Raw genomic sequence first — 144,179 nt, forward strand, 5'->3', positions numbered from 1 at the left:
CAACTGCTCATAAACCTTTTTAATATCTTGATTAGGATGATGGTGCTATTTGCAAATCTGTTCATAGAGCTATTAATCTATAATATTGCAGTCTAAAGAAAGGAGTCACACTTATTTAGTTGTTCCTTTCATTGTTTCATTTAAAAACATAAATAACAAGTTGACAGGGTTTCTTTGTCCCTTGTTTTGCTTCTTTCTTTTCAACTAACAAGTTAAGTATTTCAAAAGAGGTTTGTTAAGACACCACAAAAGTACGTCCTAGTTCTGATCTGCAATTCATTGAACCCTGCTATGATGTATTAGGAAGGAAAGACAAATAAATGGTAGGTTTGATCAGTTTAAGAATCTGTGACTCAACGGCTACAGCAAAATCTTAGTGCCTTTAATTCCTGTATTATAATAGTACTCAGGTGAAGAGCAGAATCAAACACCATAACATCTGAAGGGAAAGAAATCCCCTGTGTATCACTAGAAATAAATTTGGCTTCTAAGTATGAAGTTCAGTGTGTGGACCCTTCTCCTCCTCTAACTGTCACAGCGGAGCTCAGTCTCAGCCTGAGCTTTGCAAGACAACAAATGCGTTGGACCTAGTGGGGTCAGCAGAGCCTGCTGCTGAACAGTGACAGTCACAAATGTGAAGAGAAAAGCTGAGTCCTGCAGTGACACACTGATGAGAACCATGAAAGCACCGCGAAAGCCTGGCTGGGCTGCACCCAATTCTGTAGGGGGCACCATGACTGCTGTCACTGCTTGCAGCAGTTCTCTCTTGAATTGAGGTACTGAAGCCATGGAGTTTTCCAGGTGACTGTTCACCCTCGCAGCTGAACCAGTTGCCACATGCAGCAAGGAGGGGACTGGCTGCATAGCTTTGGTGGAGAAAAAAAGAAATACACTGAGTGGAAAGCCTCAGAATAAAGGACTGGGGAAATTCCTGTTTTGATGGAGCTACATTTTTGCTGCCAGTTGTTTCCAGCTAACTAGATGCAAAAAATGAACTTACTGGCCTTTGTTTTTTTGTTGCAATCCATATATATCAAGTATGTGTAGTCCAGAGAGAGAGAGGAGACTTGCACGTTCATGTATGTACGATCAAATAAAGGACTGTGTATGCTCTATTACTACTGAAGCTAAAGGGCTGTGCCTTGGGGCTGAGGGCAGTGGAATCTTCTCCCCAAGTGGTGAAGTAACAGCTGGAGTATTTATTCTGTGCTGAGGGGGCTGGGACCAGGGACTCATGCGTTGCAATAGCTCTCCAGCTCCAGCACTTAATCCCACTCCCTCACAGGTAGCATTACTGGCAAATCACACTGAGCGATGCTATGTAATGCAACAAACAACTGAGTTTCTTTGCTTACCCAAGGCCTCAAAGCACTTCACAAATATTGCTAGAGTTTTCTGGTATCCTGGCAAAATGATTGTCACCTTTCCAGTTTTGCCATGGAGTATGCAGAAGGCATTCAATAGAAACCCAGGAGTTTTGGTTCCTCATCTGTTTTAGACACTAGATACATTGTCTTCATGCACTTTAGTTTTGTGGTCACTGCATATCTGTAGGTGGTCGCTGCGTATCTGTAGGTAAGGGGCAAAGACAATATGCTTGGTTTTCCCTTCTGCATGGTGGGAGCCATAGTCCCTGATGGTCTAAGGTCGTAAAGCATTGATTTCATCGGGACTGCTCTTGCCCTGAAGCACCGTTAGTCAGGTGCTTACATGCATGAATTCCTCTGAAGTGTGTAGGATTAGAACAAAATTCTATGAAAACAGTTTCAGATCCTCAGATGAAGTAAGCTAGAGTAGCCCTGGTGGAGCCCCACTAATTTCCTACTGAGGAGGACTGGTCAAGAGAGTGCCTTTGCCCAGAGTTATTGCAAAAAGGGCTTTTTGAGAAAAACGTGAGATTTGGACTTCCCTTGCATTGTTAAATGTGTTTGTTCAAGAATAAACTTGAAACATAAAGGCACGCATGGTTAGTGTTTAGGAAAACATGTCACGTCCACTGGAGAAATTGTTAAAGAACAATTCATGATCTGTAAGTGTTCTGCAATATCCTAACGTTAAGAAAGACCTGAGGCTATTGGGGGTGTGAGTTACAGCCTTCACTTACTTATCAGAGGTATCACCAGATACTTTAGTGTGTGGCGGGGCATAGGGGTGTACTTTAACTGGATCTTTCCTACCACTTTTGAATGTGTAAGCATTTGTTTTACATTTCAGATATGTACCTGGATTCAAAGACAGTATTCGAGGTGGCTCAGAGAATTCTTAGAGTTTATGTTTATGACAGGTATGTCACTGATTTTTCATCTAAATTATTATATTTATAGTTCAGTAAGCCTTTATAGTTGGATCTACATTCTGCAGCTAGGGATAAATTAATTCCTTGGCTCTCAATTACCATATATCCATTTACAATCTGCTTGATTTTAGATTATTTTTGTTTTTCCTCTCCTAAAACAATAATTTTATTATTTCTCTTGGCAGAGATAGTGCCAAGAACAGAGCTCCAGTGTAGTACCTAAGGCCTTTTTGTTTTCATTTTGTGTGTAAGTACCAAATACCTATAAACATTCTATGTAATAGTTTTAGCTGCTCTGTAAGTATACCTCATTGTATATCTGACACTTAAATGTCACATGTCCCAGATCTGAAGGATGTTACTCATGCCCAGTTTTATATGAACTTGTATTCACCAGAACCTTGGCGAGGGCAGCATACGTAGGGATATTTTATGGTCCTGTACAGCTCCATGATTCATACTGGGTTTCGCCTTAGCGGTACGCCAATAAATTTAGCAGAGCCCCTGTAGTACCTAGTGCTTCGTTTTAGTTTCACCTCGCACCCCTGCTGGTCTGAACCAGACCAGCGAGCACGGGAGGAGGCACCGCGGAGGCCGGGCGGCGCTCGCCGCCCGCCTGCCACGGCGCTGCCTTCCCAGATGGGCACCGGCCCCGGCCCCGGCTGGGCGAGGCGGCCGGCAGCGCCCGCCCGTCCCGGGCGCCGCCGCAGGTGCGGGACGCGAAGCGCCGCCCGGGCCCCGCCGGGTTGAGCGCGGGGTCAGGGGCTCGCCGGGCCCCGGCCCCGGGCCCGCTCATCAATTTCACGTGCTCGGTGTCCGCTCCTGCCGCGGCCCGGCCTCCCCCCCGACGCGGCATTAGTGCAGAACAAATTGAGACATATCCTCTGCGTAATTAGTTCCAGCGCTGCAGAGATTTACGGTAAAATAATAGCCCGAGCTCCACCAAACGGCGGTGCGCCGGCTCTCCGCGCCCGCCGCCGCCCCGAGGCGGCTCCGCGCTGCCTGGGGCCGCCGCTCGGCTACGGGCGCCGGGAACCCAGGCCGTCCGCGGCGCACGCAGGGTCAGCCAGCTCTGGGGGGCCCGGAGCCGGTCACGGAGCCCACCCGGCGGCCGAGCCCGGCGCCCCGCTCCCGCTCCCGCTCCCGCTCCCGGCGTCGTTGCGCGGGGCGGCGGGACCCTGCGCCGCGCACTACCCGCGGGGGGCGCTCTCCGCGGCGCCGCGGCGCGGGACGGCGGCTCCCCGCGGCAGGGGCTGATTGGCCGGCGCGGCGGGGTCCCCGGCGGCCGCCACCCAATGGCGCTGCCGGGCGGTGCTGGCGGGGCGCGGGGCGGCCCCGGGCTGCCGTGCGGGCTGCGGCGCCCTGGGGCGGCGGGCAGGCAGCGCCGGGCGGGCGGAGCCCCACGCCGCGCCGCGCTCCCCGCAGGTGCGGGGCCAGCCCGCGGAGGGAGCTGGGCCGCGGGGAGTCGCTCGCTCGGCGCCCGCTGCCTGGGTCCCGCAGGGCGCGGACGGGCCCCGGCGAGGCGTGGAGTCCAGCGCGCAGACCTGACACGGCTCTCGCCTGCCCTCGGCCGGAGAGTCGGCCCCACCGGGGCTCGCCTCAGAAAGACTGTCCCGTCCGCCACGCAGCGCCGCAGGCCCGGGGGACCGCTGCGGCACGGGTCGCCCCCCAGCTCAGCGGAGGGCCGGGGAGAGGGTATGCACCTTCCCTTCGTTGCGCCATCAAAGAAGGCTTTTTTTTCCTTCAAGGGATAAACAGAATGTGCTCCCCCCATCTCGGAAGCGTGTCAGTGCCCCCGTCGGCCCAGGAAGGGAAGCCCAGTGCCACTTTGCTGGGCCCTCCCAGGTCCCCACGGCGCGGGCAGCCCCCGGCTGTGCTGCGGGGCCGCAGGGGCCAGGGAACGTGCCGCGGGGCGAGCGGAGGCGGCGAGGAATGCAGGCGCGGGCCCGCCGTGATGGATTCCTGCCCCTCGCTCAGCCCCTGTGCTCCCCGCACCCTGCGCTCCTGGAGATGGTTCGCAGCTTTGTTTCTGCTGCTCTTGGCACTTAAATAATCAAACTCCGATCAGCTCCCTGAGTGAAAGGAGACAGATCCCCCTGTGTGCTCTGAACGGCCTGAACGGGATTGGAAGTGCTGGGGATTTATCTCTGTTTAAGTCACTCCCCCCCCACCCTCCAGCCGCGAGGGGATCGTTTATGGAGTTTAGTAAAGTGTAGTAAGAATTACCGGGCCATTAATTGGTTAGAACGGCAGGGGAGAAAGCGGGAAGGGGAAACGCCGGCCGGGGAGGTGCTTCAGCGGGCTCGGGTTGGCGCAGGTTCCCGAGCCCCTTTTGCCCGGAATTGAGTGAGACTCTCAGTAGAATAATCCTTCGTCCCGGAAATAGCTTTTGTTTGATCTTGTGAACTATGCCATTGAGCGCAAGCGAAGATTGAGTGTTTGTGAGGAATTACCATAGCTATGGAATAGCGGACAAAACAAGCCTGTCTGATTGCTACATAGCAGAAATTTGGATCAGGCCGAGTTTGGAGGGGAGAGGGTCTTGGTCACCGGCAAAGGAGATGCTGTCCAAAAACTGCCATCTCTCCAATCTTTGTTTTCAGTTTGGCACCGCGGCCCAGATGCAGACGCCCGGGTTGCAGCACCTGGAGTGATTTACGCCGGACCGAGATCGGAATCAGGGTGGGAATTTCCGGGGAAGACGCGAGCAAATGTCTCCTGCAGGGGGGAGCAGATCCTCTCTACCTGCCAGGGCGCTTCGGAGGGGACCTGCTGCCTCGCCTGCGCCCGGGGGCTCTTCGCCGCCGCCAGCGCTTCTGGCCTGAGCCACAAGTGCTCGAATCCGGCTAGAAAAGTGCCTCTCCTTTGGAGCGGGTGTGCGGGGGAGGGGGGGGGAAGGATTCGTATGTCGCCCTGCTGCTGGAAGTGGCTGCGGAAAGTGGCGCTGGCCGGTTCCTAAAAGCCTCCAGCCCTCCCGGAGTAGAAGGGTCCGTGCCCCCCTCCTCCTTGGGCTGCACCGCTTCGCTGAGGGTTGTCCCGGGACAACCGGCTCTTCTGCGGAGCCGCGCGCGATCTGCGCCGGGACTGCTCGGCGCTCCGGCCGGGCGGAGGCGGCCCCGGCGGGCGCAGGTGCCAGTGCACGGCGCTGCGCACTGCCGGGCGGGCGGCGCCGCCGTCCCCGGGCCCCCGCGGCCCTGCACGGCTCTCCCCAGTCTCTCTGCAGGCTCTGACCCCGGCCGCGGGGAGGGAGGATGCGCTGAGGCCAGAGAGGTCTTTTTGTTTCAGCGCTTGGTTGTATCCGCTGGGAAATGTGAGAGAGAGACGAAGGTTTGTAAGGACTTCGGCAAGTTTTCCCCGCAGGCGAAATAACGCAGACCTAAGTGATCAAGAAAGCAACTTTCCCCTTAAAGAAGATTTATCAAGCTAGGCTATTTCAAGAAAATAAAAAAACCGCGATAATTCGAAAGATAGTCCGTTGCGGGGAAGACTTTCTATTTGTACCAAGAGAGGTGTAGTTTTCACAGGACATAAAATACTCCACTTAGACTGGCCAAATATTTCTATTTCTGTGGGTACTTTGTAGACTTTAGAACCGAAGATTAATGGGACCAACATCATATGTTGGACCGTCACAGAAATGAACAAATCCAAAACAGCCCGGCAACCGATTCGGTACCTTCCCGTGGTCCCCTAAAGGACCCTGCGGGTACGGGGCCAAAAGATGAGTGCAGCGTACGGGGAGAACTTGCGCCGAGTCAGAAAGACAGACCAGAGAATAGAAATAAACATCTCGGTCAGGCAGCGTAAGCGAAGGGCGCGCTTTACCCGCATCACGAGAATAGGTTGCGTTTACACGAATACCGTTCCGAGATTGTTTTAGTTTCGTCCATGCTCATCAAAAGCAGCAGATCTCTACACGTAGGTGATCTTTAATATTGGCCAAGATAATGAGCAAAGCTTTCGCTGCTACGTTACACGTAGATTTCTGTAACAAATAAATTTAGAAATCAAAACAGGCGGTTTAAAAGCGACTTGTTTAAAGATAGTGAGAATGAAATATTTTCGCTAATAACAAAAACGACGGTTTCGATTAAATAGTCTTAAAATTTTAAATTAAAACTTAGCTCCTCTAATAATAACTAATTTAATTTATTTTGTTCTAGCAGTTACCGCTTGAATTTTAAAACATCATTTCAAGATTGGCAATGCTTTGTGATAACCTGTAGTGCGGTCGGGGAAAGGAAGTAACGACGTGTAAATTGTCCCTCGGCAGACAACAGGTTCGACCTTTCAAATGGCAGGTAAATGTTCATTGCATTTGCTTTGTTGTTTTATCCTCAAAGAGAGGTCTCGCTTCTCACTTCTTGAAACGGCAGGAGAGGATCCGGGCTCTGTGCTGTGCGTTTGTGCGAGACCTCGCGGTGTCCCCAGCCGCACTGTCAGTGCCGCGGTTTTAACAGCGCCTGGGGAGAAACTGCAAGCGACACGGGCAGCGAGTCGCGGGGCTCCCGCACCTTCGCATTGCCTGCGGCTGCCAGTGCGTTGCATCGAAATGCAGCTCCGAGGAACTGGCACATGCGTGCTCAACGAAGCTAGTTCTCCCCCCGCAGAAGCCGCTAGTTCCCCCCCCCCCCGCAGAAGCTGCTGATTAATTAGTAGTTTAGAAGGAAGGGGGCAAGATCCCCTGTGTCCCGTTTGGAGAGAGCGCTTCCCGCCCGCAGAAGGGCTCCCGGGGCGCGGGAGGCTGTCGGCTCGCATCCGCCTCCTGCCGCCGGGATGCGCTTGCCCGCGGCGGGCACAGCCGCGTCCCGCGGGGCTCTGCCGCCCGCACTGCCCGCTCGGGGCAGAAATCATGACAGCCCTCGCTGCCAGGACTCGACTCGAAACCCGCTGTGTTACCAGGAGAGGCCATCAGGGGATAATGTGTAGGATGCTGTCGGGAAGTCTCCCGCCACTGCCTCCGGGATGCCTGATGAGAGGCTGCTGTCCAGGGGCCAGGAGGCTGCGGGGGGAAAGAGGCCAGGGCTTCCCAGGAGCAGTGCCGGGGGGATCCCCCCGAAACAGGTTATTTATTGTGCCGAGATCCTTCCCCGCGTGCCCAGCCGCTTCCTTCCCTCTCACACACGGGCACGACAGAGGGATGGGGCTGGGCCCTCCCCGGCCCTGGTCCCCTTGCAAAGGGGCATCCTCCCCTCCCCGCCCCGCCCCGGCGGAGCCCTCGGTGCCCTGGCACGGCCCGCTCCCCCCGAGACGTGTCCGGACAGGGACGGGGAGCGCCGGGTGCCTGCTCGGGATGGGGAAGGGGGGTCCTAGCAGGCAGCCCGCACCCCGCAGGAGGTCAGGAAGATGCGGGTGCCTCCGCCAGTGCGAGAGGCACCTGGAAAGACATTTTCCCCTCGCTGGGAGAGGGACGGCCCGCCCCGGGCCGGGTCACTTCCCCTTGCTCGTGCAAGGGCGGAGGTTTCTCCACACGGTCCCCGGGGCCTGCGACCCCGCCGCCCTCGGGAGTCCCTACAGACATGCACAGAGCTGGTGGGGGAAGTCGTCCAGCACGTACTTACTGGCCACCTGGATCCCTCTAACAATCTCGCAAGTCTCTCCTAAAGCGAAGGGACGTTAGGGTGAGATTTAGTGGCGCTTGCACCAGAGGAAGGGTGGGAGTGATGTGTAGGGGAGATATATTCTCCCACAGTAACCTCTCCCCCTCCATCCCCAGCTCTGCTCCTCTCCCCCTCCCCCCGCATGTCTGGTCTGGCTCGGTTCAGCAGAGCGGGCTGTGGGCAGCCCTTCGGTGGAGGTTGTGTGAATGGAGGATCGGCGTGGCTGACTCCTCCTCCCCTGCAAGCGCCTCTATTTGAGCTTTGCAAAGTTGAGGGCGAACAGGCATCCGAGGTGAGGCGTGCGAGGCGGCTGTGCCCCCCTAGCGCGCACACACACGCACACGCACACGGACACGCACACGCACACGCACACCGCCCTGCGCTGCGAGCGGGTGCAACCCCGGAGGCGATCCTGGAGAACAACCTTTCCCTGTCGCTGTTGCCGGCTCCCGCAGGGCTGGACCCGGGGAGCTGCGTCGCGGAGCAAACTTCCCCCAAGGGGCTGAGCTCGCCAGCCTGGTGCCTGCAGCCGGAGCCGGCCTCCGGCTTGGCAGGCAGGGGCCAGGTGTCCTGGAATAAGTGCGGCCCGGGGGCAGACTGGCTACCCGGCGGCAGGCAGAAGGTCTGCGAGCAGATGGGGTCCGATGTCCGAGATCTCAACGCGCTGCTGCCCTCCGTGCCTTCCCTGCCGGGCAACAGCAATTGCACCATGCCGGTGAGCAGCGCGGCGCAGTGGGCTCCCGTCCTGGACTTCCCCCCGGGGGCCTCCTACGGCTCGCTGGGGCCGCACTCCTTCATCAAGCAGGAGCCGAGCTGGAACGGGTCGGACCCGCACGAGGAGCAGTACCTGAGCGCCTTCACCGTCCACTTCTCCGGCCAGTTCACGGGCACGGCCGGGGCTTGCCGCTACGGGCCCTTCGGCGCCCCGCCGCCCAGCCAGCCGCCCTCGAGCCAGGCTAGGATGTTCCCCAACGGGCCCTATCTGCCCAACTGCCTGGAGAGCCAGCCAGCCATCCGGAACCAGGGTAAGGGCCGCGCCGCCGTGCGCCCCCGGGCTCGGGGCCACAGCCCCCGCAGGCGTCCCCCTGCCCTGCCGGGCCGCGCTCGATGTAAACGCCAAGCCGAGCCTTTCTGTCTGCAGCCGCCCGGGCGCGGCTGGGCGAGCCAGCCCTGCCGGGCCTCCCCACCCGCCCCGTGCGGGATCCACGTCGCTCTGGGGAGTCTGGGGAGCCGCAGGTTGCTCTCCTTGCCCCGGGCGGCGGGCTGCGGCGGGCGGCTCTGCCAGCGGGCTGGCGGTGCTTCCCTCGTTCGCTTGCGGCAGCCTCCTCGCAAAGTTTTGTTTGGGCCGGGGATGGCGCAAGTTCCGTAATGGAGATAGGGCCGGTGCCCTGAGACGATTCTCTCTAAAAATCTTGGGGAGGGGGGGAATTGCCTCCAAACCTCCTCCCGAACCCCGATAGCTGTTGTCCACATGTTGCTGCTTTCGAGTCGCTTGTCGAGTTAATCTTGCGAGCGCTGAATCCCCCCAGGCCGGGGTATATACGTAGGAGCGACGTGGGCCAGCCGGGGAATGGCTTTTAGTTTCTTTTAAGCATCTCCATAGCTAGAGTAGGCTGAACTGTAAAGCGCTGCGGACTCCGCTGTTCCCACTATCCTGAGAAATTCCCATGGGCTGCACGGCCAGGTCGATCGATCAGCCCCCGCGTGCAGAATCAGGGTTATCATCTAAGAGTTTTTCTTCCAGTGGCTGCAGTTGAAACATCTGCTGGTGCAAAACGGGGAGGAAGACGGGGGAGGGAGAGAGCGTGCAGAGAGCTTGCTAGCGAGCTTCGTTCGGGGCTTCTTTCCCTTTACTTCGGCTGCCCCCAAAAGCGCATGTTGTGGAGTGCCTGCCCCCCGGGAGTGCGGGCCCCAGGCGGGCTGCCGGGGGAGTCTGGCCAAGGGGGCTCGGTCCGTCGCGGCGCCCAGATTTTGGGGATGGGAGAGTGCAAGCGGCGGCGGGTGCGGGCCCCGGCCAGAGCGCATCTTGCCCGCGGCCTGCTCGCCAGGCTCTGGCGGCGTTTGGCGCAGGGTCGTTGGTGACCTCGCCAAAGCGGGTTAAAAAGCAGCCCCGGCAGCTGGGGGCTTGTTTCGCCCTGAAGGGGCTTGTTTTTGCGCACTTGCGGCCCAGGAAGGAGCCTCAGGCCTGCAGGTATGTTGACAACCGCTTGCCACATATCCGCAGAGTCGGGCGGGGCGTGATCGGCCCGGGAGGACCCGGGCGCTTCGAGTTGTCCCGTTGCTGGCGGCTGGCGAGGGGAGGCAAGGCCGGGGGCGAGAGCGGAGGCCGAGGCCCGGCCGTGGGGGGGGCACTTGCTTGGAGGACAGGCGATGACGGAGGTGAGAGGCCGTTGTTTTGCAACGCGGGAGCGCACAGCAGCGCGCCGGGTTCGCGCTGGCTGCGCTCGGCGCGGCTCCGTGCGGAGGGAGGCTGCCCCAGGCAGCGCTGAGGCGCAGCCCCAGTGCCGCGGCTCTGCTGCCTCCGTCGCCCCGGCCCTGCACCGGCTGCGTGTCCGGCGCGGGGCTGTAAGGAAGGCAAGTGGGGTGCGAGGCTCCCCGGGACGCGCGGTGAGGGCCGGCTCGAGAAGGTGCGCGGCGTCCCTGGATCTCGGCTGGTGATGCCGGCCGCGCCGGGCTGGCGGCGAGGAGCCGGGAGCCGCCGAGGGCCCCGTGGCTCCGGGGACGGCCGGGAGCAGGCTGCATGGCCCCAGCAGAGCACTCCGGGCGAGGAAGGCCTTCGGCGGGATTTTTTTAGACGTCCGAAATTCAGGGGTTCTCCGGGAGGATTTTTAATCGCAGGCCAGAAATGGTGACGAGAAGGAGGAGAGGAGAGTAAGGGATTTAAACTCGTCCCTGGGTGGGTGAGCGTGGCGTGTCCTGCCCAGGTCGGTGATGGACAAGGTAGTTGCGATCCCGCTCTTTCCAATCTCGTCTGATTTTACCACCCTAAAGAAAAACGGAGCCTTTAATGCACAAAAAACACAGAGCACGAATTGGCAGCTGCCCTGGCCCAAGCATGACTAAGTGCGGGCGGACTCCGCAGCTTGTTAGCAGGCCAGTATCTCCTCAAGAGAATAGGTGCCTGGGAGCTCCCAAATTTAGAAATTAGCCGGTCTCCTGGGCTCTGCGAATAGTACTCGAATAGTACGCCGAATAGCCGTGCAGGTGTGTGTCTGGAGAGCTGGGGCCCAGCGGCATTACATATCTCATGCATTAAATGCCTGCAGCTCCCCCCGCCCGGTGTGGGGGATGGAAACCCTGCAAGAGCCCGGAGGAAGGCGCCTTCCTCGGGGAGCACCGGGGACACCGGCTCCCCCCCGCTGCTCCGCGAAGCCGGGCGGCCTCGCCGCCGGGCCGGGTTCTGCGCGGCCGGCGCGGGGGGGTGTCCCCGCAGCTCGGGCTGTGTCCCCACACGGCAGCGTTGAGCTTAGCCACAACTATTTTCAGCGACACGCAGCTAACTCCTTCGGCAAGGAGGAATTCGGCAAAGGGTGTTTGCTTTCTCTTTTTTTTTCTTTTCTTTTCTTTTCTTTTTTTTTTTTTTCGGGGGATGGATAAAATGTTCTTGCTTTGGCTCTCCTCAAGGTTGAACGCTTGTTTTTTTTTTTTAGCCAGTTCCCCCGACCGTGGGAAAGACACTACCTTGGCTCTGCGATGACATTTCTGCCAAGTCTGGGATGGGGTGTGGGGGGAAATAAGGCTTTGAAACCTCTGCCCAATTTTCCTCTTCCCGTTCGCCTGTCTCTTTCATCCAGATGGGTTCCTCCAACAACTGGATTCCTCTAGCGGGCCCCGTTCTCCAGCAGATGTACAACTTTCAATTATTTTCAGCACATTTTAATCAGGCCTGGTTCTGATAACGCCCTAATTAAAGAGACCTCGCTATCGGCAGCTCGGTTCAGAACTCAACTTTCTTATCACATTCCTGAAGCTTTGGGTCAGGCAACACCGGAAAATGCGGCCAAAACATCGTTCTGCTCCGAGCACAGTTTCGAAGGTCACCAAAAGTCTGCGCTGGGCCAAAAGTAACGTAGAAAGTGTCAGTGTTTTCAGAAAGTTAAAAAAGAGGCACAAGGAAAAGGGGAAAAGGGAGTTGAAGGTTGAGCCTCTACGCTGAGGGCTAAGGGAGGAGATAATGCAGCGAGAAACAGCTGTGGGATGGGAGTCCGTAAGGTACTGGCCTGTCAGCGCTGCTTGTATCGCCGCGGAGGGAGCTCTAAAGGGGGAATGTGGGATAGATTTGGCCGAGGACAAGTAAGTCTCACTTATATCCCAGCCCTGGAGTCCAAGGGCTAGCTTAAAATCATCGCGAAGGTGAAGGTTTCAAAGTCTTTAGGATTTTTTTCCGTCCCTATTGCTCCCTTCATTTCTCCCGCACAACCGTGCAGGTTAATTAAATTCTACAACGTCGCTGCATCCAGGCTGTCTGCAGAGGCAATAGAATGGAGAAGCAACAACCGGCTCCCTTTGCTGCCTCTCCATTTTATTGTCTCTGAAAAAGTCCGGCGACTGTTGGTCGCGGTGATAAAGCAGGTCTCTTGTACAGCGCCGAACACTTGGGAGCCCCAACCCGATGCGTCGCAAAGGAGACGAAGGGCAGCCCCGGGGTTCCCTAACAATTAACCTCCACATTCAAAATTAAAATAATCAACATAAACCTCCAGTCACATGCCACTTGCAAACGGTTCCATAGAGAGTGATGCCCTTGCTAGAATGAGTAGGTTAAGGAGAAATGTGTGTGAGAGAGTGCTCGTCTTTGAGCTGGTTTTATTTTCCCAGCATACGTGGACTTCTTGTTTTGTTTTGTTTTTTGGAAGAGTGACTCTCGGAGGAGCTTGGTTCTCGGGGTAAACGCTGATGAGCCGAGAAGCCTCTGAGATAATATTACTTTGTAATTACTTTTTTAGCTGAAGTTGTTTAGCCAGCTCCAAGTCATTAATGAAAGTTGGTGTCCAAGCACCTGATTTACGATTTAGTGTCGGCCCGGGGTCAGCAGAGGTGGTCTCTTTCCATCTGAATCTGCTCGGTGTAGGAAACAAAATAGGCTGTTTATTATTTTGGAAAGCAATTTTCGCTGAAAGGAGGAGTTTTATTTTTGCATGTAACATTCCGCCTCTTTATTGCAGACTCTTCAGAAAGCTGCCCTTAAAAAAAAAAAAGAGAGAGAGAGAGAGAGAGATTAAAGGGTAACTTCTAAATTGGAAACGGCAGAGGAGTACACAGAGCAGATGGGAATCTTCCTCTTTAATATGAGCAACAAGTAATGAAAACATCCTTTTTATTACCGAAGCCGATCTGTTCTCTTTAAACATGAACGAGACTTCCGACTTTCTGCCCTTCAGAGCGGGCTGCCTGGCTCGCCTCTCCCGCGGGGCCATTCTGCGCCCCTCTGCGCGGCACCTGGCCCGGCCGGCCCCTCAGCGCTCCCCCAAACCCGGGCCGCGGGGTTACCTCCGACCCGCCCTGTGCCTGCAGTCTTGCAAAGTGTGTGTGTGCGTGTGCATGTGTGTGTGTGGGGGGGGGGGTTGCTGTGGGGAGAGTGAATGAAGAGGCAAAGTCTTGGTATATTTTCCCCCCACTGTGGCCAGCATACCCGGGCGAGATAGACTGGAACCAGTGCAATAAATGCAAAGTATTTTGGCAGCCCACGGCGGTTGTGTGGGTATTTTGCGGTGCCTATCCTTGGGGGGGAGCGGGGGCTCCGTTGCTCGACGCCTGCTTGGAGACGCTTTGCGGGGACCTGGTGGCTGAGCAAGTTCAAAGCCAGGCGACCTCCTCCTAACTCGGCTGCTGTCTTCCCGCAGGTTACAGCACCGTGGCGTTTGATGGGACCCCGAGCTATGGCCACACGCCGTCTCACCATGCTGCTCAGTTTACAAACCACTCTTTCAAGCACGAGGACCCCATCAGCCAACAGACCTCGCTAGGTAATTTCAGACACCGCTGCAGCGAGGAGGCCCCAACGCGCCTCACGCAAATCTGCCTCCGCGGGGCCCGGACTGCGCTGCGCGGGCTGCGGCGGCGCTACCGGGCGCGGGGCCGTGTCCAGCGGCGCTGGCCGCGCGCCGGCGCCCCGGAGTCGCTCCGGAATCGGGCCGCTGCGGTTGTGCAGGCCGGGCACACAGCTAGCGCGGCCCGAGGGCCAGCGGTGGGGCTTTTCAGCCCCTCGGCATGGCTGGGCTGGAGGAAAAAGGCCGGTCGCAGCCCGGGTTAACTCTCTCTCCCTTTCTCTGCAGGTGACCAGCAGTACTCGGTGCCCCCCCCGGTGTACGGCTGTCACACCCCCACAGACAGCTGCACGGGCAGTCAGGCCCTGCTCCTCCGGACCCCCTACAACAGGTACCTCCGGCAGGCAGCTTTGCCTTCTCTGCTTTACATTTGATGCGCGTTGATTGTTGCTTGGACGCGGCCTCTCCTCCACATGTCGTTCAAACTGCTTTCTCTTTTCTGTAGGGAAACAGATCTATTTTTCCCCTTATTTTTTTCAAAAAGAAACAAGATTCACACGTTTAAAAAAAAAAAAAAGCGCTGCCCCCTCCACCCCGGGACCCGCCGTGTCTCAGAGCTTTCCCTTGCCTCCCCCCTTCCCCGGGCCGGGGTTTGGCGGTGGCGGCACCGCCCGGCGCTGGCTGTGCCTTCCCCCCGGGGCTCTGCCGCCCGGCTCAGGGGACCGCTCTGCGACGGCAGGTCGCTTCCGAGCGGCGGAGACCGGGCTGCCCGGGCTGTTCCGGACCTGTCCTGGAGCCCGCTGGTGCGCAGGATTTGGGCTTTGCCCAGACGCTCCCTTACTGCCTGTCTGTGCCGGCAGGAGCCGCTTGGGCAGCCCAGCAGAGCCGCCGGCGGCAGGGCTCCGCCGGCGGAGCCGGGTCCAGACCCTGCTCCCAAGCGTCCCCCCACCTGCCCGCGGCGGGCCCGATCCCCCGCGAGCCGCCGTGGGGCTGCAGCCGCCCCAGGTGTGCGCGCAGCCGCCCCTTCGCCTCGGCTCCGGCCGCAGCGGCCAGGCGGCCCCCGCAAAGCGCAGCCGTCGGCGCGGCCCTGCAGCCCGCGGCCTCCTGCGCCTGCCCCCGCGGCCGGCTCCCGGCACCGGCAGCCTCCGCTCCCGCTTGTCCCTAGCGGTGGGAGACGTGGGAGCGCGGCCGCTCGCCGCGGAGCAGCAGCGACGGCCAAAGCGCGGCAAGGGATCGGGCAGGGGATTAAAAATTAGGTCGGTCAAAAGGCTTCATCTTGCGGACCAAGAGTCTTCCGATGGCTCCCAGGAGCGAAGGGGACTGGTCTGCAGAGAGATTATTTTTTGAAAACGGGCAATAAAGCTATTGGATTTCCTTGCTGGGAGAAAGGTGTATCTGGAATTTTGTTCTAAGCACGAACTGTCTTTGCAAACAGAAGTGTTCTTTGCAAACACAGCTTCCCGTTTTCCTCGGTCTGGCATGGGGGCTGGGCGTGCCTCTTGCAGTTTTACAACGTGTTTAGTGAGCAAAGAAGTTACCCAAAATTTATTCTTCAACTTTTTGTGAACTTGGAGCCAGTCCCATATCTCCGAGTTGCTAAGTAACTCGCGCACACAAAACAATATGCCTCTGCGAAGGAAGCTGCAAGCGGCGCTTCTTATAGGCTGGTTATATCATCTCTGATTAATCAACGCTGGACGTGGGACAACAAAATTCTGTCACTTCCAGAAGCCACTTCGCTAATGAACGTGAGTTGACGTCAAGGGAAGGAGGGAATGAGGTAATGAAGGAAGGAAAGAAGCCTATCCAGAGAGATTAGCTTGCAGAATAATTGGCGGGGAGAGCTCCTGCGCTGAAGTGACAGAGATTGCTCGCCTCGCAGGGAAATCTATAAATATGATTTGTAGGGAGGCTTCGGAAGGGCAGCGCTGAGCCGTCGCGGGCAGCCGGCGCTCGAGGAGCGCGGCCGACCCTCTCCCCAGCCCCGCTGGGCCTCGCAGCTCCCTCCGCGCCGCCCCGGCGCTCCCGCGTGTGCGCCGGGCCTGGCCCCGCCTCGAGCGCGGCCCCTGCGCGGTGTCGGTGGAAATGGCCTCTGCGCGCAGGATGGCATCTCCCCCCCCTCTCCGCCCCGATTTGCTCTTTGGACACGAGCTCTGAAGGTTTCAAGACTCAATAGAAACGAGGAAGGCTATGGCTTCGCCCTCGAGCAGGAGGCTTCTCTCTCTAGGAGAGCTGGTGCAAAAGCTTCTGTTCAAGCTCCTCTTTCATTTCCCTGACGAGCAGCTTTGTTTCTTGCAGAGGGGTGCGGAAAGCGTGATCTGAAGGATACCTTCCTCTTGTCCTTCCGCTGGTGTAATCGTTCGCACTTGCGCTAATTATATTTATTGGAGCCAGCCCACCCTGAGATAGGTGATTCCGATAGGAAACCGCTACTTGTGCCGTGAGCACAGGAGAGGATCTCTCCTCCAGCTTTCCAGCCCATGCCTCTACGAAGGAAGTCATCGGGGGAAGGGGTGCAAACACTGCGTGGCTGGCCGTAAAAGGGCCACCCCCCGGCCCGGTGCTTTGGGACTCAGAGCCCGGCACGAATGGGGAGCTGGGATCCCGCCGGATTGCGCTGCTCTGCAGAACTGATTTCTTCCTCACGTTAGCCTTGATCCTATTCTATTCCCTGGGAGGTTTACAACTTACTTCATTAGGATAAGGATTAAGCCCTTAAACCTCACTGGAGCCAATATTGATGCGTGGGGGTATAAATCAGGGCAGAACTTGTTCCAGGGCAAAGGAGAGCTCCTACTTGTACAAAGCCTGCTCCAAGCAGGCTAAACAGGTGGGTGAGCTCCAGTCTTGCCTCCCCTTGTCCCCACGTCCAAATGTTCAAAGGCATCTGGGAGAAAAAAAAATCCTTCCTGATTTTCCTACTGCACGAGTGTTTTTCCTAGGGAATGTAATCAAGGAAAGTAGGTTACCATGCAGAAAAGGCCGTGACTCATTAGCCACATTTGCAATGGTCTGAAAAACGACCGTACTTGTTGAAAACCGATGTGGTGGAATCTTTATTATTATTATTACTGTTATTATTTTAAAGACGATATTGGTTCCGTACCCCCTCTACCAAGATTTATTTTGCTTTTCGGAGTCCAAGGCAAGTCTGCCAGCTCTGTTTTGACAACTGCTGGCTCAGCTGCCGCGTCTCAGCGATGGGGAAGGAAATGATGGCCATAAGGTTGTCCGCCGGCCATGCCCGGTGCGCCTCTCTGCGCGCTTGGCCGCTGTTCAGAGCGCGCACCGAGCACGCAGGGGTGAAAATGGTCGTGGTGCTGACCTCCGGCATCACTGGGATGCTCAAATCAAGCGCATGGACCCTCGGCGCGTCTGCAGCTCCCTCCCTCTCCCCTGCTGCGGGACTGAGCGGAAAAGGTGCTGACGGAGCCTTGTCATCTCGACCGTGGTCTTTGGTCCCTCGCCCATCCACCCCAGCCGAGGCGGGCCTTGCACCCGCTCGCTGGGTCTCGTTGGGCTCCATCTCTTCCTTTTCACCGCCTCGGAGCTCTGCAGAGTGCAAATGAGCCCAAAAAGGTTATTCTTCCCCAAGGACAGACAGAGCAAGAAAAACAGCTGCCAGGAGGTGCAGAAACCTCGTCGAAGTGATGCTCGAGTTTCCCATTTCTTGTCATCTCAATAGCTGCGTGCAAGAGACCATCACGAAGCCGCTGCCGACTTTACCCTCTCTGGCGCATGTGGCCGGTGTTGGCCGCTCCAGGCCTCGAGAAAACGCCCCGCGTACTGTCGCGCCGCCCGGCGCTGGCGGCCCCCGGGAGACCCGGCTCCTCCCGACGCAGGGGCCGGCGAAGCGTCCTCCGACCGGCCCGGCCGCTCCATGCCCCGAGCAGGGCTCCGCGCCCCGCGCTGGCCAAGCGCCTCCCCGCCGCGCTCCCCGCGCCCCGCCGGGCGCGCTCGGCCAAGCGCCCGCCGCCTTGCGCGGCGCCGCCCGGGCTGCGCGCTCCGGGGCGCGCAGAGGTGGAGCGCAGCCGCGCAGCCTCCGGCCCTCCAGCCTCCCCCGCGGGAAGCCGCGTCCGAGCCGCGGCGCAGATCTGCGTAAATCCCCGAGTCCTTCGGTTCCCCCGCAGAGCTGCCGGGCTGGCTGGTGCAAGCCCGGGCTGCAGAGCGGAAAGGAAGTCAGCTGAAGGCAGTCGGGCGGGTCCAAGGCCGAGGACCTTTCCCTTGCCTCCCTTACCAAGGCAAGGCAGTCAGGAAGGCGACAGCTTGAAATAACTGGTTAAAAGACCATCATTCTTACGCTGGAAGCAAAAGTATCTCTGAAATCTCTCGCCTCGGCAACTACTTACTCTCTGTTTATAGCGCAGCTTGCCTCTGCTGCCAAGGAATACTGCGCCTGTTGTTGATAGCTAGACATGGATGACAAACCTGCACAGATTGCAAGTGTGCATTAGATGACTAGCATTTGTGGATCCATTAAAATGGTGATGTGAACTTTTCTACCTCGCGCTGTTTAATGTAGTAAACATGCTCAATGTTGAAAATTTACTGTGAGTCACACTTACAAAGACTTTAAAAGTGGAGGAGTCTCAGTTCAGATTATAGCTCTTTCTGTGCAGAGGTCAAGAACTCGGTAATACTGCAATGCAGGCCAAAACAAACTCTATATGATCTACTACTGGTTTCCTTTTAAGTTCCCTTTTTGCTCAGCGTTGACTTCCTTTTATTCCACTCCAACTTACATTAATCCCCGTTGTAGAAATGTCCCCCCCCTTCCTCTCATTTCTCTTTAAAAGCATCTCTGTAATGAAAATAAGTTATTTTTAGTGTCTTCTTTGTGGCCATTTGGAGGGCCAGTGATTGAGATTGGAATCAATGCAGGCATATCCCCAGAGACTGCGCTTTCCTTCTCATAATTCAAACCTCATTCAAAGCAGAGATTTTGAGTGGAGCTGTTAATTCCATGAGATCATCTTATAGTACTGTCAATAATAAACCATGCTGAAGCGTAAATGGAGTTGGGGATGTCCTGTTCTCTATCACATGTCAGAGGCGAGATATTTAATCCTTTGTCGATGCCCGATGGCCCCGGGGCAAACCGAGGCAAACGCGACGTTTCCTGCCTGCGGGCTTGCTCGGGGAGCGGAGGCCAGCGGCGCCCTACCTGGCTCCGGCGCTAGGGCCGGGGCAGGCAGCGGCCGAGGCTGCCTGCGCCCCTTAGACGGCGGCGACTGGCGGGGCCTCTGCCCTTCCCCGTGGCGCTGGATGGCAGTGGGAACCTCTGAGCGCCGCCGCCTTTTCCACCCTTCGCCCTTCCTACCACTCAGCCAGGGCTTGGACATTCTTTCAGGACCTAAAGCTGTCCCTGCTGCGGTTTGCTTTCTGGAAGGACTGGAAAGACCCTCTCCCCGTGGGCTCAGATTCCTCAGAGGGAGGAAACTTCCCGCCCTGGCCGTTGCCCACGCGTCCGCGGCAGAGCTCGCCGCCCGCGGGATGGGCCAGGAGCCCGCCGCGGGGCATGCCAGGGGCCGCGGCACCTCCCACGGGAGCCCACGCGGGCGGCATCGCGGTAACGTCTCCTCGCCCCCAGGCTCTCGCAGCTCAAAGGCGCCCAGGCTCGGCGCCCCGTGCGCGTCCTAATGTGCTTCCTCCACCAGGGAGGACAAATGGGGCCGGCGGCGGGAGCGAGCCTGGGCGCCTGCTGCCCACGGGCAGTCGTCGCCCCCGGTGGCCGGCCGGCGGCGCCCGCAGCGCGGAGGGGCGCGGGGCCGGCCCGGAGGCGCGGCGGCGCTCCGCAGAAAGAGCACAGTTTCGCTCGCCTTATTTCTCGGAGACGTTTGCGCCAAGCTCAGCCTGCCTGAAAGCCGCTCCGGGCTCCCTTCAAAGGGCGAAGCCGGCTCGGTCTCCGTTGTTAAGTTGTTGTCGGAGCTGCAAACCAGGGACCGATGTGCGGCTGTAAATCGGGGAGGGCACGAGTGAGCTTTAAGGTGTAGGTGAAGACAGTGAGCTGTGGCTTCACCTCGCCCCTAAAAATTGCGCTGGTTTCTCAGCGGTTTGTTTTGGACACTGTCACCCAAACGCGGCATGCAATACAGTGGCTGCTAGCTAGTGACAAGATGAATAAGTGTATTGCTTTATGAAAAAGCAAAGGAGGGGAAAAAGTGGATATTGTGGGGGAGGCTCTTATAAATGAACTGTCAAGCGAAAGAAAGTTAAAGGGAAATCTCCTGCTGTAAATGCATCGGGCGGGTACTTCTAATAAAAATCAGGGTCCTGGAGGAATTAATTACAGCAGCATTACAGGAAGAATTCGTGGAATTGCAAAACGTAGTTGGCACAGACCAGCACGAATTGCTATTGCAAATGGGGAAACTGCAGGAGAGTTTAACAATTCCTGAGCTGATATGCAGGACATTGTAGTAGCATAATAGCAGTTCAGACACAGTAATGAATAATAGTGTCCAGTGATACTGACAAATGATATTACACATACTTCGAGATTGAAGTCACTTAATTTGTTTTTATATGCAAAGGCTTCCCACTGGAATCTGACTTTTTTAGGTCGCTTCTACGGGCCACAACAGCAACGAAAAAAACTCTCTTCTAATAACAGACTGATATAAATTCGCTACACAAGTCCAGCGATTTTAGGTATAATTAATCAGCAGGGAGACTCGCGTTTATTGTGCGTGGCTGTTCCCCGGCCCGGACATCAATCACAGAGCCCGCTGGGAAGGCCGGGGGACTCCGACCTCGGAGCGCCCGGCTCCGCACGGACCAGGGGCCCAGGCGGCGCGGGGGCGCGGAACCTGCGCGTGCGGGGGGCGCCGAGGCAGCGCGGGCGCGGGGCAGCTCCGCAGCCGCGCGCAAGCGGAGCGCATCTCCCGGCGCCGCTCCGCGCACCGCCCGCCGCCGCTGCTTTTAACGCCGCTTCTGCGCTGACCGCGTTTGCGGCTCGCAAGGAGAAGGCGATCAGCTGGGGATCACTTTCTGCCGCTACCGCGTGTGCTGCTACCCTTGTTTGCTCCGAGAGCATCGCGTTGTGCCGGAAGGGGGGAAAAAGTATATTCCAGTTGTGAGTTTAGTTTATCGCTCAACCACTCCATTTTTCTTCTGCTTGTCAAGCCCCTATATGTAGTAACATCCATCATTAGTCACGATAGCTGTTTCAGTCCATTAACCACGTGATCTTTTACACTCTTGGTTAAAACAGTTAACAGATTTGCCTTTTTAAAACAAATAATCTGCTTTGTTAACCCACAAGTCGGCATATATTCGTTTCATTGATTTAAATATGTCAATATAGCATCTTACTTTTCTGTAAGGAAAAAGCTCGTTGTCTCAGCTTCCAGCAACTGAAAAATGAACAGACCTGTAGATTAAAAAAGATTTTTCTTTTCACTGCACAGCCATTCTTTCCTTCTTTTAAAATTGATATTACATTGATAAATGGGATTCTATAGAATAAATTCACTTGCTACTGTTATATGTTTAAAAACAAGTAAGAAATAATAATGCTGCTATTTTAACTTAGTTTTAATTTGATCGCAGTAATTTTAGTTCTAATTCTAGATATTTTCATAACAGTGACAATTTATACCAAATGACCTCACAGCTTGAATGCATGACATGGAATCAAATGAACTTGGGATCTACATTAAAGGGGTAAGGCGTTTTATTATTTTGTAATCTTTTACCCTAGTATAGTTATATTTAAATTTATTTTTTATTTTACCAGCTGAATACGGTCACTAGCACGAAAGTGAGCAGTACTGAAAATGGGTCATCACCTGGCTGTAGCTTACCGTGTTTTTAACAATGCCTTTAATGAACTAGTAAGCGTTAAATTGGTGATCGGTTCATGCCTATTAAGTAAAATAACAAATAGTTAAAAGCTAAATTTTCCCCTTAGACTTTTAGTCCGTCCATAGATCGGGGGACGAAATGGTAATATTTTCCCGAGATTGCTTGTCTTTATACGTTAAAGCAATGCGTCCTGCAGGAGCGTGTGCTGGCTGCAGACTTGTTAACCGTCGCGCTGTGGCTCTTCACGGACCCAGTTGCAAATCGCACGGGCGGGTGGTACCCAAGCGGTGCAGGCAGGGCTGTTGCCGGCCCGGGCTGCGGTCTGGGACCGCCGGGGGCAGGAGGGGGCCCCGGGCCGGGCCGGGCGGGCACAGGCGGCGCCCTGCGGCAGGGACGGGGACAGGAGCGGGGGCTGGGGCGGCAGGGGCAGGGGCTGGAGCTGGAGCTGGGTCCGGCCGCAGCGGGGGAGCCGCGGACCCGCTTCCCTCCGGGCTGCGGGCAGCCCGCGGCCCCTCCGCGCTCCCCTCCCGGGGTCGTCGCCTCTCGCCGCCATCCCTCCTCCCTCCGCCTCCCCTCGCCGGGCCCTGCGTCCTGTGTCCCGGCCCTCCTTCCCGCTTCCTTCCTCCCGGCCATTGTCGCCCTCCCACCTGCCGGGAAGAGGCTCCGGCCCGCCTCCCCCGCGCCGCTTCCTGCCGCTGGGCGGGCAGGAAGGCCCCGAGGCGCCGCGGCCCCGCCGGGGGGCGGCCGCCGGGGGGCAGCGCTCCGCCGCCCCCGGCCCGCCCGGGCCCGGCGGGCAAGGGCGGCACCTGTGCCCCTGCCTTCAGGAGTCCCGGCCCGGGCCTCTTGTACCCGAGGCCTCCAGGGCAGGACGAGGCAGAGCCGAGAGCCGCTCAGCTGGCGCGTTACCGTAGCTGCAGCTTGTTTCAGCCACAATTAACTACCTGAGCAAAAGAGCCACGTTTGCTCCGAGCCACCATACGGCCAAAGACTGTCCGCTCTGCTCTGGGTAGGCGATTGGTTTTGAAAGCTCTCCTGCCGAAGGTAGGTGTCACCAGCTTGCTTGGAGATGTTCTCAGCATCTAAGCGTATGCTAACAATCTCGACTGAACGACAGGAGAAATCTAGAAAAGTCAGCATTAGATACGTGCTCTCATGTAGTTCTCCATAACTGCGAAAACCTTGTCCAATATGGACATTGTGTACAATGCTGTAGCATGATAAAGGAGAAAATATTATGGATCTGCTTCTAGCTCATTCACAAGTGGTGTTTGAAGGTTAGAGGCACAAGATAGTAGTGTAGTAAACTATCTATGCTGGAATGAACTGGTGAATTGAGTCTGAAGAGATCCATCAAGGAGCTCTGTTGCTGTAAAGAAGATCCCTGAATTCCACAGTTGTGTACAGTTCAGCCTCTTTGCTGACTCTCTCTTTTTAAAGGTTATTTGCTACTTTTTTTTTTTTCTGAAAGGTTTGTGATTTCCTCTTTATACTGTACCCTTTAAAAATCAGTCATTGCAATATTAGACTCTGTTTTGTCTGTTCTGGAGAAAATATCCTGCAAAATGGAGAAACACATCAACCTTGACTGAGGTCCAAGTTATTAAAGCAAGGAAGAGGTTATTCTTTGGGGAACTCAGTGAAGGAAAAAAAAAAAAAAAGACACAATAGAAATATTAAAGGAGTACTGAACAAAATAAATGGCTTCTTACTTGTCCAGGAGTCAGACTGCTAGCAGTGTAAAGTATGTGACCTAGGATGCATGAAAGAAGGGGGAAAAAAAGAAAAAAAAATCAAGATGAATGATCTATGGTAAAACAAAGCTGAAAGTTTTGGTATAGGCCAAGATTGTAGAATCTGTGGAAAATCAGCGCTAGACATAGCCTCATCATTGGCAATATGAGCCAAAATAGTTATCTGTCTTTTCTGGCTGAGAGTTACAATACACAGTACCTCCAATCTCAGTTGCCATGAACATAAGGTATTCTTCCCAAGATTTACATCTTTAAAATATATGATCTGTTCATAAGTGATTCCCAGGCGTTTAGTATTTCAGATACTTTTCTCAATCTTGTAGTTGTAATTTAAGAATTTTGGAATCAATCTTTCTGTTGAAATATGGAGCTTCTCTATTCTGTACAATGATGACAGTCCTTATTTAGCTCCCTTGCCTTGAGTTCTCATGAGCCCTTAGCTAAGCTTAGCTAAGACTTCTACACTTTATAACAAGGAAGAAAACATTACCAATAAATTTTGTAAGTAATTAGAGAGCTCTACAATTATATAAAACTTATGGGTCATGTGCCTTATACTTGACAGTAGACCAGTTCAGTAGCTTGCTTTCTCGGTTCATGTTCGGTGAAAGTTTAATATACTGAAATGAAGCTGTTGCCATATATTTTAGGTAAGGTTGGTAATAGCTTCTATGCTTAAGTTGTTTAGCAGTTTCTCTGGTAGCATTCTGGTTTTAGCTGTTTGCATTCTTGCCAATATTTGATTGACCAGCGCTAGAATCTTCTCATTTTGGATTAAAAGTTTGATATTTGGCAAGGAATCTTGTCAGGCGGCCAAAACTGTGTCCTTTTCAGCCATTGTGAAAATCATTCCAGTTGAGTTGCAAGCTTCTCAGCAGTCCAGTTTGTGCATTATTAGTAGAAGCAAGAGTCTGGCAACTAACTATCTCATCATTTTATCTGCCTGGAGCTTGCTTCAGCCTGTGGCTTTAAGGCCTTAGCAGATTTGCTGAAATTTTTTCCTCTCTGGATATTTTAATGTCAGATACTGGAGCTCAGGGCAAGAAGTTTCCTTGTCTCTGTGGCTTTTAGTCTTTTAAGTAGTTTCAGTAGGTGTAAGCATTAGGAAACTGCAGAAGGATTAGCTTGAGTGTCAAGCAGGAGCAGGCAATAAAAGGTATGGAATAGGGTGCGTGACCAGCATTGCTGAATGGTGGAGAGGGGAACATAAGGTGAACGGAGGTGGTCTGACGTAGGACAAGAATGTGACAGATTGGCAGGGGATGGGGAGCGATGCAAGTGCAGGGCAGGTAGAAACAGATAGAAAGGGCTGCAACTAGCTTGCCTCAGAACACGGAGTAGGTCCTAGAAGTTGAATTCTAGACATTTCTACTTCCTGGCAAACCAAAATGATGTCTAGTAGCCAGGACTCTCCTCCAGGAGTTGTCCCTGGAGGAGAAGACAGGCCACTACTGCTACCATTTAGCCCAAGCGACTGGAGCTTGTGTTGTAGATTCTCTTGTTCAATTCTTGATGCCAAAGATTGTGTTCAAGCTGTGCTTATATCTCATGTAAAGTCCCATCCACGAGTGAGCAGAGAGCAGTCCATGTTCACGGCCTTGTGAGCTATTATTTCAATTGTGTGATGCCTTTTTGTCTAGAGACTTCTCTGTCCCACTCAGAATGCTGGGTAGACGAGAGAGGGCTGTCTTAGTGTCTCTGGCAATTGTTGTACAAACTGGCAAGGCTTATGGTTTGTGATGGGGTTTTTTTGGAACAGCTGAGATCTGATCTGTGTTGTCGCAGGAAAGTCAGTGAGTCCTGTACTTATTACTTTGAAAACTCAGGTCCGAGGCATCTCAGAATGGATGCCCCAAATTAGTGGATGCCTTTTCCCTCAGTTTTATCCTTAATATCTTTCTATTACTTTCTCATTTGTACAACGTGGAAAATACTGCCTCCCTTTGTAGGTCTGTTATAGAGATAGTCCTCATGACTATAAAACTCTCATTGCTTTTTGATGAGCTCTGTATAAAAGTGACATGGAAATAATTTACACAGAGCAGGGAATAGATAGTGCATGGTAGACAAGAAGTATAGCCACATATACAACAGCAAGACTTAACAGAAATATTGCATAGTTTTCTCTTCAGCTCTAGGGGTAAAAGAAATGATGCATATTTCCTACAGTCACCTGAACTCTCATGTATAGCCAGACAAAATTTGTTTTTGTACCTCTTGTTTTTATTCAGGTGCTAAGTAATAAATGTGTTCCATAGACATTTGTATATGTTGCTTTTCGCTCAGACTCACTGGAAGGAAAGTTAGGTATGAGCTTTGTAGAATACCATTAAAACTGCATCTAAAGCAAGACAGAGAAAACTTAGTTTGTCTGAGAGAGATTCATAAAGGTTTTTCGGTTTACCTGTGGAGGTATAATTAGTAAAATTTGGAGATACAAAACTTCCTACTTGGGTTCAGTTCTGCAGACAAAATAAACTGGGAATGGATGATGACCTATTGTTTCTAGTACCAAATTTCCTCTTTCCTACTGATAGCTGAGTGTCTCATTGAAGGGAAATCTTGAGTGAAATCCTGGTTCCACTGAGGTCAGTGGTAAAAAAAAAAAAAAAAAAAAAAAGATTGAATTTAGTGATATTAGGGTCCCCTGAAGCTCTAGTGCTTCGTTTCATCAACCAGCTGTTTTTCTCGTTGAAGATGGCAGAAGGGCTGCAATCTGTGAAATCACATTTTAAAATATTCTTTTGCCTTGAAAAGTGCAGATAAAAATGTAGCTTTATACTCCACCCTCCTTAATAGTGTTAGACAAAAAACAGGCAGAAATATGATCTTCTATATAACTAATCAGAATCGTTTTGCTGTCTCCATACATATTTTTCCCATGGTGCTAGGATGGTAAATATTTTAGTAGAGGGAATTAGCTCTACTTCTTTTCCTTTATGTTCTGTTATCAACGGGACTAGCCCACACCCTCACTTTGCCTCATTTTTTGGCTCTGTTTCTAAACCCTAAAATTCCTGTTCCTGCATTGAAACACAATTAAATTGAGGCTTAATGTGGTGCCTGTTTAATGTAATCTTGCTTTCTGGCTTTTTTTTTTTTTAATTCTTCCAAGTCTGAATCTCATGAATCAATGTGTATTCACATTTCATCTGAAAATTGCTAACTCTCCTCGGTATGCCTTAAAGCTTCCCTTTTTTGGTTTATGAAATAATAATAAAGAAGCTTAACTCTTAAGATTAAGTTGTAGCTGGTTTGTACATTAGACAGACAATTTCAGCTTAACAAAGTAAAAATGGTGTGAGAGAGAAATTGCAGCTTGATTATTTTTTAAAATATTCAGATTAGAATGTCATCTTTTATGAGTTTTTTTATAACCACTTAGATTGATACAACTCTCTAAAGCTGCTCTGTTTTTCATCACACATTCTCATCTGTAAAACCTTCATTTTTATTAATCTTTGTACAATCTGTACAACTTTGAGATTAATTATTTTAAAAGAGCTACTTTCCGAGTGCTAAGGATTTGCTGGACTAATGCTAAATGCAAGCATTTCTAAATATTCTTCAACAGATAGCACTTGCTTAACATTTTATGTTGCACAAGTATCAGTCTTTGTTTCCCAGTTATCTAGAGTTACATTTTATGGATATGTTTCCAGGTCTGTTTCTGGCTGTCTAGAACCAAAGAACAAATACACTGGGTCATTTTTTCATCAACTAACTTGGTGAACTCTACATACTTACAGTCCAGTTCTGCCTTCATGCTGCTCTTGTTGAAATTAAGGGAGCTGCATATTTACAGGAAAAGGCCGAATGAGACTGTGACACCCAATCCTGTAGTCCTTACTCGAACAAAATTCCTGTTGGATCCTGACAGAGCAGTTTGTCTGCAACTGGCCTTGCTTAGTTCTGACTCCCTGTAGGACTTGCAGAGGGATTAGCCTTGTGTCTCTCCTAATGATAACTCTAGGCTTTAAAGGGGAAATTGTGTTTATTTTTGGTTAATCCAAATCTTTGCCCCTTGATATCCCCTTGGCTTTAGCTGAACTTCTCCTGGGGGTTGCTCAGCCCTTGGAGGAAGGGGGACGTCACTGTGTTGGAGCTTTGGCCAGTGCTGGTAGCGGTGCGTGAGCGCGCTTGCGGCAAGGCAGCGTGCAGCTCCATTGGCGGTTCTCCCGGCTACCTTCAGCGGTGCTGCAGCAGTCCAGGCTGCCAGGGCAGAACATGCGGCTCCTTCTCTGGGGACGGATCTATCCCAAAGTATCAGTGCTTGCCTACCCTGAATTATCAGTGTTCACCTGGACAGCACTGGAGAATCTCTAATGCATTTTCTTTCTAATCTGTAATACATATATTATTAATGGAACTGGCATATAAAATGTAGACTTTATGGTGCTTGGGGGAGATGTAGGATGTTGACTACTCCTGAGATACTATCTGGACAATTTTTTGTTATTTTTACACCGTAGTGAAGGTCAAAGTGTATGAGACATTGTCCGTTAGCCTAGTTAAGCATATAATCCCTGACTAGAAAAGACAAAAGTTAAAGATCTCCTACCCTCATTTACTTAATGTACTGCAGGTATAAATTCATCGGTTACTTGCATTGCTCATGTATGTGGGATTTCCTCTGATCATTATCTTTTGAGTGCAGTAAAGTAGGTCTCTGAGGTTCAGTAATATATTTAGGAGATTTATACCGGTTCTTCTATCAGTTCTTTTTATTTTAATATATAGATTATAGCAACATAAAGAAACCTGACTCTGCAAAATGTGGTATAAATTTTGTGGAGTACATCACGGATGCATTGAGTGAAGGAGGTTGAAAGAAAAAAGTTTGTCTTTCACAGTAAGGTAAGGACTGATGCGGAGTAAAGATTGAAGTTCGAGCGAGTGGTGGTAGGGAGTGATTGTGAAAACTCTTCCTTCAGTGTACCAGTATCTTCCCTGATTTGAACGAACATTCACTTGTTAATTTCTGCCTCCCTGAAGATCAAATTATTGCGTATTGCTTCATAGTAAATAGTACCTTCTTTCCCAAGAAATCTCACTTGGCCCAATTTGCTGTCTTTGTCCATATGACCATGCTGAGTACCAGCCAATGCTGATATGTTTTAAAATGGGAACTATGGTTTCTCATTGAAATGTCTCTTATAGGGAGCTGTTTAAGTAAATGGCTGTTCAGTAGTTAGTATATTATGGTTAAGGAGGCTCTGAAAACAGGTTTTAATCTTCAAGGCTTTGCAGTTTTATGTACAGCTATAGTGAAGTGTAATTAGAAATAATGGGAGGAAATACGAAAATGAAAAGGCTGAACATTGAGGAAGACTTCCCAAATATGCAATAAAAGTTAACATGGAGGTCTTCTGGAGGATAGCTCCCATTCATAGAGATATAGCTGAGGGCATAGACAGGGTGTTTGTTCTGATTCTTATTTCTGGGAGGAGTTATTTCAGAACCGACTAGTCTTTACAAAGTCTTAATCACTGAAGGATGAAAACCATGTGAATGTGAAGGGAAAGTTAGGCTGTATTTTGTGGTATAAGCTTTTACTGGATATTCCTATTCCTTCTAAAGTTTCTGTCCTGGGAATTCTTCTTATCTGGCTTTTTGTTGCTTGTTTATTATAATGTGTAAGGTTGTTAGCAAAGGTGTGAATGAAAGGTTACACAGTTACTCAGGGTGACTAATGGTAAAGTTTACTAATACACTGCAGATGAGCAATAGCCTCTGCTGCAAACTGCAGAACTTCCTCATTGTGAAGGTGGTAGTTTTCATCTCCCACTTTTCAAAAATGCACCATATAATTTGTGATTAACACGAGTGTTACCAACGGTTGGGTGCTGTGTCCCCTCCTCCGTTTATTTATTTATTTTTAGCAAAGTTTATGGACTTTACTGCCTTTAAATGGAGGGGAAAATTCAACACTGATGGGGAATCTGAGTTGAGCAAATGGTAATTTATTGCCTGTATTAGGGGACCAAAGGTTCCTAATAGGAGACAAAAGGAGACTTTATTTAGTTAGACATGGTACATATCCAGAGAAGAGATAAATTTAAATCAGATAATAGTATCTTCCTTTCTCTAATATTGCAGATAATGCCACAGATCAGAGATACTTTCTTGCCACCATCCTGTAACTTGTTTCATTATGATCTCCTGTTTGCCACTTAAAACCGAAATAAGCAGAGTATAGTCTCCTAAAGGATGCAGCCTTTGATCCTTTGCCTGGGTAGGAGGAATTGAAGCGAATTCTTGACAAGTTCTAGCTGGCCAGAAGCAGGAAAATGGTGGCTGTCACTGAATCTCTGAAAAGCAGGTCTTTGTGTCATTTGGCTCTGCTGCCTGAACTAACCCAAGATGTGAGGTCAGACATGCATAACGGCTGCAACTGGATGTTGCCTTCCAGAAGGCTTGCTATGGCTACTGGTCAGGCTATGACCGTGACGCTCCTGCCTGAACAGCTGGGGCAAAACGACTGCTGAGTGGATCTCTGAGTCTGGTGGAAGCCGCCCTTAGAAATAGGACGTAAAACCTAGGTGATGCATATGTGCACTTGTACCTTTCTGGTTAGGCAGCTGGCAGGAGCTGTTGTAACCAGGTTTTGAATCTAGTGTTTTAAGCAGCAAAGGACTTGAGCTAAAGAAGCACATCTCCCAGGTGACAGCCTGCAAACTGGTGCGTGGGCTAACAAAGACGAATGTGGCTCACATGCTACAGCAATAGCTGTTCACAAAAACTCTTCCCCGCCTTTTTAGTGAAGTTCACAAACCGTTTAGACGTCTCCTGCATTCCAGTTCCACTGGCTGTTCTGCAAATCACTTAAGTGGTTTAAAACTTCCTTGTAATTCTACTCTGCACATGAACTTTGAGTGAAGAGAAAGGAAGGACTGGTGAAATGAGAGTCTGGGCCTCAGGGACCCCCTAGAATTGCTATTGCAAGCATTTGGCAAAGCCTAGGATAACATCCTATATATCCATCTTTGTCCCTAACAGTGTGCCCCTGGGCTTTGTTCTGGGCTTTCTAATTTCTAGCGCAGTGTAAAATATGAACGCTTACCATTGCCAGTGTATATTAATACATGTGGCTACGAATGTAAAAGCTAAAGTTTGTTTACATCATTTTGACATCAAGGAGGTTGCAAACAGGAAATACAATAATGCTTTTAACATTCTGGAGAGCAGAAAGTAGGATTTTGAAGAATAAGTGTAATTAGATAAACATATGATTGTGACACCCCCCAAAGCACAACAGAAGTTACACATTTTTAAATTTGTTGTCATGATACTGCATGCAGAATCTTGATCATTAGGGATCCCTCAGTAGGGATAGACTAATTTTTTTTGTTTTTTAAATGAAAGGTTAATCTATAATGCATCCTGCAAGCTGATATGTGGGATAAATAGTTTGGACACTGATTTGTAATCTCTGTTTATGAGTACATGACTGCTATTCTTATAAATGTCATCACTTTCTTGGTAGTATCTGGTAATATCTGAGTCATGAGGTGCTGACAAAAATCCACTGCACTTAATGTGAAACTTGAGGCATTTTGCTCATTCCAAAAGATATTAGCAATAGCCAGCCCCACATTTAACTGATAAATAATGTGTACATGTGCACATGACACAGTTATGCTGCTATGTGGGTTTTGTTTCCCTTTCCCAATATCTTTGTGGAAATACATTAGAGTCCAAAACATGGCAGTCATTTTTTTTCCTGAACTGTCTTAATGGATACTAGTAGATGTATGTATGGACTCAGTGCTTTGGCCCAGAAGGAAGCAGACCCATACAACAGCAGAGCAGGCTTCTTTTGGTGAATGTGGCTTGAACTTGGATATCCTGGCTACAGAAGTGAACTCTGCATCTGTTATCGCCAATTTAAGAAATGAAACCTCTCACATGGAGCTGAGTACTGAAAAATATTTCATTTCTCCATTATTCCCCTCTTTATTTACAGCCATACGGCAGGATATGAAAATGAGAACCACAGTGCTCCTATGTTATACAGCTGTGGGGCCCAGTACAGAATACACACCCATGGAGTTTTTAGAGGCATACAAGTGAGTATAGTAGGGTATTCTTCACAGGGAAGTAAACTTCTCCCTGACTGTAATGTTTGTTTACTGCTTCACTGGTATTTATAAATCCATCCTTGATTTGCGCTTTCCCTGTGTTATCTTGAAATGCTTGAAATAACATGAATAACGTGTGTCCTGACTTCATTGTATACTGTAAGACTACTTTCTGGCACAGCCATTTACAATTGTTTATTTCTCCTTCTGAAACACATCTGTGAGGCAATATTCCTTATCAGCTTCTTGGGATGGTCCAAAATAGAAGGTCCAGTCACTTTTGCCATGTAAGGCTTCTGTGGTTACAATGGGTTAAGTCCAATACTGTATATAAAAAAGTGTTAGATGATATTTTGATTTCAGGGATTTATAAAGCTTTACTAATTTGAACATATTTCCTTGAAAGAAAATATAATAAGTGATTGTGTCCTAATGACTAATTTGTAAACGTTTGGAAGGAAGGTATCATTCATGGGAGTTAATTTTCTCCCTTTCTGAAGGTTAGAACATTGATATATAACACTGCAAAAATATACCTTATTTGAACTTATGGCAAAGTCATTGCATGATATTTCTCTTCTGTGTCACTCTGTCTTCTGTGTTTTTAACATACGTGAATATTTTTACGCAGCATCATTTGTACTTTTCTATTTACTGTATGGTTTAACAATTCATTATTTAGCAGTGAGCGCTCAGAAACAGGCGTGTGAGCCAGCTTTTTGTTGAGTGAATAGAACTTAGTGGTTAACATTGTTTAAGGAAGTTAATTATTCCAGGAGATGATCGTTTCTGATGGCACACTGTGACAGTGGCCAAACTCTGTTATAGTTGAACTATCCACCAGCTCCACCTAGACAGTTTTTCTTGTTTTGTTTTTTACCAATTTGCATTAACCCAATACATTAATATCCCTGTCCTTTAACTTAATAAGAAAGTTTAATATGAAGAATGGAATGTTACTCTGGCTCATGCTCTTATCTCTTTCACTGGTATAAGCCTAAAATTATTTCATATGCCAATGAGTGTTCTTCCAGGATTGTGCAATTATACATGAGATCAGAACACGGCCTATTTTATCTTACATATAAATATTGATGAATACTGGAATTTAGTAAGCAGAGTTCACTGTATTTCACCTTCATATAATTTTAATACTCCACAAAGAATAGATTAAGGTATACTAAAGTTGTACTTTGTTAACGAATAGTAAAATAAAATTGCCTGTTTGCACTGCAGTATATTCAAGTATCTCTTTGTCATGGAGAAGTGCATTTGAGTGTTTGCTTTTGAATATGATAACTAGAAACCAAGAACATATGCATTGCATCAGCAAGTCTCTGTCATTGTAGGATGTCCGACGGGTGCCAGGAGTAGCTCCAACTATTGTCCGATCAGCAAGTGAGACAAATGAAAAGCGCCCCTTCATGTGTGCGTACCCTGGCTGTAACAAGCGATACTTTAAGTTGTCCCATTTACAGATGCACAGCAGAAAGCACACTGGTAAGTGTCAGCACTGACTGGTATAAATTACGTTACAACACTGGACAGCAGAGTGGCGAGGGTGATTTTAAAATGGCATTAGATGCAAGAAATAATCTGCTAATCTGGGGACAGTGAGAATCTGTCAGACAAGGTATGTACGTGCTCTGTCATCTGGGCAGTTCCTCTTCTGGGTGCAGAAGATTCTCTGTGAATCTAGTGAGGAAGAAAAACACAGAGCAGCACTGACAGCAACTAGATCACTGCCTGCCTCTCTTACTATTTAGAGAGTCTTTCAGCGTGTAATTGAAAATTTCACTGTTTCCTCTGTAAGAGGAACCCAGACTTTTAGCATCCCCTTGTCTCCCTCTATAAGCAACTTCATGGTTGGGCGTGGGGGAGCAGGGACTGGAGAATGAGCTCCCTTCCTATGGGACCTTTTCGTGAAGAATTGAGGCTGAAGACAATCATCAGTAGGCTGAGATCTGGGATCTCTTTGAATTCAGGCAATACATGTTACATCTCAAAATACGGACATAATAAAATGCCCTGCTTTATCCTGCACAAGAATAAATTGAATCTTTTCATATTTGAAGATTTGTAACTGTTTTGAAATGTATGATTATGATACATCTTTAGATATGTTCCTTATGCTTTTTTTTTTCTGATTGCTTATTACATTTTTATTTAGATAGTGCTTTCTGGGTATTATGATTTAAATCTGCAGATAAAATCTGTAAATACAGATGTTTAGTTAGCCATGGATATGACAGAATGTGAAAGTAATATTACATTGATGTCTTCCTTCAATATTTAATATATGACTCCGGTTTCTCAAGAGGCAGTTTGTTTTTGCTGTTGTCTCTGGAGAGCATATGTTGCTGACTGTCCATCACATTGCTATCTGTTCCTTTGTACTAGAAAACTGTCAAATAGTTTCTTTCAACTATTCGGCAATGTTAACAATTATCATAGTTGTCAAAGGGATGAAATAGACCACGGGAAGGCAGTCCATGTTGTTGTGACTGGGCAGATGGTCTCAGAAAAAGTAGTTTGCAAACTTTTCCTTTTGAAGGCCGTACGGTTTCTTGCTCAAAACAATTGTAAATTAGAAATAAGCATTACAAAGCATTTTTAATTCTTGAATGTGCAAGTTACAAAATATTCAGATAGACATCTTCAATGTTGCTCAGATTACAGGTTCAAGGTAATTTAGATTGTAATGGGAACTTAGTCTTTAGGATCTAAGGTCTGCAGAAATGCTATTCTATTTTCCATAAATAAATCTAAAACAGAAGAAAATTTGGAGACCTTTTTGGGGTGCATTAGCAACAGTATTTTCCTTGAATATGCCTAAAAACATTCTGAATTTTTATCCTAATTGCTTTTTCTTTCATTCCTAGACTACTTTACTCTGTATTATAGCAATCATAATCTTAATTTGTTTGTTCTGATCCTATATTTTATTGTATTTAGTTGCTTGGCTTAGGCAGTGTTATTTCTGGATTCATCATAAGGAATTCAGTTTACTTTTTTTTTTCTTTAACTGGAGAAGATTTTTAGCATTGTATCACATATTATCTAGGCATGTAGAGTCACCAAAGTCCCAGAAGATGTAAGGGATGGGACTAGGGCCATCTAGCAGCCCTGCAGCGAGTTCTCCCATTTGCTCTGAGGTTATAAAAGCCCCCTGCTTCTATTTTGGTTTATGCTATAGTGGAACCAGGTAGAGGAGACAAGTTTTTTCCTCTCAAATGCTTCTTCTGTACAGGTGGGCCCAGATCTCTCTGCCACTACATTTTCATATGTTGACAACAAGCCTTTTTTTCCTCTAACCTTTGCAAGGTACTTTCACTAAGTGGCCAACCTGATTCCCAAAGCTTGCATTTGCTGATACAAATGTTGATGTTGCCAAGACCTCTCTGGGATATAGTATGTCCAGGTCCAGTCAACTATGATCAGCAAAGGTGAATGTAGGCTGGAACAGGGGTAGAGAAGGCTTTCTGGGATGATTAAAGGATTGGCAAACGCATCTCAAAAGGTAGTGAGAATAAACTAACCTTTTATGCCTGGCAAAATACAGACTGAGAGAGGATATGGACATGATACCCTTTTAAAAATGCAGTTGCAGTAAGCACCGAAGATGTAGAGGATTTTTAAATAAGAGAATAATAATGCAATATGATTAAATAGGCAGGAATTAGCAATCAGCCATTCAGACTGAAAACTAGAAGAAAGTTTTTAGTTATCTGAGAGGTAGATTCCAGGGATATATTTGAAATAGGTAGTGGGGTTTTAAGTTTATTTTTTCCATAAGGTTATGGAAGCCCATGATAGGAGAAGGTAGTTTATAGAGAGAGGAAACTAAACGTGGGAGAGGAGTTTTGAATTTTTGATTGGCTGGGGCTTTGAAAGCAGATAGTACCTTATTTATTTGATATTGGGCTGTCCCTGGTAACCCAAGTGGACCCGGAAGGAATATTTTCTCCACTGGTATATGATATGATGATATGTCTTGGTGTATCTGGGGGTTTTGCTTCCCTCTGCCATGTAAGCCTTGGAGTTGGTTGCAACTAAAGACAGAAAGCAAGAGATAATGCATTGCTGGTATGGAAATTGCTTGGTTAACTTGCTTGGCTGATGCATCCAGACTTGGGATCAGAAGGGATTTCTCCTCTTTATCTAACTGGCTTACCTGCCTGGTTTTTGCCCTTAGCCTATTGTATGGGTGCTAGCTATTTCCTATGATTATCATCTGGAAATTTTACTCTAGCAAGTCTCCAGCTGCACAGAGATTAGGACATGATGCGCTTCATTTCTTGTCTCCTCCAGTAGCCTGTAAGTCTTAGTTTTTGGGAGTGCTTGATGAACTATACATATATATATACACATATATACGGGAGTATTTGTAGTGGATATTCTGCAAACACTTCTGAATATGAATTAATGTATTTTCATGGATGCTTGGCACTGCAGAAGCGCTGGACTTGGTGGCTGTATGGTCCTTTTCAGTCCCATCCTCTTCAGGAGTCCTGGACAGGTAGAGAGACTGTTATGCTGAGAACCCATTTCCAGTCTGCTGTGTAACATCTATCTTTCCCTGGCTATCTAATCCAAAATTATGGGTCTTTCTTGTGGAAAAGCTGATCGCTGAAAGCAAAATCTGGAAACCAACTTTCTCCAAGGGCAGATCAGCCATTGCTATGACGACTGTGTCTTGCTGTTGATAACAGTTATGACAGCTACAGTTCACACTTCTCTGCACCTTCTTTTTTTTTTTTTCTCCACCCGCCTGTTTTTATCTGTGAGGGAATATCTTAAGGGACCAATATGACCGGATTGATAAGGGAGCAGTATGACTAGAGTGAGGCTATCCAAATGTGTTAACTAATTTATATGGCTGTCTCTTAGGCTCTCTGATCATCTCTCTGTTTGTAACCTAATTAGCTCCGTAACACCACTTTAGAGTGATATCATGAAGCTAATTTTAGAGTTCCCTACTAAGCATACAAATTGGGCTTGGTAGAATTAACTTAGACAGAAAGTAGTTGGCAGACATAATACTTAATATTCTTACTAAATAAAGGGGTATTTCTCTTCTTCTATTCCAACTTTTTGATGGGGAACAAATCCTGACAAGCCAGTTTAAAGTCAGGAGAGCTCTCAGAAATCAGCCAGAGTAGAGGATAGTTCAGTTGTGTTTGGTATACCTCCTTATGGCCAAAATAAAATTTTACTAGTCCTCATGTCTTGTGGTTCTGGATTGACTCAGGGGTTTAAAGCTCTTCCACCTTTCTTAGCATAATGGAAGGTCAATTTTGTAATTATGAACACCTGACTTGAAAATAGTTAAATATATCTAAAATTAAACCAGCAAGTGGTATCATTACAGAATAATATTGGCTCTTGATTATAACTTTCCTTTCTGTCATAGATATTTACAGAGGACTGGCTCATTAGATCTTCTATTCACCAGCTGCAGTACTGCAAAATCAAGCAGGGCTCTGAAACACAAAATTGGATTCTGTAATCAGTTTTTACCAATGTTTCAACATAGCCTTAGTGGAAAATATGTTGACATTTTGTACCCTCCAAGACCGCTTATCCATTGTTAACAATGCCTTTATTGAAACATGTACCGCCAAAAAAGCTTTCTCTTATCTTGGTATATTTTGCTGCAGTAGATAGGCCTCCTGAAGGAAATGCAAAAATACATATAACTTTTTGACAGTACAGCCATTAATATAGTGAGTTGTCATCCTGTAGTAGACTTTAGAGATTTCTTTGCAGAAATAAATTTATGTCTAAACCTTCATGAATTTTATGTATGGTGGAAACATCATCATTTTTGCCTGAGCCCTTTTGATTGTAGCACCACACATTGGAAAAAATGTGAAATTACCCAAACTAAAAGCAGCATCTTTGCAGGGAAAGTATTCTCTGCCTTTGTACAAAAGACATCCTTCAGCCTAAATATTCTCAACTGCAGGTAACGAGTTTCTATAATGAAAACTGAGAATCTATAACTCAGGAGGGTCACCCGTTATGCAGTCGGGGTCTCAGCTCTTGGTGGTGAAATTCAGAGGTTCTAATAGGTCTAAATAATGCAGCTGAATAATCATTTCTATGCTCATCATCTAATAATGATTTCTTTGCTTTGACTAAAGCAAATAGCCTTTTACAATGGCATGTGTTACTATGCTGCAAAACACCTTACAGTCATTAGTGCAGTTCATCATTACAACACCTTTGAAAGATAGAGTTATATTCTTTTTATCCAGAGATGATAAATGGGCTTGTTTGTGTTGGAGCCGGGAACTGAACAGGCTCTCCTCTTAAGTCTAGTGCTGTAACTTCTGGAATAGCGCTCTTTCCTTAATGCTGCTTTGAAATACTGACCTTTATACTTAAGCTGTGGAATACCATCCTGCAAAATACTGTGGAAGCTGAAAGTTTACATGGGTTCAGGAAACGACTGGACAAATTCATGGAAAGAAATTCCATTAAGCACTGTTAAATATAAAGCCACCTTTGGCTCAAAAGTCTCTGACTCACAGACTTGGATACTAGGAGAGTGTCCAGGGAAACTATTATGGCTACTTGCCCTATTGTGTTCTGCCATGGGCATCTTTGGTGAACCCATGTGGGAGACCACAGGGCTGGATGGACCTTTGGCCTTAGCCAGTATGGACCACTCTTAGGCTGTCATTTCTGAGGGGTAAAACAAAATTATGTGTGTGTTTAAAATAAGAGATTAGTTGCACAACAATAACATCTTTTTACACCCGAAGTCCTGTATGAAGATGAAAATTTTACCTGTAAAAGCTCCCTACTAAATACAGAAACACCATTTACTTTGCTGAAGCAAATTTAAGTTGAACAGGAATGTGTTATACTGGTGCGGTAAAGTTCGGATTAAGGGGTTGTGCTGGTTTGATTCAGTGGGTATACAGGAAAAGTTAGTGAGGTGAGCATAGGCAAGCCTTCAGATTCTCAGTCAGGCTTCTAGTCTGCAGGCTTTGGTTTCCAAATATCAAAAATTTACCTCTGTCCTCTCCCATCTTGACTATTTCATTGTGCACCAAGTTTAGCCTTTCTTTTGTGTTCCCTCTTTTAGTAATGAAATGCAAATAATCATGAAAACCTCAGCATCATAGGTGAAAGGACTGCTGAAAGTTCATCATCATCTCCTCTTTTTTTTTTTTTTGGTATTGTATATGGTCATACAGGAAGGTGACTGTATTATGGCATGCTTTTCATACATTGAGAGGCTTAAGCCTGCTACTGGAGAGGTTCTAATAGACCCACAGGAGATTAGACACTGCCCTAGACCCTTTCTGTATAGTGCCTTAATGAGGCACCAACAGACTTTTTCTAATTTGGCATCTTCTTGTCATGCTGTTCTAATGAAACTTGTGGAAGTTAATGATTACATGACAATAGGTTTCAGTAGGTGTTTTGCTTGGCACCAGCTGATACTGAATATGTAGAAAGAAAGAGAGACTAGGATTTCTGTCCAAATATTGTGCCTCTTTTTGTTTGTTTGCTTTTGTTTTGTCTGCAGTGTTGACATATCTCTGTGTAACCATACTATATTGATTCCTTTAATACATGCATTGGTTAAATTTGTCCTGATTTAATCAAGATTATATTTCAAGTATTTAAAGAAATACTTTAAGATACATACCATCAGACCTGCTATACTATTTTATTCAAATACCTCCCTAACCATCTTCTGCATTTATATTGCAATTAGGAGACAATCATCCTGTCACTGCATTCTGCTCTGCTGACATTCCCCTCTTAAATCTGCCAAAGGGCTGAATTCCTCAGAAGTAAGTGGTTTCTGAAAAGCAGGCACCCCCCAGGGAGTCCTTGTGGTCAAAGTGTGGGGAATTATTTTAAACACTTGTGGCAACTTTAATCCCTTATGTTAATAAATTAAGCATGGCAGAATGGAAGTTGTCCACACCAAAGTTTAAGAATCAGTAAACTCCTTGGGGTGACTGTCACAGGAGCTTAAATTGTTCTTGTAGATTTAGCTGCTATTGTGAAATTTTGATCTTAACTACAGCGTTATACATTTGGAACGCTTTTCTTAATATGCTACTTATGCTGTGTTACCCAGATCAGAAGGTTTCCGCTTTAAACTAAAATAGTTTGCACTGGTGTCTTAGAACAGAGTTCTGTGCAAATATAGTACAGATCTATTAATAAGCCTTTCAGTTGGTTCTGTAATAGTACTTACATGGTGTCTAATGACAGGCCAGAAAAATCTGTTTGAAAACAGAAATATCTGTAGAGCCTTAAATCCTATGTCACACCCTATTATCCTAATGATTAATTCCAAACAAATATTTATGTAAGACAGACCAGTTCACTTACGTCAGTTATGCACAAGATGAACGTGGCATCACAGACATATTCCTTTGCTGTACCTCAGAGGATACAGTTCTCATTCAAGATGCAACTGATGCTAAGAAAAACCTTCTCCTCATCATAATATAATAAAAAATGATGATCCTTACACTGAAAGTTTTTGAAAGTGTTATGAGTTTAAAAATACACACAGAGAAGCCAAACCCAGTGTCCCTTATATTTTCAGCTGACTTTTTTCTTTAGATCCTTCATGCTGGATCTTTGTTTTATACCTCAGCTTTCCACAGTAGACAAAGCAGGTCCCAGCTGGTCCAGCGTGTACCTTGCAGATAAAAGCCAGGATCCTCCCTGCTTTGCAGTGAGATATTTCATTAGTTCTCATGCTGAGGTCTTTATGCAGACCTGTGGCACTGAAAAGAGACTTTGTGTAGGTATTGATGTAATTATGGATATTTTAGGCTCTTGCATGACTACATTGTTGTGTAAAGTGGCCTTAGACTAGATGAGAATCAGATCTGAAAAGCCATACAGCTCCTTCTGTAACAGCATATGGGTTATTTTTTTTGGGCTGGCTAGATTTTCCCTAACTCTGCAGTGTGCTGCATTCCAGCAACATTTCCCTCTTTCCTCAAGTCCTTTGATTGCTGCATTTCTCTTCGCATATTTATGTGGCTGGTGAAGTCCTTCATTTTGAAAATCATGTTCATCTGAGATACTGGCTTTTAGGCTTTTCAGTTTTTTTAAATCAGCAGCTCACTTTTGGTCCTAGACAGAACATATCCTGAGGTTCTCCACTGAACTGTACAGAAGGTAGAGGAACAGTTTATATTTATGTGAGGCTTTGGAATAATTCATAGGTTTGGCTGTGGGCTGTGTGCAGCTGCATGTGAAATTCTGTTTAACGGTGCTTTATGGAAGAAACATCATTTGTGTTTTGGGGAAGAATGTATATTTTTCTGTGGTTGAATTTTGCTCTGTTATTCTTTTAGCTCACTTAGCCTAGTTAAAATTACCAGCTGCATGGATGTCATTGGTTTAGTTTTTGCCTTAAATCCAATTCAGAGTGAACTGCATGTTGATCCCTTGCACAAATTATGTATCTCTGAAACAGGTGGAAAAGGCTGAATATGGTTTTCAGAGAAATACAGAACAAGACATTTCTGTTCTTTTCCAGCAGAAAACAGTAAAATGGTTTTCATGCAACTTCATTTTTGTGATTTTAACCTAATGGGCCATTTTTTAGAACAAAGAGATTCAAGATCAATGACAATGTAGAGTAATTAGTTATTTCCCCAGCCTTTCCCCAGTGATTCTAATACAGTTGCATAATTTTACATTAAATGAGTATCTGGCCTAACTCTAGACTGCTTTAGAAAGGAAGGAAGATGAAATCTTTTAGTGTAATGCATTTTATCTGCTGATTGTGGTTGACGTATTCCCCAGTTTAGCCACATTTTCTAATAAACTGTTTGTCCTTTACAGGTGAAAAACCCTATCAGTGTGATTTTAAGGACTGTGAACGAAGATTTTCTCGTTCAGACCAACTCAAACGGCACCAAAGACGACACACAGGTTTGTGGGCAACACCCCTCTACTCTCTAGAGTTCATCTTTGTATGCGAGTTAACTGCAAAGATTTGTTCTTAAATTTAGCTTTGGTAAGGGACTGTAGCTGCCTTTTCTTTTCTTTTCATATTTTTTTTGCTGGCATTTCAGCAGTAATGTGCTTGTATATGTGACTTTTTCATCCCACAGCCATTGTTTTGAAAGTTCTTTAAATGAAACTGCTCTGTGCTGCATCTCCAATATTGGAAATATATTTTTAAGAAGCAAGCAGTTTGGCAAAAAAAATTGCCAACAAGTAACCTGATAAACACTACTGTTGCTATTCTGGTGTTTGTGTGGTAAAGCTAATATGTGAGTGCTGGGTATGTATAACTTGAAAAGGTGGTGGAATTACCGTGCACTTGCATGTGCAAAGGAGTACTGGAGAAAGAAAAGCCATACCAGCTGTATGCTCCCAGGGCTCCAGTTCAGCAAACCCTTAAGCTTAGATTTGAGCCCTTCTTGTATTTTGATGACTAAAGAGGGATTCTAGGAGTAGCAAGGAGAGAAATGTCAGAGATCTGGCTGGTTGGTTTGTACTAGAGAGTTCAACTAGCCAAAAATAGCCTGCGAACTGTACAGCACTTGTTAACCATACCGTGGATCAGGCAGTAGCGGTCATGAATGGGTTTGGGTCCTAGCTAGGCTTGTGTGATCTCTCTCAGTGAATCATTTGTTGGCTGAGGTGTTATTCTGAGGCAGCCAAAACTATTTTTGAGTTCAGTCTAAATTCAGCGAGTTGTTTTGTGTGTGCATGTGCACCATTCTCTGGAAATGTCAGGGTGGCCCTCTTCAGCATTTCTGGAGTTCCTGGCCGGCCAGACTGACAGGGGAGACAGCTGCCACTCTCAGAATCACAGAAGAGGAGACGATGCTCACTCCAGCCTCCTGGCTGGGAGTTGAACTTCGAGAGCACTCTGCACAAATGTGAGGAAGGGTTTCAGAGTGCTCCTCTGACTGAGCTGCAGGAAGAGATTGAGTTTGGGTCCGCTCTGTCTCAGGGGAGTGGTCTGACAATTGGTCTACTGTCTGTTATGTGGTGGATTTATGTCTATTACTTTTCTTGCTAAAGATGTTCTACCCCACTGAAATGGTATTATTGACAGAGGTAGGAAGTGTCTCTGAAGGCTGGTGGTAAAAGTACTCCTTTGGGATGACATATTAACAAGTGCATGCTAGAGCTTCTGTGTTAAGCAGTCCCTGAGAGTTGTGCGTAGCATGTAAAGTAAGCAGTAGTAGTAAAGCCTATTGGAAGTATATACAACTATATTCCTAAACCTCTATTTTTCTCATGTGGTATCTGCTCATATATGATGCCAACAGTGCCAAGCCATAGAATAAAAACTAATGAAATTTGCAAAGCTTCCTTGGTCCAGATGTGTAAGTGGGTGTTTGTTTACGCTGGTGCAATTTGGATACTTCAGACGCAGATGTTGGAAAAGGAGGTTGCAAAGGGGTTGTACGTGGCAGCCTGATTAATGACTTTCTGTAATGCGTAGGCATGAAGCTGGGAGGAGCAGTTACAGTAACTAGTACCAAAAATATCCAGATTTTTGAAAAATCAGAAATAGCTGGTATCATTCATCCTCCCAAAAGATGCTGGAATATGACAATAGACTTCTTTTATCACTTCAGGTGTGAAACCCTTCCAGTGTAAAACCTGTCAGAGAAAGTTCTCCAGATCTGATCATCTGAAGACTCATACCAGGACTCATACAGGTAAAACAAGTGCGTAAACTTTTCTTCACATTTATATTTCATTATTTATTAAGTTTAAATCAATGTTACTATAAATTAAATGATTATAAAGTCTCTTAACCAGGGGTTAAATATTCAAAACTACAGAAGTCATTTCAGAGTCCAATGATTTTTCAAGGCAACTATAGTCCCTAAATGTCATAGTCACTTTTCAAAATGAGATTTAGGTGATTTTAGAAACTACACATTCTTATTTCATGTTTTAAGAAATTTCAGCTTGGCAAAATGTATTCTGTCAACTATTGTGAAGTGAACATCATGATCTCAACCCACAAATGTGAAGCTGATCTACTGCTTTACTGCAAAAACATACAAGACAGAAATTTTAATTCTAGCTTCAGCAGAAGGTCTGTAATCTAAAGTATTCATAGCTACTCATGCTTCCTGTAAGTGTCAGTTGAGCCTAATGCAGGATATCATTGCAAAGCTCTTGTTGTTGCTCCTTGCACTGTAATCTCTTCTCTCCTGAAGATAAAAAGAGTGCCTCTTGCAAACTCACACTGACAGACACTAAAGTAAAAGCTTACTCAAATATTCAAGGACCTTTTTGTAGAAACCATAGTATTTCATATAAATACAGAAAAAAATAGGAGGCCATTTTAGTCTACTCTGCCCTCACATAATTGTAAACACCATTGAGGAGCAACTGCAGCAAACTCTGTATTTTAGTTGTAATTTTAGAATTGTTCTTATGAATAAACATTTTCTATTCCCTCTTACTACATATGCAGTGCTTTTACCAAACAGTTTTGTATGCTAACTTAGTTTAAAAAGAATTGAGATTATTTTTGTCAGGAAATAATTTCTCTTCTCTCTTATTTGATGCCACAGTATTTTCTATATGAGGATTAACCTTTTAAAATGTGTCTCTGCACTGGTAGAGAAGGAGCCTGAAAATCTTTTTCTCCCTGCTAAGTATTCTTTTCTTATCTTGTGGAGAAGAAATGGATGTTTAAGGCTTTCAAAAATAAATAAGAAAATTTCATAAAGGACATGGCTCACCTGAGAATAATGGGACTTTCTGTGGAGCCAGCCAAAGAAATGTTTCAAGTAATGGCTGTATCTGCACCTGCAATCTGCAAATGGTAAAGGGCATGGCTGTATTCCTGGGTTCTCCCCAGAGTCCCATGCTAAGCTGCAGGCCCTGGGTCTGTGTGCGTGTGCAGAAAGAAAGATACTTTCCTAACCAGTAAGAGGTAACTTTCTGATAGAGACAAAACGGCGAGAAAGTTTTCTCATGTCAGCCAGTCAGGATAAACTGCACTCCCCATCGCATTTCACTGCTGACTGATCTGCTAATTCATGTGAAGACTCCAGACTGTCCTGACTTCAGCAGGGTTTTATCCCAGGTTACCTGAATCAGGGAAGAACTCGCTCTCTTTTTTTCTAGTGAAACTATTCTCTCTCTTATAGTCCTTTCTTGCTGTATGTGGTCCAAGCCCAAACTGCACTCATCGCTGAAAACAGTGGCGCTTGAGGGCCAATTACTGTGTAATACAGGCCTTTGTGTGGGCTCGCTGCCCGCCACCAGCTCAGGTTGTGTTTGGACCTTGCAGCCCTGCTCTGCTGATGTTGGCCATTTCAGCTGCATCACACATCCTTGACTGTAAAATAGACATACCCTGAGGGGAAAGAGCACTAGTGATGGCTGGGGATTGTTCATGTCCAGCTTGCCCTGTGGCTTCATTCCTCTTTTTTTTCCTGTACCCCCTAAGTTTTGTAACAAAACACCTAGCTCAAGTTATCTTGCTCCATGTTAAATCTTGGTGAAACAAAGCACACGCAACCTTTATCTTCTGTGGGCCCGATTTTAAATATACTATAAAACTATTTGGTAAGCTACAAATGCAGAGTCTCCACAAACAAGTTAGTTAACTGTGATAGCAATCTTTGGTTTAGAAAACAACAACAAAATCAAAGGAAAACTGCACACATCTTTTTTTTTTTTTTAAGCAATAGAAAAATGATTTCTGAAATCTGTACAGTGAAGCTATTTGGAGTAATCTGTGCCCAGTACAGGATTAGCAGAGATTGCTGCCCCCTGTTGCAAGAAGAGAACCAGAATTGCTTGTAAGGCAGCACAACTCAGTGCTGGCCTTTACTGTGGTAGTTCAGTGAAAAAACGGCCAGTAACAGATAACTCACATAAGTTCACAGGATGGTTTGGCTAATGCTGCTGAGATGAAAGGAGACCACTTTATGCAATCTGTGATTCTTATCAGTAGTTGTAACCAGATCAGCTTTGTCCCATACTGTTTTATGCACTCATGTGAGATGGTTGATGCTTTTGCAAGCTTGTATGTTAAGTGGATAAAGTAGATTTTAACCCCTCCGCCCTGTTTATATAATCTGTTTATTGCATGGGATTTTGCAAACAGAAATACACAACATTTACGCCCATCCCAGACCCCTTTTGCCTGAATTTGGATGTTTGTGAAATGCACAAAGTGTGAGGCAAAGAAGAGAAGAAGATGGCTGGGTGAGCTCATACCACTCCAATGTGTCTGAGTTGGAGAGTACAAGGTGTGTAGACAGCATGGAAGAGCCCTGGCCCAGAGCTGAAGCCGCTTTAAAGTATTGCATCTATTTGAGGGTAAAAAAAAAAAAAGGAAAACAAAAAAAGGAAAAAAAAGAATATGCAAGTCTAAAAGAAACATGAGTCACCGGGCATTGCTCTGAGCTAATGAAAGCATTCCATCAGCATTCCTGCGGCATCAGAAGCACGGCCTGAAATTCCACTTAAGTATTGTAGAAAATCAAGAGAGCAGATTAAACCGTAAAAAGGTGATGGCATTTCTTGTTAAAGTTGTATATGCTGTGCTTGGGGTTCATTTTTAGTGAAGAGTATATTTGTTGGAATGTTAGAAAAATACTGAATACTTTGGGCCTCTAAAACCTTTATTTTGACAGTAGTGGGAAACTTTTAGTCTAGTTCAGCAGACTTCATGCTGAACTCTGTTGCTTCTACCACATTCCCTTACACTCACCACTTCCAAAGAACTTTGGCCAAAACTCGTTGAACTTGCTGGAAGGGCTCTCCTTGACTTGATGTCAAGCTCTAAAAAGTCACTGATAGTTTTTCACAGTGTCTAACAGTATGTCTGCACTGCACACAAAGGTGTGATTGAAGCTTGTGTGAATGCCAGAGTTAGTTCCAAACTAGTTCATTCAAGAACCGATAGTCTAGCCGTGGCAACACGGTGTGTTCAGTATCGGCCTTTCTTTAGGAAGGAACTGTTGCTACATGTTCTACGTCATCTGAAAAGGCTGTTGTTAAACACCAGCTGAGGGAGAAGTAGGAAAACACTGAGCACTGAAGTGAACAGGAACTGAGGGCACTCCCACACCCGTCAGGCCAGCCCAGGGTGCCGTTCCTCCTGACTGGAGCTCTGCCTAGCTCCTCACAACCCTGCAAAAAGAAAATAAATAGCAGTGTCTCAGGCAAGCGGTGTACCCGGTTAATAACAGGGTGTTTTGTTAACAGGTGAAAAGCCTTTCAGTTGCCGGTGGCCCAGCTGTCAAAAAAAATTTGCCAGGTCTGATGAATTAGTTCGTCATCACAACATGCACCAGAGGAACATGACTAAACTGCAGTTGGCCCTTTAGACAGTTCAAACAAGTGAATAAACCAGATGGGACATTATGAGCTACTGCAAACTTTTTCAGCCATCTTCGATCACCTCTGTCAGAAAGCTGCGGCTGTCTTCACAACCCATTTGACACAAGTTAACTAAACCGTAGGATTCTGCTCAGCCTTGTCTTCCATTCGGACTTACAAAATTTCCTAGTCAATAAGTTCAAGATATTTTTATTTATAACTTTGTTAAAAAGTGAGCAAGATTGCCACAGTTTCAATATTACTATCGCTGACACCTTTGATGTCTGCTTCGATGTCAGTTTTCTGCTTTAATTTTTACTTGAACTTTTCTAGGTACATATTACTGTACCTTTTTCAGTCCTGCAGTGGGTAGGGCACCTGTCCCTATTCAAGATAAGCTTTATGCTTGCTGCATTTGTGCATGTGCTGAAGTTTCTAAATGCTAGTGTAGCTATCTTCCCAACTGAACAGTCATCTGAGATACTTTTAGTAAACTTTGTACTTGTACTGCCAAGGGGCAAGCTTCTAAAGTTGGAAGTTCTGCTTTTGAATTTCACAAATCAAACTTTTTTAAAGAACATATTCCTAGAGCAGCTAAAGCTAGATGAACCAGTACCTCTCTGTACAGAAAATAAGAATCTTACCATTAAGTTAACTTGTTTTTTAAATAATAACATAATTGATCCCCAACAACTGATTTGTTTGTCAAATAACTCTCTCTCTCTCTCTCTTGCTCTCTCTCTTTTAAATGTATTGGTTTAAATTTATTCCATCATGAGACATATAGATCTCCTTTACACAAAATTAATTTTGATCATTGTAGACATTTGGGATTTGTTTACAATGTAAAGCCACACTGGTTATGTGGCTAGCAAGCTGTATAAACTTAAAACTGAACTTTTAATGGGGCTGGTCCAGGATCTCCATTAACAGATTACTCTTAAGATAAGTAACTTAAAAAGACTCTGTCAAGTATATGTGAAAAAGACATTATTAGTGTAAGGAAATATATTGTTTCAGGGTTTTGGGAGGAGGGGTTTATTATTTACTTTTAATTGCTTGAAATTGTGTGTATATATATATATCTGATAATGTATTGCTCTTAGACATCTAAAATTAGAAAGCGTATAAATATTAGATGCATCACTGTTCTGATGTCGTTGCTGTTACAAACTATTGATAACACTAAGAATGTAACCTGCATTTTTCACTGAGCTTTCAATTAAAGCCCATTCAAAGAGAAACAAATGAGAGTCCAACAGATGTCTTGTTTCATGTCTGGTATTAAATTTCAAATGCCCTGTCCAATAGTATCCATTTTTTTTTTTGTATATAAAGGTACCACCAGCACTGATGACCACTAGTTAACCTGTCCAGGTCTTGACCACAATTTATCCATCTCACTTGGGAATACTGGCAACAGAAAACAGTGTCAAGTTTCATATTGTGCTATAAAACAGTTGCTTCAATCGTTCATCTTCTTACAAAAGTATTCCTTTTCTTTAGACCTGTAAGATTTGTATAAAACTTTATAGCATAGTAAAATCCAGTTTAAAAATAGAAGTATTGGCCTTCTGTAGAACTGTGCTGAAATTATTCGCATAGATAACTTTTTAGATTAGGATGTCATAAAGTGACTTTTAAGTAAAAGTTAACTTAGAGTTGGGGTGGCTTAAATCAGTTCAGCAGGTTGAAAAAGACAGTCTTTCTTAGATGATGAAGTGTGAAAATGAAGATAAAAAAAAATATTGCTTCTTTGTCATACTGCCTACTTTTCTCTAGAAGTAAGTGCAGCCTGCCTTAGTGCCCTTTGACCTTGCAAAATATTTGTATCTTTTTAGCAAAAATCTTTAATGTATCTTGCCAAGCTTTTTTCTCTAATGTACACAACGGAGCTTTATGATGGGTTGAGCTTTCTCTCTTAAAGTGCAGCTGCATCATCAAGAAAACTCAACAGTTAATTCTTCAAGTCCTCTTTTTCGCATGGGTATTGCATCACGGTTAATTACTGTTGGGGTACTGTGACTCATTTGTATCAGTCAACTTTATCTTTGGCTGCCAAAAGACAGCATCTCTCTGGAGAAACTCTTAACAAGTGTGGCAAACATCAAATATTTGGAGTGAATGGTGTATATAAAACTGCACAGAATTAAAAAATATAGCAGCTCCTCCTACTTGCTTGAAAGTTCAGCCTTAACAACAGTGTCCTCCAATTTACCCAGCAGCGTCCTACAACTACAAAATAATCTGTTTCTCAGTCTGCATCCAAAATAGAGAACTGCCAGAAGTGTTTATACTACAAGCCAAAAAAAACCCAACCCTCCTGTTGTGCCTGCATTAGTCACGCATAAATAAAACCATCTCTTTTGAAATATAACCACAACTACATCACACCATGGCCCAGACTTCCAGTGACCTATATATAACTAAGTCCATGGTTTTGCTGCTTAGTGATTTGCATGCCAAATAATAATGGTAGATGGCTATAAAAATGAAGCATGGGTTGATAAGTGATAGAGTATCTGTCCTTTTGTTTTTGCTGTCACCACTTTTTCAATGAAAGTTTGTCTTGGTACTCTAATGTTTGATGATCATTACATCCCCCAGCAGTCTGAGTGCAGTGAAGACAATGCTAAATGTTTAATAAATTTTAAAAATTTTTATTCCTTGGCCTTTTTACAGTCTTTGTCATGAGAGGCATTTTATGTCTTTCCCTTTCATTTCCTTGTTTTCAAGATTCTATCAGCAAGGTAAGCTACCTTTATTTAAGTGCTTTACTACTTGAATTTCTCAGAAGCAGCCCCCGGACACTGGTTCTTGCAGCGTGCAATTCCTCATTTTGAGGCAGGCAGAAACTGCTCAGTGGGCTTGGTTTCTGTGAACTTGACCTCCATATGAAAGATGAGGGAGCTGCACTCTATTATATCTTACAAATATCCTTAGCTCTCTGGAAAATGTTCAATATCACAATTAATTGAGCGAATCTTGTATGCCTCTGCCTTGTGTTCTTAAATTGAAAATAGTGGCTGGTCTTATTTCAGTTGATAGTTGATCTCTTACTGGAACTGATTTACTGTTCCTGTTCTGTAGCTTCCATAGCCCCCCAGAATGGAGAATGCTAATTATATAGAGAACACCTGTACTTCTTGTCACTCTACGATGTACAATATGTGTTGGGTAGGAAAGGGAACTTGTTAACTCCTCTCTCTGATGATGCCAGCTGAGATTCAAGGGGTTCACTTGCACCATTTTTTTCAAGGTAAGTGAATTCAGCTACATGTCCCTTCAACTTTATCAAAACAAGACTTAAAATGCCTAAATTATAGCCACATGATCATATTTTCGGGACATGTTGTACTTTTTAAGGCTACAAACTCTACTGAGTGAACAGCAGGTACAAAGAAGTTATCTTGCTCCAATTAGGGAACCGTTCTGAAAGCAATCCATCCTCTGTATGTAGGTGGTTATATCTGTAAGGGAATGGGGGGACTTGCAAAGAAGTAGCTCTTTGTTCCTCTTTCTATGATGGGTTAGGCAAGTTGTTCATTTTAGAAGCCACTCCAACCAGGCCTATCTGTTTCAGGATATCAGTAGGATTCATTTCATTGCTCCACCAACCAACCTTAAAGCAACTGAGAACACTTCCTGAAGATACAGGTAGGTGCTTTAAACCAGTGTTTCTTCCTCTCTCCCCTTCCCCAAATAGGCACTGAGAAAACTCTGTCACGTGCAGTGTCTTCCAAACATCAGTGTGACCTGACAGGAAATCCAATATGGTAACCAAGCTGCTCTCAGCACCTTGTCCAAAAGCCCGACAAGGCTTTAAGAGTGGATTGAGGGGCTCTGAGAAGTGTCTGCAGCCCCTAGCAGCAGGTAGGTACAAAAAGATAACTCTTTGGCAGAGGTATCTTGGCAGAGAACATTGCCAGAGAACTACACAGTCCTGCTTGAGCCCTATTTGTACCTTCCCCCTGGGGGCGAGTATGGGCAGGGAGAATCACTCAGCTTTTGACTTGGGCAATACTTCCTTGCTTGGGGAAAATTCCCCTCCCCCGCAGTTAACAAAAAAGTAATTAAAGGCAGTGTATGCAGTTCAAAACGGCACTGATGGATGAAAGTGCAGCTGCAATATTTGTGAAGATCCAATAAAAGATTCATTAGAATCCTTTTAGTTATGGGAAGTCCTGATAACACAAAGGAGCCTAATGAAACTGAAGACCTGGTCACAAGAGTGATTAGTTTGAAAAAAAAAAAAAAAACTAAACCCAAATCCCACCCCCACTGACACGTTCTAAAAATTAGACAATTAAGAGTAAAACCAGGAATGTAGCCAGAACTATTCCACCTCAAATAATAAACACAAGGATAAGTTGCCAAGTGAGGTCAAAGAAGCAAATGGTAAAGTGAGTTTAAGAGACAGCTAGACACTTTTATGGGGAGAGAAGGGATTGAAGGATACAGTGACAAAACTGGGGGTAGAGTTGAGATAAACTCAGTGGACGGGCACGGTGGACCAATAGCCTCAGAGAGTGCTGCTGAGCCCAAGCTCCTCAGTAGAGGAGCAGAGGAACTATTGGTGTTCGGGGGGAGACTTACCAGGGCTGTCAGCAAGGTCACGTGAGGGATGAGGGGAAGCTGTTGGATCGACTTGAAATGAAGATCAGCCTGACAGACAGAAATGTGTGTGCTATCAGATGTACTGGCTGTAACTCCTGCCCTTGGTTTCACTAGTGAGATGCTCTGGCACACTTGCTAAAAAGCAGGTTTCCAGAGAACTTGTACACAGGCAGCTTTGTCTTTGCAAGTTACCAGTACAAAGCACATAAAGAGATACCAAAAGAAAAAAAGAAGCATTTTTACTGTTTTTTCATGAAAGACTACCTGTAATATAGGACAGAACAGAGTTGGCTGGAATATGACTCAAATGGGACAAAGACAAAAAATACAAAAGTTATGTTCCACTATGCTTGTGCAAAGCTTTGCATACTTCCACATTGACATCATAGCCGTGCTGATTCCTATAAAATACATGGTGAACTTCCACAGCTTCAAATAGCAGCATAATGAAGCCCAGTTTTAAGTGCCGGTTTAGCCGCTTCTGTGGTGATGGGTGGATGTAGCTCCATCAGCACAGTCATGTTCTTACATGATGGGGGTGAGGGAACCAGGATCAGCAGGGCCACAGGAAATAATCCAGAGCATCAAATAAATAAAATACAGTTCCCTATATAGACTGCTATCCAAACAGAAATGCCACCTTCTACTGCTAAAAAAGGTTAGCTTTGAGACCTCAAGGGGCTCCGCGCAGCAAGGGTGGTCTGTAACACAGTATTTCTCCTAGAAGCCACAAGTGACATGGATCTTGTGCCAGGCACTGTAGGAACAGTGAGCAGCAGGCAGACTCTACCACGAAGAGGGTGAAAACCACAGATGAGACTTTTAAAGACAAGTGTTTAAAGGCACTGTGAATCTTGAATAAGAAAATAACTGTCCTAGGCAGGGCTTTTCTGTTCTTGATGACTAAATGCCTATCCCACAGGCATAAATATAATTTATCAGCATCACTGCTTTTTATGTGGTACAGGCTACTCATGTTCTGATGAACTCTTGCACAGCCAAGATCTCAATCTTTAAAGATTGGCTGACTGGTAATAGAAAGGCCTTACTAATATCACTGGTTGCTCATCCTGGCTTAAATGGCTAAATAAATCTAATATAAAACCAGTTGCCCTTCCCCACCATCAAAAAAGGCCATTTGGTGCAAGGGGATTATAAAAACACACAGGTCTGAAACCTTTTAGTACAGAGGTGCAGGAGAGAAAAAGAACTGTATTTATTTTATTCTCAGGTTAAAAAAACCTCATTGCCCTGAAAAAAATCTTGCCCCCAAAGCTTCTTGGGAAATTGCACGTGCATGTGCTCTACTAGTACAATAATCATGTCTGCTTAAATATTGCTGAGGCTTTTACGTTAAATTACAGGCCTAACTGCACAGTAAAGGTACATTGTAAAGGCAAATAAAGAGGTTTTTATTCACTGTATAGTAAGTTATTCACTGTCCAGCCCAACAAAAAACTGAATTTAGACTGGGAATTTTTTTTCATTTTCAGCCACTAGATGGCTCAGCCTAGATGGTTGGCTCTGTTTGGGCAGCTACGGCCCTGGGAATGCGATGTGGCCAAGCTGCCAAGTGGCTCACACTCCTGCAGGAATTTCCTAACTTGCAACACAAAGTTACAGTGCATACAAAGGAGCCGTCAGAGTTGAAGACTATCATATAATACTACTCAAAATGCATTTCAGGAGCCTAAGCTCAGTATTGTACTGTTACTGTTACTACAGCATTTATCCAAGTGGATCTGGGTGATTATTGAGAATTACTGCGTTTTAAAAATGTGGTTGTTATTTCTCTCTGGTATTGTCTGAGGTCTTCTTCAAAGGCCAGGATCCCACTGGCCTTGAGGTTGCCTAGAATGATGGTTCTTGCTCTGAGGAGAGAGTCTCTGCAAATCACCCACTGCTCAGTATCTCAAAAAAGTGGAGATTTGTGTTTCTATTACCACAGGGAGGAATTAATACAGAATAGAGAGGCAAAGAAAGGAAAGGTTGCATGGCAGCATGTTTTGAATTGCCTGAGATGGACAGTGCCCTGATGAAAGTCCACTGGACCGCTTGAAAAGTGAATCTTGAATCAGCTTTTGTAGTGTTGTGGAATGAGCAAAACCTTGTGGTGAATGAGCTGCTTTCTCACCCTGCTGAGCTGCCGGCTGTGGCTGGCCGCAGGCAAGTAGCGAGACTGCCTTTAGGAAGACAGTCTGGGGAGGATGAACTGCAGCTCACAATACTGAAGGTCATCATGCAGGACAGACAGCCTAACGACAGTCTAATATTTCTAAGCTGTGTAAATTCCTAGTGTCTGCTTCAGGCAGAATCCAAACACTTGTGTCAATTCTGTACCATGCCCCAGACTGCCAAAAAACATTAATATAAGCATATTTATCTGGGCTGCAGTGTGTTACAAGAATTCATTAGGACAATATGTGATATGGTGCTGAAACAGAAGGCTGGGTTTCTCTGGCCAGAGATGAGGAAGTCTAGTCCCTGCTGAACTTTTACTACTGATAAAGACAATGTCTGCTGGCAGCATTCATTTTTTACTAGGCCATCTGCATCTAGTCAAGGATAACTTGACTTTCTGAAAAAGCCATTCATCAGAATCAACCCTGTACAACTTTCTCTTGATGAGTAAAGCAACACAAAAAAAGACCGAGATGGTTAATAAACTTCTTTGGGAGCAAAAGGTCAATGCTGGTGTAAACAAAGCAGTGTCATAGTACTATACAGAAGCATTGAAGTTTCCTGTGTGTTTATATGGCTGATACCCCATTTCTTTTTATCAGTGTTTGTTATCATTTATTTTGCTCTGCTCTAGCTGATCTATAAATCTTTATAACAGTGTTCTTTATTTTCTTAATTTTGTCATCTCTCTTATCTGCTTTTATCACCTGTTTGTGTCCAGTGCGTTTGCTACTCTCAGCTGCTTGATGGCTGCCCACGATTACAGTTTTGTTAACCCTTTAGTTCTCATCCAGCTCACACAGGTCTAATAGCTGTCTTTCAAAGTCTCCTTTTCTTCTAAAGCCAAATCAACCACTGAGGACATTGCCATTGTATTCCTAACAAATCATGATTTATTAAAGGGGAAAAAAAATGAATGAATGCACTGATGGGGAAATATTCCGGCCTCAAGTGGTAGAGCCTTGCTTTTAACTACACAACACACAGAGAACAGGCAGAAACTGTGTATCTTCTTTCACTTCAGGCCTTTGCCAGTGTACTGCAGATCCAAATTGGAGAGCTCTAGACTTGCGCCCTGTGGGCAGGTAGTAGGTTGCTCTTCTGGCCCTCCCGGCCTTTGGGCTTAATGGCTGAGCACGTTTTGAACACAGCCACAAGAAGGTGGGCCGAGGTCCCCAGGCTTCCCTCACATCAATCAATGATCATCCAGCCAAACATTTTATTATCAGCTGGGGCTAAATTAAAGCCAGTGAACTAACAGGAGAATATGCCACATCCACAACGACAAACCTGAAGCAGCTGACACCTTGGATTTAGTTGGAGTCAGCCAAGCTCTATTTAAAGATACAACATTTAAAACTTCTTATATAAAGATAGGTGCCATTTGCTTAGGAAAAAAAAAATCCCTAAACAAATACCATTTCAGAGAGAGCCACAGTTCGCCACTAAAGAACATCAACTAAAAAAGAAAGTGAATTTTTCTTAATGAAGAGCCTCTATGGTTCAACTTTTTGCTTTGAAGTGGTATAATTACATTACAAACAGCTACTTATAAAAGGCTAGGTATCCAAAAGCACATAAAAAAAATTGGATGGACCTAAACCAGATTGGGGGGGTCAGCAAAAAGGACACTGCATTTTGTAAGTTTCTCTCTTGAGGTGTTTTGTTTAATAGAGACTTACAGAATGTAATTTCTAACTGCTCCAGAGTATTTATTGCAACTGGGTACTATAGAGAACCAAGAAACACTAGAATAAAGACTCTGAATTTCCCAATTAACTATATGAATTTTGAGATGTCTGTTGAACATTTAATCTCCCTTGTTAGTATGAGCTTCTGCTAAATCTGCAGTTTTAAACCCTTACTCAGATAAAAGGAAGGAGTCCTGTGTTCCTGAGGTAATAGCATTAAGACTTCTACCTGACCAAAAATAGCTGGATTCAGCTGAAAAAAACCTGATTATTCAAAATTCAGTACACCGATCATTCCAAATTAGTATATAGTTAGAGGATGTTCTGTCACATTGATATCAAGACCATGGGAAAGACCACGTACCCTGACTGTTTAGATTCTGTAAATCATGTAGTTAGCTGGATTCCAGCAGCTTTTATATGTGTTTCTGTATTTATCACTATACAATTTCAATACTACTTCCATAGAACAGAATTTCAGACAACAGAGAAACCCAGGGCAGTCTGGCAGTCTTTTTTTTTTTTTTTTCCCACTTCTCTACCTGGAATGAATGTTCAATGTAAGAAGATCAGGCTGAGCTAAAATTGAGACTCAGATGACATACTGGCTCAAAAATCGAACTCATTTGAGGAGCAGTGCAGTGAGTAGTCATGAAATGTATAACACTGTTTTTAGTTGGGGGAAATTTTTTTAATTGTATGTTGTTTACCTTGGCCGTTTGCTGGAAATAGCTGACTACATTCCTGGCTCTTTTTGCAGAGACCCATCTTTAAAAAGCAGGGTCATTTTTGTACATGTTAAATATTTTTGTTCAGATTTTGTGTACTAAACGCAGAAAAAATAAAAACTAACCCAGCTGGATTTTTCAACTTTATTTTTAAATCTAAGATTGCTGTGATTTTAATTTTTAAGTTTTTGTCTTTGATATCAGCACATTTAAAATTCTGACCTTTTCTGAAAACATTAATAACCGTCATGAAAACATTTTTGGCTTCTAGTGGAAACCTTGTATTTCTGTACACTGTGCAGATTTCTTGCGCTGACTAGCATGACATTTAATTTGTGTTAATCAGCCATAGGCAAGGGCAAAAATGAAACAATTGTGACCCATGAGAACAGAATTTTAAGAGTATTTACAAAATCATGCTTCTAAGCAGCATGGAAAAGCAATGACTAGTGTAGGGCATTTTCTGTCTGATTCCTGAAGAAACTGGCTGCAAAATGCCAGGCTCTGATTATATTTTCATGGACATAACTGGTTGGTTCTCTGTGAAAAATCTTGGCAATTCACATGTAGTATAAGATTCAGGTAAGGCTACTACAAGCCTACTCTTCCCCAAGAGCTTCCCTGACTGATTTCTCCCTGCTCATATCTGATTTTACTAGAAAACTTCTGAGGGCTTCATGAAAAGAAGCAGTCCTTTAGCAGTACAGGTAACATGCATGGAAACACAATAGCTGTCTGCATCTACCTTCCAGCTGCCCTGGGAGCGCAAGCTGCAGCAATGCTGCCATGTGCAGCGTGTTCCCCTCTTGGCATAAAGGCAGCATGGGCAGCCTTACCAAGAGAGACCGACTATCTGGGTGGAAAGTTAAAATACGCTAGGATGAATTGGCCTGTGGCCAATCCCACGTACCAGAGAAGGTCGGGAGTTTCGACGCTCTTGGTGTGGAGGCCAAGACGATGGTGCCTTCTCCATGAGGTCAGGAAGGACATCATTCCTCCGGCGCTGCAGGCCCAAGCAGATCCCACATGTGTGTTTCAGGCATCTCATCACCCTCATCCAGCCAGGTTGGCACAAGAATTCAGGCTGCGTTCCTTGAGCAAGAGGCCCTTTAGCTGTGATTTGACAAAGAATGTAGGATGTAATACTGAGGGAGAATTTACTATAAAAAAAAAATTAAAACATTGTCATTTTAGCAGGTGTATGTGGCCCAGACCATAACAATCACTGCAGTTAGCTGCACTGAATAAAGCCCAGGGAGAAAGAATTTGTGGATTTCCTATCTGATATCTCTGAAGCAATGTTTTAACAAAAGCTAGATTAAATGATACCAAACTTGTTGTTTTACCAGCAGGATTTTCCTAAATATTCAGAGGAATGATTGGCAGGTACAGGAAATCATGCATTTGGCTTTAAGATACCGGAAGCTTTGAATAATAAATGTTGGATTGCATTTTGCATTTTCCATTTCTTGTCTCTTTCCCTTTTCAAACTTTCCTCCCTGACTATGAGGATAGACATGTACTTTAATGACCTGGAGAAAATTGAAATTCTTGTGTAATCTTGTGCAATCTGAAGGCTGGCGCTAAAAGAGAAACACCAAGTATTAGGAGATTTGCAATAAAACAAAAAGATTAGTAACTGGTTGGATTGTACACTGATGGGGCAAGACAAGGTAGTTAAATTAAAGGGAGGAGGGTGACTCACCCTATTTTTATCAGTATAAGTTGCTCATTCTTTGCTGGGCTTTTATACATATTTGCATGGGACTGCTGCTTCCAGCCCCTTCGCTGGTGGCTGAGGGGACGATCGATGTCCTTGCTGCCACCTCTGTTGTGCTCACACAGCCCCAGCACGGGGCACCCCTCTGATGCAGTGGGCGCGTAGGCCCCTTCCAGCTTCCCGGAGGTGGGACGACGAAGAGCGACGAGGGACCCGGCCACCCCCGCACGCTGCCAGGTATGGCAGTTGTTGTGACCCTCGACTAAACTCCCCGTCATGTGCTGTAGCCTGTAGCCGGATACAGATTAAGCACTTCAGAGATTCTGTAAAATCTATGTACTCATTTTTGAGGGCATAATTTGGGCTTATATGAGACACGGAAATCAGAGTATGAGGCCTCCTCGTGTGAGATGCATTGTGGAAATACTGCCTGTATGAAATGGCTGAGACTCTTTCAAGCCCTGTCTGCTAAAAAAACACAAGGTGGCTGATTTAGACTTGAAATTTTACATCATATCCCAGTGCTAAATCCCACCAATATTTATATTGTAGGTAAAAATACCTGTCTGACTAAAGTGTTCCTTGACCACTTCTTCAACCGTACTTTTTTTTTTTTCTGTACCCTCCCCTATCTAAAGTATGCACCAGTCACAAACAGTCTGTAACGAGTGTTGGATAAAGAGTGCTTAAGGATGCAGACTGTAATTATGCGCAGCCAAAATTATATATATCTTTACTTGCACCTGAGTTCTGTGAACACTTAATACAGCTAAACATTATGATGATTCTTTATTGCATGTGCTATTGTGTTCGGTGCTATACAGTGTAAGAGGAAAAATATCACTGCTATCTTACTAAAACTAATTTCCTCCATAGCATTAATTAATCTTATTTTCTTGTGTGGAGTTAATGTGTTGCTATTAAATTAATATTTAAAAGTGGGTTCCAACTCTGCCAACATTGCTATATAAATCTATTGCTAACTTAATTAAGGATGTGAAAATAACTGATTTTTCAGTTGGGTAGGAAAACTTAGAGGTGTTTCTCCAAGATTTCAAATTCATTCATTTATTTTTTTGTGGCAATAAAATGCTGAAAACTGCTATTCAATTTGAACAAAATGTTCCTTCCAAACCCAAAACTGAATGTTTTGTTTCAGTATCTTGTGAGAAAAGCAAAGGGACTGAACAGTACAGAGCTGCTAAAAAAAAGAAGTCTTGTACTCAGAGCTACGGAGTGAGAGCGTTCAGGCTGCCGAAAATGCAAGTTCAGTTTTGTCCTTTGTCTGGAGTAATTCCAGAAACTCATTTTCATAACAGGCAAGTATAACGCAGAGATTTCTGTAAAGCAAGCAAATCACATTTTAATCTAAAGACATAGCAATGTTTCTGGTTGCATTTGGTCAATTACTACCAACTACAGCCACAGCAGACAAAATTTGTTTACTGAGTGCATGTGCACTGAATCTGTCAGGTAACAGGACTGCACTCACTCGGGGTATCAGTAGTGAATTATACCTTAAATCATTTAGTTTTCATTAGTTTAGTTTTCAGGGGGGAAAAAAAGCAAAAATAGCTACTCTTAATAGTTTTAGTCTTTCTAGTCTCTGCTGAGTTCTTCACAGATGGTTGTCAGCTTTATGAAAACTCCATAACTGAAGACTATAAAAATGGCCAGAATCTAAATCCATCTGAATCTGTAGTTAAGAAACTATCTTAATGTTCAAAATATGAAGGGTGTAAAATTTTCAGCCATGAAACTGTAGGGCTTCACATTTCAGAGATCTACTCTCTCTTTCCTACAATGAACTAACAAAAATACATTTGGTAAAACATGGATATATGATAAAACGGGAAAAACCTCTGCTAAAGAAAACTTTGGATAGGGTCACTAACTTGAGGGACGTGCTTATCTCCTTTATTTGTTTCCATTATGTAACAAGAATTATAAAATAGCATTCCAGTACCCCATTGCACCCTAATTTTTTTCAAAACAGAGCTCAGAGTAACACGTGTATATGTCAGTTTTTTGTAGGAATTGTATTTTTCTTGTGTAGGAAATATGCCACTTAATATTATAAGAATATCTTCATAAAAACATAACTAGGTAATGATCGCAAATGATATATTCCTTTATAGACTAAAAAAATCATGGGAGCAAGCATTTTCTGTAAATGACATCTCTGACTGTACTTTGCCCTGGTAATTTATCAAGGCTCACAGTCATCATTATTTCAAAAGATTAATTCCGTTTAAATAGTCAATTGAGCAGAACAAGACATTAGTGGGATAGTTAGTTATATGTCACAATATACTAGATAAAGGATTATGCCCCACTTAAGAATTAATAACATTCTAAACCTCTACATAAACTACTTTTTTTATCAATAAACATTTCTCTGACAGAGGGCCAGATGCACTCACAGGTCTTAATTGTTCAATCCAGTGACTAATCCCCACTTGATCAAGATTTTACTGACTTAGCAGCTGTCTGGAGAGTGACAAATTTATGATTCAATGGCAATTTCATCTTAAATGTGAAACTGCACGATCATTTGTGGGAATTAGCTACCTGATAAGATAACGTGGGTGGAAGAAGTGCACAGAATTCTGTGCAGCAGAACCGGAGCGTTGTAGAATTCTTCAGGGTGCGTTGGAAAGACACAAATGGCCATTAAGGGATTAGCCCATCACTGATTGAGTGGCTGCACCGAGTTGAGGTTCACTAAATCACTGGAGTGGTAGGTCATTACCCTTGGATACAGGAGACAGTTGAATCTGTGTCCAAACGCATGAGCAGTAAATTGGAGCGAATGGAGTGTGCCAAAAATGAAAAATAAAAAATGCTGAACCCTTGTTCTTCAAGTGTTCAAATTTCCAGGTCATACCCCAAGTTTTTTCTTTCTTGGCATAAAAAATATTTCTTCACTGCCTTTAGTATCAGCATATTCTTGTCTCTCTAATCTGCTTCTAGTGTATTGCTTCCCCTCAATGCTATCAAATTTGTGCTTAGTTAACAAATGTTGAAACTTAGATAACATTTTAAAACTGATTACAGAAGCGAAGTTAGGAGTTTCCCCTCTCCAGTTTTGATGGGTTGTCCATACACAGTTAGTATTAAATATGTATTTAAAATAAGTATTTTTTTCACTTGTGGTTTTGAAACAATGACATTTTGCTAAGTCACTTTAACCTAATCATTATTTTATGTGCTATTGAACTGAATCAATAGGTTTCTGTAATAGTTTTGCTTCTTTTGAAGGGTTCTGACAAAAATAATACCTTTATTAAAAATAAATACAAATTCAATGGCTTTCTCTTAGGAGAGAAATCATAAAATGCTGCAGGAATAACACAACATTCCTGCCTTCCTGGAACATGTGTTAAAGCAGCTGATGAGTAAAATTAACCACTGAGCAATTCTACTTCAGGGCTCTGTAACAATATGTCTAAAGACTATTTGGCAATTCAAAATAATAGCTTAAATATGTCAAATTTGGGAATTTCTGCTGCGCTGGCTATGGCCTTTGGCCAGCCTGAATAAGCCTGAGATCCCCTGGGGCTACTTCTCTGTGAGTTGAACTTAATGATCTCTTTTCCCAAGGTACAGATGCATCTAATGTCATTCAATTTATCTCAGTCTAGAGGGACACATTACATGAGAGGGACTGGTTTCCTGAAACAGTGCATTTCACTAGAAATCTGTGAGCTACTAGATTAGAAAATTCACCTTTAGAGAAATCTGGTTAATTTTAATCATTTATGAGCAATTTTCACTTCCTAGCACAGAAATAAAACACGCAGTGCTAAACAGAGGTGGAGCTAGAGGCCAAAGTTAAATATGGAAGTCACCTAGAACTACTTATTTTTAACATAATTATTCTTCACTGAAACTAACACAGAAAGGAAGGTAGCTGTATTCAGCAAGAAGGGTCCTCATCCAAGTAAGCTTACATACCCTCAGAGGAATGACTTGTTTTGCCCAACACTCAGCAGGTGATAGCGGGGATGTTGCGTTACTTCCTAGCGCTTTTGATCTCTACCCATCCCAGTGTGCTGCAAATCTAAATGTTGAAAAACTGAGACCTGCTGAAATGCTTTGGTCTTTGGGAGTATGCAAGCACTCTTTCTGAAATAGAAAACAGGTGAAATGACAACCAGTCTAACTCTCACTGGCTTTAGTGGGTGTAGGAACAAGATAAAGCAGGGGCTAGCACAAGTTTTGGGGAAATAAGATACCAAGAAAAACTAACTATGCAAAAAACAGAGGAAATGACTATTTTCCAGGTCTGAATTTAATTCCTGTGACAAGCCCGAAGGTTTAAATTAGTTGAAAAGCTTTATCCACATTTTAAGTATTGAAAGCCTTGGCCAGCTTTACTTGTTAAGATTCAACCAATCACAAGATTTGGAAAAGTAGATGGTGAGTAGGACAGGGAGAACAAACCGAGAGGAAGAAAGTGCAAGAAGATAATCAATCTGCCAAATTAGACAGAGCAAAGGAACAGGAAGAAAAACAGGAAATAACCTAATAAAATATACTGGAAAATAAATAACTTCCAGTGCCCCAACAATTTCCTCTGACAAAAAGTATTGGCAAGATAAAGTAAATTATAGCCAAATTTCTGGCTAGCTTTGGAAAGAAAGCTATTTAGAGACCACATATGGCATTTTTTCCTCCTAAAATACACATAACTGTATCAGGCTTGAGTATGAAAGTCCCACAGGTGAAGATGAAAGCACAAGTATGACCGAAACAATGTAAGCTGAAATAAAAAACGGGATGTTTAATAAAGGTGACCTTCTCAAGGTGCGGCCATAGAGATTTCTACCCATTTTGATTAGTTCTGTGCCAGGCATTGCTCTCACCGGGAATTTAGGTACCCTGAAGGAAGGTGGGTAACACCTCTATGCTATGGGATCTGTATTTCTGGCGATCTCCTGGGCAGTCGGACACAGAGGCTCATTGGCACTAGAGCAGAGAAGCAGATCTGCTAGTGTGCGTCATGAAATTACTGGCTACTGAGCTCCAGCCCCAAGGGTGGGCTTTGAAAGATGGCATCTAGCTAGGAAGGATGCCATAGCGCCAGCTGCTCAGTGCCACCAAGTTCTTACAGCAGCTTTCCCAGCAGTTACCTATACCTTTCTGAGAGCAGCAGTCCTCCTCCATTTGAAGGAAGTTTGGCAAATAAGCAATGAATCTATTTTGGAGTTAAATCCTCGCTCTGCAGTATTTACAGCTTTCGCACTCTGCAGAGTGTGATTTTAAAGAGGCTCAGAGCTTGCTTCAGATTATCACAGTAAAGTAAATATTGTAACATTAGATACTTGCCAAAACCAACAGAAATATAATTAACTTGAGTAACTCCTTATTGAGCAACTGCATACATGATTTACTTTTTTACTGTGTTTAAACTGATCTTCCATGGAAGTAGAAAGCATATTCAGTTCAGTTCAGTCACATGAAAGTCAAACTGTCTATTTTAAAAGAATTAGTAATTCATATAAAGGATTCCACAGATGAATGAAAATACAGCTTTAATGGTGTGATTTATTCACATCTGTTTCATCCTATATATAAATACTATGAGATACATAAGAAAACAAATGAATCACTATTAAAGTGAAACCAGACTACTGAGTGCACTTTATAGAATCACAATCTTAAAAAATACATGTGCATTTTTTAGTTTCAAATTAATCATTATTTTAAGTGGAATAAGATGAGTATCTTTCCTAGTTCTAAAAAGCATGAAAACTGCTTTTTTGTTTGCATCGTTTCCAGTTTTAGAAAGACAAAATGAACCAGGGCGTACCATGCTACGATTTCACCCGTTGACACAAACGAAAAGGATTGAACAGACATAATACATCTGGTTTACGATTTTAATTGCCTTTGTGACCCAGTTCATACCAAATCCTCTCAAAGCAGAGTCTCTTTGTATGCATCATGGAGCTAAATCTCTATCTGAGATAGGTTACTTAAAAAAACATGTTAAAAAGTAACAATATTTCTTGCTCACATAAATCTTTAGGACTTGCAGGTGACCTGAGAAAGTGAGAAGTGGAGAGTTCAGTTGTCTGGTGAATGGGTATGTTAAACTTTCCAAATAAAAGCTACTCCTAAAGCACCAGATTCTTTTAGCAATTAATCACTATACTGTTGTTTATTAGGAAGACACGCCTGGAATTTTTTAGTAACTCAGGTAACCTTTCACAGTTTGATGGATACAAAAGATAATTGTGTCTACAGTGATTTAATGAGGCCCTCTGATGTAATATAGTAGACTGTGACTACTGAGTTGGTGTCTCTGGCCTGGGAATGGGGAAGGCATATTCGAGGCAGGGCATGCATACAGAAACATGCTGTTATAAAAACAGTCTATTGCTCATCAGTTATAAGAAATATTTTCTGTGTCATGGAGCAAGCCAGAACAGACTGCTGTGATAAAGGCCCCTAAGTTCACTGATAGACTAGAAATCCTGTGGCAATGTCGAGGGGCTTCAAAATTGGAGATTTTTTTTCGAATTAAGTAAGAAATGAACAAGGTGGTCAGTACAATATCCCTTGGAGACACAATACTGTGACCTACATGAAGTCTGAGTATTTGCACTTCTTAAAGGTTTTGACAACTGTGATACTGAAAAGTTTGTTCATGTACTCCAAAACCCTCAAACACTTGAGTTGAAGCCTACAACCACAAGCATGATACTCAGGGCCCTGCTGGTGCTGAGGGCCAGCCAGCAGAGGGCAAAGAGTGCTTATTTTCCTGCCATCCCTTTCCCTATTACCCAGGTATCTGATAAGTAAAATATTTCCAACCTCTCATTTTTGTTATTTAATGCTTATATTGAGCATTCAGCAATCTTAGGAATTTGAATCCATCCACAGAGTAATAAAACATCCTGCCCTAAAACCTGTGCACTGGCTGAATCACTGCATATGCTGTAGAGCTGGTACCAGAGGATGATGATGCTGATGACGGTTATTTCTGTAATACTATACAGGCCTCTAAAGTTTAAACAAGGTCGTCTTTGCTCATAACAGTCCTCTCTATGGGCCAGGCATTAGGTCTCTCCCTCACACAAAGCACAGCCAGAATTTAACTGTGCACTGTATCCAGCAGTGCTGGTTTCCTAACAACATTGTCACTTGCTACTGTTGACGCTATTAGAACATCGCAAGTAATTTAATGAATTATTATCATCTCTTTGAAGCAGGAAGTGGTCTCTTCTAAATTTGTTCTTAACTCCCAGTTTCCTAGTTTGTATGTAATGTCTGTAATTACTAATTTTCTTAACTGTTCAAGTACAGTCTGACTTTGAGAAATGGTCATGTAAAAAATACTTGTTCCAGTAACCTGTTTCTTCAGTTGTATCCAGCAACTTTGTTTCTAAATAACACAGTTCCTTGATTTTTTATTCCTGGGAACAATTAACCCTGGGAAGACTGGATACAATTCCTTCTTGGGCTGTATAACAAGAAGGATTTAGTAGGTTCGAGCTGTATGATCTATTAGAAGACGACACTCCCATTCAGAAAACAGCTGAATATGTGTGTAGCCTACACACTACTTAAAAATGATGGATTTGCTGAAGTGCATTCCTGCATTACAGCCTCAGAGGCTGAAATGAAGGTGGTGAGCTCTTACAGATGTACCTGAACAATTATTATCAGTGATGATGTGAAAAGCACGAAAAGCCCCTCTTGTAAATCTTAGCATCCAAATGAGCTCGGAAAGCTGTCACTAAGGAAAGAAAAGGTCCTTGTCTGGAAACCGAGCTCTTTCTGACACAGAACAAGCAGCAGTCAGGTCAGCGTAAGAATCTGCAGTGCTTGTTTGTATGCCCAAATCACCTGTAGTCACTAGGAAATCTGAACACTTCCATTTTAAATAGCCAGATGGAGGCACCTTGAAAATACGCTGTTTTCTTAAAGTACTCATCTGTCTTCTGAAAAATCATAACTCTTTCAAAGTACACCGTATTGCATAACCAAAATCATGATCAGCTTTTGGAGAAATCAGCTCCTACAGAGGGAACATATTTTAGATGATTTACATGTGCTCTGAATTGCCTTTACCTTAACAACATTTTGATTGGTAGTTTCTTTAGAAAATAAAATTTTTCTAAATATTTAGGATGTATATTAAATATCCTGTGAAGATCCAAGATTCACGAGATCTTCACATTGCTAGGGAAGCCAGGAAGTGGGACACACATCAAAGTATTGGTACGGTAGAGAGAATAAGAAGCATTAAACCCACTGGGGTTTTGGAATTCTGCAGATTCCTTAGCTTCTCGGCTTCTACAAAACATCTATCCCAAAGTGCAACGGCACTGTCTGCCAACACCTTCCCAGCTTTGTCATTCTGAAGCTTCCCTAAAGCCAAGAACACCAGTTCCAGAGCTCAGTAGGTTAACAGGAATGAGTCTAAAATAAAAACAAGCTGAAAAAATAAGCTGATGTGAGAGAAAAATTGACCAAAACAGTGTGTCACAACCCAAAAAGGAAAATGAAACCTTAAATACAATATAAGATATATCCTACTAAATGCTGAATGATAGAATAACAGCTGCTGTCCATTTTGTGGGAAATAAAGGAGAATTTGGAGTTAAGGATCTTCGACTCCCCCCCTGGCAGCTCCAAATTTTTCAGGAATTTCTGGCACGATTGGCTGATACTCCAGCATTGGTAGTTACTTTCATTACAAAAAAATCAAATTAATTTCTTCACTCTTTTATTTTTCTTGTCTCATCTAGATATTTCACACATATATTAATGCTAAAGTAAGATTCTGATTTCAAATAAACATGAATATATCCTGCAAGATGTTCACCTTCCACTAAAGTCACTCGTTTCCTAGAAGTCTTGGGGACTTCCCAGGTTTTGCGGCATTCTTGTGTGACAAAAGTCGTAGTAAGTGAGAAGGTGGCCTCAGGATCTACTGTTACAGTCTTTCACATAAGCAACAATACATGCTGAAGATGCAGAGGTACTTCTAAGAAATGCTCATTACATTAATAGCTATAACCTATACAAGCTCTAAGCCTAAAAACATCTAAGCTCACATGTGTCAAAGTATCACACTGCAGAAGATCTCACTGACTGCATCCATGCCTGTGCTGATTTTAGGCCAGGGGATGTTAACATCCAGGGGGAGGTTCTGCACCATATAGATAAAGAAAAATGAGTCAGTCCTCACCATACTCTGGTAAGTTAAGCAAGAATGGCATTAGATTTTCTGTTTTACAGAGGAAGAAAGATAATCTAAATAGACAGTTTGAGCAAGAAAAACTTTCTTTACATGTGAGCAATGCAAGTGTTACAGTAGTTGCGAACTTGGCAACAACAGATGAACTATTTGTATACAGGTCACCTTCAGTGTCTTCTCAACTTACTGTTATGTGACAGAATGGTTTATATCTTAATTCATTAAAATTATTTCTTACTGTAAAACAAATGATAATGAGTAGCTCTTTAAACTAATGTTTTATTTCCAGTGAGTCAAAGTTTTGGCATTAGTTTCATGGAAAAAACATTAATCTTCACAATTGAAATGGAGAGCTGTTGACTAAATACGAGCTTAGAAAATTCATTTTCGAAACTATTCACAGATCTTTCTCATCAAATTTTAAGCACATTATATCTTGTTATCAACTATTAAGGACCAATAATTTTCTTTTCTATTAATGTTTATGGTGTCATTTTAAACATTCACATTCAGAACCAAGAAGAAAGGCATGTTTTAATATCTACTAACATGTCTGTATGCGAATAAGTAACTGTCACATGTATAAGCAACAAACATTTGTTAGTTGTGTTTAACCTTTGGTTAACTAATAATACTGTGAGTTGTAGTTCACGGGAGGAAGATATGTTTGTTCCCAGCTGTGTAATGCAGACAAGCCTTGAGGGCTGTTGTGAAGTTCTTTGAATTATTTTTTCTCCTCTGTCCTGCTGGGAAATGTACAGAAATTGATACAAGACCCTGCTATCATTCATGTGGCAGCAGACTAGCAATGACTGCTAGAATGTCCGGGACATGCTTTATGTTTAGTGCTGACAATCTAAGCAAGACAAATATGATTTATGGGACAATAGCTCAGATGGGGAATGAATGGAGATGTCTTGGTGAAAATATCAACATAAATAGGTTATGTGAAGGAAGTAGGTTTTAACGAAGGATCTAAAGGAGATTTGGCATGTGGCAGATGGGAAGTTATTCAAAGTATAAGAAGCAACATGGAAAAAGAAGTGAAGCTGAGAGTGGGAGAAAATACAAAAGAAACAGTTAGATAAGAGGGACACCGGAAAGTCTGCTGGTCCTTTCCACATCTAACTAACCAAACACATGTTCATAGCCTCAAAAGGTGGCTAATGAACGGGACACAGCCTAACATTTCAGAAAATGCCAACAAGTCTTTCGAACCTGGACATTTTTCCTTAATAAACCGATAGTTCACAGTTTGAAAAACTCAGAAATTATTATATTTATCATCATAGCACTTGTATGCAAGTTACTGTCCTCGTTCTGAAGATCTTATTGTCTTCTTGGCCAAAGAGTAAGCAAAGGGAAATATTATCAACAGATTTTTATTACAGTAGAAGAAGGAGGCCTGCCAAGATCAAACGATTTACCTAATAACATGACGGAAGCCAAAATCATGGTAAATCTAAATCAATAAGCAAAACTGCAGCGTTTCTGTATGGCTACAAATTGCAGGACCAGTTTACTTACAGCTAAAGATTGTTCATATTCACTCCCGTCAGCGTACATCCAGTATGTACTTTACAGGAGTCCCAGCTCACTTTTGAAGGTGAAATGTATAGTTGCAGACTGCTCCATTGCCACATCTATAAGATATATAATACAGTTTCACAAATTTTTCCACTACCCCAGCAACTTTCTTTCCTTAGCTTAAAAATCCCATACAGTTTTGCCTGTCTCTTCCTAACTAATATTGTTCCTGATCTGTTTTCTCTCCTGTGGTTTGCCAGTGATATAAGTTGTGTCAAAGCCTTTGTTTGCTTTTTCTCCGGTTACTTTTGCAGGTTGTGCCATGGTGATCAGAAACTGTGGAGCCTTTTTCTGGAGTTGACCCGTGTCCAGTCCACTCCCTTTCCAAGCTCTCCTTCTCCAAGGATATTTGCAAGAAACCTATAAACTAAGGATAATTATTTGGCCAAGATGTAGACATGGGTAGAAATGATATGTATTTAATGAATAAAGGAAAGAAAAAATAACCTCATTTGTATATAAAAGATTAGTTACACAGTTACCGGTCCTTTTTAAGACTGCTTTTTCCTTTTTTTTTTTTTTTTTTGGGGGGGGGAGAGCCAAAACTAAATGATAAAGAACATCAGAGAATGAATGACTTTAATGCCCACATAGATAAAATCAGAGATGGAAACATAAAAAATACACAAGAATTTGTGCAGAAGTCCAGAATAGAGGCTGACACGATCCCCAGAAGCCTAAGTGTGTGTATGCCAGGATTTACATCCCACAGCAGCACATGTCCTATACAGTAAGCTCTGTGGTTCAAATAGTTTACCCCGTTACTTAAATAACTCAGTATGGAATCTTCTGTTTTGGGGTGAGTGTAGCCATAAAATCTTTTTCGGCAGTATTCTGCGAATGAACTTTAATCCATATCTTATCTTCTGCTTGAAAATGAACATCCTTTCTATTCTTATCATGTTTCTGCTTTTTCAGAATTTTTGAGTGTTAGCCATATTCCTCTTGGCAGTTACATGAAGTTGTTCCTGCTGGGCTGTTTTGTTGTTACTGAGTTACCTTTGAAATTCTTCCCTTTTTATGACCGCACTCCAGAGGCCCTTTTAATAACCTGCTCGGGGTTAATGCTTCCATGAAAGCCCTGCTCGCTCTGATACACTCCCTGGCTTCTCTTTAGATTGTGCAAGTCTTTCACTGCGATACAACATAGTTTACAGAGAAGAAAAATCCAGATAATTTTGTGGCACAGATCTGCTGCCTCATACTGTCAGCTCACCTGGCCTGGATCAGGTGCCAGCATGGTGGCTTTCCACCATCTTTCCAGAGAGAACAGATAAAGTAAGTGTCTTTTTTCTTTCTAGGTACACCAGGGATACACCGTTTTACGAACCGGAGCCATTAACTTGTCTGTCTTGCTGTGTAATACACTACGTACTGGGAAAGAGTTGTGCGTAAGGGGGCACTGGCTTTGGAATACACTCCTTTCATTTACCTATCGGTCCACCGTTACTGAAGATTAATGGATTTAGCACAAATTACCTTCAAAAATAAAAGGCCGCTCCTTCCGATTACAGCGTTTCCTGACCTAACGCCTAACGCACGGCCTAAAACATGGCCGTTTCCCTTCCCGCCCGCGCTCGGCCGTTACCCCAACCGCCCCTCGGCGGCGGCCTCGCGCCCCACTCCCGCCGCCGCCCGCGCCCGCAGCGCCGGGCGGCGGCTGCCCTGCCCCTTCGCCACGGAAACGTCGAGAAACAACCTGCGCGCCAGGGAGAAGCGGCGACACCCGGCTGCGCTGCCCGGCGCTGCGCCCTGAGAGGGGAAAATGGCGGCTGGGCGACGACGCGAGGCGAGGCGCGGCGCGGCGCGGCGCCCCGGGTGGTGGGGTGCGCGGCGGCGGCGGCCGGCTGGGGCCTCGGCCACCGCGCCGAGGAGGGCAAAGGTTTAGCAGCCCCATGGCGATCCCATCTGAGAGCGGCCCCGGCCCCGCCTCGCCGCCCCCCTCTGTCCCCCCCCCCCCCCCGGCCGCTGCCCGGCGCTGGCGGGGGGCGTCCTCGGGGAAAGGTGTTTTGTTTCTGTTGGACCCCAAACACACAGAATCGTTAGAAGAAAAAATAGAGTGAATTCCAACAGAAATGCCTTAAAAAAAAAAAAGAAAAGCTGGATAGATTTCCGTGCTTACTGGTGGAAAGAGCATTTCTTGGCAAGCTGGGCCCTGTCAAGGCTTTACTTCGAACTTCCAGCAGATGCTGGGGTTAAAAACGCTTAAATCTTTCTCTTAACTGGACTGTGCAGCAAGTAAAATGAGAAAAGGGACGATGTGAATTCAAATGAGAAAAGTTTTTTTCCAGATGAAAATCTTCATATAGCCCACAGAAGTAAAGAATAAGGTTTACATTCACTTTATTCTGAAAGGGCTGTAATTCATTGGCCTATCTGTAATGTTTTTTGGAGCGTTTCCACTAAAAATATGCTCTTCTTAATTAAACTAAATGGTTGATTTACTGGACCTGCAGTTAGATTCTGCTACACTGAAGGTTTTCTTGCGTTTTTTTAAAATGATGGTCATGGCGCTCTTAGCTGGTGAAGTCTTAACTCCGCAGTTCTGGGGGGTTAGAAGTTGCTTTCAGCTGTTGCAGAGTAAAAGCTGTTTGAAAGTTTGACTGTGATGATGATCCTTTCACATCATGAAAGTGTTTATAGAAAACTGATATTAAGGATTTAAAAGCTTTTTTTAATTTTTTTTTTTAAATTTTGGATTGCATCCTACCTGAGATGAAGTTTGTAGTGTTTTGGTGGCTGTAATGGACGGAGTGTGGTCTGCAGTGTAGTGACGAGTGCTGTGGACTCTGTCAAGCTCCCACTGGATTCTCCGAAAGGATTCATGTTGGCCTCTGTGAGATCTGGGTTGAGTTCTGAGCGTATGAATTTCTGTATAAAGTAATTTTAAAAGTGGAGTTTGTAGTAGTGAGGATAATTGTTAGATGAAGGACTTTTCTGGCTGATATGTTATGCTTTTCTTTCTCGGTGTTGTTAAAAGCGGGACTTAGAGTTAAAAAAAAAAGTAGCATAAATTAATTTGTGCAGTGTATACGTTAGAAAGTGATTATTAGTTGAAGCTCTGGAATATAAGTGAATGGTTTTTGTTTGCCTTGCCTGCTCCACTGCTTCAGATTTGTCTATCTGCTTCCTGTTGTTGTTTTTTTTTTTTTTAAAACAGTTTGCACTCTGGCTACTTCAGTACCTCTTTTCTTGTGGTAATTATTTTTAAAGTTTTTGTTTGAAAAAGTGCTTAATTGTAGCAGCAAAGATTCATAGTCACAGGCAGATGTTTCACAAGCATGGAACTAAAGGAATTCCAGATCCTAAAGAGAGGCTAGCCCAGGGTATCAGAGAAGGTGGTTTACAGGCAGCAGGATGACTGAAATACACAGGAAGCAGCACAGCTGTATCAGTCTGGAAGAACATCACAGAAAGCCATGACAGCAGGCTTATGTTGGGGGATCTCCTTCCAGATTTCTTGAGAAGGATCACTTTTGTTTCTCAAAAAGCAAAGTTCAAAAGGGTTGATGACTGACAAATTTATTTCAGTATATTTAAATGTGCCTTGCAATTTACTTGTTCCCTCAGAAAGGAGGAAAAGCTGATATTTAGCATTTTCTGTTTAACAGAACTGAAACGGATGAATTTAAATGTAGCAGCACATACATATTTAGATGATGCTCTCTATTGTTTTATAATTAACTTGAGATTTGCAGTGTTCCTCTACTACCAAAATTAAGTAATTGCAGAAGAGTTCCTACCTCCCCGCAAACGTTTGGATATTGCAGTTGAAGAAAAATAGCAACCAGATTGTCAATATATTTACTCTTTTTGCTTTTTAGAAAACTGCTACAAATATTGCGTCAGGCAGCACACTGAAATTGCCAAAGCTGTGTTTTGGAGGTTGTACGTAGAGAGGGTGGCTTTAATGAAATGAGCTCTTGTATTTGCATAGATGCTTGTTTGAGGGTGTGGAGGAGGATTTCTAAGAAGCAGCTGTTTGTGCAGTTGGTGAAGGCAGACTGTAAGCCAGTTCTGTAAACCTGCATCTTAAACCTTGAGAAGTTGGGTCAGAAGCGTAGTTAGCGTTACCCAACTGCTCCCCCTTGTGCTGGCTACTAAGGGTTTTGTTCACCCACCTTCATGTTTGTAGGCTTTGTCTAGAAGTATTTCTTTTGTGCCCCTTTGAAGTCGTAGTAGTTGACTCATGCAGTATACTGAGGTGGTTTATTTTTAACCTTATTGTTGCTGCTAGTTTCACATGAAAGGGATAATTAAGTAATGATACCTTAAATTTTACATAATTAAACGTTATTTACTGTACTTTATTCTGTACACTTGAACTGACATGATTTCTTGATAGAGAAAATGATTGTGTATATATATATGTGTGTGTGCGTGTCTATGTATGTATGGGTGTAAAACATTCTTAATAGAGGAGTCCATGTGTATATATAAAAACATACATGTATGTGTATACACACACACACAGAACATATATGTAAGAATAACTTTTTTGAAAATACAGTTCTTAAAAAAAAAAAAAAAAAAAAAAAAAAAGAATGAAATCCCCTGAGGATGCACTTACCTTAGCAGTTAAGTGACCATATGTATTCCTAGATTTCAGGAATGTTCTTGATACATTCATGCATGTTGAAAAGATGCTACTGAGATTATTCAGATAAAAATATCTGACAAATATTCTTCCTCATATTTAATGGGGGGAAATTATCTATTGTAGAACAGTAATTTTACTTGTATAATTCTGTTAGCTTTCCCATGTTGTAAGCATCCTCTCACTTTTTAACCGATGCTCTCTTGTAATGTATTTTAGGAGACTGGATGTTTCTTAATATTGTATAAAATACTTTTTTTCCTTTTACTACAGATTATTGAGGTACACAAGCTTTTTATAATGCATATCTGTCAAATAGAATAAAAGTAATACCAGCTTGGGTTGGTATTAGGATTAACATTTTCTGCTTGCGAATATATTGAACCATTCTAATGTATCTTAAATCAAATGGATCTTTTTAAATTTCAAACATTCCATTATTTAAGAGAACTTACATTATACAGGAGCAAGTTCATAATGATTCTGTTATGTCTTTACATTTTTACTAGTTAATAGTATGCACATGTATTGTACTGAAACGTCTATGCTCAGACCCTAAGCGGTTCTGTAAAAAATGTTGTTTTTTTTTAAATCAGCATTTTCTTTATGTAAGCAGCTTTTAATATAAACACTTTTCAGCATCAATTTTGATGATGTTTTGTTATGTTCCTGCAATTCTGTTGTGAATACATATTTGTTTTACTAATTTAATAGACATTTACATAATTAATGCTTTCTGATTAAAAGTAATAAAATGTATTGCCTTTTCTTCAGAAATAATGCCAATTATATGGAAAACTCCTCATTTCTGAAATCAGATGTACTTATAGCATCTAGTGGAAAACAGAGAGAAGGAAAGATGTAAATGCAAAGAGGCTAAACTCAGTGACACTATCATAAAAAGGAAATGTAGCTATATAAATGTGGAAAGGAAATGTTTTGGAAACATATATATTTAAATTATATGGCCAAACACTTCTCACTTAATAATTAGGTCTAAGTTAAAACCAGGAAGAGATTATTAATGAAAACAGTGCTGTTACACTCTTTAAATGTTCTTTATTTCAGACTGTTAGAATGTGTTCACGTGGGCTGGAGACAAGGCATTGCTAAATGTTTCATGGTAGTTAACGCAAGCAGTTACAATCATGAAGGGATGACGTTAAACAGAAGGCAGTACAGTTTAACACAGGTGTGTAGGAACGTATGTACAGCAGTCTTCCACAAACTAAAGTAGAATTCTTAAATGCTTTCAATGGATTAATGCAATGATTTCTTTTTCTTTTTCTTTTTTTTTTTTTAAGATAAAGAAGGTTACTGCATCCATTTGGTGTCTTTACTGCTGGAAAAATAATGTTGAGCAGAAGTTTTTTGTGTTACCTTGGTAAAAGATCCTCTGGAAGTCAAACACTATTAACTTTAACGAAGTAGCTTTGATGGCGGGGAAGAGACAGCTGATACTACACTTCCCTAACAATAAACTACACTGACAGATAAAAACAAACATGTACGTGATAACATATAGCATTTCAGAAACGGAGACAGAAACTAATGTAGACTGATGCGCTCTTTACTTTCTTTTAAAGCCTGTTACTGCTTTTGAAATGGTTACTTCTGAAAAGAAAAATTAATCCTTACTTTTATCGCAAATTTTTTATCATGTTATCGAAGTGGGTAAATGTGGATGTTTAGGTGTGTCCCATACTTTGTTGGGCTGTAATTCTTGGAAAATGGTTTTGATCTTTAGGATCATTTTGCTTAAAATTATTTACTACTGTTGATAACTTAATCAGGAGAAGCAGTATATTCTTTTGTCGTGATGACGTGCTTCTTCTCTCCTCTCTTTATTCTGCTCTCTTTTCCTCAACTTGCTTTCCTTTTGCACTCAACTCTGGACATATTAGAACTGTTTTTTATCATTTTCCTAAAGCTGCAGAACCATTCTGTTTTTCGGTTAAGTCTTCATACTGAGGACAAACAGATGCAGTCCGCTTGCCTGAAGTAAATAATACTAAGAAAGGAGGAGGAAATGTTATTTTTTGCTTTAAATTGTTGTGAATGTGCAGACTTTAGTATGAAAGACATGCTGATTTTGTAGCTGAGGTTTTATTTGTATTGACAGATAATAACTGGGGACAATCATGTCACGAGCTTTGTGGATACTTTTTTTCATGCTGCTTTATTTAAAATGAAAGGCTTTGCTTTCTTTTCACCCTTTAATTTATTGTAATTACTCTTGATTTATCACAGCGTAAAAGAAGGCCAGCTAGAAGATGCCCATAAGCCAGGAACTGATTCCAGGTTGTTGGTAACCAGAGCCGGCATGTGTGTCTGCTCTGCGACGTGTGTGCATTTCACAGGAGGCACGGCAGATGCCTCTGCAGCAGCGCGGTCCGCAGCCTCGTGGCTAGAGCAGGTTTATGGAAGGTGAGAGATGTTTTTGGACTTCTTCCAGCCAAGGAGGTTGTACTCTCAAGTTTCTTGCTTTTTGGGCGCTCTGACTGCTGTTAGATAAAGCTTACTTTCAAAGAAAAAGGAGCCAGTGATCTCTGCCCAGCCAGACGACACAAGCATCTGCCAGGCAGAACGAGGTGTTGGATTATGAAGAAGAGTCTCGCTGCCTTCTGACTCTGGGGCGAAGCTGGAGTTTCAGACGTGTTGTGAGCACCGACAGCTGAGCGTTTGATGCCGAGCATTGCTATGTCTAAAACCTGTCATGATCTGAGCAATGCTGTCTGATACGTCGTTGACAGTAATGCCAAATACCTGCCATAACAGGAATGCCTTTCCTGTTCAATCATTGCTTTTTAAAATTTTAAATATTTATTCAGAAAAAAAATGCTAACAGCAGTGATCAAAACAAATTTTAAATCTTACGGCCAAAGCTATTTCGGCCTTTTTGAGGGATCCTAGAAACTACACAGTGTATGTTGAATCTACACTTTAGTTGTGCCTATACACTATAGTTCTTTCTAAAGCCGATTTCTACTGTAGAGTTGATGTCGGCTGCTATTTTCATTTATACGTTTCCTGTGAGCTGCTTTTCAGGTTTCATATTTCTCATCCAGACCTAGTAGTAGATTTCCTTAGGCTTTATCTTCCGCAGGAAAACAGGTGCTTTTAAACCAAGAAGACAGAATAGTTTGTTGCTTTTTGCTTATGTGCAAAAAGCAGAATTTTGCACTGGCTTGGGGTCTTGGGGCAGGGAGGTGAGGGAATGGCTAAATACCTGATGCTTCTTAACTATCTGCATCTGTGTTGGGAAAAGTGTTTGTAAAAGGTGCTTGAGCTGTGAGTGGGGGCTGCAGCAGCAAAGTTTACAGAGTGAAATCTTACAGTATTTCTTACCAGCCCCTTTATGTGCTGCTTACTCTTCAGCCTTTCTCCTTCCCCTTCCCTTTCCCTCTCTCTTTCTTTCAAAAGAATAGTTCCATCATTGACGATTGCGTGTATCTTAGAACTAAAATTTAAAAAATTGCTTTATATTATCTTAGAGCAGAAAATAATATATTTAAGTGGAATACGTGATTTTTTTCTTGAAGAGCACAGAAATTAGTAAGTCTTCCTTACTCTGCTTCCCCCCCCCCTTTTTTTTAAGCATTGTGTTAAGAATAGACTGATAAGCTTGGCCTCAAAGGATTAAGAATAATAGAGGGAAGAATTTTAATTTTTTTTCTCTGTTATCAGCATGATCCTTTTCCTGCGTCATTCCATGTTTCCTTTTCCAGGATGCAGTATATTCAAGATATTTAGATGTTAGTTGAATCAGTGTCTGATTTCCTGAAACAGATATTTTAAGTTATATGTGCTACGCATTTCTTTTTGAGGCCCTGATTCACCTTTATCACATGATAATCTTGAAGTATTTCACTCATGGTATTTTAATTTTCCTATAGTGAGTGCCTTAGAAGTACCTGAAATTATATGTACTTAAGATTCCTTATCTATTATTTTGCCTTATCTTGGTATGCAAACTTTCTGCAGGGGAATGCTTTGCAAGTAGAAGTGATTTGAATTTGACATATTCTGAATATGAATACATAATCTGAGATTGCACAGGGCTGTGCCCTCTTGTGTTCATTTGGAAAAGCAACCAAAGAATTAGAAAATGGTCTGAATGCTAAAACAAGACCTGCCGAAATTAAGTTGGTAGGAGCTGATATGTCACAACTGCTCTGTTTCAGAGCTGTGAAGGATTGTCAAGCTATGTAAATGCTGCATTCTAAGATTCCAGAATTTGATCATTTATCTTCTTTCTTGTCCTGAGCAGTGCAAGTTAGATCACTTTCATTTTAGAATTTCTCTTTAAAGGAAAAGAAGACAAAGCACAAGAAAGCAAAAGAATAGAAGGAAATAATAAGCGAAAAGAGTAAATATTTGCAAAATCATAGTTGGGTCAACTCCTCACTCCAAAAAAGTAACATATAGTAATAGAAGTTTTATGAACCTTCCTGATAACGTTCTGTTACTTTTTTAGAATGTGATTTATTATGCTTCTTCCTTGGCCAGTGAAATTATTTGATGATACAAAAACATTCTGCTAATTAAATCCTTATTGTCTTGTAATTTCACAAAGATGGATACAAAACCAAAATCCAATGAATTATGACTTCAGCTTGTTCTAAGGGTATAGCAGGCTCTACGAATTTCTAACTTATCTCCATTAGCCTAAAATTGGCAACATAATAACTGTAATTAGATTTTTTTTTTTTTTAGATTTGTCAGGATATATTCAAATTACAGCTTAGTTTAGTCACAACTGCAGTGGAATACACTTACATATGGCTTGTTCCCATGTGCGTGTTTAAATGCTAACTTTAAATTGATTTTTGTTACTGTGTAACTCCTTCCATGATTTCTAGGTTTAGTTCCTGTAGAGGACTGCAATGTACGTAAATCATGTGTTAGGTTGACCTCTTCTTTCACATGGATAATGTTATAGTTTTCATGAAGTATCATCAGTTTAAAAGCAGTATTGATATGTTTTGCCAACCTGAAGTTTCTTTCATGTGTGATTTTTGTGAGAATTATCATTTACAATGCTTTAATGTCCTGACTCTTCATCTCTTGCAACACTGCTGCATGTGTAGATAATAGTGTCATTTGATATGCGAGTCTTATAAACTAGTCCTCACTGAGGTGTTATTTTAGATTAGACCGTTTCCTTGCTGTGCGTAGGAATGAAAAAGGGGGTTGCTTCCTTGGAATTGTGATTTGCAAAACTGGAGTGAGGCAAGCATGGTTTTGGATGTCCTTAGAAATCAGGAACGGTCAATGTGGCTAAATCTTTGTGAACCTTTTGCCAAGTCTAATCTAAATTTCTTGTCAGCCTGACTAATTTCAGAGGTTTTCTTTTGCAGGAAATTGTATTGTGTACTTGCCTTGTAGAGACTGGGATCAGATGTGCTTATGAAGTGAGATCATTTTCTGGCTTGGAATGAACGTTGTTTAATAGTTTAGGTTGGTACTCTAGTAAAAACTGAGATGTAGCTTGTATAAAGAACAGATAAATCTTAAAGTCTGAACGAATTCTTAAATGCTGTGCAGGATAAGATTTTAAGATTTTTAAGGAGGAGTGAGGCTTGTGAAGTCAACATGCAAAACTCTCAGATGCTGTTATAAAACTAAAATATATATGCTAGAGAGGTTCAAAAACCATATCTAGACTGATAACAGGTATATTTGAGCAGTGTTTATGTCAAAGCACTTTCCCATCTGGAGTATAACTGATGGCTCAAGGTGTAAAAATCCATATTCAAGAATAAGAATAGAAACCTAAACAGAGAAAATCTGCTAATTCACTTCACTAAGGATACCCAAGATAAATAGAGTAGCTACATCAAGGAAATAAGAATTTTAAATATGTTTACTTTTTTCCCCTGATCTTGGGGGGGGTGACATTTGTAGCCAAGTCAAAACAAAACTAAATATGTATTTTCTTAAATTGTGGGACAGCTTTCCTGTATGTGATTAAACTGAGAGCCCGTCTCTGAGAAAACCACTGCTTAGTAGGATACTGCGCAGACCAAGTCCTTGCAGATAGTATTTATAGATCACACATGCTGTAGCAAAAACAAAATCCAATCAAAAACTCAAGGTCAGTGGTAGAATTCAAAGGAGAAAACTGTAATATCAATGGATTGGAAAAACTGCAATATCCACTATAATGACTGTTTTTGTGGTTTAGTGCTAGGGGTGCTGTGGATAAGTCATTGGTGGTCTCTGCTTTTGTAACTGAAAGAAAAGCTTGTTTCAGGCATTTGTTTCCTACCAGAGACTGCAACGGTAAGATTTTGGACACATGGATTAAGGATAAGGTTTTGTTTCGGTGTTCTGCTTAACCAATTGAATGGGATTAAGCAATGTGCTGAGGACTAATCTGGACCATCAGCTGATATCACCAGTTTATATTATTGTTTCATGGCACATTGACCTGGAGACCCAGTTGATTACAGACCCCAGTTTATGTTTATAATTGCACTTATTTATGCATAACCTGTGCATAAGCTGTATCTCATTCAAGAGTTCAGTACATCCTCGCTAGTCCACAATGTGGGAGGACACCCACCTCCTACAATCATCAGGGACAAATTTTTCAAGAGAAGAAGCCTGGCTCACAAAGGTCTGGATGTTTCTGTCCAGTCTATCTAAAGCTATTTTCTTCCAAGTATTTTCTGTGAAGGTATGGGCTCATCTATAATGCAAGGTGTTGCAGCCCACTGCAGTTTTTTCCTGCTTGGAAAACTGGCTCTTCTCATGTAACTCTGCCAGATCCAGCGTGATCACTTCCCAGGGAAATTTTGCTGGCTTGGCCTGATCTTGAATTTGTTCCTCACCTTGGCTGCTGTTTTCATTCTCTTGCTTGGGCTCTTTAAGCCCTGCCCCTGAGCAGCAGATGGCAATGGTACTTGCCAGAATGAGTGGTAAGTTTTTCATTATTACTGCCAAGATGTTTCTGCCTAAGGCTGTTAAAGCTTCCTTAAGGAAGGGCAGTGAAACGCTGTCAGCAGGAATCGAGAAAAAGGGTGGGATGGGAGTGCCACATGGTATGAATGGGGAATTAGGTCTCTTTAGAGAAACTGTAATTTCCTGAATAAATCTGCTTTATGCTTTTTTGGCTGTTTCAAGGCGTGTTAGCTTTGGATCTTTTTTTTTATTATTTCTCTTCAAATATTCCATGCAGTCTCATTTGGTTACCCCCACGCACTTAACCCTTGCGTGTAACCTTTTGCTGTGATCCCTCTGCTCTGGTAAGCTGGAGCAGTTGGAATTGATCTACAGCTGGGTGAATGTGCAAGGCTTCCGTATTTGTTGCTCAAAAGACAAAAAAAAGTTGCTGCTGGGGCTCAGAACTACGTTCAGGTGCTGCGCTGCTGATGAAAGTGCTATTAGCTAGTTAGTAAAATGAAAATCACTGGCACTTATGGTAACTTCAGTATATCGAGGCAATATTGCATGACTTGAAGTATGGCAAAGTTGTAAGAACTGCTTGCTGTATGTGTGCATTATTTAGATTATTGGAAATTGAGATCAGTGAAGCTTGCGCTTAGTTTACAGGGCTGGTAACGTGAGGATGATACACAGTAAAATGTGATTTTCTAAAATGTTACCATATTTCGGTTTAAGTTGTTAAGCAAGTTACCTCATATATGCAGAGACCTTGAGAAAGGATACACAGAGAATGCCAGTTGAGGAATGCCCCTTCTGTATTACAGATTTTCATAGGCAGAGAGGAATTTTTGCCAAAGATAAGGAGCAACTGAAACCAGCTCCTTGCTACCTAAAAAAGAAGAGACAATCACTATTGAAAAGTCTCTTTGAATTGCTTATGGATTGTAGATGGTCAGTTACTGTGAATATAAATGACTATTTTTAAAGGAGAGTGAAAAGAAATGCAGTCTGTCTTTCTGAAATATTATCAAAGGTATGGGAAAACACTTTGGTAGCATGAGACTGGATGAAGTGACCCAAGAGTCTATATATCCTTAAACAGCATGTATGCTTTGTTTATATAGATCATTTTAGAACAGATATTCAACATTGCTATATGGTTTCAGTAGAGACCCCAAGGGACCTATTAATCTTTATGCTCTGAAGTAACCTGTTCTGTGCTTTGGAATTAAGGGTTGGTTTGTTTGCTTTTTTGTTTTGTAGGAAGAAAATTATTTACTACAACATTGTTTTATTTCAGATTGGAGGCTTTCTCAGTATTTTGGTGTGTTATTTATCTGTTCAGGGTTCTTGGCAAGCAAGTACAAGGAGTTACAGTAATAGAATATTTTACTTCTGTCATTTCTGAACCAGTATTAGTTACGGTTGGCTTTTTTGGTTGGTGACACAGACATGATCACTTGCAGCAAGCAGAAATAATACATAAAAAGGAGGTCGGCTGGGATCAGATACATCTCCTTTCCCCCTTCCAAAAATGTTTAGATACGGGGGTAACCTAGGTAGACTCCATGTTCTGAAAAACAAAACTGATCTTGAAAACCCCAGCACAGCAGCTGCTCTAGCCCATTGTGCCTGGACTAAATATTTCTTTTGATTTGTTTCAAGTTCTGCCAATGCTAGAATTGCATGTTTATGTCTCTGCACGCCCCAAACTGCCCCAGTTTTGAGGAGACTGAGGTTTTGCGGGCTGACCAGGTCTAGAAGCTGGGTGTTCACGCTCCTCAGGAGGCTGAGGTGACCGATCTGACAGGAACACTCTGAGAACTCCTGATGAGTGGTTGGATGATCAGGCTCGTCACAAAATACAGAGGTTGCTACCACTGTCTTCTGAAACATAACTGAAGGAGATGGAAGTAACTGTTTATAGCAGTCCCACTCACTAGAGCCAGTGCCCTAAAAGTGGGAGACCCAGCTTCAGCTTCCTCTGCAGATTGGCAGAAGGGTAAGGTTCTAGACTCTACTTTTGGGTCCAAGCGTTTGCTTTCATATGTAGCTTTTGGCACATCCTTTACTGGATCTAATTGTAATTCTGTTCCCAAAGTGTTATTAGTTTATCCGCTTCTTTCATTTATTGGTCTGTAAGAAATCAAAACATGCTCATTGGTGTTAGCAGCAGCCTTCTTTTTGCCTGCATACCCAGATTTGATTTATCATCTTGATGTTGTCAGCATCTGACTCTAATTAACTGGATAAATGAAGTTGAGAAGATCTTGACTGAATTAGCAGTTGAAGAATGCACCTTACCAGAAGCAGATGGAGAGAAAAACCAGTGTGTTTAGTTTATGGCCATTCCCTGGTTTATGACCATTTCCTATTTTAAGGGAAAAAGTTCTGCCAAATCAATTCTTGTCAAATGCTAATTAAATTATAGTGACGATTAATCCTGATGTAAATACATTATTTCAGTGTTTAGGAGAGTTATAAATAGTTTAAAGACTTAAGAGCCATTGTGAATACATACTGAATCTGGAGTGCATTTGGGAGGCAGAAAATGCCAATTAGATAATTCTGTGACAGTTTATGCAGTTTAATTTATCCTTTGTAAATAATGTTTGTTGTTATTAGCCTCTGTTATTGATAGAACTCAGCTAATTCTTTTCATTGGGGAAAAATTCCTTATAGTGAAGGAATTTATAGTGTCCTCTCTATGGCAAAGTCTTGCTTTTTCCCACCAGAAATCTAGAAATTGCAAAAAAGCAAGCGTTACCATTTTCAGGCTGTTGAAAAAGAAGGTGAAGCAGAAAGGTGCTCTCTAGTGTCATTGAATAGGCTGAGAATAAAACCCATGTCTGCTAGCTTCATCCAGTGCCTTAAATGCTGTGGAAGGAGTATCCTTTCATGGCACTTTCTACTAATAACACTGCATATGCTAAGGAAGATAGCAAGTGACTTCAGTGCTTTTATTTTTCTGTATATAATGTGATTATCAGCTTTAATTAATATATAAACAGTGTGAAAATTTTACAGTGCGAAAATACTACATTGTTAATTTAAAAAAAAGAAAATTCCCAAGCCTTACTCTCAGAATCTTTTATCTGCTGCAAGAAGTTAGCACCTTGTTCATTACGAGTGAAAAGACTTTCTTAAAAAGGTAGTGTGGCTTGATGAAGAGTTGCTAACACTGCTAATACGCTGCACAACTTGTTTTTTTTCCAGCCAGCCACTCTGGTCACCAGTCAGTGCTCCTCAGGAATGTGTTTGGAGGCAACCTTCAGGGAAAGCTCCATTTGGGTTCCAGATTGATGAGGTAAAGCAACAGACCTTAGCATTTCCTTAGTCCATCACAATGGCGCCTGCAACACCTCAGTTCACCACTGTGCTGGCAGATGTATAAAACAAAGTTTGAGTTTAATTTATTGATAGTGGAGAAAAGAGATCTCTGCTCCTTCATCTGCAGTATTCTATGAGTTATATGCTTATGTAGGGTGCACCATAATTCATTATGCATTTACTGCTGATAGATAGGAAAGACTTGCTGATTTTGGGTGGTAAACATTATACTTACAAGCTGGAAATAAATATTTTGGCTTTTGTTGGGAAGTTGAATTTTATCTGAAAATAAGTTGTTAGATAACTTTTCAACCCCTGGCCCCAAACACTACGAGTATCTGTAGCCTTTTGAAAAAAGGTTTATCTTTCTCATCACAATAAATAAATCATTTGACATTAAAAGTAGAGTTGTTTGTAAAAAACAAACAGAAAGCCCAGCAGTAGACTATTGCATCTGCCGTAGTATGGAGACAAATAGTATGTGCGTGAAAGTGACAGCTAGTGAAAAGAATATAACAGTATCCTGTTACGTATTTGCATCAATTACACAGGGCAAAACAGTGTGTCACTGAGGGAACGTTCTGCGGTGGCCACCAGTGTTTTCCTAGGTGAAAGGGTAATTATTTTGCTGTTAGTTCTTAATTTATTAATAGTCAGCACCAAATGTTAGGGTAAAGGATTATTCCAAACACAGTGACAGATCAGCTGTATGGAAGATGTAGTGATTTTCCTGCTGATAAGAAAAGCTATTAGTGTAAAGATAAAGGTCAGTTTGGAATCTGAATGCCATTGATTGGCATTTAAGAAAAAAATGAACAGTGAAATGAAACTGTGCTGGTATATGCTGATACAAGTCTGTAGAGGTAAGAGAAATTTTAGTAGCTGTTCCAGATAAAATTTCTGATCGTATTAGCATTATAAAAGAAACACTTGGGAGCTTGATTCAACTTGCATTTAAATCAAATAAAGCCAGTCTTTGAGAACTGGCATTGAGTTTTTAAAGACAGCCCTAAGTATGTGTACTTGGACTAAAGTAGGTGTTAATAAAGAAGTTACATTCAAATCTGTAGTGTGTTTATACGGTGTTTCTAATTAAGACAGACTGATGAATTTTATCTGTTTTTTATAACACATAGTGTTGATTTTTGAATATAAAACAGCAGAGACGTGCTGCTTAAAAATGCAAAGAAACTATATTTGTTTAGTTATATGGTGCATGCTGTGTGAACTGCTCAGTGGCCATTTTGAGGAGAGAAGGAAAGGCTTAAAATATATATTTGCCTTTGATATGTCTGAAAAATCAGATGAACCACTTTCTTCAGATCATGCGCTTATAAAGTTGACAACTCATTAAGAGCAAATGTTCTTAATTTTGGACTAAGCTTTAAACGGACCGTGCAAGGCACATGGCTGGAGGATTTTGCTGAAGCTTGTCCAGATGGACAGCAGGTTCATTGTGTTCTTGCAGAGGTGAAGTTTAGAAGCCAAGAATACCCCTGAAGAACACTTACCAGCAGCCTCTTCTCATTTGAACCAAGAGTGCTCAGAAGTTGCAGTTTTTTCTATTGCAGAGAATCTGTTACATGAACTGGTTTCAACTTTGCAAATAAAGAAAACTTGAGTAATTTGTTTCATGTACAGCCAAGTGTCTGTAGCATTAGTTGCTAGATGACTTGCATGCTGTATGCAATATGGCATTAACACCTCATGCATAAATAGTACACAGCTCCACCACATACTCTGTGGTGTATGTGCGCATGTAGAAACAGCAGGAATTTTTTTTTCTTAGAATGTTTCTGAACTGCAACATACATAAAAATCCACTTAATGGAATATAGAGAGAAGTGTTTGCCTTTTTCACTTCTCTATGCTCAGTTTATGTTATCATCAGATTAAATCAGGAGTAACTTGGGTAAGATTATCATCCAAAGTGGAAGAAACAAAACTTTCAGAAATCTGCATTTGAAAGGACAGTTTTGTGCTTGAAGTAAGAAATTGTTTACTCGGTTGCTCCTCTGAAATATATTCCCATTTACTGTTGTCTCTTGCTTCTGTCTTCTGGCATCTGTGTCCATAAGCTAAAATTGCAGCCTCTACTGGTAGTTGGCATAAAAGAATATATTTGCTGTGCTACATAAACTTGACAAAAGCAAACTTCTCTTCAGTTTTACTTGAGATATTTATCTCTGTTGTGTGGAGTGAGTTCAGGAATCTCTCCTTCATGTACTACATTTCTTCATTTAGTGACAGATTTATTGTTAAAGAGAGAGCCTGTATGGGAGATAGTGAGAGAGGAAGTGAAAGATATACAGAAATACATTACAGGATTTTAAAACCATGGAATTACTTCCTTGTCTAATGAAGAATGTAATGAAACGCATTAAGAAACCGTTGCCTGTCCCTGTGTCCTCAAGGCCCGTGGCCGAGAATGAAGTAGTTTTGCACTCTTGTAAACACTCAGAGACAATTGCCAGGGCAGGGGGGTCACTGCACAGACACCAGCGAAGAATGGGGAAATCAGATAGGTCAGAAGAGCCAGGATTAGCTGTCTGGGAGGAGAGCAACACAGAACCAGGAATCTAGTCTGCTACTAAGTTTAAACACAGTTCAGTAGGTGCAACTGAAGCACGCTTAAAAGTCATTTCTGTTCTTTCATAGACACAGTGGCTTTGTTGTTTACAATAGCTCTGCAAAATAGGCCTTCTTAGGAAACTTTGGTTACATTTTTAAACATGGTTTTTGGATATTGCACATTTCTTAATTTTTAAGAACTGTATCGTAAAATACCCAAACACTATGTAGCTGGGTAGCAAAAGTAAGATCAGTATTTTCTGATGCAGCTGCATTCTGCATGAGTTGACTTAAATGAAAAAAAAGGTGAGTTGGTGAGATACCACCTTTCTTGCAAAGGGCTGATCTTTCTTTCAGTGTCTTTCTTTCTATGAAATCTTAACAGTGGTTGTGTGTGTGTGTGTGTGTGTATATGTGGGGTTTTTTTTTTTTTTTGATTCGGGAATGTCTAATAAGTGCTCAGCATGTCTCTGTACTCAGGGTTCGGTCATGCTTAGCCATTTGCTAACACTGCCAATATAAAAACCACAGGGGTTGGCAAAGCTATTGACAATGCCTTTTGCAGTGTTTGAGCACAGTAATAATAAACTGGGCATTGCCCTTCATTCTGTCTGTTTAGAAAAATCGCCTGTGAATTTACATGAAACAACAAAACAGCTGCTGTGGAATATGAGTCCAACCCACAACCTTGCTTACCTGAAATGTTTCTGATGTTCCTGAACAGCTGCATAAACATAGTGTAGATGACAGTTTGAGAGGGTAAAGGAAAGAGGATGCAGTGCATATGATGAGGCAATCACATAACTTTCTGTGGCAGTTACTGTAACTGATTACATGGAAAAAAGAGTATTTAACTTGTTTTTTGCTTCATTTAGTGCAGTTAAAGAGAAAATAATGGTAATCTGGTACCATGTGGCCAGCAGATACAGGTCACATTGACAGCTGCTAGAATAAACAATTCAGGAAAAACACAACTGAGAATTGCATAAATTGAGAAATCTGGAATTAGATGTTTTAAGTCCTGGAAAAGAATAGTGGTTTATTTATTGCAGGAGGCTTATGCACATTAAGGTTATGCAGTTGAGGAAGTCCACAGAAGTGATATTGCCTTCAAAATGACCGTTACTGCAAGTAACAGTGTATTTTGTGATAACAGCTTGGCTTTCACCAGTGTTTCACTTCGGTGCTGTTGATAGCATCTCAAGGAGTATTGCTGAAATCTGGCCAACTGCTAAGACTCCGTGTAGTTGGTGGTTTTTCATTTGCTGGCATAAGTAAACTGCATGAACTGTTAATGGTCAGAAGTTACTTTTATTAGGCTGAAACCAAGTGCAGGCAGTCACAAAGGTTTGCTTTAAAACCTTTCACTCCACTAAGAATTTTCATTCCGAATTTAACATCTGCAGTTTCTGTAAAGGCTATTGTTTGTTCATGGTGCTAATTCATGACCACAGCACGGTATTCCCATGAAACAAAATGAAGAGAGGATGTTCCCATAGAACAGGGTATAATGCTTGAAAAATATTCCTTGTAGGTAAGTAGAAATGATGCAGATTGATTCAGATGAGTGAAAGGAATAGCAGAAACCTATATGAATACTACAGATGTACAGCCGTTATTCTGATCACTCAGCCTGATGCTTTTGCTTTTTGCAAATTATTTTGAGTGCATCAATGGGCATAAATAAACCACATTTTCACTGGCATTTCAATTATCAGCCTAGTGAAATGTATCTGAGGTGCTGCATTACTAATGCTTTCAGTGCAAAGGTATGTTTAAATAGTGAGAAATTCAATTTTTAACTAAGGTGCTGTCATAGATGCTTGGATTTTTAAATACCAGTGAGACCCTTCTGTTCAGATGGCTTGACCTGTGTCACTTGAAACAAGCATTTTTGGACAATAAATCATCATGGAGCCTGTAATTTCTGCTTGAGCTATAGCAGCTTTGTTTGGAGAAAAAAAAAAAAGTCTGACAGAAATATTTCAGGTGATGGAGAATGCTGGGTATATTGCTCCAATAATTAATCACCATCATTATTAAATTATTATTCTCTTTTAGTCTGACTTTTTCTGTCTTCAGCTTTCAGCCAGTGTATCTGACGTGGCCTTCTGTTTCTGGATTAAAGAACTATTGCTTATTAGAAGCCCCTTCCCTTTACATATATCTGGTAGCCTCTGAAGAATTCAGTTTCTTACTGTCTGCTAAATAAGCATATTGATAAGCCTCTTTAGACTTATGGGCAGAAGTCATGTTTCCCGCGGTGTCTAACTCACTGTGAGCTTCTTCTGGACTTTTTATTTTTGAAAATTAGAATAAGTTGTTAGTGCAGCACTGTTCGAGGTGTAGTCTCAGTACTTTGCATTGATTTACTTTCATCAACGTAGCTCCTTAATATTCTTGCTATTTATATAAAACAAGGTTTCATTCTAGGAACTTATTTTTATTGATCATTACCTACAATTTTTATAATTATCCCTGCTTTTTCGGGTGTGGGTGATGTTACCATCTTGAAAGTATCATCTGCTTCTTTTGTTTTTAGGCATGACCTTGTATTTAATTGCATTAGAATTCAAGTGAGATTACCTGACCTTGAGAACTGATGTGGCCCAATTCACCAATTTCTGTTATGCAGAGTTTGCTGCCAGTAGTTCTATATTTATCCACTTTTTTTTCTAGTCATTGATAAAGGTAGCAGCATTGGCCCAAACCCAGATCTCTTTAAGACCACTAAAAACATCCCTCGTAAATGATTCAATTTTTACAATAATTTTTGTGATACCTATTCCCTGGTTTTCACTCTTTATATGGTGGACCTCAATAATTTGTGTACAGTGACAAATGGCACTATACAATATCACTGTATACAAATGTCACATTTTAAAGAAAATGTCATGCAGTCGCATTCATCATGGAACCTGACTAGTGTCAACCCAGTTACCTGTATCAGCCAGTTCTGTGATATATTAAAAAAGTTTGTTAAGCTCTAATTTCCATAAAACCGTATTGTTTATTGTTCATTATGCTGCTGTCTTTTAATCCTGATTGCATGCATTGCCTTGTCATGATTTAGCCTATGTGTGATCTGAAATAAATATTAATACAGACATGCCCAGTTGAAGGTGTTTGGACTTTACAGGCCAAGCAGCTTATTTTGGGTTCTCTGCTATATAAAATAGGGTTGAGTTACCATGCTGATAACTTTCTATAGTGTTACGTGAATGCAGGCAAGGAGTATTGGAACAATGATCTTCTAGCAAGTGTCAAATGTCTTCAAGGATTTGTTGGGACAGTGTAGCCATACAGAAGGAAGGGAGTCACTTCAGAAGAGGGGTACATGTTTATGCTTCTGTTCCACAGCAGGAGAGACATATGGCTATCAGGCATACCGAAGTAGTTTAGACCCCTCTGAATTTTGTGTGTAAAAATTACTTGTCCTGTACAGTAATGTCAAGTTCAGATGTTCTGAGAGCAATCTTTGGCTTAGACTATCTTGCTGTTAATTCTTAAAAACTCTTTTCACTGGATCAGAATAGCTGTGGCATGTTTTTTAGCCACCATTTCAAAACAAATCTTTTGAAGGAAGTTGAGGCACATTATCAATACTTCATGAGTTGGTTATTTATTTATGATAGTTATGGTTTCATTAAAAATGGCGCTACCTGCTGGGCAGCACAGCTATGCTTTTAACAGTTTTTATCAGGTTGTTAAAATTACACAGATGATGAATATTTCAATAGTGAGAAAGAGCAAACCATTTAACAAACTACATTTGCTCTAGAATCTCATGCTACCTAACATGGTAATGCCTGTTAATTCAATTAAATAACCAAAGCCGCATATTAGGAAAGGGAACTTAAGGTTGCCTATGGCAATTTCAGTAAGTCAGAAGGGTTACTTTTTTGAGCAGCAAATCAGTATCTACAGATCAATTTGGTCTACACTGGGTATAGTGAAAAGAATGTTTTCGAAAAAGCAAATCTAAACAGAAGAAAAATTAAATATTTAGTGATTTTTAAATTGTTTCAAAACTTTTTCCTGATCAATGGACTACTGCACACTGGTAAAAATGATGGACGGTAGGAATGGACAGCTGGCTTTCCTATTCAGTGCATACAATTAGAATTAAGGGTATTGGTTTTAATTACAACACATGAGGTTTTTGTTCATGAATTAGCTTAGTGTAGTTTTAAGAATTTCCACTTGGTGGAGCTTTATGATTGAATTTTTAATATATATAATTTTATATATTTGTGATTCGGGACTTAGTAACTGTAGATAAACACTGTAGATGAACAAATGAATTTGAGAAAGTGAAGTGAAGGGTGTATTTCAGATAGTTAGTATTCCCTTTCACTTGATTCTTGGATCAAACAGTATGATACTTCTTATAACTTAAAAATTCCTTGATATCATTAATTTTAATCTTTCAAAAACTGAGTAACATAATAGCTGTAATAGATAATGATATTGATAGTCTGTTCACAATTTTATTATTATTATTACTGTGTGTGATTATGTGTGCGCACACACACACACACACACACGTGTGTGTATATACGTACATACATACATACACACATATATATATGTAAGCAGCCCTCCAAATCTGTAAAGCACTTTTACCAAGTAGTGTATTATGTATCTAACAATCTTTTATTCTTACTGTGTAGGGTTTTATTAAATTCTGAAGGATCTTAAAGAACTTTGGAAATTACTTTTTCACAATAGAATACTTGAAAAGATGGAGTGCTTTTTATTGGAATACAAGGTGACACCCAGTGTGAGATTTCTGTCCTTAGATATACTTAAAACTCGACTGGACAAAGCCCTGAACAACCCGATTTAATGTCAAAATTAGCCCTGCTTTGTGCAGTGGGTTGGACCAGGTAACCTCTTGAGCTTCCTTCCAACCTAAATTATTCTGTGATTCTATGATAAGTCAAAGTTTTAGCTCTGATTCCTGATAACAGACATATAGGCACTATTTTGATGATTTTGACTTGATAGATTTGTAAGGTGGAAATTTTTTGAAAAAAGTCATATTTTGTTAGGATTATGGAAGAGTGGAGAATTTAGGATATAAATGTAGAGAGGGCTATCTGAGGGGAGCAATTAATACACAGTATGTGATAAATTACCTTAGCCATCACCAAAATCCCTCTGCATAAAATGTAGGAACAGTTTAACAGTCATAGAAGGCAAAGACCAAGGTAGTCCACACATTTTGTAGCATGTATGAGTAATGCTGTGGGAGATGGGAGACCTTAGTTCCTCCTTATGTATATCATTTCTCAGTTTAAAGAGAATTCAGCACTCAGACATTTCCCTGCCAGTCTTTTCATCCCTTTTTCCCCTTCTCCCAGGGTTTCTTCCATTACTTATGTACCTGTTTCATACTAGTCTATCTTGTCCCCAGACTGTTAAATTGTTACCTTAATTCTTCTCTTATATTAACATTCTTTTACACTTACTGTTATGTTTTATTTTTATTACTTATTGTGTAAATTAAGTTTTTACTTTTTTTATTAAAGATGTCTTAAGAATTGTGAATAGCTGGTAAAAGCAAAAAACAAGGTGACTGCTTTGTAATACCTAGGCATAGATCTGACTAGACCTACTTTTTGCCTCTTTTCTTTACCTTCTTAGTCTCTGAGGTGGGCACAGTTTAGGTGTATACATACAAAATTTATATGTGTAAAAAAAAAAAAAAAAAAGTCTGGCATATTCTTGTCTTTGGCTTTAAAAATGATGAATTGACATTTCTGAGTGTTTTAGAACTTTAAAATCTGAAATAATACATTGGGAGGAGGGAAGAGAGTTACTCTTAATAAAGAATGAATTCCTCTTTTCAAAAAAATAATTTCCAGGTATGAGATACAAAATATAGCTGTGAACGTGAAAAATCTATATAGCAAGTAGTGGTCCCCCAAACTGCTAGTGGATAAAAAAATGTCAGGCCGAGGGAAAAGCAGAATATACATCTGAATATATGTCTAACAGTGATTGTCTGGATGTCACACAGTGATCAAGCAAACAAAAATAAGCAGGTCATCGTGATCAGGGCTGTGCTTAGTGCCACACAGATGTAGTTTGGCTGTCTTTTAAATCTGCTTGCTTCCCTCAGGCAGAACGGTTGTGTTAGTACACTAATCTCATCATGCTGATTAGCCCCATTGAGGACCATGTCCCTGCACAGTGCTGCCTACACCTACCTATACCTTCAAGTGCCCACATTGCCAAAAGCAGACTAAACTCCTACACTGCCTTTTCCCCTGCATCAACTGGAGTGTGTGGGTTTTTTTTATTTTTTAGTAAGGATGGATTTTAAAAATGTATAAAATGTTCCTAATGAATCTTTAATGTTTTTACTGTTACCCTGCCTTCCAACTTTGCCAGACTAGGAAAGAGGAGAAGAAAAAAGCATAAGTGGAATAGCTGACAACAGCGACTCTGGGGGAAAACATCTAGAGAAGGAAACAGCTTCCGAGGCCAAACTCCTCCTATTTATATATATATAAAGGAAAAAAAAGCATCTATAGGAATGTCGTGTATGCATTAATTCAGTGCTCTGTATTTCTGTATGGAGGCATGTGACTTAAGATGTAGTTTAAATGATTTTTAAATGCTATAATTGAAAGCCATTGTCAGGGTGATTTGTGGGAGATAGACCGGAGCAGACTGAAAAGTGTTCATCTCTCTGTTTTCCCCTCCGAACCATTGTGGAGTTGCACAAGCGTGTTTCCAGGCACTGTTAATATGGCTAAAGTGTATGCAGTTTTGTGGCTACATAAATAGGTACCGTTTTTTCCTAAATTTCTAATTCTTGAGAATTACTTTAAGGCGGTGGGTCCTCCTCAAGGACCCATGCATCATACTAAGTAGTACTCCAGGAACTCTTTTTTTAACATTTTCTTTAATTGCTAACTTGTGGAAGGAGAAAAAAAGAATTGAGAATAACTGAAGAAAGGTGATGTTTGCACAGAGATTTGTTTCATCTTAGTTATGTTGTTTTTCATGGTATTTAACTCCTTTTGCTTTTCTTGTGAAAGAGAAGTAGAACGAGCACTTTTTGGCATCTCGTCTTCTCTGCTGCCCCAAGTGGTGTTGCAGCTGACTGTTTTCCAGGCAAGACAGGAGAAAAACTGAGATGAAGCAAACCCTAGGGACCTCTGTAAAGCTCATAGACCTGGAGCCATAATCAGGGAAGTAACTGCACACAGGTTATGTTTTGATTATCTACCTGATGTACTATGAACAGCGTTTCGTTATGATGAAGGTGTTTAGGGATGTACTGTTTCCTCATGATTCCCCTGACTCCTCATTTGAGCCCTAAAAGTGTTTCAGACAGTTTTACTATGCACTTTACCTCTTTGTAGTTGGTATATTTAAAAGCTTCAAAAACTGCTTACAGAATATCTATTACAATAGCATATAGACTCTGATCCAGGTTTTAATTCATTGCATTTAATTCATTGCGTTGGGATCCTGGCAGAAAGAGCTCTATGGATAATGTATGTGCACTGTGAGAATGGAAGAAATGGTCCATATTTCTTTAACGCAGCCTTTATTTGGTGCATAACTTATACAATTGTGGATATGTTTAAATTAGTATCAGTACCCTCGTTAACTAAACAGGGGCTGTTCTTGTTGAAGAACTGATGCAGGGAGAGGTGCAGTGGATTGTTTTTGGTGGTTATACAAGGAGCCGGTGGCAGAAGTGAAACTGAAGGTGGAACTAATACACCAAGTTACCTTCATTAGTTGCTCCATCATCCCTCCTAGGACGCCTTTGTGAATGTACATGTATGGATGACTGGTTGGAAGACTAAAAATAGAAGAAAAAGGAGGGGAGAACTGAATTAAAGGATTAAGACATTTTCTTTGTTGCATCCAGCCTAATTTAACATGCTTGGGCTCATTTAAACACGTTCAGGAGGTAGGCGCACTGAGTAATGTTGGTGATGTGCAAGTTGATAACTTTGGACACGTACTACTGCTTGTTTAAGGTTTCATGGATTGTTTGCACTGCCAGACCTCTTGTGTGTGGTGTCCTTGAATATGTAAAACATCTTCTCTGCATAATTAGCCAAAGTTGAGGCCCACCTGCATAGCCAAAGAAAAATGTGGTTTTAGGTTTTTGTGTGAAGAAGAATATAAACAGTTGCCTCTGCTGGGGTAAAACAAACCCCCTAACACCCTCATGTTATATCATATCTTCTGTACTGATCCAAAGTGATTCTTAGTTCTTGAGGGCATAGTGTACTTTGCTGGGAGAGATGAAATGAAGGCTTTTCTGTGGTATAGTTGTATGCATTAAAGCAGTGTACACATTACAGTGTACATTCAAGCAGTGGTATGCTGTGACCTAGGTTTTGGAGGTCTGTTTTAAAAAAAATTGTGTCAGGGTTTAGGTGAGTCACTAAAATGTACTGACAGATTACTGGGTCATCTGATGCTGCATAGTTGTGCAAGTATCAGTGGAGGGTATTCAGGCTGATAGTTCCTAGGTGGAGCGTCCTACGCAGGCTAGTAGGTCTGATGCTCTCTGCAATCTGATCTTTGTGCTCAAATACACATGACTTGGGCTGGCATGAGAAAGGGAATAGCATGTGAAAGGGGTAGTATTGCCAGTCTTGAATTTTGAAAATTGTAAGCAAGTTTAAACAAAATCATGAGACTGGCCTTAAATATTGTTGTAAGTAAAGCAATCCCCTCCTCTGTAGTCCCCTGTAGATGTTTTGGGTTTGACTTCTTCCTGCTGCATGGACTTTCCCTGTGCGTCTTAGATGAGATGAGCCTTAATAGTCTTTGCAACCTAAGCTTATGAAAATGAAGGTGTCAGCCCTGTTTTTGCCTCATACTCCCCCTCTGCCCACGTGTTCTACTGTTTTTACTAATCCTGCTACCTCCCCAGTTCCCCTTGCTTGTTTACAGTTCCAGCTTCTTAATGAGCTTCACTCTTCAGCGACCCCACTTTGTAGTCCTCCTACACTTGCTAGCCTGCACAGTACTGTGACTCTTCTCTGAATGAATCACTAATGTGACATAATTGGAGTGTTAGACTACAGGTGTCAGGCATAGCCAGAGAAGTGTGAAGCTGATGAGCCAGCATTTATGGCCTATGATTACTACCACAGAAAGCTACCCCAAATCATAATACTTCCAGAAAGGCCATGGAATTGGTGTCCCTGGTCATGAATGTGGGTATTTCTAAGGAGACATAATTTAGCTATGCACATGTGAATATACAAGGCAGAATACTCTTGAGAAATACCACTAAAAAGGAGTTTGCTAGTAGCTGCATAGGAACTTTCTCAGTTTAGGATGGATTTCTTTCTGCTCCATAACTTTCTCATCATTCTTTACCTTCAGCTTGTGTGTGCAATAACCCACACCACCAGCATTGCCTCTGCAAGCCTAAAGTGACTTCTGTCACCCAGCATGAGGTGCAGTAATAATGAAAAACACTGTTATTTTGCATAAAGGCAGAACCTAGACACTCTGTTCCAGCATGGTAGGTCTTTTGTGCAGGGTGCTGTGCAAAGAAGTAACAAAGGTGCAATAATCTAAATTTTAGCCTGCGTTTGATAGAGCAGGAGGTGGCCATGCAGTGCCATGACAGGAAGGACAAGGTTAGCTTGGAAAGACATCTCAGTGAGAGATGATCTCACTTGAATTAATACTGCAAAATAGTGCAAGTAGTGGCAGCACAGCTGGGGTAGGTTATTAGGATTTGAAAGGATTAAACAGAGGGACTGGGAACAGAGGTAAGAGCATTTGTATCTATGAGGATAGAGAAGTGCCAAGCTCTATTTTTGGTTACCTGATGTGTTATATAGTAACCACAATTATCAAGTCTACAGGTGTGCTGTTTGCTTAACAGAGAGGCAGTGTTGGTTGTTCACTTTTTATTTTGTTCATTGTAAATGAAGAATTGCCATAGCAACTATGTGTTACATGGTGCAGATTACTTCTTTGGTATTCAGAAGGTCGATTATTTAACTGTGATGTGAAAACTTAGGAATCTCTTTGCCCTTCAGATAATGGAGAAAAGTTCCTGTAAAAAAAATTACCTTATTTTTATGTTGATTTCCTGCACAATGGTTTGTCATTTCTTCATTTCCTTTTGTTTCTTAATTCCTGAATCCTGTATAGCTATCACTTTGTTGGAGTTTACCACGTGTCTCAAATTTTACACTGATCTCTTAATCAGCTGGTTAGGAAACCAGTCAGGATCTTGGATTGTTCCTGGTGTTCTGTTGATATGGACTGCAGCTAATGAGCAGCTAAAGATTTAATGAAAAATAAGCAACTGAAAGGTTGGATCTGTTATTCAGAGTTGCAGAAATTATTAAAAATCACATCATAAATCAACTTTATAATGAAATGCCATGATGCTTTGGATAGCATTGCTTTCTTTTTGTGTTTCAGCAGTTCCACTTCTTATCAAAAGCATTAATTGTAGAAGTGAGCAAAAGCAATTAAGGCTAAATAAGCTTTTTTGTTCTCAAAAGTCTGTTTGAAGGCTTCATAACTTAATAAACACTATAGGTTACTGGTTCAGGGGTAGTCTAAGTAGAAGACTACCAAATTTAAATGCTTTAATGATTTGTTTTAAAATGAGACCAATAGAGGGAGATGTGGGAGAAACGGATGTTAATGATCTGTTAAAACCCTTCTGAGTATCTGTGAGCTTTACATGTTGAAAAATACCTAATCTTTTTGATTTGGCTGTAACTAAACAGCGAAAGCAGTCTAGAGACATTATGACCACAGAATGACTGAAACTTATCCACAGGCTGTCTGTCAGAAGGGCTTTCCTGCGTTTCTCTCCCGGGAAAGTGTATTGTATTTAGTTTTGAGTAGGTTTACAGAAGAGAGAGGTTGGATGATGATGTGGAGGACAGAGCTGGGCAGTAGTCTTGGTGACAAGATGTTTCGTGTGTAACTTCCAGTTTTCCAGTATCTAATGTAGCAATAACGCTTTCTGTAACACATATATATATGTATATTTTGAAATGACATATACTATTTAAATGAAAGAAAATGATTAAATGCCCATATGAAACCTCTGTAGTGTTACATGTATCCTCTGGTTCAATGACTGCCCCATCTAGAATACTAGTTGGTTCCAAATCATATTATGAGAGCCTACTGTTGTAATTAGGCAGGCAAGGCACGTGTGGACAGGAATGCTTTATAAATATTAACAAATGAAGCATCATAACATCTCTGTGAGGTCAGGAAGAAGTATTATGCCTTTTATAGGTAAGAAAAGGCATAGAATGATTAGTTTCTTATCTGTGGCAGTATAGTCATTCTGTGACAGAGCTGGAACGTTTTTATCCACTCACTTGCAGTTCTCTGCTTTAGCCAGTTTGCTCTTTCCTTTTTCATTTGTCATTTTGCCTCTCCCTTTTTTCATTCATATCCATTTCACGTGCGTACAGGATGTTACGTGACTATATTGCAATTGCATAGTTATGTTGAATGTAATAGTATATACCAGGACCTTATACAAATAAATCTCTAAAATGGGCTGATCATTGTATTTTTTAAAGTATCTATTTAACCCTGCCCATCTAAAAAGAGTAAACTTGAATCCACAGGAGAAGTGGCTTTGTATGCTGTTTTTACTTTCAGCTACAGTAGCTGTGCATTAAATAACGGAACAAGTAAAGTAAAATATCTAATGTATTAAAGGTAGCATTTTTACCAACATGAATGGACTAATGCTTACCCAGCAGAACTGCAAGACATATGGAAACATGGTAAGGTGGATTAATGGTGTAGAAATCATATAGATATGCTGTCTGAAGATCACACTAAATGAAACACATGGCATTGGGTCATTTTTGCAATGAAATGAAAAGTTTAGTTTATTTTACAGAGTTCAGGGCATTTTAAGGTTTTGGGTTTTTTTTCTTTGCTTTTTGTTTTGTTTGTTTGTTTGTTTTTGCTATTCACTGCCATAGCGCTTACTTCTCATAAAGAATTAGTTAAATATAATGGAAGTATTTTTCATGCTGTTAATGAAGTATTTTGTTACATGCTAGGGGATTACCTTTAAATGCTTCACTAAGCACTGTGTATAATTTGATCTCTATGTATCGTTAGATGAGTTTAGATGAGAAATTGTATAAGAGTAAAGACGAACTAAAAGATCGAGCACAGGAACTGGGGGTGCTATAAAAAGCCATATTGTTAATTATATAGACTGTATCATTTTCGTTTAGAATATTTAATGTATAGCTATATAAGAATTTAGAATTAAATGTGACTTGCTTTTCCCTTGATAGTTAAGTTATGCCTCCCCCTCCCTCAGTCAAGTTGTAAGGAAATAAACCTTAATTTCCATGGCTTTTAAATTTCAGGTGTGAACAGCAGAAGTTTTTTTTTTTTATTTCAGCTTTTAGTTGCATTTAATGAAATGTAGTTCCAAAGTATTGGTAGTAGAACAAATTTTCTACTTTTATCAATGGTTTTTTTTTTTTTGGTTCTCTTTTTACATGTTTTGGAGAAGGCACTGTAATATATCTTTTAAAGCAGATATAGGATTGTTCATGATATTACAAAAGAATGAAGAGGAAATCAGTTTTCTTTAGAATAGTACTGTAATCTCTCAGATTGCAAGGCGGCTCAAATATGTATGATTATGTTACTTCATTGTTGCGTTCCAACCTTTCTGAGTTAGATTTTTGTCTTTTTCCTGCCTAGGTTCATTAAACCTATGCAGAAGTGTTCCAGAAATAGTGATTTGCCTAGAACTGTACGGGGCATGTGTGGGTTTTGTGGGGAGAGGAGGGATGTTTGTTTTATTTAGTGTTTTTTAAATGTTTTGTTTTCAAATTTGGGGAAAATTTTGATCCTCCTGTAATGAATTTTGCAAATTCACCCAGTGTTAGTCCAAAATAAAATCACAAGGTGATAAAACCCAAGAATATTAGATGACTGAATGTTACAGATGCTCAGATGAGGGAGCTATTGGCCTAGAGACGCACTAGTGCCTGAGAAAACTGGAAAAAATAGTCTATTTAGAGACTACTCTGCTTATATGTCATTTTCTGTATTTATCTGACCTTTTGCTCATTCTTTATTACTAGGGCAATTTACATAAAATAGGATCTATGCCATTTATGAGTTCATGTGCTCCTGCTGCTTGTTCTTCCCTTGAAGTTCTAATCCTTTGTGGCATTTCACCCCAAAGCACTTTACAGTAATTGCTAATTGATATAAAAGGATCACTTCATCCACCCCTGACACATAGCACCTCGATGGTGAAACTCAGAAGCTGTTTAACGGTGAGCAATAGGTCTACATAACAGTTTAGGACAGGAAGCAGAAAAAATAACCCATCAAACTGAAAATGGATAGGATATTTACATAGTCAGAAATTAGCTGCGATATCAATTTCAGGATTGGGTTAGGACATTGAGGTTAATATTCCTGGTCTTTGGAAAAGAGATCCGTTGTCACAGGAGGAGGATGGAATGGCTGCCTTACATTTTATTCAGAAACCAGGATCTCAAAAAATATGATACTCTTGAAACTCAGTATATTTTCACATAGCTTGTGACTTGGCTTAGTGGAGGCTTGGAGGAAGGAGTTGTGCTTCCAGAATCATGAGCTTAGTATCTTGCTAATTTTAGGTTTACTAGAAGACTTCTTCATTTAGATACAGTTTGGCGTGTAAATAGTAGCATTGTAGAGTTAGATGAACGTCTGTAAAGACAGGCTTTTTTACGTAGCTGCCTTTCACACTTCAAGTCTATGGAAGGGGAATAAGCCAGGACAAAAATTCTCTAGAAGGCCTCGGACAGTAATGTTTCTAAAACACAAGCTTGAAGTATGGTAATCTTCAGGGCTGCACAAGAAGTGTATCTATCCAATAGGTAGAAAGAAGGAGGTTCTTAATTCAGAAGAAGAGGGGATAAAAAGAGAGTGTGGTAGCATAAAACAGGTAAGCCTGGTAAGCTCTTAAAAGAACTTCTTTGAAAAGGAGGATACAACTGCCCCAGAAGTTGCTGAGAAGCACAGCAGTTACTGTTAACATGGGTTAATAACTGAGGTTTGGGTATATGCTGCTACTTAAAATGGGCAGATACTGTCTCTCATGGGGTACCCACTAGCGTCTCTCATGGCTGCGTGACAGGTTTGATAGCACATTTGCCCCACTTGTTGGATTCAGTGTTGTTTATACCTATATCACATGTGTATTCCTGAGTGATTTCATTAATTTGGTGTATAACTATGTAGCAGTCAGTGGCACTTAATTTATTTCTGATTTATGTCTACCATTAAAAAAGAAAGCCCATACAAAGCTTTGAGTGACATGACTGTAATTAAATTTTAAATAACTATAAATTAAAATATAACTGTAAGTTAAAGTTAACTATCAGTTAAAAATAAACTTCACAAGCCAGCAGTCTTTGCTGTTCAGAGAGAAGTGGTAATTTATCAGCAGACAATCTACAAAAGCTGATTGGTTCCCAAATTGTCCCTAGATGGGTAACTAAAGACCTTGTGAAAAGAGCAATTTTTGCAAGGTTTGAAGGGTTTCTACTTCTTTGGCGATCTTAGACCAAGAGGATGTTCAAGTCCAGAGTCCTAGGCATATTTGGAATCCCCAGTTGTTAAGTAAGGGCGAGTCTCTTAAATAGGTTCCAGTATGTGTAGAAGTGGTAGTAAATTACAAGAAAAGCTTTCTTTCAGCTAGGTTAATTGATATTTATAATGAATATCTTGAATTCTAGAGTCTGCACTAGCTGCTTATTGATAGAGTGTGTCATATACTTGCATCTTCTATAAAGTGGAAGAGTCTTTATCAAAGCAAGGTTTATCTAGGAAGCCATTTGTCATGGAATTGGAAATCTTGTCATATGCTTGGAAATATACATAACTTAAGAGTGCTAGAAAAGCTTTGATGTAGAAACACTATATTTTCTAAGGAAGTTAAAGAAAATGTGCTTTTCACATTTTGCAAGGAAGTAAGAATGAAGTGAAGACTGCTCAGCCAGCTCTTAAAATGAAGTTTGGTTATGAAATTGTCAGTATACTTTCAGTTTACTTCTGAGTTGTATCCCAAATCTAAGAGAAGAATAGTTCTATAGAGAAAAGCACTACAAATGTATTAAGAGAGACATGTGATGTCAAGAATGGCCAGCTCTGTGAGGGAGAAATACAGGTGTGTCCCCATACTATTTTCCAGGGGCCTCGGGATTTCTGTGACTGATTTTGCCTGTTGGAGCTGTGCATTGTGGTAATTTTTCTGGCCTAGCTTATACAGCAGGGCTTATGCTAACGTGCCAAGTGTCCCGGTGTGGCTAGGAAGATGTGAATTTGAAGAAGGAGGAATCAGTTGAATGAAAGCAGTGGAGAAATCCAGCAAGTAAAATCAGGAAACTGCTCTTGGTTTACTGGGAAGGTAGAAAAAAACAAACCAACAAAGCCTTTTCTTAGCAAAAGAGTAAGAGCACTTTTGTTTGTGGCACCCCCAGACAAAAAATGCTTAGCTCTTTGTATAACACCAGATTATGCAAAGTCACGCTGAATTTAAGAAGGTTTATAGCTTGGTCTTTTTGTCGCTTTTGTAGTAGCCCAAGTTTAGAGAGATTTTGTTTGATACCAGTTTATTAACAAATACACACAAGGTCTGTTTAGCTTTGGGGTTGGTGTTGCATAAAACTACAAGTTGTTTCTCTGGAATGAAACTGTTTAGAGCTGGAGCAAGGATAATTGTGTATTGGGGAGGGTGGTTGTAGAGGAGAGCAAAACAGTAAAAGGTGAGAATAAGAGTGATTCTTCAGTGAACTTTGCTCACTTGTCCCAGCCTATAGTCTGTTCAGATTAGTGACTCTGTGGTACCCATTGTTTAGCTTTCATCCAGTATTTAGAAGATACTTGCCTCCTTTGTTCTTTCCAAGTAAAATATTTAACAATCGCCCAGTGATGGCATTTAACTATTTTAAATGGGAAAACTTACATTTCAGAGAATAATAATTTTTTCCATTGTAATTTTGAGTAAAGTGGTGTAGATCAGATCAGTGTCTTTTGCAAAGATGAGTTTTTAACATGAAAGATTTAGTCAAGTTACTTAGCGTGAAAATTTTTGAGCAGTGTGAAACAGTTTGCCTGATGCTGTGTCACTTATAAGTAATACAAGGCTTATTTTATTTATTATGCGGAAGAAAGGTTTATTCTCTTCAGGTTCATTTAAAAAAAAAAAAAAAACATTAAAGTTGGCACATGGAGTTTCAGGTTGCTGTTTGGCCAAAAATCCTACGGGAAAGCTGTAGAGTCCATCTGGCCTCTAGGCTCCACAGCATTGCAAAATAACATTGTCCAAAAGAAAAGAAACTCAAATCAGAAAGGTAGTGACTTGCCTGAAGAGCTTGGTAATGGATCTTTCTCCTGTGGAACACATTCATATCAGTTCGTACAGTGACCAAGGTTTATCACTTGTTGGTGTTTTGAAGGTTTGCACAAAATACCTTAGCAGTTTCCTTCCTTTCTGAGCAGATGGGCATTTCTGAATCATAAAAATGACCACCGTGCTTTCAGTCTTGGCCCTGATGGGAAAAGATTAGCTTTTCCTATTAGTAAGGAAGGGAGAATGGAGATTGGATGAATGGAGAGCTGAACGTCTCTTATTACAATAGATGTGTAAATTGAGGCATGTTGATTTGGAATCTGTAATAAGCATCTGATGGGCAACTTAGAAATTCATTGGCTCTTCTGCCACTTCTTCTGTATTTCTTCTGTTCAAATCCTAGTCTCAAATAACAGATAAAGAAGGACTCCTGCTAAGATTTATTTGTAACAAGGCAATCTTTACATACAAACAATGGTCATAGTAAATTGATGCTTATGGTGCTTTTATTTATAGAGAAATACTGAATTTTAATATTTAACAGTCCTTATATCAGTGGGTTTGTGATGTTCTCCTTTGTGAGTTCTTAAAGGTATGCAGAATATCCTGAATTCAAGAATTGCACAAAGTTGGTAGGAGCCTGAAATGTTCCAGATCAAAATTCCTATACATTAGTATCAAGTTTTCTAAATAGTGTTAACACATCCCATGTACTGGGGGGGTAAGTTACTTGAACAGAACTTCTGAGACAACTTTTTGCTTTGTAAAGTTTCTGTTTGCACGATCTCCCCGTACATGTAATACACATCCTGCATATATACCCATATGAAGGTTGTTCTTCCATTCCACTGAATGATTGACTCGCTGAAGCATATGTTTACTTTTTTTTTGCTTTCTATATCAGTGGCCTGGTTTTGTATCTGCAGCTAGGTACACCTCAAAATTTTTAACTTCTCTTAGAGACCTTTATAAAGCTTAAGCTTAGCTGAAGTATAGTTAGATTTCCAAATTTTTGTGAATTGTACTAGCATTGGAGTCAGTTTCAGATGTCATGTTCAGGCTCAAATATTTTGCTTGTCATAAGCATTACAAAGTTTTCTATTTTGCATGTTTAATTTTCAGGACTTCTGGCAGCCAGCGTTAGTTTTGAGAAGTGAATCTGATTGAATAGCTTAATTAAATAATACTAAGCAGGCGTATTTGCCTGTCATTAATCTTATCTGTTTGCTTCAGGTTGCAAGTGACATATACAACAGACTTTGGAAATCCTGCATCCTAACTAGGCAGTGGCAGTGTTATGATACTACCCTGTGTTCACAACAGGTATAAACTAGCATGCTTTCACACAGTTTTTTTTTTTTTTTTTTTTCAGAGCATCTCTTATCCAAAGTTTCTACTACATTTCTTGATCACTTAGTGCCATTGGAGAAGTCAGCTTGTGGTAGAGGTTTAGCACTCAATATATTGGTAGGCTAGGGGAAAAAAATAGTTATGTAAAAATTCACTAAGTGACCTCAAAAGTCAGTAATAGGGAGTGTCAGCCTGTCAGATTGCATTATTGGAATGAGCTCATCCTTATTAAGCTCACTTGAGTTCTGTAAATGATGATTCATCTCCCAGGTGGTATAATGCCCACTCACTAGACCTCAGTAAGAGTTTTCCTTGTCATTTGTTCTAGAAATTAGCTGTCAACTGATCAGCTGTCTCCAGAAGCTCCAAGTTATCCACTTCTAGTTACAGTCTCTGTGTGGAGCTTTCGGAACATGGGACTGACTTTCCTTTTCTTCCCACCTTTTTTTCTTCCCAGCATTAGTTACTCCAATCTGGAGTGAACCCAAGAGTTCAACAAAAGGGAGTGATCTGGGAAAAATGATACTGCTAGTACTGATTTGTTTCCTCACGTTTCTCATGTGGCTAGGGCATTTACATTACCATTATATTGCTTTGTGAATAAGTAATTAAGTGTACATTGCTGCTTAGCAGATCTCCAAGTCAGGAGCTGCAAGTCAGACTTAGATGCTTTCTTAGCTTGAGCATGCCCTCATTTAAAGGATTTTCTTCAGCCCTTTAAGACTTTCAGTTGTGGCTAGTTTTCATTTGGGCTTGGTCTCTGGGACTCCACAAATGGGAATTTTGTCTATTTTTCCATGATTTCTCATCTCTGAAAATTCCATTTGATACTGAAAATACTTCTGAAGAATTTCTAGCTGACATTTTAAAAATAGTCAATCTGTATTTGTCATCTTATCGAAGCATAATGTTGTGTTTGTCAGTTACTGTATTATAATGTAATTGTAATGTTTGGACATTAAAATGTCTCCCCTATTTCTTTCTTTTTATGTAAAGGAATTAATTCTGTAGCTTTGATAATGTGATGAGAGATCAACTTGAAGCTCCACTTGCTCTCTTGAACTCATATTTTAATAACCTTTCATGTTGGGGATACCTCCCTGCCCTAAGGACAGAGAGATCTCCCTTTCCACAGTGAATTCTTTCATTAGCTATTTTGTTTGAATAGGTGATTGACCTTAGATTAACAATATTATCTGAGCCTGTGGAAAATATCGCTCATTTAACATTACTGTTCAAAATGAAAGCTAAATAAAAGATATACTCAAAGATGTTAATGACAGGATCCTAGCTTTTTCTAGCAACTGATAGAACAATGTGAGACAGCTCTAATACACTTTCCAGGCGATCTGCTCAAAATGAGAATAAAGGAAAGGGTCGAGGCATACTGGGTTGTATTTTAAAGCGTTACCTTTTCTCTCACTTCCTTTTCCCAATCTTATCCACAGGTTTTTGCCTTCCTTTATTTAAATGCACTATGACACCTGAAGCTTTTGCAATTGATTTCTTATGATCTTTCATATTAATTATGTCCAAGGAATTACATTTGGGGAATATTTTCAGAATTTTTTTTTTTAGTATACATAGTAACATAATAAATTGCTAAACAGAGATAGTATGTCATTACTTGATTAAGGTTTATCATCACACAGAGATTTCATTTAAGTAACACATGCATTGTTCTACTGTTAATTTGAAATCATATGTTGACAAGAGAATTGCAAAATATCTCTCATAAAATTGTGGGATATTGAAAAAATAAGACTTTTCTTATCATTTTAGAAGCAGCATTATCAGTTCAATTTGCAAGTGATTTTGAAAAAAAAAAAAACCCACAAGTAAAACTCAAGAGTCTTACTCATTTACTTTTTCAAATAACTTTTTCCTTCTGCATTGCAATTGAATGGGGTAATATTTTGAGCCTTAAAAAAAAAAAAAAAAATTAATCATATCAAGGCAGCTCAGTATGATGAGACAACAAAGACCTGTCTCCCTTTGGCAAACAAAACTGAATCATAGTAGGGAAGTGAGGTTGCCAAGGCAGTGGAAAACAGAGCTGGAAACTTCTCTTCTAAGTCAAGTCACAAGTTACTAGGCATTCATAGCCTATGGGAAATGGTGAATCCACTGCGTGTTTCTCTTAATAGACAGGGTCTGCAGCCTCCCATAATTTCCTGGCAGAGAAGCCAGTGGTGTCTTCTGTACAAAGGATGAACTGTGCTGTCACCCCATAGGCTTTGGCTGGTCATGGTTGAGATGCATTTATAGTAGTTTAATGAAAATTTGACTAACGTTGTCTGTGCTATGGCTGTTTTGTAGCTATAGGGAGGATTTTCATTTCTCAAGCTATTAAACCTGCCATATTTAAGAGTGGCTTAGTCACTTTGAGTGATGTAATGCTTGTATGTACAAAGCACCTGATTTTGAAGCTCTTGAAATGAATGAAACATATTATAATGGTTGCTTCCACAGTATGTCCTGCTTTCCGTGACTCTGAAATGTTAACTCTTTTAAAACACCTGCATTGTTTTCGATGTTCATTATAGTCAAGACTACAGCTATGCGTTATGGTCTTTCTAGACACTGGACAAGGTGGCAAATTGCTGTCTCTTTGGATCTCAGCTTCAATGCTCACAGAACAGGAATAATAATCTTAGCATGGTTTTCATACAAATATTAATGAGTGAAAACTACCGTGTAAATATTTGGTAGCCAGTCATTGTTTTTTGTTTGTCAGACTTTCAGAAATACTTTAGAAAGTTAGAGGTATTAGAAAAAGATTATTATCATGGGCTTCTTCCACAAAGGGAATAATAAATATATTTTAAGGTACTTTTCTAAACTATAATTACTTTGTAAAATATTTTATTCAAAATGAAAATATACAGAGCCTGTAATGCAGATATATTGTTTAGCTATATTAAGGGAAAAAGTTTTAAATTTCTTTCAAAACATACTCAAATGCACCGAACCTGCATATTATCTGTGATATATGTGCCAGCCTTTTTTGCACTGTAAAAGTTTGTTCCTTTTGCATTAAACGCCTCACTGAAGCGCTCCTTCAGCGAGCTCTATGTATAGCATCACTTGAGATCTGGAAGGAAAAGAATTCCCTATAGTCATCTGTGAGGCAGCTCCAGTCCTCTGGCGTCTCTTGTTCTTGCTGTGACTGCCGCTTCTGTGGCGGGGGACGTTCTCAGGCTCTGGGTAGGACTGCATCCTGGGGCTGGGCTTGCCTCCTCTCCTCCAGAAGCTGTAGTGTCAAAGCACGTGGCCAAACTATGCAGAGGGGTCTTCAGCTGTTCTGAGTACATTTTTTCACTTATTCCCCTTACCCTGCAGGGCCACTTCTGCCATAAGCCTTCCCATGCTCTCTGTCAAGAAGTGACTTTTAATTCTCTCACTGGAAGGTAATTGCCTTTTAGACACAATGGAGTGTACCTAGCCTTTATTCCCTGACTTTTATTCCTGCTGTCTTTGATGGTGATAGGAGATCCATGGTCACTGGTATTTTTATTATTTTGCTTTCTGAAGGTAAGGATGGGCATTCACTATGAAAATGACAGCACTGGTGGAAATTGTTAGCATGTAGGGATAGACTAGTGGTGAGGGGAGAGGTAAGGGTAGCTAACTGAAAGAAGTTAAACACCTCTTCAGATTTGTCTATGGAATTGTCTCTCTCGTTTTTCCTTAACCTACTTCAGTCATAATCACCTGAATTAGCAAAGGTGTCATATTTAAACTGTTCGAATAAATTAGGCTGATTTAAAGTGATATGGGCTAGAGGGCTGTTTCCAGGAGGCAAAGGTAAGTAGTTACATCTGCAGTCTTTCCTGTCACTTTTCCTTTTGGGAAAGGGGGCTTAGAGAACGTTAGAGGCTGAAGATAAAAGTTGGTAACCCTGTCCTGTTGGCTAGAGCACCTGCTGCTGGAGCAGAGCTAATAGACACAAGGTGGAACGTTCCAGCCAGAGGGTGAGTTTAATAAGGGAACGAGACCCAAAGAGAAACAAATCCATTCAGCACAGCTGTAAGAGAGAAGCAGGTTTGACTGAAATTGGTCTCACACTTATTTAAGTCTCAGTTTCAATTTTTGGTGTAAAATGAAACATAAAAAAGAAAAAAGGCAAATACGAAATGCTAACATTCAAGACAAATAGCTTTTTTTCCTCCACAACATTTGTGCGTATTTATGTTTCCTCTTGCTATTGGAATATCATAGCATGTGCTGTTTTATTGTATGTTTCACTGTAAAAATTTGCTAGTAGTTTTAGTTTCTTTCATCATTTATGCGTTACAAATTTTTTTACATGGGCTAGATGTGTCTTTTTTGTTTAAAATAAGTATGTTCTTAAGCGTTAAAGCAAAGCCTGTCCAACATGACCCTGAATGCCTGTAATTTGTTGGCAGAAACTGTGACAATATATATTGCCTGAGGAGACACCCTCATTAACAATTTATTTCTTTCTTGCAAATAGATAAAATTTTTGGAAGTCCAATTAGATTTGATGCTCTTTTTCTTTCCAACTAATTTTGTAACTGATATAAAACAAAATGAATTATGACTTTTTCAAAATCTCATACTTTCGTAAAGTTAAAATAGGCTTCAAGAACAAATTAGTGCACTGCAAAAATTAATGCATGCAAAGCAATGTAAGCACATGGCACTTTTAATTTTTCAGTGGCCTGGGGGCACTGTTATCTGGTCTTTTCTGGGAAATCACTCATCATGTTGCTATCAGGGAAAGAGAACTGCAGCCCCTTTTCTGGGAGCGATCCAATGCAGGATGGATATTAATTAAATTTATTAAACAAATAACACAGCGACTCGGGGAAGCAGGGGTCCATCTGCCAGCTCTGTAGATTGATCTCTGCAGAGACGCGAGTTGAATGGTAGTTAAAGCTAAGTTGCAGAGCTCAGCAGATGGGCTCTTGTCTCTAGTGGGGGGAGATTTGGTGGCGGTCCAACAGCTTTTTTCCCCCTCCAGGTTTTTGTTCCTTGCAACTGTGATTGAAGAAACACTTCTCTGCCTTTTCTCAGCCTTGCCCCCCCCCCCTTTGTTTATCTGAGCAATGTTTAAGTCTGAGTGATTTGTTAGAGAGGCACGTCTCAGCTGATCTCATTTTGTGTATGTGATGTAAACCGCAAGCAGAAAATAATTAGGAAAATGTAATCCCATTGACTTTACACCCCATTTGTGTGCACTGCTACATCTCAGCCTGGTGCCTTGGAAAAGTCTAGGAGCAGCACTGCATTTAGTATTCAGAATCACTGCCCATGATGCATATATTTTTGAGAAAACCTTTGTTGGAAGCTTGCGTACACGGTGCGAAATTACTTCTGCCTGTAGGTCTAGGTTTTGATGGTATTATTTTGATTTCATTTTATTGCTTCCTGTTGTCTTCTCTAGTTCTTGGCAATATTTATCTTCTGAATCGCTCTACAATCTTCTGTAAATTGATGTCAAGTGAATATTGATCTAATGAATTGTTTGGTGTATGTCAGCTACCTAAAACCTATGGTATTGTCTATAGTGGATTAAAAGCCCTCATAATTAGTTATGCAGTTACGCCTTTTATTTATTACATATTTGCAGATGGAGAGGTCTTTAATCAAGTCTTGAGGGTGATGAGTGATATCTGCTGTTGGAGACCAGTCATAATGCCACTTACATCCTTGGCAAAGCTTCCACAGGCTACAGTGGGAGCAGGACTGGCCCTTAATGCTGCAGGGAATCCCGCTGGCTGCGGTTCAAAAAGCCTTCCGAGAAGGTTTTGTAATGTCTAATCAGAGTTTGACTATTCCTCATTGAATGCTTGCAATGGGAAAATCGTAACTGTACCGAAGTCACCGCTCTGTGACAACAAACAATAATAGAGAGATGATGAGCTACATAAGAGGGTTCTGTTGTGTGTCAGGGAAAGATTCTATTTGTCTTTCCTGGCTGAGGAAATACTAGCAAAATGGCTCCTGAAGTCAGTGGGAATTTTGACAAAACAAGGCCTGTGGGGTTTGGCTCCAGTAATGTGTGATTTACAAAGTAAGCAAGGGAGAAATCTTTTCTGCGTGATAGTTTATGCTTTTGTAGCTTTTGTTCTTTCCTCTGCATTGATTTTTTTTTTGGCTAGGATCAGCTGTGGTTGGAAGAACAGTATTAGTGTTTAACTCCAGATGGGAATATTAGGTAGGCTTATCCGGAGGAGAAAAAATAATTTTGCTTCCATCAGAGGTTACTGTGTTTTGCTATGGCTATGTTTTCCGTTTTAGGCCATGCTGACTTTAATAACATGAATGTTTCTGTTACTATGGTAAAGTGTCAGAATTGGTTGTTTTTTCATTAGTGCCCTGCCAAGGAGTATTCTGAATTTGAGAAGAGACATTACCATACCATGGTTCTTTTAGTGTTTTAAACTGACCCAGTTTACTGCAGGGAGGAGACATTTTTCTTCTTCCTGAAAAATTCTTGTTTACCAATGTGTAATTGGTGAACTAGTGATTTATTTATCTAATTTGCTGGAATTGAGAAACCTCAGGGTTGTGCAGTCTGCATGCGAATTCACAGAGTATTTACGACAATCTCTCTAATGTCTTATACCAGGGCTAATTTTACTATCCAATTTGAGTAGCAGTCCCGTTACTTAAGAGAAGACTGGATGTTGTCCTCGGAAATGTTTTTCTTTTCATTTCCTAGAAACACATCTTGGGTTTAACTTGAGGTGCTTTCAGAAAAATAGAGTGATCTCAATGCATTCTTTAGGGCAGAAATAAAATTGTTAAAATCCTATGAATCTGTACAACCTAGAAGGGGGAGAAGGCTAAGGGAGATGCATAACCTGCTTGCCGTGCTTAACACCATGTTGCTTAAAATCATGTCCTTGAAAAGAATTTTGCATATTTTAAGAGCAGGCGAACTAGCAGAAAGTACCTAATAGGGGTCCTGTTAAACGAATTCACGTTGCCCAAAGTGTTTTGTGTTATTACTTCTGCATAGTGGTGCTTAACTCCAATATTCTCATATGAGTAGAGCTTCCATCAGTGTTTCAGAGAACTGTCTGACAGAGACCAAAAAATCAGTTATTCAGGTTAAATTTTGCTCGTAAACAGTACCTGTAGGATGCTGTTAATTGAGATGGAATTGTACTGAAGGAAGCAAGAGGCCTCTGAAAGTAAGCAGATGTGCAGCAGTTCTGGTTCTGACATATGAACAGTGATGTGATTTGGGTGAGCTTTTCCTCAGGCCTGATTATTTCTAGATTCCCTCATATGTTTTTTGCATTTTTATTCCACAGATTTCCTGCATATTTACATTAGTGCAAGCAAATAGCATCAACTAGTTACTGAGCAGAGGCTTTCTATAGGTATCTCCCAGAGTTTCTCAGTAAAAGCCTTTAATAATTATACAGCTTTTCTGTATCTCTTCTGGGCATTATCTGAAAATTTATAGCACTCTGACACGGCAGTAGCAAATGCAATAGAATAAGATGTTGGCAAACATCCATAGATGTTGCATTATTTCTTATTTTGAAGCTTTACCTGGAAGCAGTTGGTTTGGGATGGAAGCCTAATGTATTGATTTGCTATAGTTAACTCAGTCTTTTTGTCCCACTTGAAACACTATTGATTCATTTATGTAATTACCAGTAAATGTGGGGAAATTGAGGAACTCTTGAGCTTGGAAGTAGCCTAAGCATGTCTTGTAAAATATATTAGGAAGGATGATTTTAGCATTAATGTGAATTGTCTCTAATAACATGATGTGTTTAAGTAGGACTTTGGCTTTATAATGCCAAGTGAAGTACACTTAGCTCTTTAATAGCACTTTTGAGTTGCATGCTTTTAATGTTGACAGCTATATTTAGTACATTTGATATTCCATAGGGTGTTCTTAGAAGAAACGAACACATCTGATGGAACAAATCCATTCTCCATGTTCAATTAGCAACAGTACTGCTCTGCTGAGGATAGAACAGATAGGTTCTTAGCTGTTACTGTGAATACGTGTATCAGCACCTAGGGACAGCGGATCATTCTATTTAACTTTGAACCATCTGACTTTTACTGGTTAGTGTTCTTTAATATTAATAGAACATTCCATTTTGGCATTGTATATTTCACAAAAGATAAAAAATTTCAGTCTTTAACTCAGAACTGGTTTTGCTAGATTAATGTAGGTACCAGATCTTTGAACGTTCTAGTAAGTTACTGCGTATGCAGCTTCAGTCTTTTGAGGCAATTCATATTTTAGTGTAGGTATTATCATTTTGGAAAGGTGTGCAACTAGTCATAAACAAGGACTTAGGAAAAACGCATGTTGGCCATTGGCAGCCACATCTTTGGAAATCATCTGTGCTCTTAATAACCGCTCTTCTTAGTTTCACAGCACCATGTTTCCACACTTAAACCTCACGAAATAAATAACCTGCATCTGTTTGGATGTGAATCTCTGCAGTGGTATTTCTCAGAAATCTTAAATTTTTTTTGGTGTTGTTCATTCTTGGAGGCTCAGTTTCTGATTTGGGCCCGTTTGGGTCTGCCAGAAGTGTAGCAAGGTTGGCAGACGCGAAGATTTAGTGCTGTGGGGCTGACTGACAGTTACACAGTGATTCACCTTTGCCTCTTGAAGCGGGGATGCTGTTCCTGTGGGCTGCTGGGACTCCATCGCTTTGCCTGGCAGCTCGCGACACAGCCTTCCTCTCAGGTCCTCTGCAAATTGCCAAGCAGGGCTCTGCACCTCTGGGGCTCCTAAGCTTAGGCTCAAGGTTTAGGTCCATCTGTCTGCATGCTCCCTTAGCCTTACTCTAATGTCTATATGGAGACAGTGCATCCTAGATTTACCACTTTTATCCTGCTTTCTCTGCAACAAACAGATGTTAAGTAAACCTTGAATCTCTTTCACTTCAGAGGGCTCAACATAATGATTTTGGAATTTATAGTTGCAAGTTAACTTACAAAAATAAAACATAAAGAATTCTAGATTTTGTTTAACTATCTATTTCCAGTAAATGTTACTTAGTCTTCTGTCTTTCGTATGTTGCACAGCTTGGGAAGGAGATGAGCAAGGGGGGCTGATGTTCCAGTTTCATATAGTCACCCTATTCTCTAAGTAACCAATTCAGTTCTAAATAAAAGTCTCTTTCTCACTGCCTCGCCTTTGTATACTGAATTTGGCTTCTTCTCAATGTAAATACCACCCTAATTACTCATAATACCTTATGCTTATTATCTTCTAGCCAACTGGAGATGGCAGTAGCATCCATGAGGAATGATTTCGAAGAGAGTACTGGCATCCTAAACCATGAACACTCCATAGCTCAGTCTTTAACTGTGGACTGAATCAAGCATATGTTTGCATCTTTGGTCAAACTATGTGGTAGCTCTGAACTCTTCAACATGTTTTCCTTGGCTTTCCCTTGATCCAGCTTCAGCTGGCTAACCTGAGCTAACCTCATGCAAGCCTTAAGCTGTGTCTGTGATAGTGGCTTCCTATGTGGCAAAGCTTACGTAGAAGTATGTGTCATTTATTTTGCTGGTGCTTAATTATGTTGAGTCTAGGCTATTAGTTTCGGTGAGAGGAGCATGTAGTTAGACTTAGTTGTTCTTGGATATTCAGCACTTGGAGGATTGTCATTCAGCAGTATTTGTTTACATTTCAGGTAATCTAGGGTCATTTCATTAGCCATGTGCTTGAAGTAGTAAGGAAGGCTGCTTCTTCTATATAAGAAAGCCAGCAGTTCTGATTGGGACCAGCATCAGTTTTGCTTTTCTGGTGTCAGATTCAGCTGTCTGAGTTCTGGCCTCTTGTTCGCCTCCGCAGCTTCACTTACCAAGTATGTATTCTACTTGCAGAGTACAGATAGGCTGTCCGTTGTTGTGTGCGTTGTTCACTCTATGCACCCAAAAACACACCTGTAGTGTTTGTACGACTTGATGAAACCATCTCAGTAGAGGAAGGCCATTTCTCTTTTCAGCGCTTGGTTCTGTTGCAGGCAGTCAGCATTAAGCAGTTACCGTCTCAAGTAGCTGAGGAGCTCAGACAGTGGAAAGACGAGAACTGGGCTGTACTTGATTCTCTAGGCTGAAACTACAGCCTTAGCAGTGGCTTTGAGGAATTTATTATTATCCAGTGTGTATCAGTCTTAGTTTCTGTTGGTGGTGATGAAGACTGTACCCTTCCATTCTTATTTGACCCTCCCTTTCAGGAACGCAGAGAGATCTCTACACAGTGATAGGAAAGGAAGAAGCTGTTTGGGGACTAGTATTTGAGTGGCAAAGACACAAAGATTGTTTGGTTCATTGTCTTGTGAAAGGGATCCCAATGTGCGCCTTTTAAATTTCTGAATCTCCACAGTTGTTTAAGTTGACTTTGAGTTGACCTAGAGTTTTTTTATGTTGCGTAAAAACCGAAACAGATTTTACTTCCGTAGCCTTCATTACATACTGTTTTGTCCAGGGTAATAGTGATATTCACAAACTTTGCATCAAGACCGAATATAAAATTCAGAGGGTAACCAGAAAAATGGTTTGGGCCGGAAATGATCTGTAAAATACTGGGTAGCGCAGGAGAACAGAAGTTCGAGGTTCTGAATCTTGGCGATTTATCTGTTGAATGCTTCTACATTAATGTCTACAGCAATGAAATATCCCAGATGACAAAATATGAGTGAGCTCCTTTTTGATTTCTAGTCACTGTTCAGCTATGAATCTCATATTCTATAAATAAAATGTGCACAGGATTTTCATCCTCAGCCTGTCAGGTAATTTTATTTGCTGTATAGACTCACACACACACGTGTGTGTGTGTGTGTGTGATATAAAAGTAAATTATATATTGTACATTATAAATATATATTACACATACAATATCATGTTGCATGTATCATATGCTATGTATACAATACGTAAATATAGGCATCTCTATATAATAGTATTTGTGTGTATAGTATTTGTATATCGATAGATAGATATAAAATACATGTACACGCACTTGCTCGTCTATGTAGTTCGGATGCAAACAGAGCTTAGATTTGGTTTTTTTAGAATTCCAAATCAGCTTCAGGACTGAAGGTGTAAAAGAAGTGATGGTAAGCAAGAGATAGAGGGGAAACAGCTCCGAAAACTTTCATTATTTTTTGTTTAAAATTAGACATTTTAACTGGAAAAAAATTACTTTTGAGTGTCCATCCTGCTGTATTTGATAGTAATTTTATCTATTTTGTAATATTTTGTTACCTAAATTGTACTGTAACTTGTTCAATGTCTTATACAGGCTGAAAAGATACTGTCTTATACAAACTTTGGGTCTCATACGAACTGATAGAGATCATCATCTGTAATTTTTTCAGTTTATTTCACCTTTGTCACTTTGTTTCTGGGCTTTGTGTTGATTCGTATTCCACATATCAACTAAATAAATAGTTCTCACCCAATACAGGGCTCTTCTGCTGCCTTTAATGGCTTGTGACTGGGCTACAGTGTACATGCTGAAGATGGTGAAGTCAATAGAATTGACTCTGCATAGAGGTAGTTGGCCCTATTTCTAGCAGGTCTTCAGTACAAGTTCCTTTTTTTTTTTGTTTCCTATATTTAATGAGGTGTTATCTTCAGGGGAAAATCAATTTGACGCGTTTTTTTTTAAACTGAGTTTTGTGTATTATAAAATTTAAGAAAATGGAAAACGTTACAGCAGTTGCTTCTGAGATGTAGCAGTTCAGATATGCAGGCCCTTTTCTGTAAGCACAGATAGTCACTGGGTTGCCCAACTTTTCTGGCAAATTATAAAATCTATGAAGTGAATAATTTGAACCAGATTTGCATGCTAATCTGTTTTTAAATGAGTTTTTTTTATACTATAGATCTGTGCATAATTTTCTGGAGGTTTCAGGCAACACTGAACTGGGTGAAACTGGCTTATATATTTTCTCTAAATAGGATGGAAATAAAATCCAGTAGTGGATTTGTTATATTAATCATATGACCATACTGAATTGGAGCCATTATTGGACTTTTGAAGGCTTGCAAGTAATTCATAGATTTCCATAGAATCAGCCATGCCAATGTACCCAACTCAAAGACACTTATGTACAATATTTAGGTACTTCACAGCTTCTCTTCCAGTTTGAAAAGTATATAGTATTCATCTTCATGGCCTTGGTGAAAAGCCTTTCTTCAAGTGGGAAAATGCACTTAAAAAATCCTATTAATTTAAAAGTATACAATTGAAGACCTGGAATATCTTTATAGCTAAACTTTTTTTTTGGTTCACACTATTTAACAAAATGTATGAATTCAAGTATACTATTTTAACTATATTTAATTGCAGGTGCTATATGTAAAACATTTTATTTGATTGGTGATCCTCACCCTTGGACTTAGCTGTTCAGTCCTGAGGGAAGTCTTGGTTGCTATGCTGGAAAAAAGTAGTGCATATTACGGTTAATGTAAGAATGCTGCTTTTTGAAAAGATGAATTGAACACTTTAGCTATTGGGAAGGCTGATGTGCAGGCACGTTAGCTAGTTCTCCTTCTGGCACACTCCTGAGCACCTCGGAGAAACCCTGCTCTTTCTCATCTCTGTTATTGTAACAGATCAACCCTGTAGAGTACAAGGTCTGCCTCTCTATCAGTTGCTAAGATAAATATTTAACAACATATTTATTTAACTAACTTGAAGCATGGGATATCTGGGGGACTGCTCCTAAGTCCTTGAAATTGTGCATGTGGAGTTCACAGAGAAATTTTCAAACCTCAGTGTTTAACATCAGTGTAAACTAATTGGGTCTGTCTTCATAACCTATCAAATTTTATTTGTCTTTGAAATTTCATCAGAATGGATTGGATAAAAGTGAACCGAAGATTTATTTCTGTGATCAAGAGTTAAAGTTTCAGGGATGTTCAGGCTATATTTTCTGTGGCAAAAGAAGCACTTCATGTAAGAAACTTAATTGCTTTGGTTCTGTGTTTTGAGTCATTGCAGTGTGATTAACACAATGCTCTGTTAAATGCTGCATAGGTACATCTTCCTTTTCTGTTTATGACAGAATAATGGTTAATTATCACCTATCAAAAAGATGAATACTTTTTCATTAAATTAAGTAAAAAGAAAACATTTTAAAAATGTGCTATTGCAACTTGTGAAAAAATTTATCAAAACAAATGTGTATTTGCAGCTTCCTGAAACTACTATTTTCTTGCTAGAATTCTCTATTTTTAAAAATGGAACATAATTTTCTCAGCAAAGGCATAAAGCTAAGCCACGGATCTGTTTCCCAGGCTCTGTTTTTGAGAAAAAAACTGCATAGTAGTTTTTTCCCCTAATGGAAGGGAAAAGATCAAACTGTGCTAGCATGCAGCGCTACAGTCCAACAGCTTCTACCAACTCGATTCTTTTTAGTTACTCTTTATTAAATAGTCCCCTTGCCTTTGGAGCACGTCTATCAAAACTGCCTACTACTCTTCAGACACATGCAGAGCTTGCTTTCTTTACTACTGTGATGTGTCCACATGGGTGGACATTAGTGTGTATGTAACCAGTAAGAAGAAATGATGGATGTAAATTGCTTTATAATGGTTATGATAAATATGCTAATTTTTAAATATTACCTCTTTTTAAATCCCACCTGGAGTCTAAATCTATTTTAAATGGTAAAAAATGAAATGGAAGTTCTGTCCTTATAGATGACTTGATTACTCATATGTTCTGTGCAAAAAACATCCTAATGAGGAAACTACTTGCACAGGAGTTATGATGGAGGGAGTGCAAGGTACAGATCTAGAGCTTTTGAATGGATTTTGAACTCCTTCAAAATTGGGAGCATTTGGATCTATATTTGTAGATCAAAACAAAAAAAAAACATTTTATAAATCACCTCCTGCCTCTCAGTTGTGTGGAATTCGGTAAATATAAAACAGTCATTGCCTATCCTTTCTACAGTACCTTTCTACTACAGATGAGGAAGCCTTCAGATCCTGTTGGTCAGAGTGTCTGGGCTTTAATTTTGATCTATATTGGTGATCTAGTTTGTTTGATTTTTGAACCTGCATCAAAACTGAGTGCCCCATGTTCATCGCAAAGTGTACACTGCACTTTGCAGAAAGGTAAATGTGCCAGACAGAGGGATTTCTGCCCTGAAGCGTGTCAACTCTAAAGAGGCACGAGCAGTCAAACTGAACAATTGCAGCATGGCCACTAGGCATTGCATCTGGAGCGCCTTGTGCAGCAGATGTGGTTTTTAGGTTTCTTTTTTTTTGTTTGGCTGTTTTGAAAGGAGGAAGAGAAAGCTAGCAGCAGGTGAAGGATACTAAGTAAAACAAAGGCCAGAAAGGCATGAGCAGATTAGGGAAACAAAAGGGCTGAATATGGAAGTATAGGACTGAATCTTTGCCCTCCTTATTTCTCTTTATATCTTTGTGCAGTGTTTACAAGAGTTGTCATCCCACATGAGATGCGAGAAGTAATGGGTGGCAAAACAAACATTGTCCCACCTCAGCTGGAAGGAGAGCAGGAGTGAACAGTGGCTGCGTGAAGATGTTATGTGTGTAGTGCAGGGGGAGAGGGAAGAAGAGAGGGATGCTAAATCTTTTGCATGGGGGCTGATTCAGAGGTTGGAGGCATGAACCTAAAACCATCTGACCGTGACTATTACTGGTTTCACATTGTTCTGACAGCAGTGCAGGCTGAAGTGTGAGAAAACAGTTGTGTTACTTTCAGTTATTATATAAATGTGATCCTAAATCTTGTTTTGTATGTACTACAGAGGATTTTCATCAGCATAGCTCAGTTGTGTAGCTGAGGCGGGTGATTACTAAGAGTATCAGAGTAATACCTGATACTCAAGGCAGTACCTCCCTCTCCCTCTCCCTCTCCCTCTCCCTCTCCCTCTCCCTCTCCCTCTCCCTCTCCCTCTCCCTCTCCCTCTCCCTCTCCCTCTCCCTCTCCCTCTCCCTCTCCCTCTCCCTCTCCCTCTCCCTCTCCCTCTCCCTCTCCCTCTCCCTCTCCCTCTCCCTCTCCCTCTCCCTCTCCCTCTCCCTCTCCCTCTCCCTTTCCGCAATTCAGAACAATGAAACTTAACATACACTGTCTGGCTACTTTGTGAAATCAGAGACTGCAGGCTGCTAATGACACGTACTTCTATGCTTACTTCTTACCAATACAAATAACACGGAAGGATAATGATCAACGTGGGCATGTAAACAGTGTGGTCTATTACAGCCACTTTGACACTATAATCAACCATTATCTGATCAGGTATGTGTGTGTCTCCACAGGGATTAGTTTGTATATTGATTTACATGGCTGATTTCAAAGTAATATTGTGCATCTATCTTGCACTTTATGTTAGGTTATGCCTCACTGACAGAAACTGAAGAGCGCTGAATCAAAGAATTTAAATGAACAGCTAGACTGGAGTGGTCCTTCCAGATTGTGCTACTTTGGTGATTGTGGTTCACTCAAATTCTTGCTCTTTCTTTGTTCTTGCTTCTGCTCTTGTTGTTCTTGACTAGCAATTGTGTGGCAGGCTATGCCACGATCACACTGTAAGCCGAAATCGTATGGGTTCCAAATAGCTCTCCTAATACATATATGCATATATATATTTTATCTCCTAATACATGCAAACATATGTATGTATATGAAATATATATATATATATTTTTTTCTAACGTGAATTATTTTAGTGGTGGGTTTGTACTCTGACCCCACAGATGGCTATATTGACAGTGCTTTAAGGGAAAACAGCTCTCTCAGATGTGGGAAGAAGCATGTAGAGAAACCTCTAAGCTTGCTTTGAGGCCATACCAAGGTGTCATGAAATGATATTCTGATGATGTGACATCCCTGTTACAATTTCTTCAGTAGGTACAATGTAAGGGGTTCCTCCCTCTTTTCCCTTGTTTCTACTTTTTACCTCTACTATGCCTGCTGGGGTAACAGTGGCTCAGCTGTCTGTGTGGCCATATAACTCTACATCCAAACTTAAGACCACATAACTCTTACAGAAACACCCATGGTAGTTTAGATACTGTTAAAAAGGTGGCATATGGTACTCAATGCAAACAAGTCAGCCAGTGTTTACTCAAGATTTAGGAACTAAAGTTGATATGAGTAAGTGAATTGGCCATTGAGCAATTGTGAATACAACATTCACTTACATCTCATGTGCTACAAGGAACCACATTACCAAACAGAGGATTTCATTTGCCCTGCAAGAGGGTTTGACAACTTCTCTGCCTGTAAATATGTAGGATGGATATCAGGAAAATTCAGCGAGTTTGGGCAGTGTTGTAAAATTCCTTTTTTTTAAATTGTGTACAAAATTATTTTGCCTTCGTAAGATGATTTGCTGTTTCTGAAAGGTAGAGGATATAGCAATATTAAAACAGAGACTATGTTAATTAAAATGCTTATTATCAATTAATGTTAAATTGTGCAGGAAATAAAACCTAGGTAGTATAGCATATTTTTCATGCATCCTCCTTTACCAAAACGTGATCATCTACCATGAAATAGCAGAACACACCCAGTTTCTTTGTATATGTTTGTGTTCAGATAGTCAAGCGTTCTGAAGAGCACAGCTAAAAGGCAAGTACAGATGCTTTGCTCCTCAGTCACCTCCTTGCCTTGAAACTTCTGGGAAGGTCAGAGACTAATATGAGGTGATGGGAGTGATCTTGAGCTGTAAGTGGATTTTTAACTACTTTTTTGTGCTTGTGTATTTTAAATCTTAAAATATGGAATGAAAATGAAATTCTTTTGAACTGAGCCTGTTCTGAAGAGGTAACCTGAAGAGGTTTGTTTCTTAAGAGAATAAACACTGGGGTTAAAGTATATGAGGCTGTCTTTTCCCCTTCCTTCCCTACCCTCTCTTCTTCTTCCTACTGTCCTGGTCTATCTCTCTTCTCAAGTCTAATTTAGCAGTAACTTAGCTCTGTATTTCAGCTTCTTCGCTTTGTCTGTAGTGAGTTTAGGGTTAAGGCCATAGTGATTCTAAGTAATGAGAGACAATATTCAAAAGGAATAAAGCATCAATTTTGATACACTTTCTCTGTTTTAGCACAACATCAGAGTTTCTCCTACTTTTTTATCGGGAACTTTATACAGAAGACTGAGGTTACATCATTTTCTCAGGTCAGCAGAAAATTTAAGGGAAATTACTGTGTTCTGCATCAGTCACTTTGATCTAAAGATTTACCCTTTCCTGCTGCAGTCTTGCTGACAGAAACTAGCTGTGCAAGCTAGGCACAAATTATCAGTTGTCGTGGAAATAGCCAATGCATTTGCACAGAGTAATGAAGTAAAGCCCTTGCTGCGTACCAGCAACACATGTTCTGTTCCCCTAAGTGCACTGAGGACACTGGTGGTAATGGCAGAAAAGTTTGTTCAGGCCTTACCTGCATGACACAAGTAGAATTTGGCTTTGATTTGGGTTGGTTTTAGCTCAGAAAAGTAGGTAGACGGTTGGAGAAGTTACAACTTCAGCAGAGTAACTGGATAGTTCTGACTTTCCAGTTATAACACATCATAGAAATTCACATAATGAGGAGAAACTGAGGAAAAGCAAAAACAGTTCATCAAAATGCAATCTGAACAAGGTGTCTGAAGAATATTGAATCTTTCCATAAAAGGATTATCTATAAATCCTTTCTGAAACTTGTTGGGCTTTGTGTTGTCATTGCTCATTTTTAAGTCCTAACGATGGAAACCTTGAAGAGATAATAAATTAATCACTTGATCTTTGCCTATACCTAAATTGCTGTCCACCAATGGAACCCTGACTTTCTTGGGATTAATCTTATCTCCTGTAAGCTTAAAAATTTTAAAATTATTTCACAACGTTTCTTTGTAGAGCTGAAAAGGAAATGATTTAATTCAATGACAAGGGCAAAGGAATGCCTATTTAATGCGCTATGTTGATGCAATAACAAGTTAATGTATTTTGTCTCAGCGGTAGTGATAGTCTGTTGACATCACTGGTGGTGCTGGATCACCAAAAGGCAGGGAACAAAATATAGGGTTTTTTGGTTGAAACACAGCAAAATAAAATTGTTTATGATGAGAAAAAAATCTGTTGGACAATTTTATATTAAAATTGGTAAGAGGCTGTTAGGTGCATAAGAGTAAACAAAAATTAGTTGGTAACTATCCTTTAACTACAGGAATTCAAATGAGTAGCACTTAACTGCATTTCATTTGGCTGTATCTGTCCAGTATGACTCATTTGTGCAGAAATTAAAAATGAGTGACTAGAATGTAAGGAAAGAAGTGTGTTTAAAAAAAAAAAAAAAGCTAAAAAGCTCTTCATGATTTATCTTAAATTAATTATATTACAGCCTACTCCGTTTTTAGGGTAATGGTTCCAAAGGGCTTATTATTTTGAGCATCCCAGCAATGAGAGCTGTTTGTTTCACAGCACAGATAAGTATCTTTTTTTTTTTTTTCCTATATCATTTCCCAGGGAAGTGGAATATACTATATATTGCTACAGAAGGTTAGAGTGAAGAAACAAGCATTGATTATATTGAAGAAACCCAGTATCTTTATCTAGGGCTAGTTAAAAGAAAGGACGAGATTTGTATAGAAACATGTAAATAAAAATTGAAAGTGCTCATCCATTTCCAAAAGATGTTCATTCCCTTTGCTGACATGGTCCCTATGAAGGATGTATAATGATGGGACTAAAATCCCTGGTCATCCTCTCTGGTTTTCTCTCAAGTTTAATGCTTGAAGCTACTTAGCCCTGGTGAGTAGATTCAGGTGAGCCACAAGCCTCACCTGGAGTACTGTGTCCAGTTCTGGTTCCCCAAGTACAAGAGGGACATGGAGCTCTTGGAGTGAGTCCAGCAAAGGGCCATTAAGATGATCAAGGGCCTGGAGCATCTCTCCTGTGAGGAAAGGCTGAGAGAGCTGGGCCTGTTCAGCCTGGAGAAGAGAAGACTGAGGAGGGATCTGGTCAACGTGTGTAAGTGTCTGAAGGGAGGGTGTCAAGAGGCTGGGGCCAGACTCTTCTCACGGGCACCCAGCAATAGGACAAGAGGCAACGGGCACAACAAACTGCAACACAGGAAGTTCTGTCTGAACGTGAGGAAAAACTCCTCTTCTGTGAGGGTGACTAAGCCCGGGAACAGGGCTAACTAAACTGTTTTAAGTGCCATGTAGGCTGTTCAGTATAGATGCCAAGAGCCAGTGCTAACTAAGGTCTGCTACAGAAGTATCAGATCTGTATCAGTCTGTATATAAGGATGGCAGAACTGCAAAGGAGGATAGTGCTTGTCTGTATGTTGCTTTAGGCCCTGTTTTTCTAATTCTCTTCTAAGGGAGCAGGCTGATTTCTTTCTTGCATGTTTGGAGAGGGGAAAAAAGAGTTACATTTTTAGGAAATACAGCCAAATTATAGTACAGTGCGTATATTGTCTTTTAAGCTCATCTTAATTTCTTCTTCCTTAATTTATTTGTTCAGGAAAGATAAAATTAATATGCATGTGACTAAATATGTGCAGTAATGGGTTCCCATCCTAATCAGTGCACATTTCTCAAATTTGTATTATTTATATCATGTCATCTTCAGGGTCACAGCAAACCCACTCTCGTCTTGTTTTTTTAACTTTTCACCTGAGACAGCCCCAGAGGTCAGAGGATTTTTAGCAAGTTATTTAAATGCTGATGACAAATAAAGCGTTGGCATTGTCAGATATAATGAAAACATTCCTGAGGAGAGAGACATTACGAAGGTAGAAAATGTTTACTGACCCTGGGGAATGTGAGATAGGGGCCTAAACACAAATAAATCGTTTTATACAGGTGTGTGGCCAGACCATGATAGGAAATAGGAATGGAAGCCTGATCTAGGGCTAGTAAGAGGTGAAACACTAACAAGAAGCATGGCCAGTTTTGCAGGTACCTTTCTGGTGCTCTGTGTTGGCGAGGAATGTACAGCTGAGAGCCTGCTGTAGGGGTAGGTGTGTGTGTACACTGCAGATTTGAGGAGCAGAGCAAGGGGTGCCCCTTCTTACAGTGGGTTGCAAAGGAGGTAGGTCGTATTGGGAGACTTATGCTATATGTGAGTAGGATGTGCTCTCAGGAAATTGGGCTTCATTTTCTTCTTTGAGGGGGATTAGCATGTTGCCAATTTTTCAACTGGCAGCCGTTTTGCTGGGACGCCTCCCTGCTGTGCAGTTTTGACTGTCTGTATACAAAAGTTACATCACTGGTGGGGTTAGTGAGGAGTACAGGAGCGAGTGCGATGCAGTAGATTAATGGTTAGGGCCTGCACCTTTGAAGGACTCGCACCTACACTCTAAGGACTGCTTTGCATTTTACCTGGTGACTGTTTCAAGGAGAATACATAGGCAGTGCTTGGAACGCATCCTTGCGTCTGCATCCCAAAGGGGTTTAGGAAGAAACCTAGGCTCTGCATTGCCTCGCTTTGATAAGATCAGAGTAATTTAGAGCATTGCTTGGGAAGACTTTACAGTCACCAGGGAGCTGTAGATGCCTCAGGGTTGGGTGGCAACAGAGATGGAATTTTTGAGATAGCAATTTTGGGCTTAGCTGCAGTTCTGCCGAAATGTTTTACTGGATCCAGTTCTGAGTTCTGTAGTATGCCCTCAGTTTAAACATGTTTTTGAATTAGATTTAAATAACATATCGATAATTCATCTGGCCAGGTAGAATCTCTTCTTAAAAATGGAAATTTCTAGCCCTTCATAGTGACGGTAGCTTGCTCCTAAAGTGGAAGGATATATATGAAGTTCCAATCATTTTGACATGTGTAAGGGGTTAAGTCATTCTTGAACAGTTTATCGCTCATCAATTGTAATTAAATATGTTTATATTAAATTATGTGCTGTAATTAATGTAAAATCTTTTAGCCTGTGCTGTTATTAGAACCAGATGCTGAAGTATCAACAATATTTCAACATGACTGTGCTGCCTTGCCAGCTGTCTAACTGTAATTACTTTAATCTCAGCTTGTTATCTAATTATCACCTTTGTAAAGGGAAAAGTACTCTCTAATGCGTACTGATTGTTTCAGATGATGATGAAGAGCGTGAAACAGCTGTCAGATATCTTAGGCCTGCTTATCTGGATTAGAAGACTTATTGGGAGGCCTACTTTGCTTCAAACCTTCCTGACAGAAAATGGGGCAGTGGGAAAAAGACTTTTTTTTTTCCCCACCTTGTTTACCCTAGAAATGTGATTCCAGTAATCAGTGGAGACAATAGAATTGCATGAAAGAAGGCAAACAATTATTGCTCTCAGAAAAAAATAAAAAGAGCATAACATAGCACAAAGTATGAATGATTTATACATTTCTATACTGGACTGTATATTTATCTTTTAAAAATCTAGTGTTATGTTTTCATTGCAGTGATGGTGAATTACTTTTGAATTAGCTACATGGGTCTTGCAGAAATGTGGTGGCAAAGTTTGTTAAATATTTAGTGAGTTCTGTATAGCACATCTATATGTAGAACTTCTTCCTGGAGAATCTTGAGTGTTTTAAGTTAACAAATTGCACTAAAAATTTGATTTGCTACTGAAAAATTTTATGATTTGCAATTTTCTTTGGAGATCTAATGTTGTAGTCATTTCACAAAGCAATTTATTTTTCTATAGCTGTTAAGAACAAGACACAAATTCTGCATCTAAAGAAAATTCAGTGAAAATCTTGGTAGATTACTTGATTAATAAAAACTTAAATAAGGGTGATTTTGCCCAAAATTTTGAATTTGTACCTGTTTCTTTCCCCTCACCTCCAAACAGTGCTATGACAGTGATGTTAGTTCAAGACTTTTCCTTGAACAGTCTGGATTTTTTTTAGTTCAAAATATTTTATTTGGAGATAACAATATAATGGATAAGAAATAAAGCAATTTTATAATCATGTCTTTATAGCAGTTGTAGGTTTTAAAAAATGAAGCTTTAGTAAGGCTTTTTTGTGATTGAAGTATATCATTGTTAATGCTGGCATGGTTTGAATGTTGCTGAAATATGTGAAAGTAGATGTGTCTTCTTTTTCCCTGACACTCTCTATACCATAGCAATTTTTCACTCTGTTAAACTGTACTAAGAATAAAGATTTTTTTTTGGGGGGGGGAGAAGAGGGGGAAGAGAGATGTTTTTTATATGTACTTTCCAGTTTGATATCAGTACATAACCCACTAATTTAAAAAAAAAAGATGATTTTCTGCTACTGATTTAAAATGCTTTGTGACCCTTTCCAAGGACAAGCTCCATGAGGCAGCGAAACATCATTTGGGAACTGCTGAGTACTCTCAGCTTATATGAAGGTTCACCTGCTATGAGGAACTCTTTCAAGCTTGTGTGCAGAGGCTGCAGGAGTAGCCATATTTCAAGATGCACTTCATTGGCCAAATGTTTAAAAACAGGTGGCTTTTTTCCCCTTCTTCCACTGCAGGTTCTCTTTATGGTTATGATCTGGGTTTTGAACGAAATGCTTGGCGTACAGTTCAGCAGAAGGCTCAATGTCTTTCTAATTGCATGAGGATAGGCTGCAGCTTGGGGCTGTCTTATGATTATTTTCCTAATGAAGTAATTGATCTTCAGGTCATCATAGAGTTGCACTATCCTTTCACTTCTGTCAAAGGTGTGAGAAATAAAGTATTGCTGCCAGGAGGGAAGATTCAGAACAGAGGCAGAATGTGGCAGCAGAGCTACAGCAAAAGGTTGGAAGAGGAGGAGACTGCTATGGGGACTTAAGGACAGCTGTTTCTGTTGCACATGCAAAATGATAAGCAGTTGCCCATGCAAATGCCTAGTTATGTATTTTAACTATAGATACAATTTGGAGTTTGGATATTTTAGCATTAAGTGCTCACATTAGGTATGCTGCTGAATGCTTAACTTCTGGGAAAATCCGACCCTTAAAGTAAAAACGTGCCTATAGCACTTAGTCTGAGGATGTCAGAGCAGGTTGTAAAGTTAGTTTCACTTTTATCAATGAAAGCTTACTCCAGGTACAGATAAGCACTGAATTGCCTGTTGACTTAAGGCCGATGTAGAAATAGAGCAGAGCCCAATGCTATCTATTGTCAATACTCTTAAATAAAGTAAAATAATAATAGTGTGTTTGCTTTGGATTTTCCCTTCTAAACTAGTGTTTAACTTTCTTGTTTTAATGTAAAGTAGATTTATTGTATTAAGTATTCTAAATGCTTAGATCTGTTTTGGGCATTCTCTTAATATAAGATTATCTGTGAGTGATATAAGGATTTTATTTTCTTTTGACCAAGAATAATATTTTGCAAATCTTAAGAAAACCATCTGATGAAGACACTGCAAAATATTTGTTACTTTAAAACTACTTTTGATCGATACTATCTTCTTTCTAAAAAATTATTTAAAATTAAGTTTGTAGTATATGCCCAAAAGTAGAAAATGGTCTTTCATCTTTAGTATAGATCCTTTACTTCTTGTATGAGAGCTCTGTTTTGGCCCATTAAGCTATAATGGCTTCTTCCTTTTATCAGGTCAATGAACCATGGACTAAAGAGTCTCCTAAATAGGTCCTGACAAGGCCGCTCTTTCTGTAAAAGAGCCATTACCCTCTTTCAGGTTAGAGACTTGCTAGCAACAAATTCCCAAGGAAGTGGCCTGACGTGATCGCAAGTGCAAGGCTTAGCGGAGAAAATAAAAACACAAATGACCATTACTGAATAATGATAAGGTGAGAAACTCGGTGAAATAGAGATGGAGGTGGGCTCTTCTTAGACTGCATTTATATCTTCCCTCCCCTCCTGAAAACATGCATTTAGAATATGAATCTACACAGAGTCTTAATCCTAACTATACTTTTTTCTGGTAGTTGTGATTTAAAGGAAAAAAGGTAGCTATAATATGGAGCAGTGTATTGGATTTTGTTTTTAAAAACAATGCAGTATCTCCCTTTAAAAAGGTACTCGTGGCTGTATCATTTATTGAAAAGAATTACTTCTGTATGAAATCTATTGTCTAAATATTCAGATGGAAATATAAATTATCTATATATTTTCCTCTCTGCTCAAGTGTAAATGCTGAGGTTTCTTTTTCAGAGAACAAGTGCACATGCTTCCATTAAAGAATGCTTTATTATGATGAAATAAGAAAAAGATTAATAGTTTAGTCCATACATATATTTATGTAACACCATGTGTATTGATTGTGTGTAACTGTAGAGCAGTAGGTGTGAAACTGCGATTGATGCCTGTGACATCAGTGGGAACTCTTCATCATGTGCAGGATTTCAATGTTTGTGTCTGTAAGGCAAGATTATGACTGAGATTTTCAGTCTCCCACTTCAGCTGTTTGTGCTGATCTGGGACAAAGAAGCCTGAAAGCTGATATAACTTATTTCCAGCATTTAAATCAAATACTGGAATGCTGAAAATAAATCACATGTCAGAGCAAATTATTTTCCTCAGTTTGTAGAGCCTTTATTTATGGGCCTCTCTTAGCTCTTTAAGAGTAGTTGAGGTTGGAGAGGTTTGCTAGTCACAGGGAAATAATTTCTGAGGTCTAAGGATGAAGGGTTCCAATGTTTTAAGGGTATCATCCCCTGTAACGACAAGGATCAATAGAGCAACGTGCAACCGCAGAGACCATCCTTCAGCTATGGCAGTGGGGTGAGGTTTCAGTAGCCAGATGCAGTTCACACTTAAGTAACGAGAAGACTCTTACAAAGAGAGCATGGTTGGTCTGTGATAGAAAAGTACCATACAGGTATGGGAAAGAAATATGTTAGCTTTCAGAAAATAAGGAGAGGTAACAGAAAGAAAGTGCTAATACGTGAGTGGCAGTGGAGCAGTGGAGGGCTTTGTTTCATTAACCAGCCAGATACTCTGCGCTGCTCAACAGTCACGATGTACAGAAGCTGCAAGTGCCAACCTACTTCCTTTAATTCATCAGGATAGCACTGATTCAGTTTGCTAGTGGTATGGAAACTGCGTATTTCAACTCTTGCATATTTGTTTCCAGAAAATTTTGAAGAAAAGCCATTTTTCCTTTTGATACTTAAAAAAGTTTGATGTCCATCAAGTGAATGTTATATATATTCAAAGTTGCCTTGTAAGGCGCAGTCTCAAATCAAGAATTTAGTTGTGTGCTTTGCACAGCAGATTAATAGTAGTGTTTTGCGTGCTGCATTTCAAACTAGTGAATGATGTCCTGGATTATTTTTCTCTAATTCAAATAAAATATTATAATTTTCTTTAATGATGGGATTTGGGGCTAGGGGGGAAACTCATTTGATGTTGCTGTCTGTCTGCAGGGCATAGAGCTGCACAAGTTGTGAGGAGGCGGTGCGGCAGGGCTTGGGAAGGAGGCTGTCAGCTTAATACATTGTGTGAAAATTGGGGCCGAAGGTCAGCCAGCTCCTGGTACACAAATCTCCCTCGGAGAATCTCATTTCATTCAGACTATCAGTTAGATTAGAAATACCCTAATTATCCCACTGAAATTAAATTACTTTATGTAAGGGTGATATAATGAACAACCATAAAGAAGCTATACAACCAATCATCCTATTAGTCACAGCAAGACTAGACTATACACTAAATGGCTCTGGTTTGATTATTGCGGGATGGTCTATGCCACATAAAATAGGGGGAAGGGAAGGACATAAGGGAGGATTTGTTCTGTTTCCTTGTTCTATTTTACTGGAAACAAAAAACAATTTAATTCACAGTGCATGTCTTCTAGGTGAAAGAGGTATAAGCTTGACTGTCATAGCAGGCAACTGTAGGCTTCACGAGGTATGAAGGGGTGATGAGGGTCTGTCTTAGGGTGTAGTGAAGTGCGATGTAAAGATATAATAGGGTAAATGAATTGCATGGTTACAGAGTGAGGGAGGAGAGCTGTAGTAATGTAGCTAGACTCCCAGTACCTCTGCTAGCAAACTGTATAGTCCTTCACTGAGTTGTGTATCTTCATTTTTGGAGTTCACTCTGTACAAACGTATACTTTTATCCTACTGTGTTCTTAATAGTCATGCAGTAGAATGATGTCTTGGTAAAGCATCAAGCCATTTAAATACTGTAAATATCCCATAAAAATATATTTCTTTAAAAGGAAAGATCATTCTAGAGTTAGAGCTAACTGCTTGACTACAAAATGCCTTAATTTATCTTAATGCAAGCAGAATGAAAGTATTGATCGGAATTGCAAAGCATAATTCATGATGAGCAACATGTCTTGCCTGGTGATGCAAGTTCTAGTTTTTCACCTGAATTTCCTGCACATAAGTACTGAATACATACTAAAATCCCTTTTCCTTTTACAGACAATTGCTAAGAAATAGTGAGTAAAGTATTTCAGTTGTTATGCCAGTTTTGGAGAGGCAGGAAAGGAGGAAGTACACTTTTGATGAAAACAATGAAGTTAAAAGATTAAGGTAAATAAATCACTTAAGGGTAATGCCAGGAGATACTAATACAGAACTCATATAGAATCTCAGAGATATTATTAAGCCTGTTATAGCTGACCACATGTAACTTCTAGTCAAATCTAAGGATAGTTAGGAACAAGGGCATTTCACAAAAAATTTTTATGACATTTTGTTACATTAGAGTTTTCAATTTAGGAAAATTGTCATAGCTGGAACTAATATATGGTAATTTTATCATGCGTCTGGAGGGAGCAAAGTTTCCCCAAATGCCATAAGTAGAAATTCATGCTGTTTTCACAGATTGCTACCTGATCACCTATTGAAAATGATTTTTGCTATATTTGCTTCTGCATATTCTGTAATTTTTGTGTGCTGTCAGAAGGGGGAACAAGAAATTTAATACTGAGTCAGCTCGTGAATAGAAATACCCTGACATAACGCTTTTGAAAATAAAATCATACTGACAACAGACAGTGAAAATTGCTTTTTTTATTCTAGAGTTGCATAGTCAGCAACCCATTTGTGAGGGCTTGCGGAGATCTTATGGAATAACCTGAAGCAGGCAAGGCTGTGCTTAATCTGGGAGCTTGATAGCTGGGGAGAACCACCAGGTTTGTCAGGGATCCTCAGTAAATGCCGCTGAAATTGATCCCACCTCTCTGGAGGTAAGTTTAATAGAGTGATTTACACCCTGTGTCATTTTCTTCATACCTGGATCACCTGGAGCTGTTGTGAAGACTGGCATGGACCCCAGAAATGGGAGAGCTTCTATGGGAAGAGAAGGGAAGCGTGATTCTGAAACTCTGATCCTCAAACCTTCAGTGGGCAGCCACTGCATGTTGGCATCCTGTTTGGTGAGGGTACTCAGAGTCTTTTTATGAACTTGGTCCTTTTTAACAAAAAATACACTTGCTTATTTGTGTGAAATTTCCTGTAGCAGTCTAGTTAATGTAGATGCCATATATGATCCTTCGGAGAAGGAAAAAAAAAAAAAGGGCCTGGAATAGTGTGTGCAGTACACCTGTGCACGTTTATCACAGTGGGGCAAAGCCAGATCAGGGCAACACAGTGCAATAATTAAATGGTTGACAGATAAGCAACAGCTGGGTAGATAATTTTTTTAGAAAAATGTAAGTATTTAATGGTGGAGCCTAAAATCTTTCATGAGGACATATGTTTTTGTAATAAGCTACTTTAGTAAGGAAAAAGGAGTTCTATTCTGTAAGTATTCATAAGAGATGTATTACTCTCGCAAGTAATCATGTGGATCTCCAGGACTCTTCACAGGAGAAGACTTGTACAGGATTTGACCTTACAGCTGGCTCAAGTTAAAAGTTGTTAGCGTCAGTTGTGTCAGAAATTAAATAACATGCATGGAGCTAATTTGAGGGTTGAAGGAAGTGCCAGAACGCGGAAATGGTTGCATAGGTTCACTATAAGAATGATGTAGAAGCCACAAGTGGGAAGGGTCACCTATTCCTCAGGTAGCATGCTGTTTCACAACATGAATTAGCAGAAACATAACATGATTTCTCTAAGTTTTGAGATGCTCCTGTTAACTATTCAAAAGCTTCATCCCGTTTTTCAGTAGAAAGTCAGAAAACACTCGGTTTTGGCAACTTTGGGAGAAGACTTAATAAAAACCCCTAAAACTCAAAAGTTGAATTTTAAAACTACACATGCCTCTGGGGTGGGATAGTGCTATTTCACAGATTGGCACAGCACACAGACCCGCATCTTATCTTTTAGCTGTTACCTTGGCAGGAAATAATGGATAATAATAGGGGGTGCAGCATAGGCAAACAGACTGCGATGTCACAGTGCTTCCAGCTTACACTGTAAACATTATTTTGCTCATGCTTGGCCAAGATTAGTTGTACCTAAGAAGGTGCCGGAAAAGTTCAAACTGCCATTTTGGTTATCAAATTTAAGCACTGCTTGAAGTTCTAATTTGTCTCCTGTTGGTGTTTCTACCTTCAGATTTTATACAGATTTAAATCATATCAGCTCTTGGTGCAGATCATTATTGAAAATAGTAGGTGGTATTTAAACAAAGTTATATTGAAGTGAAATTGTTCCTGCATGTCTGTGAAGAATGTGTCTTCCTTGCAGTGTGATGAGAACATGAGTTCCTTTATACTTGAGCATCCAAGCAGTTTTTTTATTTAATTTGCATGCCACAGGCTTTTGATTGTAGAGCAAAACTATTACATTTCTCAGTGTGCTTTTCGAGACTTACACTTTTTATATAGTTCCTTGCTTTGTTTTCTGGCTGTAGTTTATTTCAGAACAGCATCTAAGTTTTAGGTTTCTAATTTTTGGGAAAAAAGAAAGGGTTTGACTTTTTTTTGAGTTATATTTGCTGAAATAATTCTCCTGAACCTGTAGCCTTTTGGTAGCAGAGTAACATACATGCTTTTGTAGAAGTTTCTGTGTGAGGTAGAGATGTTTCCCTTTCTCATCACTGAACCAAACAGCAGTTAGCTCCGGTATGATTCAGGTAAAGGCTTTTGCTATTTGGAGCTGAAGAGTGATGATTCTGGGCCTAGTTCCTCATATGCTCATTTTCCCAGCTTTACATTGCAGGAACGGTAGGAAAGGAAAAGGATATTAATCCAAATTTGAAGACTCAGATATTTACAGTGAGTGAACATAAAAAGTTAACAAAAATATTATAATGTATGAACAGAAGAGGTTGTAACCAAAAAAAGAAACACACCCTAAACATTTAACATGGAGATATGACAGATATGCAAATGTATCTAATATACATACATGGAAGAAAATTTAACAGTGCTAAGTATTCAAAAAATAACCTTACTTCTGCCACAATTTATCTTCAATTCATTAGAGCCTATTTTAAACGCTTGCACTTTTTTTTTTTTTTAAATTTTCAGGTCATTTCCATATCATGGAAAGTCTGTGACAAACCTGGGATATTTAAAATCCCTAAAAGTTAGGAAGAGGCATCATCTTGGATTTCAGTAAAAGCAACATTTTACAATTAGGACAAGGTGTTTACTTTTAATGGCAAAAATTGTTCTCATTTTGTTTCTCAAATAAATGGTTGGTTCTGTTACATGGCATTGGGTTGAAAAGATTCACTGGAAGTTGGAACTTTCCAGATGTGCAGATCATTACAGAGCCTAGGTTAGAGGGGATGGAGTGATACTGAAAGGTGCAAGTGAAAGAATGAACCAACTGTGGCAGTGAAGATTGGATGCCCTTCATGTATTCTTTTTTTCTCAAATCGCTATGGTTCCTCAAATCTACTGCTCTTCAAGAGTAACCATATCTAGCTTCTACTGCCAGGATCAGTTTGTAGCAGCAGCAAATCAGGGAAAGGGACACTTTATGGGCATAATATGAGAACTTTTAAAAGTCTGAAGAAGAGCTAGCAGAGACAGTCTTTGCGCAGTGGGTAGTCTAACTCTAGAATCAACTGCCACAAGATGTTGTGGAGACACCATATCTGCAGTTTCAAAAAGAGAGTAGACAAATTTATGCACAACAGGTCTATAAGCACATACTGAAAGGGTTGAGCAGAGATGTACCCTAAAAAAAAATGCATAATACAACAATTTTGGATGCTGGGGGATATGAGGGAAATGCACTAGAGAAAGTAATCAAGCCTACATGCTCTTCCTAAGTAGCAGCTCCTTTTTCCTCTGTGGGAGACAGGATACTGCCCAGGATGGACCATTTGTCTGACCTAGTAGCACATTTTTGTTTTCTGAAGAGAAACAGCTATATAATTTAATTCTTTTATTTTGGCCTTGTCTTTGCTGCTTCATCAGTGGAACTGTGCTTCCTTCCTCTGTGCTCTTGCACTTCAGAGGCAGGAGAGATGCTGAAGCAGATTCCTCAGTTGATGCAGATGTACTCAAACTTCATGTTCTAATGAGACTAGGGCCACCTCCTGAGGACTTAGAAACTGATCTCCTTGTTTTATGTGGGCTTTCTGAAGTAAACCTAAAGGGAAGAACATGCTCCAGCTTTGTAAAAAGAGGGGTTAGTGGGAACTACGTGAAGTTTATCATGCACCATCAAGTCTGCCAAGTTTAATCTGCTGTTACAGAGAGAAAGCTGGCTGCGAAATGGTTAGGATTGACTGACATTTAACTAACCACTGAGAATGATTTTGTCTTTGTAGTGCAATTCATGTCTTCCCACCATGTCCATGTGTGTAGTATTTTCAAATGCATTTAATTCTGAGTGATGAATACTAGTACTGTAAATGATTTCTGTTTGTCTAGCTGCAATTAGTTAAACAACTGGGCTTGGGGTGGGGGACAGTGGAGAGGGGGTTGATTTTTTTTTTTTTTCCCCCCCTATTTCAGTCCTGGAAAAAGTTTGATTTTTTTTTTTCTTTCATGATTACCCAAGAATATTAGTTTCTGATTGGTTAAATGGGAGCCAATGACCTTGTTTTCATTTTTTATTTCCTAAAGCGAGACTCCTGATTCAATTTCTAGTCTCTTGGGTACTGCTCAGTAGCAAAGGAAAAACTCTTTCTCCTCATCTTTGTCAAGGAGTTTCTGTTGTTCTATGCATATGCTACAGGTACGCATTAAACATCTGCCTATGACATGAGAAACAGAGAAGGTGAAGTCTCCTGGTAAAAGGAACAATGATCTTCATTTCAGAAGAAACAAACTTATTTTCCAGTTCCTTGTCTATTTTTATTTAAATGCAACATGAGTTTCCCTTTTCCAACAGCTCCTAGGTTGTGGAACGCAGCATCAGTGGGAAGAAAAGCAGAAGACTCTGTTACAAAGTGTGTAGAAAGGTGATAAAAATGCAGAATTTACTGCTATTACTATATTACTGCACTGTCATGTGTTGTTACATTTTTTTATGTGCTCAAAAGAAAGTGACTACTCTTTTCCCCCCAGTCTCTGTATGCTGGCATTTACTTGATTTTGATTTCATTCCTGATGCTAATTGTTTGCTGAAGCTGAGGTAACCTTTATATCTATCACTTTTCCAGGTGTTGTCTACTAACTTTCACCCACAGAATAATCGCAATTTGCATTTCTAAGGAAGTTAAGCACTAGGAACTAACTTCTATTACCTTTTCTACCAAGCTTCGCTTTGAAAACTGTGCTCTTCTAATAGGAAACAATATTTGTTGGAAACTTCTGAGGTAATTGAAATCAACCTCAAGAAAAACTTGAATTGGCTAGTAAAAGCAAAAGAGAAAGCAGCTGGACTGTAGCTTGGAATCCAAGGCACTGGTCTGAGATTTCTTCTCTGTTTATACTACTGCTGATGCAGAATAATTTCCACCATTTTTATGGTGTTTCTCTAAAGTTTTAATAGTGCAAATGAGAAAAAACTCCTTCACATTTACAAGACATACTAAAATTCTATCTGTTAGGCAGGCTCACTCGTCTGCCAAGCCAGGTGAGTAAGACAGAACCATTGTCATAATTCGTGAAGGGAAGAGACTCAATCAGAATTTTTGCTCTGGGGAAAGGGCTTCTTCCTAAAAATGGAAGCCAAAAATAATAATTAGCTGAGGTCAAGTGGGAGTATGACAACAGGTGGAAGGTGTCATCGTGCTACAAGCTCACATGCCCATTTTGGAGTCCAGCAGTGTGCTCCATCTATTATGCAATATGCTGACGACATTTCTTGTCCATTTGGGGAGGAAAGGTAGGAGTTGTATTAATAACCAAACACTTAAGCCTGCTACCTCCAAGCTTAGACATTTTAGTGAAACATTTGAGTTACATAAATTTGTTAAATGTGGCAGTGTTGTAATTGTTAAAAGATCCTGGGATCTAGCTTTTCATGACAGAATTGCGCATTTTAGCTGTTGAAAGGTAGTGCAGGTCAAAGGAAGACCCAGTTAGATTGCTAGCTCAATTACAAACGTAAGCATTGACACAGAGCTTGTGAGGCCTCAGTCCACTGGTGAAAGTGCCAAGCTGCTCCTTGTGCTCCGCTTCTGTCCTTGATTTTATTTGGCACGTGTTTAGTTCCTTTTAAGTACACAGTGTGCTGTAAGTCTGTGTCAGATAGTTACAGGAAGCGTAAGGGTTTGAATTTAACTGGAGTTTGTGTTTTGAGTTAAGAGCCAAAGATGTGACCTTTTTCTTTTTTTTTCCGTATAGCCACACAGTGCCATCTGAGCGCATTGAGCATTGACTCAATGCTCATAGATGAGCCCTAAAAAGAAAAATAAAAAAATAAAAAAGATATTTTTGTTTCAGGTCTTGTCCATTCATCAATCCTTGTCCATCCTTCTGTTCCCTTCCTAAATCAGCAATGTCCCCTCCCTGCCCACCTGGCACCAGATGTGCTGTCAGGCCCTACTGTGTGTCCCAAGTCCTCCGAGTGGCAGAATGCAAAATCTCAGGTGACATTCACCTGGAAGCGCTTAGCCCTCAACAGCTGCAGCTCCTTGATTACCTTACCCGCCTCGGCGGCTTCGTGCTGCTACCATATCAATTGCTTGTCAATTCGGCTTAGCTATGACTTTGACTGACTGGAATGAGGGAAGTGGGAGTGGGGTGTAGGCGAATGGTTAAAATTAATTGCTACATAAGAAAAAATTGAAAGATAATTATTCCTGCTTTCCTGTCAGTGCTCGAGGGTAGATGACCTCATTAACTTGCAGCTTGTACACAATTCAATTACTAGGAGATGGAAAATACATTTTTAATTACCTCAGTGGCTTGTGCTCCATTCATCTCCATTTGCATGGCTTTTTTACTGTTGTGTTCTGAAGAAGTAGCACTGTCTTACTAAGGCTACCATAAGAGCTTGCTCCTTGCTACAATTATTCTTGTTTGAGGTAGGATATTAAATATGTGATTAACCCTTTGGTGCCAAGTGAATTGAGAGGTCCTGTGGTGGCACTAATGTATTTTTAGTTAACTTGGCACGTCAGGAAATTTGGAACTTACAGTGTCAAATAATTAAGTAGGGTAACTTTGTTCATTTGTGCGTTTTGTTGCTACATGTTTTAAGAAAGCATTAAATTGGCGCATAATTAGCGGATCACCTAGTTAGACAAATACCGTATCAATGTATGTCTTGGGAAATGATTCCTTTGTAATTTTTATAGCCTATTATGGCATTTACTGAATTAACGATGACTTAATTGTTTTAAATACATAGTTAGGCAATGATTTTGATGCATGAATTTTTAAAACTGTCAGTGGTCTGTTGAAGTGTACAATATGTGTAGAAAGAGTATTTGTTCATCACTAGTCACTTAAAATTATTGTAGTATTGAAATGCTCAGAGCTATTGAGGATCCATGTGATTTGGTGTACAGATGGGCTCAGGAAAGACCCGCTCAGGATTATTCAGTGCTGCAGCTTAAGACAGTGTGGTGATGATTATTAGGGTTTCGTCCAGCATCTACCATAAAGATAAGTTCAAGGACTGATCTCGAATGCTGATACTCCTGCTGTGCATAGCATGATATAGATTGTAATCTCTGCTCTCATAGTACATGCTGTGTTGATGAGGAAAGAAGTATGGACCATCAAGACTGGTTGGTTATTAGGTCGTGAAGTTGTGTTCAGATAACTTGTCATGCAAAGAGGTATTTAGTGGTAGGAACTGAGTATGTTTTTTTTATGATCTATACCTGGTCACTTCCTTGCGATCTCAAAAAAATATTTTTTGCAGAAAATACAGGCTTTCTTGAACTATTTGTATGAACTTCATTGTGAATGTATTAGTCCTATTGAATTCTTCTGTAAGGAGCATTAAAGCAAGATAAGACACTTAACAGGGCTCACTGTCAGAGCGCCTTTAACGTTATTTTAAAAGCTTGCATTGAGAACTAAACTCATAGTCTATGGTAGGTGCTCGGCTGTGACCCATGAGTGAGCGAGCATCACTGTGGGAGATTTCTGAGGGGCTGCTGCTGGCAACTCATTAGGTGACGGTTGTTCTTCTTCCTTTTGCTGGTTAATGCCTCAGTGTGATACGAGGGACAATGAGATATATGTAGAAGTTCCTCTTGCTTTACAATAAGATTTAGAATGTTTATTCTGCTCAATCCCAGTTTGAACAAATATGTTTGGACTAACATATACCTCCTTGGGCAAGCAAATTTATCATGAAACTTTTCTCCACAGCTACCCTACTAAAGCAACATACGCTGAAGATTTCCTTCACTGTAGTCTTTCAGTCACGAGTGAGTGACTATTTGAAACACTTTGTTAAAATAGAAGGCATAACATAAATATGTTACATGATCTGCACTGATTATTTTAAAGCTGCTGTTAGCTGCATTTCATAACACAGGAAGACATCTAAATGACCAGCTTTGGTAAGATTTCCTTTTCTGCTCTACACTGGCTTAGTATGGAGAAGTATAAAATGCAACGTTAAGGAAAATAGTTGCTTGCAGTGCTGGAGTGAAATTGTTTGGATTTTGACCCTACATTATTAGATGTAGCTGCAATTTCTAATGTGTGTTTTGGTGTTAGGTTTGGTAGGCCTGATGCTGGCAAGATCTCAAGCACAGCCAAAATTCTGCCTTCCAAGTGAGGCAAGGTCTGTTGCCATATGCACTATGTTTACTTTGATGTATAGCTGCATTTCCATAGTTCTTCCAAAGACAAATGATAATATAGTCTTGAACTGTTTTCGTAATAACAGTCAAGCCAAGAGATGTAACAGCAAGTATATAAACATTTTAAGAACACAGCCTGTACGTGGAAGTGAACGTAGCTTGAGAACATAAAAGTTGGAGGAAATTACCACAGGCTTAGTTCACCTGTAGTATAATCTGACCCGTTCTCCTCTGCCTTCACTTATTATTTTTATTATTATATCAGTATTTGTTGGTTGAAAAAATTTAGGTTATCTGAAATATTTATAGGGCTTCTTTTGGCTCTCTAGCCTGTCAAGTCTTTGGAGTGTATGTGACCACAGCAGATTTTTTTTTTGTTTTTTATATAGTGATCCCATTAAGATAAATTGAATATAAACTGTAAGATAACAATTAGAAACTAACTTAAATATGACATTTGGGCTAACATCAGTGATTCTGTAGCGTTAATATGTTTACAAATGACACATAGGCAAAACATTTTAGGATATAACAAGAGAGGCTGGTTCATCCTGAATTTCTTTGTGGAACTTATTTGTGTTAGCTGGTCATTGCCCTCACCACTGAACAGCAGGGCTAAACCTGGAACCCTGTTTCTGTCCTCTACCTCCTCTACAGCAAATAACAGCTATAGTATTTGCAAAGATGGGCCCTGTCATGACCTTTAGATCTCAATTTTTCTTTAGAATGTTTGAGGGGTAGTTTCTCCTGATATAATGGAGTTACGTCTCAAGTGAGTTTCTGATGGATAAATGCAATTTCAGACTTCTGCTGTTGTATACCTGGGTAGACATCCCTACTCACCAGGACTTTGTTCTGTGGGCTTGAATGGCTTTGTGGTACAGTATTGTTTTGTGTTACAAGATGGAGCGTTGGGCTCCAAAATGGCTGTGATGGAAGTAGGATTTTGTTCTCAATTTCTAGAATAAATTTGAAAAGAAAAACAAGGTAGCAAACAAGAACAACCAAACAAGTCTACTTGGTATACATGTTGAATTCAGTGATAGGAATGTAGTAATGGGTGCATACATCTGGAGGTTTAGCATCTGTAGCTGAAAAAAATATTCTGTCAATACTTCATCCACCTACAAATACAGAGGCTGTATTGAGAAGCTGAAGAGCCAGATACGGCTTCCCAGCTAAATGCAGATTGCACCAGGAGTTCCAGTGTGGTTCCTGTTTCCAGCCCTGGCTTACAAGGCTGTGGTGGCACATCATCCCTAATATTTACCTAAAGATACTGACCCTCACTACTGAAAACTCAGGTGAGGAAGTCGAGTGGATTCCTCATTTTAATAAAAATGGGAAAATCACATTTTTAAAAGTTTAGAGTGAGACTATACCCCTGGACTCTTGCATAGCATGTCTTGGAAGTGATTCCTTGGAAGGAATTTTAAGTTCTGTGATCACACAGTAGCAGTAACTTGTAGAAAACAAACAGCAGCTTACTTTCATGCAAAAATCCGTATTGATCAAGCTCTTTGGCCCATTTCCAAAAGGGATTTACACATGCTGCCTGTTAGAGGCTTTCTTTTAATCCTCTTCTGGCTCCTAGTTGGAGTACTATTGGAGGTTTTTTCCTTCTTTTTTTGTGTATAATCAAGAATATAGAATTTAAACCGAAAGTAGAATAGTACTGAATTACGAAAGTAGTATAGTATTCAATTATGATATCAAGTACACAATACTATCCAATTATTTGGTTTTACAGTAAGTAGACTACAATCTTCCAAATGTGCAGTTTAAGGTTCTCAAAATCTTCAGTAAATCAATGTTGCTATAAATTGGAACATGATTTGCTTAAACTATTCTCTATGGTTGTAAGAGATAACACGGCTTTGCAGTTTATTAGAAGGATTTCAAAACAATACATATAAAGTCAAAGAATGGGTTCACTGTGAAATGTTTCACACACAATCTAATTCCTAATAAATTGCAGAGAATCGTATAATTAAATAAATTCCATATGGGCCACATAAGTTAATGTTTTCTTTTTGGAAAATTGTACGCCTTGGCAAATGAATTTCAAAATTCAGAGGATTAACTATAAAGAAAAAATGGCTTTGTGTAATTATTCTCTCTTGTAATTTGAATTAGACATAATTACATTTCCTAAATATGAAAGGAAAATGTGATCTACAGAGAACAGACAACACTATTGAGACAAGTCTGTCTTTGTTTCTTGACCCATTAAATGACAATTATGATACTTGTGTTAAACATCTTAGAAGTGGCATGAACTTGCCATAACTCTTTGCTTATTCTACTTGAAAAGATCATAATAGGAAAAGCTTTTGCTCTTCTGTTTTTAAATGGAATTCAAACCATCACTTGTGCTATACAAAACGTTCACAGAAAAATGTCATTGCATCAAGTACTATTTTTTTCATCACATACATGAAGTAAAGGATTTCTGGTTTTGAAACTCCAAAGCTACATAGCCTTCTGTAATATACTACTGTCAATCTATATAAAAAGAATATATGCTTAAGTCCATTCATCCTCCACTAGTAAGTGCCTGTGCTGCTTCAGTGGAAAACATATGCATAGTTTGCAGATGTCAAGTGTCTTCATGCACTTCAAGTTGAATTTGCATTACTGATGCAAATTGTGAATGTACCTCTTCTTAGTTTCTACAAGGGAGGAAGGCCGTCTCCTTTTCTTTATGTTAAAGTTAAATAATTAGTTAAATAATTGGACAACATGTAACCTGAAATAGATTATGTATTTTTTCCAAACATATTTTTTTCTCATCTTGCAAAAAATGCTACCTAACTTTCCATATACTTGCAGAGAGCTATATTATCTAAGTTCACTTATATTCCATCACTCAGCATATATCTAATGAAGAATACTGTGCGAGCTTGATGATCCATACAAAAAGTTCAAACTTCACTGATAAGTTGTGTTGCTTATTTTGTGTTAGAAAAGAAATCATTAATGCTTTTGAAAACATAACTTACTTTTCCTTAAATAGGAACCACACATTTTTGCCTTTGCATGGAAGTTATCTGTAAATCACCTATTTATAACTTGTTTTATTGTGCTAAAAGGAAAATATAGAAGTAAATTATAATTATTTGGCTTAACTAAATGGTTGCTGAGGTAATTTCTTCATTATTAATCCTTGTTTTTTGGTAGGGAGTAAGCCTTATTTAAGTGAGGGAAACGAATAGATCTTTTTGCTGAAATTCTTCAGTGAGGCATGGTGGTTCATGTGCTCTCTCAACTTTCTCCACCCTTGACATTGGAGACTTCATGAAAGATGCTTCTCAGCATGTATCTGTTGTTCTATCTTTATGAAAGTTTCTGTTTTGCTTCTATGTATGTGATTTAAGTATCTTTTACTTGTTTGCTATAGATGTGAATATTGTTTTCTAGTCAGATATTTGGGCATGTTTTCATTTATTACTTAAATTTTTGGTTCAGTAATACCCCTTCTGTTGCATCTCATCTATTAAAGACTCTTGTGACGTTATAATGTTGTTGTTCTGATTTCGTCTTAGGTTCTTCGGCTCGCAGATTTTGAGAAAGGCCAGTGGTAAATCCTCCTGCTATGCATGTATTATCTCCTGTTACTTACAGAGTTTCCCTGATAAATAGTCCTACCTTTGCTAATTTTGTTCTATGAAACATCATCTCCATCCTTAAAATGTTGTGGAACCCTTTGATTTGCAGCATCCAAAGCTGAAGATAAAAAATTTATCAATTTATATATATATAAAATATGTATATTTTTTTTCTTGCCCTCCAGGTTGTACTGTTGCTTTTTATTTACAATGCTTCTACAGCGGAAAGATGTTATCAACATTTAGATCCCTGAGCATGAGCCACCAAAACTAATTTTCAGCCTTTTAATATTTACTGCTACAGGTAGTGATAACCAGTTTAATTCTAACGTGTGCTGTTGTCTGGTTTTCTTGGAAGTTTGACTTGCACTGTATTTCTGACTTACCCGTAGGAAAACCTCAGAATTTCCCCGTGTCTTTGCAAAGTTGTACTGTTTTATGAGTCTTTTACCATTTATGCAATGTATGTGCCCACTTTTTTCATGTATTTAAAAATAAATATATGATTCGGCCTGGAGCCAGCATTTATCTTCTTTCCATGCTGACATGTCTTTCTGTGCTGTTTACTGAGCCTTACCCAGAGTTCAGTTCATAGTTGTGCTGAACCTTGCTGGTTCTTGTTTAGATTTGACAGTATCTTAGTGCTCTTTGTTCTCAACACCAGTCCTGACAAGTTTACAGTCAAGTTAAATGAAGTGCCTTCTAAGGATCTTCTAAGAAGTTTATCAAAAGACTTTTCAATACTACCTAGGTGATATCCGCATGTGCTTAGGCAGTTTTGACAATTCCAACATTTAGGAAAGGAGGCTTTCATTCATCTTTGCAATTGCTGTACTCATTTTTCTTGCACTACCTTGGGAGCAGAGCTGATGTGTTTTTACCTTCTTGATACCGCTGTAAAAGAGACACAGCCAGAGCCAGACTTTCAGCAGCTTCTTACCTCTCCTGCTTTGCCCTGCTCAATTGACAAAACATATCCAGATCTCTGTTTCGTAGGCTCAGACAGATCTGGTGAAATGGAGTGCGACACAGGTTTTCCAAGCTCATCAATAACAGCTATATTTTAAGCTGATTTTACATATGACCGCTGTTTGGTTTCTGCAGCTCCTTTTAAATGTATGCCTTTATTGTAACAATACAATTTCTTTTAACAGTTATGATAGCTGCTTCTCTTGGAAATCTTGTCAGTCTTGTCTGGTTCTACATGTTTAGTGCAAATTCACTGAAAATAACCATCTTCTTTTATAGATGTCTCCATTTAGGGGATATTTTATTGAATTTGAGAGTGTTACCCATATTTTGAATAGGCTCTCTGGCCAACCATGCCCTCGTTATCTGTAAAATGGCAAGATTTGTTTTGGGCTGAATCCAGGTAACAGAAATATTTTTGCTTTTCTGTAATCTCCTAATGTTCCTTTTCTCTTTTTATCTTACTGGCTAAACATATCACTTCTCAGAAGACTTTTGCTACTTTGTTAACCTCCTTGCTTCTCTAACTTGGGCTGCCTGTTCTGCAGTTTCCTCTTAGTTCTCCTGATTTTATATTTTGCTTTCCCCCACTTCAGGTTTTTTCTAATACCATCGTTTTAAATATATTTTTACTCCTTCAGAGTTATTTTTAAGTTCCCTAACTTCTCTTCTTATGAGCTATTTCTGACTTTCCTCTTTGCAATAAATACATCACTTCCCTTTCTTAAAATATTACTGTGGATCGCTATTACTTGATACCATGTTCTGCAAGGATATCAACTTTTAACTGTGATCATTGTTATGAAATGGTTGAACTGTGCTTAATCTCTGGCAGTCTCTTCAGTGTTTGAGTGAGGGCTTAGTCCAAGACAGCTACCAACTTTCCACTTTTACGTGCTGCACTGTAGCTATTAGGAAAACCAGCTGATGATAAACCAAGTGTTATTTTCCTAACCTGTGTTCCTGTGAGACATTCAACTAGTTTTTCTTCCTA

At 41.1% G+C, this 144,179-nt stretch overlaps 1 protein-coding gene and 2 long non-coding RNA genes across 4 annotated transcripts in view; 2 read left to right on the forward strand and 1 right to left on the reverse strand.

Moving 5' to 3' along the window:
- Positions 1-2,522, forward strand: part of LOC104146378 (uncharacterized) — a 9,566-nt gene extending 7,044 nt beyond the window's left edge. The window contains exons 4-5 of the long non-coding RNA XR_694663.2: positions 2,215-2,284; positions 2,482-2,522. This is a non-coding gene — a long non-coding RNA (uncharacterized lncRNA). The remainder of the gene's footprint in view (positions 1-2,214; positions 2,285-2,481) is intronic.
- A 3,906-nt stretch (positions 2,523-6,428) lies between these two features.
- On the forward strand, positions 6,429-48,087 carry WT1 (WT1 transcription factor). Of its 2 annotated transcripts, XM_068945261.1 has the most exons (10): positions 6,429-6,597; positions 8,013-8,921; positions 13,740-13,862; positions 14,172-14,274; positions 21,471-21,548; positions 31,407-31,509; positions 32,871-33,021; positions 41,362-41,451; positions 43,119-43,202; positions 46,726-48,087. In XM_068945261.1, exons 1-10 carry the CDS (start codon positions 6,591-6,593, stop codon positions 46,845-46,847), a joined length of 1,770 nt encoding a protein of 589 aa, XP_068801362.1. In that variant the 5' UTR covers positions 6,429-6,590; the 3' UTR covers positions 46,848-48,087. The 2 variants fall into 2 exon arrangements, with proteins under 2 accessions (XP_068801362.1, XP_068801363.1); XM_068945262.1 differs by lacking the exon at positions 6,429-6,597 and having other exon boundaries at positions 7,995-8,921; positions 43,119-43,211.
- LOC138067449 (uncharacterized) lies at positions 43,220-68,588 on the reverse strand. The gene is made up of 3 exons (XR_011141414.1): positions 68,518-68,588; positions 56,967-57,169; positions 43,220-46,650 (listed from the first exon to the last, which is right to left on the reverse strand). It is a non-coding gene; the product is annotated as an uncharacterized lncRNA (long non-coding RNA).
- Positions 68,589-144,179: the final 75,591 nt, after the last annotated feature.

The sequence above is a fragment of the Struthio camelus genome, chromosome 5 (genome assembly GCF_040807025.1).
Source record: "Struthio camelus isolate bStrCam1 chromosome 5, bStrCam1.hap1, whole genome shotgun sequence".
Classification (NCBI taxonomy): domain Eukaryota; kingdom Metazoa; phylum Chordata; class Aves; order Struthioniformes; family Struthionidae; genus Struthio; species Struthio camelus.

Coding starts and splice junctions, on each gene's coding strand:
- WT1 (XM_068945261.1), top strand. Junction 8,922..13,739: donor GCCAGCCATCCGGAACCAGG/GTAAGGGCCGCG, acceptor GTCTTCCCGCAG/GTTACAGCACCGTGGCGTTT. Junction 33,022..41,361: donor GCACAGCAGAAAGCACACTG/GTAAGTGTCAGC, acceptor TGTCCTTTACAG/GTGAAAAACCCTATCAGTGT.